Genomic DNA, 144,179 nt, shown 5'->3' on the forward strand with positions numbered 1-144,179 from the left:
AGCCTACCGTACCTATCTGCCGAGTTCGTCTACACTCTATCGGTCCGTCTGGGCTGCGGAATCAACAAGTCTATCGAGGATAAATCACTGTGTAGTTCACCTTTCCCATCGGTGTTTTTAAACAGACCATTCTTTCGTGTGTACAGTGTCAGCATAACAAGCGATGAGCGCCGATATGACGTTATAAACATCCCTGTATGTGCTGTCGCCGAAGGCTGTCAGCCGCATTAACCAACCGCTTCTCTTACGGAGATATGTGCCTAAACATACGTGTCCATTGAATAGCATTGTCGAGCTATGGAAATGTTGCATCACCTTTGCGCGAAGTATAAGAAACGGCTGTCAAAATGGGCAGTAACGGCCCGTACAACATTCCGGGTCGGCGGTTCATTTAAGGCTTTTTTCGTTGTTAATATACCAATCACAAAAGCAAATCAGTGCTGCAGCACTTCCAGGCATGCTATGCAATACGGACAACAACTTTTTCGTTCTGATAGAGGCGTAAGTTTTAGTTAAAGGCGATATCGCATCTACCATGTCTGTGCGAGACGTCTTTGCAAAGCTACAAAACTTTGTCTGCGCGTTGACATGGCCAAATATGAACTCGTAATCAGGAATCGGCGTGGCGTAGTGGTAAGATACTGAGGTTGGGATCTGTAGATCGGAGGTTCGAATCCTCCTAAATATTTTTCGTTTTACTTTTTTTTTCTTTTTCATTGCATTACAACGTTCTCTATTTCTTTCTGTATTGGAAAAAATATATAAGGTAGCCAGGCACCAGGTATTTCTCGCTCTAGAGCTGCATTTCGCACCAGTACCCCGCGCCCACCGCCTCCCAGTATGCCGCGCCTTGCCAGCGTCCCAGTATCCAGCGCGCGACACTGGGCCCATAATCAGGCATGGCACTGGGCACTGGATACTGGGTTTTGCAATAGGGTCTACTCTCGATTACGGGAGAGCCAGCAATTTTCAAAGGACAGGTATTTACACATCTATAAAAAACACATGACACAGTAGACACATGAAGTCACTCGATAAATTGAGCAGCACCTATGTAGATGCATCGTTTTCTCCCTTGGTGGAGAAATGATTATCGTGGCACAAGCTGCGAAGAGCATGCACAATTCCTAATATGAGTGGCTAGTATCTATATTGAATCATCCGGCTGGCAGTTTGCTAATTCTCTCTAGGTGGCACGCCGCATATGGGACATAAGGTGCTCGTTATTTGCAAATTTACGCACGGGAGCACGAGTAACAGCAAATAGCGAAACTATAAGCCGCAGGGGCAGAAGATCACATTTAAAACACTGCAAGCAGGGACACAGTCGTATAAAATGAACAATTTGCTGCCTAAGCAATTTACATGTACATGATAAAGTATTAGATAATGTAGGCACTGCTCCAATTTTCGCTCGAAGAAATGCAACGACGCACGTGTAGATTGGAAAACCATTTACTGAGATCGTACGGCAACTTTATCATTTCTTTAACGATAGAAGCGAAAGGAATCCGGGAAAGGCCATGTTGCCCTGCACTATGCAAAGGAAGCCAATGCTGTAGACGAACGCGTAGAAAAAACTTGGGCAAGGAGATCTACTGTTATGACTCTTGCGCCCAGGAATACTGCGATATCGTAGTCGTTATGTTTACAGGACATATAAGCGGGAACAAGGGCAGCTTGTTACCACTCAACGCACCGCATCGTTCTACTCTATGTTAGAAAGTGTTCCGCCTGCTACGTCTGACGTGACCTAAATTGCGTGATAAAAAAAAAGAATGTGTGCAAGGCTCTTTAGATGTAAAATAAAAGGGTGCACCTATTTCTTTCTCTCTCTCTCTCCCGAAAAATAAAAATTCTGAGATAGCGACGAAAGAGGTCCGATAGAATATTTAAAACTCAAGCATCAACCTCTACGCTTCCGTATGCTGCCTTCAGAAAGTTTCTATGCAAAATTCTCAAGGTTGTTTTTAACCCTTCTAACAACAATTTTTGCTTGAAAGCGCACATTGTTTTGTTGCAAATGCCGCCTGGGGTTTTTTTTTTTTTTTTCGTGCTCCTTTTTTGTAATTTTTTAGCTCGTGACCTCAACTGTGTTTTCTTGTTTTATAACTGTTGAGGAATAGGCAGCTAGGCTACATAATAGTCGGCTATTCCAATACACAGTTAAAAAATAGAAGCTATGCTTTTCGCTGTGTAAGACGCCTATACGGTCCACTGACACAGAATCAAGCTGTCTAAAAAAGAAGAAGATATGAATAAGACAAAAACTTAAATGAGAAGGCGCGCCCCATATGCACTGACGACATATAACTGAGGTCCACGCTCCACTGGGCAATAAAAGTATTAATACCCACACACAAACGAACGTCATTCTGTTCTAAAGATCGCATAATCAAGCTTAAAACGTAAGTGCACTTGGCGAGAATGTGCAAATCAAAGCAAATCAATTTTGGTTGCTGTCCACAAGGAAATATTCGAAGGCATATAAAGCATATTCATGTCCATTGGGGTAGAATTTTGAGTCAAATATTGTGGACCCTGGTTATAATCATGATTACGAACATTACCAGGAATCTGGGACATCACCGAACAGCGCCTCTAGCAGCCCCCTCTGAAAACATGCGCGTTTTCTATGGGAGAGCGTCGTTTTTGCCAAATAACTATTCATAGAAGCCACCTTTCAAAACATTTCCGTTGGCATATTCCGAAATGCAGGTCATTTAGTTACGGTTCTTGTTTCGCTTCTTTCTACTGTACCATCGTCTTCCTAAAAAAAAACAGCTGGCTGGTCTCGTGAACATGCGAACGTGCTTCCAAACTTCTTTTGCGCTTTAGGTATAATGTATTCTAGAGAATAAACCCAGGTAACGTGTTTTGAAAGTTCATTTATTTCTTAAAGCGAATATTTCTGAAGACATTACAAAGTATTTTTGCCTCTTCAGCTATGTCATGGCAAAGGCGTGTTTCTGTGACTCTTGTGCAGCTTGAAACGTACCACAAAAATAAATAGCGTCCAGTGTGCGCAATTAAAAGACACAGAAGTAGAAAAGTTGGCTGCAGCCCCAGACGTAGTATTCTTATAAAGGAATGAAGTTGAAGCTATTTGACTGAGTATATTTGCATTATATCAAAGCAGAATTTTTGCGTACCAGATCTTCAGTGCAGACGAAGGCTGTCCGAATTATTCCACAAGCTTGTTTGCTTAGTACAAACCGGTACCTCGAAGCATAAGCATTCTATCCTCAATATGCAGCGCACGTGCCTTGTCAATTGAACCATTCTCATATACCTTCCCGATATTCCAGAAATACTAAAGGTCTTCATCCTTTTACCACGACTTAAGCAGAGGAGTATTGAAAATTATGCGAAAAGACACCGGGACGTGTTAATGTAGCCTGTCGTCTAAAAATAGAGAGCGATTCCAATCACAGACCACACCCTTTTGGACTTATGCCCGCAAGGTTGTGAAAGAAGACATTGTTTTCGGCTACAATCACCAAAGTTGCTATAGCATTCTGCTGTTCTGTTCTTGACTAACTCTATTGCTGAATCAGGTCGCAGAACCTTGATATAATTACTGGTGCATTCTTCAGTAATTCTGTGAGAATATTTTCCTACCCTAAATTTAACGTGTTTGAACAATTGAAGAAACATGAGAAAGGACCGTTAGGGTTTGGAGAAATGTTCCTTTATTAGCATCGTTTATGGCCCATACCGGTACGGTCGTTTTGTCATGATTGCGCCAGCGTCTACTGACACCATTTATCGCTTTGTTTACTACGTACCTGTAAATAAAAAACAAATGTGTGGTTCCTTGTGCGTGAGTAGCACAATGGCAGCTGAACCTTTCAGATGATCCCACTAAGCCACACCTTCCCTTTTCTGCCATGGTGCCACAGGACATGTCAATTTCACCGTTGAATTTCGCCATTTCAGTTTCCTAGAAAGCATAGGGACGTGCACAAGAAGAACAGGCCAAGTTTTGATGTAGTACTGAGATTTTAGTAAAATTTCTTGGGCAATGTTATTATCCTTTATTTGTTTACATATGTATTACACCTCACTGGGGATAATAATGACGTACTACATCATAGTTCATTTCTTGTACTTAATACATCATCTCTGAGATGGCTGTCCTGAAAATTAACCAGGCGTAAGCACTGCATCACGTTGGCTGGAAGGCCATTCACGAAAAAAAAATTCTGTGCAGTATAAAGAAAATACAGGTGTTCAATGGCACAGTCGCCGTCAAAAGTTTACGCGCCCGATGTTCTGCGAATAAGTTCATTTTCAACGCAGGTATACGCCCGTAGCCACTAAAGCTATGCAAAACTTTTGTTAACTCTAGACCAGTTTACGCTGTAAATCCGAATACCACGATGCGTGCCTTAGGCGTAGAAATATATTTTTCCAGCTTCCGGCATCCAAAAGCTATTGACGCTGAGTATACGTTCTGAAGGCGAAGTTGCTTTTTAGCTTATACATGATGACAAGCGCCAAGCTCTTGTTGATGGAATATTGGAGCGTAGAATTGAAGAACTTGTTCAAGGTCAGACGACTTCACGACGCCAACCTAGCAATAGAGGCTTAGCATGGTTTTTGTTTATTAACATTGATGATAAATGAATAGTCATAGTAAATGAATGTTACTTTCCGATTCTGGACAGACTCGAGTGTAATGCATACGTTCTATATAACTGAAGGTTCCACACTAATTCCATACTGCGCATTCCTATTCAATTTTTGGCATGTCTTACGCCTACCGAGTCTTTACCAATGAGAAAAGGTAGGCAATTGCTTCTTGGGATGTACCCGAGGCCATGGTAGATGTGATTAGTAATGCGGTATATGTGAGTAGGCCGACTGGGATTATTACAGGAAGTACGCCGTGACTATGTTGAGTCACGGTGGAAATTACAGAGCCCTTTATTCTATATATAAAAGTCATCTGAGAGTGTCTTTGACAAAAAGTTATAGGTTTAATAATATCAGGACTGATTAACCTTCTGTTAAGGCGTGGGAAAAAATACCGTGTACGAAGTTCTATTGTGGTTTAAATTGCAACGTTACCAGCGCTTCCAAAAGAAAGTGACTGTACAAGTCCATCTTTCCCGGGCGTTCATGTCACCTAGGTACCACCGCCTGACTCATGACCTTTATATTTTTAACTCTACCCCAATGACGTAAGTTACGTTGCGGAACAAAAATAAACACCCTTTCTAAAGAATGAACCATCACAGCTTCTCGACAAAGCGCGGCACATTAGCGCAAGTCGTCATTTGTGATAACGATAAGAGCGACAGCCCGTCGTTAAAAATGACTTGTCACTCCCCGGTTTTTCTTTTTTTACTCAAGGACGCGACTAACCTGTAGAAGAGTAATCCATCCTTTGGCATGATGCTTGCGACATTTCTGGTTCCGGACGAGCGCGTTCTTTGTGTATATTTCAGGCACTTGGCATCGAATGGCTTAAATTTTTAAACAGCGAAAGGCTTTCACAGTCACTTCGGTAGCTGCACGGAAAGCGCGGACAATTAGTCCACTTTCAACCCACGCGCCCGGAACCAAGACACATATTTGCGAGAAAGGGGCAAAAATATAGTTTGTGCAGTGTCAGTAGACTAAACATAAAACAGGAAATAGAAGTCATCACATTAACTGTCATATTTCATACATTGAAAGAAAGAAAACTGAAACTGTACTTCATAATACTCGCAATACAAACTTTGGTGCATGTGGTTCATTTCAATTTCCTATCGGTTCCAGGGTAGAAATATGCTGTTCAGTTGATAAACACAGTTTATTTTGCAAAATTTTATAATAATTTCGTCCTCCAACATATGTTCTTATTGGTCATGAGCAATTCTTTCTATGGAATATATGTTCGAAAGATCTCAAAGTAGAATTATCCACATAGTAGGCTTATCCACATAGCGGAAATGCCGTAGGAATTTGACAATGTAATACACAATCATTTGTTTGCATGAACTTCCTGGCTATAGGACTCGAATGTATTACACGGCTTTGTTTTTTCGCAGCAATTTCATTCATTGCATCTATAAAACAATGTACGCGTTTTTTTTTTAATTTCAGCGCGTGAGTCCAAAAGCACATATCAACTTATTTAATAAAGCGATATACGTATTGAAGAGCTCGTTGATTAGGTTGTAATTTGAGCAAAGAAGACGAGAGACTTTAATGCACAGACAAAATAAGCGGCGAAGAGCGATAACTGATTAGTTATGTCAGAAGTAAAAAGTGAGCTTAGCGGTGTTGTGTTAAACTATGTAGTCTAAGGAAGAAGTGCGCCATGCAGAGCTCCACCGCCGGATCGCCAGCGCTACTGAAGTGGGGCTCGGGCTCCACTCTGTTACTGTTCCTGGCTAAGCCTACGCTGTTGCGTCTTCCTGTCGGCGTCCTTCGTGTCGTCCACAGCCGTGCCAGACTTCCTTCTCATAATTGGTGGAGGTGCTAGGTCTCCTGTAATCCTCAAATTGCGCAGCCGGATCTTCCCTGCCGCCATGACGACCTCCGCAAGCGCCACGAGCTTACCACCACCTGCTCCCCAGTCCTCCGTATGCCCCGGCACACTCCGTCAGCGGGACCCTCCCATCTTTAGCGGCAGTGACGAACACAACGTTGATGACTGGCTATCATCATACGAACGCGTCAGACTTAACAACAAATGGGACGACATCACGAAATTGACCACCGCCCCTTTTTATCTCACCGGAATTGCCCACTTGTGGTTTCGAAACCACGAAAGCGAAGTCCCAAGCTGGGCTGTGTTCAAGACAAAGTTCAGCGAGGTCTTCGGCCGCCCTGCAGTTCAAAAGCTTTGTGCCGAACAGCGTCTGCAGTCGCGCTCTCAGCAGCCTGGTGAGACCTTTACCAGCTACATCGAAGATGTCATCGATCTCTGCAAACGCGTCGATGCATCCATGATTGAGGGCAATAAAATCGAACATATACTTAAAGGAATCGACGAGGACGCGTTTCAGATGCTGATTTCAAAGAGCCCCTCTACTGTTTGTTGCCCAAGTTATTGAACTATGCCAAAGCTTTGACGAGCTCCGCCGTCAACGCCTCCTCACCCGCCGTCCTGTTCCCCATCAGGAATCGTTGTCCGGCTTGACCTCTGCTTTTCAAGATCCCACCCTCCTCTTGCAGATCAAGGCTTTCGTCCGGGAAGAAGTTGCTCGCCAGCTCTCCCTTATCTCCAACCCGCCGGAGTCAAGTTCGTCCCTTAGTCCGACCGTATACGACACGTTATAGAAGAACAAGTGTCTGAGGTCGTTCCTCGGGAGCGGGTGCCTCAACTAACCGCCCCGTTGACTTACGCCGACGCCATAGCACGACCACGCCTACCGGCGTTTCGGGCTCCGCCTCTGATGCCTAGCCCTGTTTTTACCTCCACGCCGCCACGACCTCCAGTCCATCGAATAATTAATCCCTGGCGCACAGCGGACAATCGGCCCATCTGCTATTCGTGTGGTATTCCCGGACACGTTGCACGCCTGTGCCGCCACCGTCCACTTCATCCACGTGACGACCCACACACAACAGCGTACCACCATCCGTTGTCTTACGCTCCAGACCGTGATTTACCCCTTTAAATACCGAATATATTTGATACATCGACGGACAGTGGTCATTGGAGACCACTGGGAGAGGCCTTTGTCCTGCCAGGGACATAAAGCTAGTCTGATGATGACGATGAAACATTGCCGGAGGTTGCCGCCTCTCATCCAAAAAATATTTGTTTACAGTTTGATAATTTATTTATTTGCGCCGTCAGCGCTCGAAGGCATTACGGAAGAAAGTGGGAAGAGCAGGCTAAACAAATAATGCAATAATTAAAAAGTAACTTCCTAATCATATAATTTTAGCTGGTGGTACGTGGAAAAGACTTCAGTGCGCACCAGGAAGGCAGCTTTAGAGTTATATTATATTACCTGATCTTACAAAGAATTTAAAAAGAACATAGTAAGTAATTAACAAATTCAGATTACACAACATATACGCTAGTTCATGTTGCGTGAAAATTGCGTTTATTAGTACTCTTTAGGATTCCTTTGTGGAGGCGATATCATTCAAGGGCTATGCGAGGCCAGAAAGAGCTTAAGCAACTTAATGTGACTAAACGTGATACGTAATTTGTACAGCTGATCAATACGATGCGATATATGTTGCGACGGGGATACAGTCGTACCCGGATATATCAAACCAACTTATAACGAATTATTCTGTTTATCGAACCGCTGTAAAATTCCCTTGAAAATTTTATTACTTATACGGTGTAGAAAAGGAACGTGTGAGTTTTATGGAGCGCCTATAAATTCTGCTTGAAGGCTTGAACTCGAAAGTCACGAAACTTACTCTGCAGTTACATTGATGTAGCGACAAAATGAATAGATTTTGCTTCTTGGTATCACCAAATAAGTGGTTACAGTGACCTTGACAAGTCCTTTAAGGTATTTTGTGTGCATTTTTGGATACTACAGCTGAAGTACTCTGCATAGTTTCTTTTTTGCTAGGGACAATATTATGCGCACAAGTTATGGGCATTTACGCACATAAAAAAACTAAAGGTAAAAATAATCTTCGGCGAACGTTACTATAAACAAGCATTGATTTACTTCATAGCTGGCATGTCCTTAGATAATCAGCCAGACGAATATATGAATGTAAGCGTATAGAAACCTTGTTCTTGGCATTCCTGATCAATCTGCGTCAATTCTAAGATATTCGTATAATTTCACTCTTTCGACGGCTTTACAAGGAGCTGCAAAGCAACATTTCCGAACAATGCTCACTCGCTTCCTACAAACGACAACAGAAAGTCAGGAGGATCAATACCCTTTGCAAAGCAAGTAAAAATGCCCGAGCGAAGAAGAAAGACCGGCTTAGACTTTTCAATTATGGCATAGTTTCCTATATTTATTTTTCTTTCATCCGGTGTTTTTTTTTCTGAGTCTCATCATTTCCCGGCAGAGCGACATCTGCTAACGGCAGTCTCTCAGACGTATGGCTCGAATCTCAGGTCAAGACCATTCGCGCGACAAATTTTGTCTTGGTTTCTCTGACGCTTCTGAATTTTTTTCTTTTTTCTTTTTGTCGTTAGAGCCGCTTGTTGCAGTATTCGTATTTCCATGTTTTTTTCTTCAGTCCCCTGCTTGTTCTCGCCGCAATGGTGGGACAAGAACGAACGCCCTCTTAAGCCCGCTGTCTGGACAAAAGCTCTTGTTCCCGGATTCTAGCAACACAGAACTCTTGTTGGAATGGCATTTGTTGCCCGGAAGGTTTTTTGGAGGGCTGAAATTAAGCGCTGAAATGCTCTTTTTATTTTCCCTATGTTTGGCGCGCCGAGTTGGTATGCTTTGTTGGTTCGTCACACGGCCGAACCCGAATTTGTGTTTCGTGTTTGGTATTGAGCATCTATTAGTACTGACAGAGGTGACAAGTAAACGCGCCCCAAGAAGCGAAGCGCGTGTCAGCGCTGAAACGGAAATCACCTGTGTTGTATCACATACAACAGGCGTCAAGGCAACTGTAGCAATGTGTTTCTTTTCTAGTTCATGTTCGAATACTGCTTTATTGACGTTATTATAAATAACGTTGTTGTCTAGGTCTCTTTCTTTATTTCTCTTGCAGCCAACGTGTTTGATGGTGTGGCTTGTAGTGGGTTTTGTGGCAGGTGCCGCTTTTAAAGATGAGGAAATGAAAAGGTGGTGTTGGCAAATCCCGCTCGTTTGCTATGAATGTATTTTTTTTAGTTAATAAGACATTATCTCCAGTACAGATGTTGTGGAGGAATTTTAGAGATCCCTTTCAGAAAAAACAAATGTTCCTGAGCTCTTCAGGAAACAGAAATGTTGTAACATAATTTGCCCTCTTTTTGGTATGCTATCGCGCACACATGGTGTAAAGCTCAGGCGCAGTAGTTGTGGAGTACGCGTGTGGCTACGCCGATTGAATGTTCGTCTTCGGGTGGTCAATAGCGAAGATACGACGCTGAAAGGAGGAGGCTACGAGGCGCTTTCATAGTTTGCACCATTGGTCGCTTGCTTTTAAGTATTCAACACGTGACAAACCTAAATTTAGTAAAAAATAGCAAGTAATCCTCTGAATTTATTTCTAGAATATCAAAATAGTGCTTGCTTTAAGGTCATGGGTGAGTAAGTCTTGCAATATATGTGATCAGCAAATGTGTTTTCACAGCGTGCAGTTTTGCTATACGAAAACTGTTTTATGATTTAATAACTTAAGATAAAATTATGATATAATATTTTATGTCAACAGATTTGCGAGAAGTGTGAATTTCAAAGCTTGGCCATCATGCTCCCTCTACATTGTGCAAAGCTGGAAACTTGGGCGAGTTGGTGATCGGTCGTGACAATGTCTCGCAGAGCGCACGATTTTAGGAAAGAAATAGTACAGAGGTGAAGAGCGCTTACTTAAACATCATTTTGTTTAAGTAGGCTAGGATATATGCACAGGTGTCTAAGAAAACGAAACCTGTGATAACGGAGGCGAGTCCACTCACTTATAGCAAGTGCCCACGACTGCCCCACAACCAGGCCAGGTAATCACGCGCGACCGTGAAAGTGCGATAAAATGGGTGTGCAGCCCTCACCAAGCTTACAAATTGCTTCCTATTCTAATATTTCACGTGTTAAGTTGGACCTGTGCATTGCCCGTAAGACGCAGTAATCAAGAATGGGGATTCACCCACAATTATGGTAGTGAACCTGGAGATAGACCTGAGCCACGTTCGGCACATTAGAGAGTTTTAGCCTGTCCGGAATTCCAGTAAACTCGGATGAGCCGAAGCCCAAACGTGGACGGACTGTACAGTGCCACCACCTCTACAGATGCATTATTAGGCAAAGCCGAATACTATAGATAGCATTGTGTTAGGTAAGCGCTGCATCAGATATTGAATTCAGCAGTACACAAGCATAATTCAAGAGAGTAAGGGGATAAATGAAGAACAGATGTAACAAGCTTTGCGGATGCTCTCTACTAATCATAACCGACGGTAGCATGCTGTCCTATGAGAGGATAAAAACGTAATGGAAATACACCTAATAGAAAAATTTAAAAGAAGAGATCAGATTGCAACTCCAATATCCAAAAAATTATATATATATATATATATATATATATATATATATATATATATATATATATATATAAAACGCAAAGAACCTTCTAATTACAGCTGCAAATTTCAGAAATGCGGAGCCTACGCCGCTGAATAAAGTGTACAAAGCTTACTCGAGTGGCTGCACGATTACACAAAAACGATAAAATACTGCACGCACACGCACAGACAAACACGCACACACACACACACACACACACACACACACACACACACACACACACACACACACACACACACACACACACATACCCACACACATATACACAAACACACACACAAACCCACACATACACACAGAAAAAGAACTTAAGACACTCGGTGCTACAACAAAAACACGCAACTTTCGCAAACTTCTTAGGAGGAGAAATCAGAGTCAAAATAGGACGCACATTGAGAAACTACAATGACAGAGGGCTTGCGGGTTTTCCCCATAGCGAGGACAACGGAAGTTGAACTTTTTGTGAGCTGTTCACAGAAATAGAACGTCAAGAAACATGGCGTGGCTTTTAGTGCTCAAAAAAAAAAAAAGCGCTCGCTCCCGTTTCGTCCATTTCTAGCATCCAGTAATGAAACACGCCTAGGCGCATCGTATCTTGTGCAACATAAAAGCCGTGGCGGGAGGAAGGGAAAAGGTCAATAAGGGTCAATAAGGCGTGGGAGGAATGGAGTGGGAGGAATGGAGGTAGGCTAAAGCACGGCGTATATCTCGTATTACCAAAGCCTAGTGTGTAGCCTTCGCCGAAGCGTACGAAAGAAATCCAAAATCCATCGGTATAAAAGAAATGATAGTCCTACGTAAACTTCGCTAGTAAGCTTTTATTACCCACTTTTGTTTCACCTTCCACCGAACTTTTCATCCTCTCAGCGATTCACACCTCCAAGCCAAAATGTTGTCAGCCCCCAATTGTTGTCAGATGGCGCAGCCGGTGCAGTGGCAAGGCGCGAGAGAGCGGCCTGGCTGCATATATGTTTCGGCATTGGCGACACGGTGCGTCGCAACAATGATTTAATGCTAATCGCATTCATGTCGACATTCATCGTGGGATGGGTTCTGCGGGTTGTTTTTTTTTTACTCCATGGTTTCCAGAAAGCTAGGCCATTGACGTTTGTTTTCCGCATCGCATCAAACTTTATGCAGTTTGTGCCTTGACCTATGCCACTTTATCAAGGGATCAAGGGAAGTCAAGGCGAGCCGTGACTGCCAGTGTCCTTGAAGCAGGTGATGCAACTGATGCGGCTGATTACAGCAGCTGATGGCGTAGAAATGTATGTTCATGGAAGCGCCTCTGCCGACTCGCCCTGACTGTCAAACGGCTCCGCGAAGTCGGTGGGTGTGTTGTGAGAAAACCAGATGAATGACCTCATAGTTTTACGCAGGTCATTTCTCAAGGCTGTTAAGACTGTATCTGGAAAAGTCCCTACTGCCGCTGTTTTGCATTCCAGATTTTTCAAAATGGCAGCTAGCGATTTTGTACGCAGGGTATCATATACTTCTTACGTGATAGCGTGCCACGAAACGATGTAATGTAGTCTACGTATTTACACAATTAGGATATTGAAACAAAGCTATAACTACAGAAACAAGTATGACCACCCAGTCGCCGCTGCTTAAGTTCACTTGGAGCTCTAGGTAGATACCTTTTTACTACCAACTACTGAAGCTTCAAGCACGGGTTTTACGCCTACAGTGGACAGAATAAAAATGCCTAAAGTAGGATGAGTGGTAATTTAGGTTTTCCGTGTAGTCTTGCTTTAATAAAAAGTAAGATATAGACGCAGAACTATAAACAAAGATTGAATACATAAAACCATGTGATTGAAAACAAAGGTATCTTAGACATTCTGCTACTGAAAACACGTTAGAGAGTTAGATTGCGATTATGACAACAATGTCGTCATATCGGCAAACATTTCAACAAACGCGTCAATAAGGTACTGCTAAAGCACAAATAAACTCCTAAGTGCTTCCGGCATCAGAGGTGAAATTGCCATGACTGTTTACACTTCCGTGTCGTAATTCTTTTTCAATCAAATATGTAACGCATATTTGATATAACGGCTTGGTTTTAGCTATAAATGTCTCGGTACCATAAAACCTACTGTTGGTTCAAAATTTACCAAGAAAAGAAATGATAGAAAAGGTCATCGACAAAGGAAAAGCAAAAATGGGATACAAGAATTGAGCATCGAGAACACTGGCATACGTATTCAAGGTCCCAACCATGCGTGTTCTACGAGTCGCGCAGACACATCGCAGTGGTGACCGTACGCGGAAAAAGAATGTCATGCAACCACATCTGGGACCTTCGTGGACAATATGTGAGGTCGCTTTCAGTTTATAGTGCACCATGTCGTTGGATAAATAAAACACGGCACACTACCAATGCGGGGCTCATAAACACCCTGCCCCTTTTGTATATGTTTCATATTTTCGATCTAGCATGATTCTGATATAATAAACATCAAGTACAATCCTGTAGCCGCGCATTGCATTTATTGTTACTTTCTATGTGAAATATTTCCTTAGGTTAACTTGCGGCATTATGGATGGCCTGAAAACTAGAGCAAGAGAGAATCACGTTTCTGTAATGTTGGTATTCGCAGTCCTTATTCAAGTAACGGAATTGTCTTAATAATAGTCGGCATATATGAGCTTATCCTTCATTTTACGTTTTCCACTTTTCATCAAGCCTGTTTTGTATGGTGGGCATTTTTGTACCTTTTTTTCATTTGAATCGAGGCCAAATTAATGTCAACGCGGTCTGTAGACGGCAATGCGAGCCTCCACGCTGTAAAAACAACCCGCATCGGTCGGCCATGCGAACACGTCCTGCATGTCTGCATGTCTTGTTTTAAAAAAAGTAGAACAAAACTGAGGATTTGTCAAGAACATTTTTACAGCTTTGCAGGAACGTGACCAGGAGCCCATTGAGTTAGTACCGGCTCCAAAATGTTTGTTGCTTTCTTCTGCTGTAGCATTTTCTGTTTGTTTCGTGGTAGTCAACATAAAAGTTTACGAGCGTCTTCAGCGTATGTTCGGTACAAGTAAATGTCCAGTAGCGTTAGCTGCTGTTCGAAGAATCAGCAAAAGTTGCATAAAGCGAGAAACATCCCAGGATGAACATTAGCATTGTAAAAAAAACTAAATCTGATTGTCTTGACGTTGTGTCATAAACATGTTTCCTACTTTTTTTTTCTTTTCAACCAAAGCCACTCAAAACACACTAATGCAAACGTTTCTTTATGTACTGTCATATTTTTCTTTAGTATCCTAATATTTCACACAATGTATTTCAACGTAGAAAACCAGTCAGTGACTCTTATTTCCGTCATATACAAAGCGCAGCTCCATTTGACGATATTTGCGGCTGTTATATAAACGACATGTGTTCACGAGCATTATTGCACCAATAATGCTGTTTTTGGCTCATTCTTGAGACATAATATCATATAAAGCATTCAAACTGATTATTAAAAAAAGAAAAAATAACTAGCACTGTGCAGGTCAAATCAATTCTTTTACAGACACCTTTCGCATCTCAATGTGAAGCCTCCGCGAGTATTTTCTCGCCGTGTAGTTTTTTTTTTTCGTTAGCAAAAGGAGCTTTTGCATTCCCAATGCACTTTTGCATACCGACTAGCAGTCTTAACTAACGACTGCTAGTCGTCGATTTTTTTATTTCAATATTCATTGTCAATCTTACAAGAACGTAGAAAGAACCAAAGACTCAACTTACTCCGGGATATTTATTAACCTGAAGTCGGCATTCAAAAGGACAAATGCAGTATTATTCTATAAATAATGCAATTATTTACTTGTATGGGAGATGAGCGGGGGAAGAAGCCTCTCTTTCTCAGGGATATTCAAATCCGCCAAACGATGGTTCTGCATGACCACGCGTGATATACCTAATCTTTTCTTTGTGTTTCATTGTTATATCCTCGCTGATGGTCTCTATTGGTGATACAGAGGTACAGTAAAACAAATAAATAAGTAAAATCCAGGAAACTCAAAAATAATAAATATACAATAAATAAGTAAAAATAAATAAACGAAGAATATTGCGGGAACCTGCCTTGTTCCTACACTTCTCAATTATTTGAGCCTGTTTGGTAAGGAGAGCGGCCTGAGATTAAAAAAGTTACATGAAAGATGAAGTTCGTTCATACGAGACTGATAGAATATTGCGGGAAGCTGCCTTCTTCCTACACTTCTCAATTATATCAGTCTTGTATGAACAAACTTCATCTTTCATGTAACTTTTTTTAATCTCAGCACACACGTCGCTCTCCTTACCAAGCAGGCTCAAGACTATGCAGACCAACTCGCCAGGCATAACTGGCGTGCTTTTTGTGACAAGCTACAGAGGACTGTGAGCACCAAGACGACCTGACACCTCCTATGCGCACTCCTAGCCACTGAACCTATCAAAGCGAAACAGAAGCAACATCTCCACACGCTTATCCAAAACCACAGCGGATTAGAAGAACAACTCCTCCGAGAAAAACCAAAGAAACTCTGCGGAGACACTCCCTCTCGCGCGTCAACTCGCAGCAAAGAATGCGCCGGAAAACCAATTCTAGAACTCGACCGACCCTTCACACAGGCCGAACTCCACGTAGCCCTATGCAAGCTGACTAGAAATACCAGCCCCGGTGAAGACCGGATTTCCAACAAACATCTACGCAACCTACCGCAGCAGGCCAGCACGGCTCTCCTCCGGTACTACAACGAGTGCTGGGAGAAAGGAGAACTGCCTGCTGTATGGAAGCACTCGGAGATTACCATGATACCCAAGCCCAACAAACCTCTCAGCATGGGGAACCTACGCCCGATCTCCCTTACCTCATGCGTGGTAAAGCTCTTCGAAAATATGGTGCACGACCGCATTACCCAGTACCTCGAAGATAACGGCCACCTACCGGACACCATGTTCGGCTTCAGGCAGCCCCTCTCAACGCAGGACGTACTCTTACAACTGAAAGAAGGCCTCCTCGATCACCTTAACAATCGAAGCAAGTACTGCATACTGGCAGTAGACGTCAAGAGATCCTTTGATAACGTCAGCCAGGACACGATCCTCAACAACCTCGAAGGCACCAGCTTCGGCACTAGGACTTACGCGTACGTCAGAAACCGTCGGGATCTGCAACATCCGCAGCGAAAGCTTCCAATTCCAAACAAAGGCACCCGGCAAGGGCAGGTTATCTCCCCGCTACTCTTCAATGCGGCAATGATCAAGCTACCCAAACTCCTCGAGATCCATACCAGATCTGCGTCACGCGACGTACGCTGATGACATCACGCTCTGGACCAGAGCTGCGAACACTCGAAGGCAAGAAAGCGCCTTACAAGAAGCCGTAAACACCATAGAAAGCTATCTCCGAAACTGTGGCCTCCGCTGCGCACGGAGAAGTTTGCAGAACCTCGTAATGAAAGCAAGAACAGGCTCGAGCGCCCTGTGTATCCTCCACCGCACCCAAAACTCGACAGAGAATAAAGCGTGATCCTCAGACGCCTACAAAGCAAGACAGCACACTCACGGAGCCATAATGCACTGCCTCTACCCGATGCTCCACAGCTACCTCTGCTCACTCTGAAACGTCTCCGACACCCTGGCACACTTGCTCCTGGAATGCCCGGGGCATAAAAACAGCGAAATGCAACCGGAAACAGACGGGAACCGAGCACCACAAGCAAACGAAGACCACATAGTCTAAATGTGGCCGGCCAAGCTCGCCCTCGGGGACCTGGAAGACCAACGACAACTCGTCGCCAGGTCCAAGAGGGTAGTCGAAGCCAGAGGGTTCCTGGACTGAGGAACCTTCCCACCTCAGGGTGATACCGGGCCTCGCTCGGGACACTGTTTCACCAATAAACGTTTCTTTCTCTCTCTCTCTCTCTCTCTCAGCACACAACGTAACCATTGCAATTCTGAACTCATCTTCGCCTCCCACCGCACTCATTGTCACCGTATATCGGTTCCACGCGCTACGCGAGGTGACGAATCTTTTTTTCTCCTAAAATTATGGAGAGCATAATCATTGCGGTATTGCCATCGAACAATTTGCCTCCTACCGGTCACTTAATATCATCATCATCATCATCGGCCTATATTTATGTGCACTGCAGGACGAAGGCCTCTCCCTGCGATCTCCAATTACCCCTGTCTTGCGCTAGCTGATTCCAACTTGCGCCTGTGAATTTCCTAACTTCATCATAGCACCTAGTTTTCTGCCGTCCTCGACTTAATATTACCGCCATCATTTCTCACTCAATTCTCGTTGCAGAGACTTAGATTATTTTTTTCTTCCCGCAACCACATGCATTCAGTGCATTTTCATTCGTTATAGAAATTACGCAGTTCTCCTCAGCGCAAACAAAACAAGATGAAAATATGGGGCAAACATAGAAAATACTTTCAAGTGGATTTTCTGCATCAGTAAGCACCCTTTCAATGTTTGTTAAGCAGCCTATGAAAGTCGTGTTCGATCTCAGCTCTAGTGTGTATCTTTGATTTAGTCTCTTCTTCAAGATATTTAACTGGCATGCCAGAAGATATCGAAAATAGAGCAAGTCATTTCTTCTGAAGGCTACGGTTCAGGTGTAACCAGATATAAACAATAACGTTAGCTTCACTCGCAATGTAGTCGACGGGACACGTCCATTATGTTACTATTCATGAAAATAATGCAAGCGCATGCTCATGAATGAGGAACCTGACACATGCCGTTTATACACCATATGGCATTAAAAATTCATCAGAGACACTTAAGAATGCTTACGTGTGGAAATGCGAAAGAATTATAATCGCTTAGGTGAAAGTTTTTCGATTTATGTTTTCGATATGCATTAAAGTTATTTCTGTTGAATCGATGTGTGTTTGCGCATACGTTGTCCACACACCGGAAACATTCGGACCATTTTGCTGTAGAACGATTAATTTGTTTTGTTGCCTTGCTTCGTTTTCTGAGGCGTGCTTTCGTGGGCGACCACGTTTCACAGCTGCCGCTGAGGTAGACGCTTCGATAAGCATCCCAGTAGACAAAGCACGAATGAAATCCTAAAAGCAAGTGACGGGCGGGAGGGGGGGGGGGGTGGACAGTGACGTGACGTGCACAATGACGCACGCACCACACCTCATTTTATGCACTCATGGTTTGGCGTCGAAAGTGCATCGCAGTAGACACGTCACCGAAGAAATCCGAAGAGCAAGTGACACGTGCGAAGCAGAGACGGAAGAATTGACGTGACGTGTGCAATCACGCACGCTCTAGGCACAACTTTAGGCTTCTTCTTTCTTTCTGTGGTTTTACGTGCCAAAACCAGTTCTGATTAGGAGCCGCAACTTTAGTCAGCCATAACCATGGAGCCACCGTGGCGTCGGGAAAGCGTGCTCGTTTTACATCCCGGGTTCGATTCCCACCCAGACCACAATTTACGAAAGTTTCAAGTCGTTTAATTGGCTCTCTCTACAGAATCATTCGTGACAAATCTGACGTCAGTCCGAGTATTTAGACGTGTTTTTACTCGTCGCGCCGTCAGCCGTTTTTGGCACCATCGTTTGAGCACGCCGCCGACGACAACACCGGATTTTGGCGCAATGGGGCTTATAATGATTTCTCATTAAAGTCATTTCTCACTCGATGACTCTGTGATTACGGCGTTCTGCTGCTTCTTGGGTTCGGCAATCGGCCAGGGCGGCCTTATTTCGACAGGAAATGCGAAAACGGTCGCATACTCAGATTGCAGAGCACGTTCACCCTTTGTACGACAGCGGGATACTTACGTCAAACTTTGCTATTTGTGCGAAAAGAGATCTCATCAGCAGCAAGAGGCCGATGCCTTATTTGTTAGGGGCTCCACTTTATCTTAATGTTTGAACCGTTATGCGAGGATACTTGGAGGTGGGCTTTAGGTGGAGAAAAGCGTGCAGAAGCTGCAAAGATCACGTTCACTTTTAGGACGCTTTCTGCATTGGGCCCACATACGCTCACGAGAGAGAACTTCTCAAGAAGCGCAGTAAGTTATACCATTTTCGATCATTTATATTTACGCGTTTACCTTGCAGTCAACACAACTTTTTTTTATCTTTATGTGACAGCTAGCCTTCCCAACCTGCTCTTTTCGATACACATCCTAAAAATGTCACGTGAAAAAAAAAAAGACGCTGATGCCGTTCGCAGTCGAACCATGAGCTAGAAGTGTGCTAGAAGGTCCATTTCACGAGGTTAGGGAAGTTGGCATATTTGAGCACAAATTTTATGTGGAGACACCGAAGGATGAGTCGGACAAAGTAGCAGTTTTTGGCAAAGAAATCATGAAGTAGTGAGTAGGCCAAATGCGTTTCACTTTTTAATGTGATTGCCATTCTTAGGGTACTTCACGTACTTTCAAGGGCTATCTATCTATCTATCTATCTATCTATCTATCTATCTATCTATCTATCTATCTATCTATCTATCTATCTATCTATCTATCTATTCAGACCGACGCTTTAACAAGCTGCGCCACCATTGCACTGGGTATGGGCCGATTTTTATGAACGTCTCTCACGCCAACACTTTAGCTGGCTGCGCCATGAACGCACTGGGTATGACAGCTCTCCGTTGAACCTCTCGCCAACATGGGTCCTTGAGTATGTGTCTTTGGATGTGCGAAAATATAGGAAAGAAATCCCACCATTCAGGCACCACGCTTCAGGAGGCCACGTGCGGCCTTTTCGACAGCGCTAATCGATTGTTCAGCGTATCAATCAATCAATATTTGCAATCAATCAATCTTTGTAAGTGGTAAAATAAGAGTGGTACAGAGTGACATGTGGAGAACGAGGTCCCGTGGTCATAAACCGCAGACTGGACCTCCTCACAAAGACGCGCGATACTGGCGTCCGGCTGCTGCATGATGCGTTTCTGAGCGCATGCACCGGCGCGCAATGCACTCTGGAGGCCTGGCGCTGGCTTCGCGGCAGTTCCGGTTGATAACTCCGTTCTAGGAATGTCGAGATGGGAGTCCCACTGCGCTACACGTTTCGACGCTAGCTATACTGTTTCAATGCTAAGGGCATTTCCGTCGACAGTGATCGTGATATGTGTTCTGCCATTTTTTAATAAGTTCGCTTCTTTTATAGAAGTGAATATTGTTGTAAAACACTTCTAAGCAGATCATTCACTCATACCAGAGAAAACATTTTATAAGTTTTGTTTGACGAAGGAAGTGGTCAGAAATACCTTTCTATTGAGACCGGGGAAAGTCAGTCAGATAAATTGCATTCTGCTTTTGGAATGACCATTTAGTGTCACTTGAACCAATGCATTCCCCTTGTTTTAATCAACGGCGCGCAATATAGATGTCAAATTTGTCGTGAACTATTTATGAGCATCCCATTTACTCATACATCACAATAGAGCCCCAGGTGGTAAGCGCTTTTTCGACCCTTTCACTATGGCGTTCTTTGTAACCGACTCAACAGTTTTGTCGGCACAACAAATTATATCTCATGTTAAGGCTGCGCCGCTCGCGTGGTATAGGGTATCATAATTAAATTTTTTCAAATATTTTCAGGCGTTTCATATGTACACGCTTTCTCAGTTAATATCGCATTGCAAACTATGACGCTTTCTGTGTTCAACCCATCGAGCTTTCTGCCTATTAAATTGTGGATGTCTTTTTGTCGATCAACCCTTCAATTACTTTTTCGCATACTTGTTCAATTATTATCGCAATGGTATCCCTTTAATTCTTTCTGCCACTCGCGCTGCCGTTGTCATCGCCACATTTTGTAACCTGTGTTCTTTTTCGGTGAGTGAGTCTAATGCATAATTTACTTATTCCATTTCTTTACTTTTTGCCATCTTTCTTGCGTTGTGTTTCCTAACTTGTGTTCACATAATCTTCGTGTTTTTTTTTTTTTGCCTTTGATAGAATGTTTGTCATATCAGTCTTTGTTACCTGATACCATATACCTGCACTAATCTGTACAAGGCATCGTGGTTTAGGTTCCACTATTGTACAGTAAATATACTTATGCTTAAAGTTCTACATTCGTCACCACCTATACTGAATGGCTCTGAGAAAGCCCCAAGGTAAATGTAAAGTGTAAATATAAAATACAACGCAGACAGCCATCATAACAAAACAAAAATGGAGCTACGGAAGGCAACGCTTAACATTTACAATGAATGATACATTACAGTTATTGCATCAAATGTGAACACGCCGCTACAACATAATCTGATCACCTACGGCACCCACGCACACACGCACACAAACACACACACATGCGCGCGCACATGCACACAAACACGCACATACATACACACACACACGCGCACACACAAGCACACACACACACACGTTCACGCAGGCACGCACGCGCGTACACACACACACACACACACGCACACACCATGCACACCTTCCCGAAACGCCAATTCCTTCTGCGTCAACGCTATCGATTGTGCACTTAATCTTCGATGCCAACACGCCGTATTATGGCAGCATCAAAAATCAAGCGACTAACCACTCGGGTTATACAACTGCTTATCATAATCGTTTTATCAACATATTAAAGGCATTGTTTATTGTGACATATCGGCTAAATTTCCGCCTCTACATTTCCGTTATCGTGGTTTCTTGGGCGTTCATTTGTTTGGCTTTCCCTGGTATACCCTTCTTAACAACATTTTGCCGCATTTATGTTGAATAATTGTGGTAGCCGTTGAGCCTCTGTAAATATTACCGCGATAGCGTTAAGGACCCCGTGTCGCATAAAATCCGGTGTCGGTGTACGCGTCCGGTGTCGACGGCGTTGTCCACTAGGGAAAGTCATCCCGAACCACGCAAGTCCTCCGCGTGACGCATAGGCATTACTGAACTAATGCAATTTCCCAAAGTAAAATGCATCAGAAAATTCGTAAAGTATGACTTAAACACAACTGGAAGAAATGTTAGCGTCGGACTGTAATTTAAATAGACGAAAAAACACAATTCTGTCTGTAACGCCGAAAACCAACCACAAACCACTTTTCCAGCTGCCCTTTGAGGTCTATCTTAGCGGGAGCGGCGCGCTCCGCTCAATTCCTTGCGCTCCACATAGTTACGAAATTCGCGACAATGGCGGATTCCGCCGTGCGGGGAAAAGAATAAAAAACAACTGGAAACCTAGCCTTCGTGCATAACGCTCGCAACCAGCATTTTCGGTAAACATTACGGTTACATAAGCTGCACTTGCCACAAAGCGTGAGAAGCACTCAGAGATCTTTGAATGCTATCGCGTTCCACTCTTAAAGGCGAAGGTTAAGCCTCCTCCAAGTTTTTATTATTAAGGTATTCACCCACAATTGCTCTACTTCTTGAATACACAAAGTCTATGCGACTTCGTCTGTTTCTACTGCATCAATTATCTCTTTTTCTCTATTGTATCTCTTTTACTTGAAACATCTAACGTATCTGAAAGCCATGTATATAGCCCCGTTAATGTCTATACGATGCTTAGGTGACTAACTGATGATGTTGACGTGACCGACCTTTTGAAGTTTGTTCACGAGGCCACCTTCTTCCCTGGTCTTGTGGAGGTCAGTTCTTGCGATGGTTTTCTTCGAAATTGCATCGGCAAATACGAGTATATTCTATAGATAAAGCAAGCACATGCTCCTGTGATTTTTTCATTCTTTATTTCCTCTTTATTTAGTATGGAAATTATGTTGACCATCTTTCAATGTGTCTCGTATTCAATCGAAGACATGAAGAAATTGTTAAATAGTTAAAGCTCGCATAAATTCTACAGCTTACAATAGTAACGCGATGTTCGATATCTTTTACTGCTATTCCATGTTTCTCTGCAGCTTTGTCGCTGTACATACCTTGCAAAAGTAATCAAACTTCATCTATACGGAAAGCAACATACGTGCAGTGTGTGTTTTATGATAAATATACAGTGATTGCAATATAACGCCAAAACTATCGGTAGACAAAGCACAGTGAAAATGAACATACTGTGGTTAGGTAATGCAGCTAGTAATTGTAGACGAAGGTAATATTTCGTTTCTCTTCTAAAATAATAATTAATGAGGTGATGTATAATGTAAAATGTTTCAGCTGGCTGTTGTAGTTTCTTTGTGAAACATGCGGTGCTCAACCCCTTGGGAGTTATAGGCAGCTGCACCTGTCACTCTTTTCTGGGTAATATCCACTTTAAGTAACGATTGGTCGTTTAGGCAGGCGTTCAAGGCCAGATGATGAAGTGCGGCTCTTTAATCCTGATGGCCTATTTATTGCTCTTTATCTAATTACGCCGTCTAACGTCAGAAAGGAGCAGCAAGTGTGAATGCGTTATTATTTTTTTCTCTTGGCGATAATTGTTCAACCTTCCGCCACTGCTACAATACTATATCCATTCTTTATCCCCGCCAACACCTGAAGGAGGAAAATACACTCCCTAATGCGTTTATTTGGATGCCGATTCAGAAGGCATGGCCACATGAGGCTCCCTGCGCGAGCCGAAAGTTTCTACGCCAATAACTGCTTCGAAAGGGCTGCCTACTACAACATTTCCATTATCAGCGCTGAGGAAAAGAGAAAGCCTACCGAGTTCACCCATAAAGAAGAAAATCCAAACGTTATAGATGTAGCGGAAACTAAAGTGCTCTGCATGAGGAGAAGGCGTAGGCAAGACAGCGCAGTTGAAGCAGCAACGTCTACGCGAGCAACCGTCGGTGCTGATGACAAGCCATGGCATGATGGCGAACAGAAAAGCGTTGTTTGGCGGCTCAGCAGAATCGCTTCGTTGATCAAGAAAACTCTTCACGCCGGCAGACTAACCGCACTACAGCATCAGATCGATAGTGCATGAAGAAAGCAAACTCATGCCTGCCCGCTGCGAAGTTCCTGAGACAGCCTTAGTGAGAGCACGAGTCCGGACGGGGATTTCATGCCAAAAGACAGAAAGGTGAGAAGTTGGAATGGGAAGACTCTTGCATTTGGAGAGAACATCGGACGCGTGATAGATCAAGCGTCGTCAAAATATCAAAAGCAGGAAGGACTAAGGAAACGGAATGAAGCAGGCGGTCAGAGGACAGGAAGCGATGAAAGAAGAAAGAGGCTCGAGACCAATGCCAAAGAGGCGTAATTTCACTCTGAGCGCACGGAGCTTTGAAGCGTTTGGTAGATAGATAGATAGATATATAGATAGATAGATAGATAGATAGATAGATAGATAGATAGATAGATAGATAGATAGATAGATAGATAGATAGATCATTGCTCATAACATCTTTCAATGGCCATTCACAAAACATGTTCAGCAATGCCTAGAAACGATATCATAATATATCAAGGAAGCAGGCGCATGATAAAAAATGTGCGGGAAAACCCTATCCCGGAAGAATTCTAAATTTACCGGTGTGCGCCCTCTTGGCACACTAGCTCAAGGAAAGTCTCAGTTTTCAAAGCGAATCCGCTAGAGATTGGTCATTGTGTTTGTCTCAGATATGAGTGACTGGCATACCATTCTCTGTTTTTATACCTACAAGATTACTGGATAGTATAAGTCTAGATGACACCTTCATATCTCCAACTGTGTGCATACAGATAGCTTCCACTGGAACCAGTAAAGCTCACTGAGGACGTGCAAGAAAGCCTTTGTATAGATTAAAAGTTCCTTTGGAGTGTCAAAATCATCTGTAACTGATCTCGAACCTTCAAAACAACCAAACGTCTAAGGCACACCAACAGCTTGATGTAGAATAAGCCAGCTGAAAAAGGGCATATTGTGAATGGTTTTGATAGGTAACTATAAATAAGTCTCTTGTAAAGTCACAATGATGCAAACGTTGATAGGGTATTTCTTCCACAGTGTGAAGAGCATTTGCCTTAAGATGTGCCAAAACACACACTCTACAAGCACACGCTTCGTCCTACGTGTGTGTTAGCGGAGCCGTATTTAAATCAGCATAATATCTCATAAGTCCAAACTGGAGTCGCTTCTGTGCAGCTTCGCGCCTAGCGAGACAATTTGAAGAGTTAGAGTGGTTCCTCACCACGAAATTTACGACATATTACTGAAACTGTCAATCATATATAGAGCACCGAAAGGCGGGAGTCACCTCTTCCCTCTTCCACACACGCGAACATTTAGGAACACGAATATTTAGAGCCTGCAGACAACGAGTGCACACCAACCATTATGACGGTTTACTTATAGATGAGCTAGCCTTTGCAGTTAAGTAATATCCTTACCGTGAACTGGTAAAATCCCAGTTCATGATCAGTTAAGTCTCAGTTCAGTGTTTACGGGTCGGCGAGTCTGAGCTTTCCGGCAATTATAAAAGTATGTTGAGGAACCCGAGTGCATCATTTCATAACCATGCGTAAGCCAATCACAAAGCTCTTGAGCGTGTCAGTTTGAGTGAGTCCGAGGGAGGATGAACCATATTCGAAATACCCACGGGATTTCGCGTCGTGTTTAAAAGGAGCTGTTACGCTAGCAAAACTATGAAAATCTAGCAATGAACAAAACCAATATTCTCATCGGTACGGATGTAGTTTCTCCCCTTCCTTCACGTGTCATTACCGAACGCACTTATTTATGTATTACTGCCAGCTCTCATTTCGACATCACTCTGCGAAGGCAAACATGCATCTTTTGAGATTGCCTTTTTTGTCATCTTTCGTTAATTCATAGGTTTCCTGTCTTCGTATGCTTACGGAGGCCAGCATTTCACCTCCATTTGCCTTTTTTTTTTAAAGGGGTACGATAAACGAGAGTAACAACAGCCGCGCTGCGCGATGTTCAATCTCTTCACGACGGAAGTAGGAACGGTGAGCAGGCAGCCATTTGTACACTTTGACTCTGCCTTGAGGCACGCATACTCATCTGATGAAATTTGAAGACGCGATGGTCGTCGTTTCTCCACGCGGCCTATCACAGGAGTCCGTATTAAACTTGTTCATTTCTTGCGTTAACAGTCGTTGCGCGCTGAATTTTTTGTCGTAACGCTGTCGTAGAATAACGTCTGTTCTATGAATAAACGTTATTCTGTTGCTATTAGTATCATTGTCATTGTTATTACTATTGCTAGCACCACTAGAACGAAGCCCGATTACGTGGTTCGTCAATCCCTATTGTATTATTATTCCTCCTTCCCTCGTGACATTCTGCTGATTCCCTAAAAGCCTCTATTCTGGGGAATGTAGTCATCACTTATACTTCTTCCTGCAAAATTAGGGGAAGGTGGGGGCTGTGCCGATCCAGGTGGGAAAATTTGGTATCGTTCGCCGGCATGTTATTGCTTGAGCTTCCTTAGTGAAAGCATGGACCTTATTTCGGGGATGCTAAGTCACCACCATGTTGGCGCTTAAGTTTCCGTCGACATCACTTAAGCTGATACGCTCTTGAAATTGTTTGATTTCATTCTGTATTCTGCAAAAGTACTAAAAAAACAATTGAATTATTGAATTAACATTTTTAAAACAAAATTGCCTGGAGGTCAACACTACAAGAAAATTGGCTCTTCTTCAATGTTTGAAATAGCGCTTCCGATGCGCATCAACCGAAGATGAAAAAGCCTAGTTTATTTAAATATTATATTATATTATCAAACACTTTAGATCAAACTTCGTCCTTGGTGTTTCATTACATTGAAATAGCGCGTGCGAGGCCAGGGTAGTAAAATTCAACTTTGCCCATTTCCTGCAGAACAAGACGTCCTCCTAAACCCTCCTAAACAAACAATTAGAAGCTGAAACTGAAGCGGTTCATTTCATCGCTGTCCTGGCCTTTGTGTATTAAATGTGATCATCATCTGTTGTGAAGCGAGTCACGTGCAGATATTAGGTTATATAACCACCTGGGCTTTTCATTTTCTCTGTTTTCCACAGCAACAAATAAACAAATACATATTGATTACACGAAAATAAAGACGTAAACAAAAAAAATGTTGTCGCAGTTTCACCTGAAAGGCGAAGCATCAATTGCGATAGCAAACTTGTAGAGATCTATACGGAGTAATGATATTAACTTTATCAGCTGTATAAACTTGGACATGCAGCACCATTGGCAGCACGCAGAACTGTTGTCGACACCATCGGCGTTTTGCCCGCGTTCGCTCAAAATGCGTGCGGCGTTGGTGACTGTTGCCGGAGCCTCTGATATAAATAGGCACTGCGTGCCGCAGCTAAACGTCGCCTCCCTTCCCTCCCCCTCCCCCACGGCCTCTCGCTCGTCGGAAGAAGGCGCGTTTGCTCTACATACATGGTGATTGTGAAGGAGAACAGAGACGCCTACTTCCGCAGCCCTTAAGCGAGCACGGCGCAGAACGCGCGTTTGTTCGCCGTGCGTTCACTCCCCGTGAAAGACGCGCCCCTCGAGCCCTTTCACTCGCACATACAGCGTTCGGCGCGCGGCGCTGAGCCGTGCTCCCTCAAGGGCTGCAGAAGATAGCGCCAACCTTTCCCTTTCCCTCAAGAACCACTTATCATCGGCGACGATTTCTTCTCCAAATGACGTCATACGGAACCTCACGGCGACGGCGACGGCGACGGCGACGCCGACGGCAGAAATCTGCTTTTGAGTGTCCATATAATTGCTATCGCAATAAAAACTGTCAGCCCTTCCACTAGGGTGGAGATGGAAGACCAGCGAAGCTGTACTATGGTGGGAATTATGTATTTCCAATTATGACTATTAAGATGTAATGGTGTATTTGGTTATTTGAATTATTAAAGAATGAGATATATATGTGATGCGGTGGTTTTCATTTATTTAGTGACCACAGGGAATATGGCCTTATGGTCGCTACGGTACACCGCAATTAGGGTGTACGACGTACCGCAAAGGTTGGCACGTTCTTCACAAACATGTCACCAACGCCGCGCACGTTCGGCGCGAACGCGGGAAAAACGCCGCCGCAGTCGAAAATAGTTGTGCGCGTTGTTTGTGTGACCGCACACAACCACTGCCCAAACGCTGGCTACGCGACGAACGGCTAAACGCCGTTGTCGACACTGTTAGGGGAGAGGTCGGCGAGAACCCAGAGAGTGTCGGCGGCAGAGGCTGGCAGGGGTGCGCGCATCCGCCGCAGTGGGAGAGCGGGCACGTACACGCGCAGTCTAGGGCAACGTTTATAGATACTTTTTCAAAAAAAAGTGGTCGCAGTTTCACCTGAAAGGCGAAGCATCAATTGCGATAGCAAACTTGTAGAGAGCTATACGGAGTAATGATATTAGCTTTATCAGCTGTATAAACTTGGACATGCAGCAGCATCGGCAACACGCAGAACTGTTGTCGACGCCATCGGCGTTTTGCCCGCGTTCGCTCAAAATGCGTGCGGCGTTGGTGACTGTTGCCGGAGCCTGTGATATAAATAGGCACTTGGTGCCGCAGCTAAACGTCGCCTCCCTTCCCTCCCCCTCCCCCACGGCTTCTCGCGCGTCGGAAGAAGGTGCGTTTGCTCTACATATATGGTGATTGTAAAGGAGAAAAGAGACGCCTACTTCTGCAGCCCTTAAGCGAGCACGGCGCGGAACGCGCGTTTGTTCTCCGCCGTGCGTTCACTCCCCGTGAAAGACGCGCCCCTCGCGCCCTTTCACTCGCACATACAGCGTTCGGCGCGCGGCGACGATTTCTTCTCCAAATGACGTCATACGGAACCTCACGGCGACGGCGACGGCGACGGCGACGGTGACGGTGACGGCTACGGCGACGGCGACGCCGACGGCAGAAATCTGCTTTTGAGTGTCCATATAATTGCTATCGCAATAAAAGCATCTATAAACGTTGGTCTAGGGTGACTCGATGCCCTCCTCGCCCACCACTCCCCTTCCACTGGGATATCGCGTTTGCTCTCCGCCGTGCTTTCAAGCCCGGTGAAAGCGCGCGTCCCTCGCCCTCGCGCGCTTTCACTCGCACCTAAGTCGTGTTTGCTCTCTGCCGTGTGTTCGCTCCCCGTGAGAGCACGCCTTCCTCGCCTCGCGCGCTTTCACTCGCACATGCAGCATACTGCCAATGAGAGTTTTTTTTTTTCTATTGCTGGACGCGACGATCGAAAGGTGAGCCTTTAAGAGCTTCGCTGTAAAAAATTGTTAATTATGATCTGCATAATATAGACAAAGTGAGGGGGGGCCTTCTTTAAGTGTCCATCTACTGGACACGTTCATTTCGTCTGTTGCTGAAGTTCTTATTGGCTGGGCTTGGATACGCGTAAGGAGGATGCAGGCGCCCTCAGCCAATCAACAGCAAGCGAAATAGACCCGTCCACTAAGCCGACTCTTATGACATGCCCCCCCCCCCCCCCTTCCCTTCAGGATGCCGCAACGGAGACACCATTCGGAATCTAATGTCTGCTCACGCAGCTACAAATGATCTGTAGCGTTGCAGTCTCTAACCATTTGTGCAGGAGACCTTCCCGTACTCTCCTGAATAACAAGCACACATACGCACATAACATTTGACTCAGTCCACAGTGCAGCGAATAAGTACAGCACGTTTTGCTCAACTGTGCCTTCTTGTCCAAATCCGCAGGAGGACACTACGACGTAGCTTTTCTTAATGACTGTAGATTTGACACCACAATATGTACCATCCAATCACGATGGGCCGATTTGATCACAGGGGTATGTGCCATTGCGCTTGGACCCTTTCTGCACTATCACCAGGATCGATCAACATTTCGCTCAACTCAGACAACCGGAAGCGCATCAGGAGGCCATGGACGATAAGTCATCCGAAACCGAGCCAGAGGCGACTGCACCGCCAAAGAAAAAGCAATGTAAAAAGACCGATCCGGGCCTTGAGAAGGCCGAGGGCAGGGTGGACAAACTTGAGGTAGACATGCAGCAACTCAAAGAGGTACTAGAACAGGTGGCCATAGCTCCCAGCATAACGCGGACAGGAAAGACCAACTCTCAGCCCAGCTCAGCCATCTAGTCGCCCCAATGGGAACTAGAATGGACCAACTGGCAGAACAGCAAAAGCAAATTTCTGCGGTTGAATCATGGCCAGATGCAACACTAGGCAAAAACACTGTGGCATTTGAACTGTAGGGTCTTCACAAAAAAAAGAAATGTTCTCCAAGCCTACCTTGCGAGACGCTATGGTCCCGACATCATGACGCTGCAAGAGTGGAAAAAACGCTAAACTGAGCGGATACAAAACGTACCCAGGCCCTTCGCCAAACACTCAGACTGCTACCCTGGTGAAGAGAAATATCACCGTCATGCAACATGATGTAGGATGCACGCAGATTGTCTACGTGCTAACGGAAATTATGCCGCAGAGGAGGAAAGAACGCGGCGTGCTAGTCCTGAACGTCTACAGCTCTCCTAAACTAATAAGAGACTGTGGCTTCAGGGAGCCCTTTGCCAAAGCGCAATCACTGGCACAAGGGCAGCGGCGTCTTGTAATAGTAGGATATTTTAATGCGCCACACCAAGCATGGGGATACAACCACTCCCAAATAAAGGGGAGGGAATTATGGGACGCCATGATACATTGCAATTTAATACTCCTCAACGATCCACTCGCACCGACCAGGCAGGGGAACAGCGTGTCATACGACACCAACCCCGACCTGGCCATGATCGGAGCGGACGTTGAGGCTACATGGCACAACACGAACGAAAACCTAGGCAGTGATCACAGAACCATCGAGATCGTTGTCCAAAATGGAGTCAAAATCCAACGAGTGAGGAAAACACTCAAATACATCAATTGGCAGTCCTTCCGCGACAACGGAGGGGGTTGTGGGGAGATCACCGACATAGCTGAATGGACCAATGGCATCAAGCAGGCGTGCAAAGAGGCTGAGGAGGAAATAGAATTAGATGAACAGGACTGGGTTGATAGCCACATGCAACAACTGTAGGAAAAGAAAAAAGAGACAGAAACCAAGCTCACCCACAAAAGGGGCAACCGTAACCCGATAAGGAGAATAGCAGCTCGCAACAAGGAAATTGAGAGCCATGCCCAAACAATAAACAGACAACACTGGAATGACATCTGCGATAGACTAGACGAGCAATTAAGCTCCGTCACTTCCTGGAAACTACTGAGACACCTCCTGGACCCAGACAACACCAAAGCTGAGACCAGGAGTAAAATGCGAATACTAGCACAGAATAACACACCATTTCCAGGGGTCGGAGGAGGACATGATCAACCAGGTAAAAGAGAGGTACATAGGGGAAACACACACCGAAACATTCCCCGACCATAGCGGCAAAAACAACGAGGAGCTCGACCAACCAATCACCATAAGAGAGGTGCAAGCTGCCTTAAACAAGCTCAGAGGAAAAACCGCGGCTGGCCCAGATGGAGTCAACAACAATATGCTTAGAAACCTCGATGACAACTCCCTCCAACAACTAACGGCATTCATGCAAAAGTGTTGGGAGCGGGGGGGGGGGGGGGGGGGAGGGAGATACCCGGCAAATGGAAGAAAGCAAATCTAGTCCTCATCCCCAAACCAAGGAAAGAACTCAAACTCGAGAACCTTAGGCCAATATCGTTAACCTCCTGTGTAGGCAAGCTCTTGGAGCACGTCATACAGAACAGGCTCAACTGATCCTTGGAAAGTAAGGAACACTACCCAGACAGCATGCTTGGATTCAGACAACTATCCCCAAACGACGTCATGCTACAACTCAAAGAACACGTATTGGAAAGGAATACTAGCGACTCAAGAGTCATAGTGGGACTGGACGTCAGCAAAGCGTTTGACAACGTCAAACACCAAGCGATCCTGTCACACCTCAATCACCTGAGTGTAGGCAGCAAGCTATAAAACTATATTAAAAGCTTCCTCACGGACCGAACAGTCAACATAGAAATTGGGGGCACAATAATAGAAAACATTAAGCTGGGCAACAAGGGAACACCGCAGGGATCGGTGCTATATATCCCCTACCCTTTTTAACATTGCAATGATCGGGCTGCCAGAAAGACTCAGAAAGCTAGAGAGCCTCTGCCATACTCTCTACGCTAACGACCTCACCCTTTGGGTCGACAGAGGGGGGAGCGATGGGCAAATAGAAGACACCCTACAAAGGGCAATCTGGGAAACGGAAAGCTATCTGAGACCCATAGGGCTAAAATGCTCGCTGGAAAAATCGGAGAGGCTAATCATGAGCAAGCAGCAGGTCAATATCGAGCTCCTGGTAAACAACACCCCGGTCCCAAGGGTGGACAAGATCAGGATACTGGGTATGTGGATACAGCAAAAAGGGAGAAACACCGAAACAAGAAACAGACTAGAAGCCGCGACCAACCAAACTTGCAGGCTTCTCAAGAGGATAGCAAACAAAAACGCGGGATGAAGGAGGCAAACCTACTTAGACTTGTCCACTCTTTCATCATTAGCAGGATCACCTACGCTATCCCATCCTTAAAAACAACTAAAGCAGAGGGAGACAAGGTAGACATCCTCAACAGGAAAGGTGTCAAAACCGCCTTAGGTTTACCAGCGTACACATCAACCGAGACGATCGTCAACCTAGGAGTCTCAAACAGCCTAGAGGAAATGTGCGAGGCAAAACTCACGGCACAATATGTCAGACTATACTGGCAGCTAAACGGGCAGGTCCATTCTTACCAAACTGGGCTACCGGAATCCAGAATCGCGAGACGGGATAACCGCCATCCCCAAAGAAATTGGCAACAGGATAAGGATACCCCCCCATTCCAAGAAACATGCACCCAATACACAGCGAGGAACGCAGGAGAAGTGGAGTCCAAAGATTCCAAAGCTCCATCCTCCAAAAACAAGGAGTAGTGTACACCGATGCGGCAGAGTACCCAGAAGGGCACTACGCTGCAGTAGTAGTGAGCGACAAAGGCGACCTAATCTCGAGCTGTAGCGTGAGACACTCTTCACCAGAGGAGGCAGAGGAGGCAGAGATGGCGGCGATTGCCCTGGCAATCACAAACCCAACCAGAATAATGCTCACTGATTCTAAAACTGCAATCCAAGCCTATGACACTGGTTAGGTGTCCAAAGAGGCCGCCAAAATTCTGCAAGCAGGCAAGGAGAACGTACCCAATGAAGTAATTAGAATATGGGTGCCCGCTCATAGTGGACTCACAGGGAACGAGATCGCCAACGAGGTCTTTCGAGGACTCGCACACCGGGCCCCAGCGCAGGCATACTACTCCCTGTCCAAAAAGCGACCCTTAACCACATACAGAGAAATTCTACAACACTGTAATATGTGCAGGAGAACCCTTCTCCCCCCCCCCCCCTCATAGATCTCTCACAAAGAAGGAAGTAATCTAGCGAAAACTGCAGACGGGTACCTTCCCAAACCCGTATATCCTACACAAATGGCATCCTGAGGTGCACTCTTCGAAATGAAAAAACAGTGAAGGCATAGTAACCCTAAATCACATGCTCTGGGCTTGCTCAGCGCAAAACGGTCTACATGGGACAAAGAGTCATGGGAATCCTCCCTTCATATCCAGGAAGAACAAGCCCAAAAACAAGCCATCTGTCAACCCCAGGCCGCCGCCGGAAGCCAACCGATTTCCGGCCGAAGTCTAGGGGGGAGGTAGACGGTGAAAGGAGGAGCTGCGTCTCACCCCGATCACCAATACCCTCTGACGGGTGCAAATAAAGTGCTTTCTCTCTCTCTGTCTCTCGCCATTACACCTGACGGCAAAAGCCCAGGTTAAACAGCTTCGCTGTTAAAATGTGATCACATAGCTGACATAAGGACAGTATTGCAGACATACGTAATACTTCACCGAAGCTATTTCTGGGTCGCAAAAATTGTGGCATTAGCGTTAGGAAAGTGACACGTCTCCATGTGGATATTGTGTCCGAAGCATGAATCTCTGACGTAAAATGAGATTAGGTGCGTGCGCACGCACGCACCCAGTCTCAAAGTGTGTGTGTGTGTGTGTGTGTGTGTGTGTGTGTGCGTGCGCGCTCATACAGATGGAACTATTGCACAACACAACACGATTGTGTTCTAAATAGGAGCTTCTAGCAAAATGAGTGATGCGTGCTGTCTTGCACCTCTCCCCCCGCGTGCCATAAATTTTACATTGCAAATGGTGCCCTTCGCTCGCGTGCAGCGCCAAGGCCTTCGCTTTTTGCCGGCTAGCTTCTTGTGCCGATAATAGCCGCATATTTCCTTACGCAACATTTCGCTTGTGGTATTGCTCCGCTTGTTGCATATCTTTCATTTTTTCCTTTTTTTCTTTTTTTTTCGTTCTTTTGTGGGCACCTCCACATGTGCAAGCAAAATTCGACGAAAGATGGCGTGTGCTCGACCCCTCAAGGTAATCTCTTGAAAGAACCCTCTCAACTATGATACCCACTTTTTCACCGATTGAAGTAGCAAGGCATTGTTATTATACATTCTGGAGCAACATCGGTAGTGAGAGAAAATGTTGTGAGAAGGGAGAAAATGTTGCGGATTTCACGCACTGAAGGAACTTATGGTCTGCAACGCAAACTGGCAGCGAAACATTGTTTGCATGGACTTCGGAAAATGCGTGTTGCCGAGTTTGTGTCTTAAACGACAGCAGTGAAGTGATAATGATCTCAATTGTGTGACGGCAATGGCGTGACGACTGATTTGTTTTACTCTGGCAAAGAAATGTAATCACGTTGTGCCACACGCGACGCAACTTTATTCTCATGGACTGCTCATGTTTACGCCGTATACCACTCACATGCTAGGCCACCATGCATAAGCATGCAGGCGGATGCGCGAAATTCTGGCCGATTTACAGTGTCGAACGTCGACAAGGCAATGTGACGACGACTAAGATGATGTGTGACACTTTTCGAGGGAATAAGAGGATTTAGGCGTGTATACCAAACATGTATAAATATATTTGGGTATTCTATACCCCTTGTGTCAAATTGGCATCTACCCATTATGAAGGGCTGGTCAAGCATTGCCATTTTCGCCTACTACTGAAAACTACGCGAACGAAGTTGACCAAGGGGGCAAGGTTTTGGGGAAACAATTCGACCAACAACAAACAAGGCGAATCTGTAACGAAGGTATTATTTTATTTAACCCGGCTAATCTCGCTCTATCCATGTGGCTATAATAATAACTAGTTAGGCAGCTTATATCACAGTATAAATGGTAGCGTGCGCCTGTTTGGCCGGTGTAAGTGCACACTGTGATATATTTTAATAAGGCAAAGGTTAGGAGTCATGACGTGTCACATTCAAACGTACCACTCTATCTGCATTTGAAGGAATACATTTTGCTTGTTCCGGTTCAAACAAAGAAAGATAATTTCAAGCTAGCGGATCCTTTATTGCGATAACTACCTGGAAAATAGCAGCACTCACTAAGGTTACGACACCTGAGTCTGTTCAGACACATTGGTGTAGGGTGTCCACATACATATAAAATCTTATGAAAAATTCTTAAAGAATTCAAAGCAGAAGCAGGAACATCCTTGGAGTGCATCCCTAGAGAGGGAGGATATTTGCGATTGCCATCTATAAAGCGAAGCTTTTTTTGAGAGGAAGTAGGAGGTGGGGAATACAGGCTACGGGCGTCTGTAGCCTTGCAGAGGCATGCCAGCAAGAGCTCCGCATGAGTGTCTCCTTAAGCCCTGCGGGGATAAACCTACGCATGAATAAGCTGTTCACCTCGGCTTACAGTTCACTCAGTCTCCAGTGAAGCTATCAGCAGCGTTAAACGATTGGCAAGGGTTTGCCCTAATTGGTAAACTTCACTACTCCTTCAATCATTCACGAAAAAAAAAACTTCAGGTGAAGGCAAAATACCTGTTTCTTGAAAATCTAGTATCCTTTAGGGAAGATAAGTTTCTCCGTGGTAGCGCACAGAAGTTGCAGTCATCAAGCTTTCTTTAGCTCGCTGACCTCTGTGGACTTTTTGTAGAAACACAACCATTCTTCATTCCAATGAGTACACTAAACGTATCAAATCAGGCAGAAGACAATCCAGATGTATCTCCATGAAAGCGTAGCTTTGTATGTTTTAGGAAACGGTGCATTGAAACAGAGCACATGGTATGAACAACATGCCGATATGTGCACATGAACAATTTGCACGCGGTACGAACAATGTGCATTTACAGATTGCGACGCGGGAATAGTTTTGGGTCTTCTCTTTTGTTCTTGTTGCGCAGCTGTTTGGACCTTCCGAGGGACCACCATTCAGAATTGAATAGTGGCCTTGCGTCGTCTCTTTCATATGTGCCTGATGACGTCGATTTTCTCTTTTTGAATGGTTAGTAGTTCAGAGTATCTTATTCAGCCATTTGCGAATTACAACCAATCTTGCTACTACCGTAAAACTCCGTGCCGGTTACTTCCTCGAGTTTAGATTGCTTGCTACCCCTCACATGCACCATAAATTATGTGACTGAAGCAAGAACACATTTATCGCACACAATTTAGTCAAACATCATAGTACACCGGGGCTCATATAGATATTCACGAAAGTTAAGGCTACAGAACAAGTTCATAACCTTGTTCTCTATTGGTCTCTATACAAGGTGTCTAGCGTAACTTTAGCCAAACATCAAAAACATTCAAATGCCACATAGCTTGGCAGAATCAAGGTAATTTTGTTTATCGTGGTTTGGAGATACTCAGATAATTTTTTTGCATTCCGCGTAATTACATATTTAGTCCTGATTAATTATTCAACTGATCAAATATTATGATTAGAGAAAAGTGTCAGTGAGAACATTGTAGAGCATCATGAAAAATCACGCGCCATTCCACTGCTGTGAAGGTGGATTACGCGCGACGGGACCGCCACAACTGGCTAGCGGAAGGAAACGACGACAAAGGGAGGGCAGTGCGAGCGTACACATGGCCGACGTGGGTCGCACAGCAGCAAATCTTTGAGAAACCCTTGTTATCTATCTCAGAGCCTACTGATATGAAAAATGGTGCTTGTTGATAACTAATCTACTGATGCATATCCAAGTGATGAGACGTATAAGCTTTTGCAAAGATTGAAGCGATATTGCATCAGATTCGGGAGCTTGGTTTTTGGACATGCATATATGTTGACGGACACAAAAAATGCATAGAACCCTAGCCATACACAGCTTCGCTGTAAAAGGTCCCGATATAGCTTTCTCTTGCCCAATAGGTGCTACACAAATGTGTTTTTCTGAGCGCGACAGAAGCCCGTGAATACACGTAAAATTGCCGCGCGACTGGCCGCTCAAGGCACTTACCTGACCTCGGGACGGTCAGGTAAGCGAACACGGCATGGATGTGAGCTTTTTGCACTGGCCGATACTAGATAAATTAGCCTCATTTTGTCCTACGCGGAGGCAGAATAATCACATGGTCATTGCGTTTCTGCTGCTTAACATCAGAGTGAAAACGGCACTTCACCAGGCCCAAGGATACTCACAGCAAACTGTATATTTCTCGACATTTGTCTTCTATGCATCAGTTGGCGCAGAGTGTCCATGATTCTGGTTCTTGCATAATTTGTAATCGGCCGATCGGCCCCGGGGCCGGACAGAATTTCGAACAGGCTTCGTCGCAATTTGGACGAAAATGCCATCTCCACGTTAACGGACGAGATCAATCGCGTGTGGGATTCGGGTGACGTCCTGGACGATTGGAATCTCGCTTCGGTAGTTCTCATTCCAAAACCAGGTCGGACTCCCGGACTAAACAACCTGCGACCAATCTCGCTCACTTCGTGCACGGAAAAGGTCGCGGAACACGTCATTCACAACCGGATATCTAGGTACATTGAGGAACGCGAACTCATCCCCTACAACATGGTGGGCTTTCGTCCGTCCCTGTGATCTCAGGACGTCATGAAACTCGTTAAACACCAGATCATCGATAGGGACACCAGAGACGTCAGGGGTATCCTAGCACTGGATCTTGAAAAGGCTTTCGATAAAATTTCCCATAGGCACATCCTCACTTCCGTTACGGAGATGGACCTTGGATCCAAGTTTCACGGGTTCGTCAGTTCGTTCCTTCGGGGCCGGCGCGCCAATCTCAAGGTGGGCGAGGTAAAGTCTGATCCCTTCGAGATAGGGGCAAGGGGCACCCCTCAGGGGTCGGACATCTCGCCACTTCTCTTCAATGTCGCCATGCGCGGTCTCTCAGCCCGTCTGTCTGAAATGGACGGCGTTAATCACGCTCTTTACGCCGACCACATCATGGTGTGGTGCGATGGCGGCAGTGAAAGCAGAGTCGAGGAATCCCTACAGGCGGCCCTGAGCTGCACGGAGGATTTCTTGGCGGGCACGGGGCTCCGGCTCTGCCCGTACAAGTCCGAACTCCTTTTGTATCGACCGACTAGGAGGGGGCGCATCACCAAGGGTCAGATGCCTCTGGAAAAGGTCGACATCTCCATTCGCACGGCCATCGGGCAGGTTATTCCCAAGGTGTATGTCATCCGGGTACTCGGTATGCTCATCGAGGCAAATGGTTGTAATGGACAGACGATCGCTCGTATCACCACCAAAACGGACAACATGGTCAGGCTCATCACTAGGGTCTCCAACAATCGTGGAGGGCTGGGGGAGGATAACCTCCTCAGGTTGTACCACGCCCTCCTAATGAGCCACATCACGTACGTGGCCGCCGCGCATCGCTGGCACGGATACGAGAGGGCAAAGCTCGAAGCGCTGATGCGCAAGAGCATCAAAAAGGTGCTCGGCATCCCCATGGCCGCCAAGACGGAGAAGCTCATGCAGCAGGGAGTCCACAACACTCTCGACGAGGTCGTCGTGGCACAGCAGACAGTCCAGGTCGTCAGGCTCTCTTCCTCGCCTGCGGGGCGGCGGATCTTGGAGGCGCTGGGCTGCAGTCCCACTGCCGTCCGGGAGAGGCGGTGCGCGCTCGACGCGGAGACGCGGGAGGCCATCACGGTCTCGCCGTTCCCGCGCAACGTGCACCCGTAACACAATGTAGGCTGACGCAGGGCCCGGGCGGCCGCACTTCTCAGATCCGTCGCTGGCGATCCGCGATCGGTAATGTTCATCGACACCACCCAATACGGTTCATCCGACCGATTCGTGGCGGCCGTGGTAGATCACAGGGGCAACCTCCTTAACGCCGCGTTGATGCGGGACTCGTCTCCGGCACTGGCGGAGCAGGTCGCGGTGGCCCTCGCCCTCGTGGACGGGAGCAGGCCGCAGATCTACACGGATTCATGGGCGGCGGTCAGGGCCTTCGGCACGGGTTCGAGGGAAGCTCCTGCTTTGCGGCAGGAGCGTCTCCCCCCACGTCATCACTTGGTTCCCGGCCCACATGGGACCTCAGGTCTCCACCGTCGTTCCCAACGTCAACGAGCTGGCCCACGCCCGCGCGCGCGAACTCACCCACCGCGCCGGGTAAACGCCGCTCGAGGGCGCGGACGCGGGGTTCCATAATGACTCGCTCCACGCGTTTAACGAGATTTCAAAGCACTATCAGCTCGGCAGGAGGGTCTATCCCCCGCCCCGCGCCCAGCTCTCCAGGCCTCAGTCTTCCACCCTTCGCATGCTGCCGACCGGGTCCTATCCCAGTCTAGCCAGGGTCAGCAGGTACGCGGACTCGTTCGAGCCCGATTGTCCGGATTGCGCCGATTCCTTCTGCACTTTAGAACACATTCTCTGGCGGTGTCCCCCGTTACGGGACCACAATAGTCTCACCACGGAAGAAGAGTGGGTAGAGGCGCTCAAGAGCTCCAACCTCACCGCTCAGCTACGGGCTGTCCAGAGGGCCCACGACGCGGCGGTCATGCACGGCCTGCCCGTCCCAACGTGGGAGCGGCCCGCGGTGGCTCCTCCCTCGTAAGGGGTTCACGGAGTCGCTCCTCAGGACCTAAAATAAGGTTCACTGCCTGCCTGCCTCATCTGAAGTACATACAAACTAATGAATAAGCGCCGTGCACAATAGCTTATGTCTTATATCACTTTCTGACGACGGCCTCGAAGCAGTCACGGTTTAGTTTTATCACAAAAATGTATCACTGTAAAATGTAGTTACGGGGGCATCAATATTCAAGCAGCGTAAAGAGGGTACCTTATTGCCATTTAAGCGCGTAAAAAAGCGTGAACCTATATTTTATGTACGGAGAGTTCATCAGCAACTCAAGAATTCAACTGCGGCCCGCACGTGTGTTTGTGTGTGTGTGTGTCCCAGTTATTTTGTATTCATTAGTTAACGCATTTTGAGAGAGCGGCTTCTACACACTCTGAAGCCGCTCTCACCATGAGACGAGCTGAAAAGCCAGAAAAGACTCAACAAGACAGGTGTCGACACAGCCTTGGAAATTTCTGCACAGGCTCGTCATGACGTCATAATTTTTTTGACGTTGTTATTCTTGTAATTTGTTTTGTGCGTTAAGTGGACTACATTGCATTTTGGAGGAGCCAAAACTGAAATTAGCTAGTTTCGAACACTTTTCTAAGCAGCCAATTGCCAAAATAGGCGAATGTACTTTGAAATACGTGACATGAACCTGAATTAGTGCCGCGGGGGTTTAGGCGCGAAATTCAAAAAATGAAAAGTTGTTCCTCATTTCCTTTTAGGAATAACGATCAATTGAAAAATAGCTATCAACTAGTACATTAGCAATCTTAATTTACATAGTGTTTCACTTTATTTTCTTTTTAAACATAGCCGTTTCACTGGAATGTATAGTACATGTTGCATCATTTTACCAGGATGAATTTCGCAGTTTACCTCGGCAGTTACCTGGCACTCCTGATTCATTTCCCGCTGCCCTTTTCAACGAAATTGCATCCTAGAGATCGAACCTTAGATAAAACAATTGTGTAATTAATAATGCGCGAGTAAAAGTACCTTCAAACCATTTTTTGCATCTGCCCATATGTGTCATATTTCCGAACTCACATCGGTGTCTTCATTGCAAGATGTGACGGTAACATAGAATAATGCTATCTGCAAACTAATCCAGTCCTGGAAGTATATCGCTTAGACCGCCTTGTAATTTTGCGAAACGAATCATGGAGCCTGTTCCCAGAACTTCAATCTTATGACTTCACAGCCCAATTGAGCCCGGCTAAACATAGTGCTGACTCGTGTCTCTAAATGTGGGTTTACAGCAACCTAACTCGAATTCCTCGCTTGCCGGAATCATTATATAGTTCGCGAAGTTTCAGACAATTTACCCCCCCCCCCCCTCCCCCGGTTCGCGAAACAAATCTGCCTACTGAGACCATTACATGCATACTACGCACTTATATAAAGCCTGCATGGGCTTCCGGGCACTGGGTAGAATATTCCATTTGCATTGCAGACAAATCTACCAGGGGCCGAAAATGGCACCGGACGAACAGGTTCTTGTGTGAAACCTACCACTGGAATAGCGGTTGATGTAATCGTGATAATATAACGAATAATTTTCTAATTCCGCTGTTTTGTCTTTTCCGTTAGCACAATTACGAAAGGTCCAGGGAAAAAATACACGCTGGTCTGATAAGTAACCTTGCTCAAAACCTCCAAAATCACATAGTAACGCCTCAAATCACTTGTACTTTGGCATCTTTTGAATGTTTAGTTGCATATAAGTTTCTGGTATCTAATTTAGCTACGGTTATACTTGATGTAAATTTGACTTTCTGGTAGTGTTGCTGCTTGACATCTTTACGAAAAATAAAGACATGTATTGCCTCTTAACTAAAGTGTCAGTAGCATATCGTGGTTAGCATTGATGTATTTAGAAAAACGAATAAGCTGGTGTGCGCTGATGGTTTTGCTAGATCTATTATCATATTTCCTTAATCACTTCAAAGGGGCCTGAATCACTTCTTATTGAAGTGGCAAAAGGCATTAAAAGTCATTGAAGCAACAGTCCGGGGTCAAGCCAACATCAACGGACGCTTGATTTTTCTTGTATCAGTAGGGTGTCGCATTGACAGTCGCTGTATCTGCTACCACGTGGACGAAGGGGTGTTCAGCTCGACTGATAGGCCTCGGTGGGCGTGACTCTGGACCTTCGCAGTCAGCTGCCCTCTTCACAAGGGTCATAAAGGTGCTGTGGACGGCTTTGTCGCCACCTTCAGCAGCAGTCCCGCGGCCAATCCAACATCGACCTAAGCTCGATCTTCGTATCCCGCAGGTTGGTTGTGATAAATTTTCAAACTGTTCTCTGTAAATACTTCAGCAAGACTGCTGCTGAGACATTGTCTATTTGTTGATCGATTGTGTTTGCCATACACCGATTCTGTAATAGAATGCCTTCCAATTCTGAACTCGCAAACACGGTAACATCACTTGAGACAAATTGTGAAAACAAGTTGGAGGATCTCATGAATGACCTAGGTGACAGGAGGGCTTCTAGAAAGAATCAAAAACCGTTCAATCGACGCACATGGTTCGCTTTGTGACACATTGGAATTTCCAAGTAAGGAATAACACGCAATGCGTGGACGACAGGACGACCTCATTGCTGCAAACGTAAGCCCCTACAAATGAAAATTAAACCTTAAAAAAGCTGGCTGATATGGATAAGTGCTCCAGGATGAACAACGTTGAAATAAAAGGCGTCCTGAGCACTCAAGTGGGCCTAGCCAGGTGACGTTGAGTTTACTCGCGTCTATTATGAACCGATTAAAGTTGTTTCACTCACTCACTCACTCAAGGAGAAGAATGCGCTGCCTTTCTCAAGCAAGTTGGGCAGGCAATTACCTGTGCTGTTTTACCTGGTGACATTGATTGTGTTGACCGTGTTGTTGCAAAAACTGGTGAAAGAGTATTGCTGCCCATTTTTTATGCCACGACAAAAAAGTGACTTTTTAAGGAAGTGCGCGCAAAGCACGCATTCGCACATCCCTGATTGGTTTCAGTAGTGCAACTGACCGGGCCGTTTATGAGAACGATCACTTGACGTCTGAGAGCAAACAACTGTTTTCTAGGGCACTTGCGTTGAAGAAAAAAAAGTTGGTCCTTTCTTCCGTCACAAAACTGCGAAATAAAGGCACGAAAGATAAACTACAGCAGGGTATTTTTCATCCGGGCTGCTCAGATCTGCACATATTTTTCGTCGATTTCTTTTTCGCTATGCTCGTGACATACAGCATATACAGGAAACATGGTATCTCTGTCACCTACTAAAGTTCGATCTTTGATATCAAACAACAATCGCTGGCTTGTCCACTTCAATGCAAGAAGCCTTCAGCGTAATCACGATAATATCGGTAGCTTTCTTGCTTCCCTTTCTGTCCCATTTTCTTTCCTATGCATCACGGAAACGTGGCTTTGTGGTGATGACACTAACACGTTTGGATTTCCGCCTTGTCATTTAGAATACTGCTCCCGAACAAATTATTATCACGGAGGATCAGCTTTATTTATTTGCAATATCACTTACACAACAAGGCATGACGTCAGTATTCCTATTCCTATTGCGCAGTGTGAATCGGTATGGATTGAACTAGATCATTCGTTTTTGTCCGTTGACTTGAAAAAAATTGTTCTGGGGTGTATATACCACTCGCCATCATCCTGCTCACCCGCATTTATGAATCACCTCGATACCATTCTCAACATTTTAGATTCAGAAAATAAGCATGTTCTCATAGGGGGTGATACTAACATCATTGTGTAAGATATCGACCGTAATCTGTGTGTAGCCTACACTGATTGCTTTAGTGGATTTGGGTATGAGCAAATAATAACATACTAACAATATGTACTACTCATGGAACAGGAACGCTTCTGAATAATGCATTTATTACCATAACTCTTCAACCTAGCTCAGGCGTCTATAAAACATACATTAGCCACAAGCATCCATTTTCTGTCATTTTTAACTTGTTTAATAGCTCGGACACTTGACAGTACTTAGCCAAAGTATTCGATAAAAATAAATTTATAGAAGACGTAAATAATATTGATTGGTTCGAAATTGATTTAGTGCAAGACCCTGAGAGCGCACTTGAAAGGTTTTGCGACTTCTTTCGGGAAGCCGTGCCTCTGAACACGACTCATAGCCAATGTAAACGGCGGTACAAATCACCTCGATGTCCATGTAACCAAACGGGCTTCTTGAAAGTATGCGTAGAAAAGATAACTTATACTAAAAAAAAAAACTAAGAACAAAGAAATAGCCATTCAATCTAACTTTGGCATTAAGATACAAAAAATACTGCAACATTTAAACTCTTTACTCAAGAGAGCTAAGAGAACTTATTATGAAAAGGAATTTGCAAGCTGCCAGAACAATTCTAAAAAGTTGTAGTTGCTCAACGCGTTCTTAAACTTCAATCTCTAAAATTAATTATACAATGACACTACACATGAAGACGAGCTTCAAATTGTTAACGCTTTCAGTGACTCCTTTTTGGAAACTTGCGATCAGCAACACATGCTGAGTGTAGCAAGGATGGAATTATTATCTCTTTTTTTATCGTTTCCCTGGAACAACAGAAGACGTTTTCCCCACGATTATACACCTTAAGGATACCTCACTCGTGTTACAGGGTATTCAAGTACGCCACTTTAAAATGTCGGTCATTTATTTTCTCAAACATTGGCCAACATAATTACCAGCATCTTTAAAACTGGAATTTTTTCATGCGTCATTAAGGACACAAAATTTATACCCATTTTTAAGAAAGCTGATAGGTCTATTATTCAGAATTGTTGGTCTATTTCTATCCTATTAGCAAAATAATTACGAAACTGTTTGTTAGTCGCTCGAATAATTATTTGAAAAAGTTTAATCTCTTGAGTAACTCCCAATTTCGTTTTCGTTCAGGTAGTTCAACCAAGTTGGCGGTAATCTGAATAACAGACTACAATAAGAATTCTATTGTCAAAGTACTTATTGTTCGTACTGTACTTTTTACACTTCTACGAAGATTTTGACACAATTAATCACGATATGTTATTAAAAATTAGAAGCCTATGGAATAACAAGTTGACCATTAATCTTTTTTAGGAAACAACTTGTGTAACAGGAAACTAACAGTTTAATTATCGGGCACGTTTTCAGATACCCAAACAATTAATCAGAGGGTGCCGCAGAGCTTCATCTTGGAACCATTATTAATCCTTCTCAACATAAATGACCTTCCGCAACACGCTTCACTCTCACAATGCATGTTATATGCTGATGACACAACTATCCTCCGACTCAGTTTATCTTTAACATCGTTAACTTATAAATTAAACAGTGCATTAGCTAACATTGATACTTGGTGTCATAGTAATCACTCTATTTTAAATCTAAACAAAACTCAATTCATAGTTTTCCACTTCAAAGAAGACAACCTATTTAACCTCAGGTTTCCCTTGACTGGCACTTTATTTCGGCTAGCGACTGTGTTTCGTTTCTTGGTATCTACATCAATCTACTAAAATTTTAGAAATGTATTTCAATAGCCAAGAAAATAACTTCTTTCGGTTTAAGAGCACTCATAAAAGCTCTTGTTTGTCTACACATGCTCTCATTTCCCTGTATTATGCATTTACTCATACTCATATTAATTACGGTAGTGCTGCTTATGGCAACACGTATCAGTGTCACTTATCATCTATTTGGCACATACAAAACCAAGCTATGCGCAATATTTTGAATTTTGGTCTAGATAATATTGATATCATAGGCATGGAGAACAAATTGCTAACAACAGCTGGTTTATTCGCACCCAACTTAATTACTATGCTTTTCAGGCTGATTAAGAAGATCTCACACACAATTTTATTTCCTTGAATTCCTTGAAGAATATTAACCCCACTCGTTTAGCTCAAAAAAGTAATTTTTTGCTGCCTAAAGCTGTTACTATTTACCGTAATATAGCAGCATCATTCTGCGCTATTAAAATTTGTAATTCTCTTCCCTACCCTATCCAAACATCATCATCTCTTCCTGCATTTAAGGAAACACTTAGAACTCATCTTTAAAATAAATAATTCTATTATAAATTCTTTATTGTGTATACTGTGTTTTTTTGTTGTTGTTTTTTTTCTTTTTTCTTTCTTTCTTATTTAGCTTAGTCATTATTTTACATAATAACGATGCACTGTTACTATTCATGTAAACTTTCCTTGCATATTTTCAGTGCTGGTGTGAATTTTTATTTCTCTATCAGATACTTATGTCATAACAAAACCGATTTATGTATATGTAAACTTTGGTTATTCATGTCTTTTATCAAAGTATTTTAGGTAGCCTATGTACCCGTTTACTCTGTTGGTTTGGTTAATTCCATATGTCTCTCCTAATTTCATAATTTGCATCCAACAATTACGTACGGAGGGTCCCGGTACGGTCTTGTCCCCTGGGGCCCTCTTCTGCATATCCTTCTTATTATTATCGTACTTCGAAAAAATAAAGAAATGTTTGATTGATTCAAACCGCCTCGTGTTCTTGCGAAGCAAGTCATGGAGATTGTTCGCAGAACCTAAGTTTAATTACCGCACAGCCCAACTGAGCACCGCTAAACATAGTGCTGGCTCGTTTCTCTAACTCTGGGTTTAAAGCAACCTAACTAAAATTTCTCGCTTGCCGGAATCGTTATATAGTTTGCAAAGTTTCAGACAATTATTTTTTTCCGCGCCATTTCACAAAACGAACCTGCCTACTGAGACCATTGGATGCATGCTAAGCACTTATTTAGAGCCGGCATGGTTACATGCGAGCACTGGGCGGAATATTCCATTTGCATTGCAGAAAAATCTACCAGGAGCCAAAAATGACACCGGACGGACAGGCTCTGATTTGAAACTGGCTCTGATTTGAATAGCAGTTGATGTAATGGTGATAAAATAACGAATCATTTTCCGAGTTGCGCTAGTTTGTCTTTTCCGTTAGCACAATTAGGAAAGGTTCCGGGGGAAAAAATCAGGCTGGTCTGAAATGTAACTGTGATGATGTGGATAGTGGCGTGTACCGTGACGAGACAAAGTGTCTGAAATACCAGCCTGCAGTGATGATGGTGTTGTGGCAGCAACAAGAAGAAAATTACTGATGATGATAATGGAAGAAGACCACGTGCCACGGACAAGGAAGCGGCGGGGGGAGGGCGCAGAACTTGAGAGCGAGCGGAAGTGTGGAACGGAAGCTCGCAGAACGGTGGTTCCAGGCTCCGATACTGGTGACCGGTGTGCTGCTACCTGCGGACCTGGGTGTAGTTGCCGCTGGTGACTCTGATCTCCTGTGCACCATCGGCCTGTTGTTATAGCGGCCTGGTTCAGTGCTTCGTGGTGGGAACTGGGGCGCCTGAGCTACGTGCCTGCCGACCGAGCCCGATGACTGGCGACCGGGTGTCCTGCTACCGTGCAGACCTGGTCTTAGATCCGACTCATGGTTCTGTTATCCTGCGCACCAGTGGCCTGGTGCTATAGTAGCCTGGTGCAGTGCTTCCTGCTGGGAACCGGTTCGCCTGAGCTACCTGTCTGCCGAACGAGCCAATCTGCTAGCAGCAGATGCGTTATAGGCCAGGCGTTGCTGGCAGGTTACAGCAATGGACTGGTGCTCTACTGGCCTGCTGTTTTCCCTGCTTCTGCGTCGCGACCAGGTGCGGTATGGTAGCGACGGCGTAAGACGTGGCCGTTGCAAGCAACGCACCAGCGGTCCTCAAGTGTCAGACGATGCAGCGACGCACTACGCAGCGACAATCGTCATGGGCACCGCAATAACGGATCACGAAGGCGAGTCGCGATGGATGAGTCTTAGGCACATCTTTATATAGAAGGACAAGCGTCTTCAGAACTCTAGTCCACGTGCATGTAAATCGTCGGTATTGTGTTAGCGTGTCTATGTAAAGTCTGTGTTGCCTGTTAAATTATCCCGTATGCCATGTCGTATTAAAAGGATCCTGGGCCCAAAGGAAACAGCGAGCGTTTCCATCACAGTAACCTTGGTCACAACTTTGAAGAACACTTAGTAACGGCTACAATCACTTGCACTTTGGTATTTCACGAATATTTACTTGCATGTATATATATATATATATATATATATATATATAGAGAGAGAGAGAGAGAGAAAGTTTATTTGGCTGGAAAATATTTTAAGTATAGCGGTGGTCGGAGCCCCTCTGTCCAGGGCCCCACTGGCCTCTGCCGCCTGCCTGACCTGGCTAATTAAGGACTTTTGTCCTGTCAAGTCGGAACGGGCGAGCACTGCTCCATTGAGATATTATTAGTTAGCCTATGAGGGTGCTTAGTACACTCCCAGGTCACATGTATTAGTGTAGGTATGCCACCTACATGTAGGTATGCCACCGCCGTGGTCGACGCCGTAATTCGCTGCTGGCTGATCGCGTTCACGACTGCCAGGGCGTACCTCCTTTCGCAGCGCTGCCCGGTAGCCTCTGCATACGCAGCTGCGTCCGTGTAGTACGTATTCTACCTAGCGTTATTGGAGTACATCGATTGAACATGTTGTGCGGGTGCTTTGCGCCTTTCCTTGTTGTACTCGGGTTGCATATTCTTGGGAATTGGAGCTACTGTAATTTTGGATCTCACCGAAGGAGGGAGAGGTACGGCCTCTTCGGTGAGATAAATCGGGTATGCTGGGATATTAAGTCGTGCCAATATTGCCCTACCAGTTTTTGTGAAGCTGAGGCGCTCCCTCTGTCGCATCAGAGTGGCCTGCCTCAGGTCGTCGAAAGTATACTGTGTACTCCCAAAGCTAGCATGCGCTCCGTGGAGGTAGATTTAGGCAGGCCCAGAGCCGCCTTGAATGCTGTTCGAATTATCGTGTTGGCCTGCCTCTCCTCTTCCCTGTTCAGGATTTGGTAGGGCAAGCCGTATGTGATTCGACTAATCACTAAGGCCTGTACGAGCCTTAGGGTATCAATTTCTCGCATTCCCGCCTTTCTATACGTCACTCGACGTATCATTTGGGATATGTTGTGGGTTGCGGATTTGATGGTTTTGAGCGTCTGTGCTGCTCTCCCGTCGCTCTGAAGCCACAAACCCAGGACTCGCATCGAGGTACCTCTCGGACCATTTGGCCCTCAACCACAATGTTAATCGACCCTCTGGATTTGTAGCCTTTCGCGTGTATCCGGATGACCTCGAATTTTTCGGGCGCGAACTTCAGCCCGCTCGTTCGGGAAAATTTCTCCACCGCTAATACCGCGGTTTGGAGCGTATATTTTTTATCCCCTAGGGAACCTCTGCTCGCCCACAGCGTGATATCGTCAGCATAAAGCGTGTAACCTAGGTCGGGTATCTGATCGAGATCGCGCGCGAGGCGACACATCGTCATGTTGAAGAGCAGAGGAAATATTATCGCTCCTTGAGGGGTTCCTTTGCTCGGCATTTTAAATATCTGCGATGTGATTGGGCCAATACTGATGCTGGCCTCGCGGTTGGAAACAAACGCCCTTATGTAATTGTAGGGGCACTCACCACAACCCGAGCGTTCGAGTGCCTCGAGTATTGCGCCGTGAGAGACATTGTCGAAGGCTCCTTTGAGGTCTAGTGCTAGGACTAGTCTCTCGTCACCGTACGGCATATTGGTTAGAATTTGGTCCCTTAGTAGGAGGAACGCGTCTTGACACAATAAACCTGTGCGAAATCTTATCATGGAGTCTGGGAACCAGCTCCGCTCTTCCAGGTATCGCTGTAGTCTGCTGTGGATCACCCTCTCATAGAGCTTACCGAGGCAGGGCGTGAGCGATACCGGCCGGAGGGTATCGATCGAGGGATTCTTTTTCGGTTTGGGGATCATGATTATTTTAGCCAATTTCTATTCTTGGGGCAAATCTCCCTTGGACCAGTACTCGCTATTGAAAGTCTTTGTTATTTTCGCTAGGGCCACCGAATCCATGTTTCGAATCATTGAATTTGTGATCGTGTCTGGGCCTGGTGCCGAGTTTTTAACTGCGGCTTGCGCCACTTCGTACACTTCCGCGTACGTTATTTCTTCGTCTAATTTAGGGTTGGCCTCTCCCGCGTATGGTCTCGCCATGTAGGGTAATCCCGCCGCGGGTGAGGGTCCTATGTATTTATTCTGAAGGACGTCGGCTTGTTATTGATCTGTAGCCTCGAAATTGTCTGCTATAATTTGGAGCTTCTTGTTATTCTCAGTACGTGTGCTCATTGGGTCTAGCATACTCCGGAGTATTCGCCACGTACTGGTCGTTCCCAGTGTCCCTGATAGGTTGCCGCAGAAGGTCGCCCACTCGTTTTTAGCTAGTTCGTTGGCGTGGCCTTGCTTGCTCTGCCAATAGAGCGATGCGTTGTCTTAGGTGTTTGTTTAGGCGCTGTCTTTTCCATCTCTTCACGAGTTTCCGCCTCTCTTCCCATAGGCTGACTAGGTGAGAGTCTATCACCGGCGCCTCCGCTGTGCGCTCTATGGCTTTGGTTGTGTCCCGGTGCACTTGTTAAAGGAATTTAGTCCATTCCCGCATGTTGGTCGGGGCGGTATCTGAATCCTCCTGTGCCCTCTGGAGTTTTCTATAACGAGGCCAATCGGTTAACTTGGTGGTTCCTATTGTTCTCCGTATGTTGGGCGTATGTTGTTGCATGTAAGTTTCTGGTATCTAATTTAGTTGTGGTAGCGTATTCCAACTCGCAGGCGCAAGTTGGAATACGCTAGCGCAAGACAGGGGTAATTGGAGATCGCAGGGAGAGGCCTTCGTCCTGCAGTGGACATAAATATAGGCTGATGATGATGAATATTTCCTGTAAGTTTGATTCTCTGGCTGTATTGCTGCTTGACATCCTTACAAAAAATAAAGACATCCAAGCCCGGCTTTATTACACAAGCTTTATCCCGACACTTATGCCAGTAGTTCTTGCAGGCACTGCAATGACTTCGCTAGCTTAGACCATATGCTCTGGCGTTGCCCCTCGTTACGAGGCACGGAACAAATAAATGAGGACAAGTAGCTCTCCTCTATCAAGAGCCCCGATGCCGGGGCGCAACTATGGGCTGTCCAGAGGGCCCACGATGCGGCGGTCGGGCATGGCCTGACTGTCCCAACGTGGGAGCGGCCTGCTCCGCACTGGGTCGCGTACCTCGGGACGTTCATTAAAGTTTTACATCCATCCATCCATGTATAGCCTTTTTCCTAGCCTTTCAGTGGCATACCATGGTTGCCTTTGATGTATTTAAAAATGCCGAACAAAGTGGTGTGCATGGATGATTATGGTAAATCTGTTTTCATATTTGCTCAATCACTTCAACGGGGCCGTGAACCACTTTTATCGAAGTGGCGAAAGGTATTTGAAGTGAAAATAGGGTATTGCAGAAATACTTTGCCGCAAATCGATCCCAACGAGGTAGGGCACCGCAAAACTCGAGGTCTTACTCGCCGAGCTGAGCAAAGAGTGACTTCCATCGGTCAGGGGAACGCGGAGGAGGAGATCTGGAGAGAAAAAGACAGATTAACAAGATTTAGCGATATTAGCAAATTCTATCAAAATCGGAGGCGAATATTACCACCGCCTCACACTAAAATGAACAGAGCTGAGTCCTTTGCTTGGAGGCGATTACAAACAGAAACCTATACGAGTCCCGTGGAATTAAAGGCTTTCTACCCCAAGATACACGCGAGCGATATACGCAAGCTATGCAAGTCTGCTAGAGCCACAGTTCAACACATGTTGTGGGGATGCAAAATATATCAAGTTGAAATGGCAGTCTCCCCGGAAAATCAGCGGACATGGTGGTTGGCCACGCTGCTCAGCTCAGAACTCTAAGATCAACTTTGGGCCGTCCAGCGAGCCATGGAGGCCGTGCGGGAGCAACCGCTCCCAGTGGCCATCTAGGCGGCCCGAGGCCCAGGCCTCCCAATCGCCTGATTTCAAGTAAAGTTATATCACTCACTCAAAAAGTACTCAAACACATCCTCCCCTGTGCTCCCGTTCCTTCTTGAGTGCCTTGCACTGCGAATGCTACTACCGAGTGGGGCGTGGCACAACGCTCTGCCTTCTAAATGTCAGCGATGAGCGCAGTTTAAATTTCATTTTGGATTTTAACGTTCACGCCACGACTTTCGATTTTAGTGCCTATGACGCACTAAACGTAAGCCAAACGCGGTTGACCTCAGCGATCCGCAGAGCGCTTGCTCAGTGGACTCGTGGCGAAACCCCGCGGCAGCCGCGGTATCTACGCTATGTAGCCGACCGCAGATACCAATAGCAGCCGCGTATGGGAATCGACTTTATTACGAAATAAAGCGTCGAGAAAACAGTGAGGAACATGGCTTCTGTTGAAAACAGAGCGTTTGAGGGAAAAGTGACTTTGCGCTCCGTTACGAGCTCCACGCGCCGCGTACGACAGCAAAAAATTGGCTGAGATGTTCACAGCAGCATATGCAACCCGCGTACTTGTTTCACCAAGCCCGACGGGTGGTTCAGGTTCCCTTTAAAGACAGCGGCTTGGGCCGAGGTCACAGACGAAGAGTGCAGCATTTAGCGCTTACGGACTCTCCCCAGCGCTATTCAAAATTTATCTTATCACCGCGTTGATGCTGGAGAATCATGGAGTCAGCGGAGGATCTTCGTGCACAATGATTTGCGCATTAAGCGAAGATTCTGAAGCCGCGGAGCTTCGTTCATGGCTATACCCTCAAACTGGCCAGACCACACAGTCAAACTTCCTCGAAAGCCAGCTTCGGTATGTACGAGTGAGAGACAAATTCGCCTAACAAAACACAATGCGGGGCTAGTTGTTGATGCAATATTGTTTTCTTTCTTAGCAAAGTAATTCAGCAGCTACTTTTCAAGACGAGGACACAGAAATAACAGAAAGACACGACAGGACAGCACCCATCCTGTCATTTCTTTCTCTCTCCTCGTCTTGAGACAAATGTTCATCATCTGGCTTATGACGCTTAACTTCCGCTGTAATTTTCTTGCCACAACAGTAATTGGCAGCGCGTGCCCGCGAAAGTTCTAGGTTCTAGCTATGCAATAGCACAGTGTTGGTTCCCGCCAGTACTTCCAGTTCATCCTTCATCTACACCACAACCAGTTCACCACACAATTCCTTTGCCAGAAGGGTCCCCGCTGACATTTCTCCTCTCAAGCTACCGACCTTCACTGTTTCCCCGAGTCACACAATGACATATTTTTTTTATTTAGATGGTCGGTCTCAGCCAAACATGTGTTGCGCAGTATCGAATCGGCACAGGTGACGCGAGCCCTATCCGCTACCATCCCTATTGCGTCTCCCTCGCCGAACGATGTGTGATTCAATGAGATCTCGACGAAATGTTCACAAATGGCATTATCGATCCTTCTTCCCGTCTGCGGACGGCCAATGTGGTGCTAGTCAAAAAAAGAGGGCAGCTGGCCTTTTTGTGTTGACTATCGACATTTCAATAACATCACACGCAAGGACGTATACCCACTTTCTCGTATCGATGACGCCTTGGGCTGCCTCCGCGGAGCCACATACTTTTCCTCCATCGACTTGCAATCCGGATAGTGGCAGATTACCGTTGATGCCATAGAACGCTAGAAGGCTGTGTTCGTCACACCGGAAGGACTTTACCAGTTCAAGGTTAAGCCTTTTGGATTGTGCAATGCCCCCGCAACCTTCGAGCGGATGATGGATTCACTCCTTAGGCGCTATAAGTGGTTTCGTTGTCTTTGCTACCTGGATGACGTGATTGTCTTTTCGCTAACATTAGCTAGCCACCTGAACCGCCTGTCGGTTTTCCTCGGTGTGTTTTGGCACGCTGGCCTGAAACTTAACTTCTCCAAGTGTAGTTTCGCTCTACGTCACATCACCGACACCTCTGCTTTTCTGCGCCATCTCTTGTATTTCTCTGAACTCCATATCGTCGTGTAGGTCTCTCCGAAAAGCTTTAGTCTCGTTACTGCGGACCATAGAAGATTTTAGGACAACTTATAGCGACCCTAACTGTAGGATCGTGCCAACGCCTTTACCATCTCGTGAAATCGTGCACGTATCTCGGTTACAAACGCACTTTTCCGTGGCCTACCGCTGTCTGCGCCGAGGAGGCTCCCGTCAAGGCAGTTAGATGCTAATGCCGCCTCCTTGTACTAATGAAGAAGTCAAGGCATCTTGGCTACCTCTGTGAATAGTCGGTACATGAATCGTGCCTTGCTTTTCATCTATTTGACGCCCCGCCACAATAATATTAGCGAAAACGACAAGCTTTCTTCTGAACGTAAAGTGTTGTGAATTCGGCCCCACTTTCGAGAACACCTCTCAGCGATGTGAAATAAATGCAGCGCAACATAACGAAGCCTAACGTACAGAAACGAGCGCCACTGCAGTGCTTAGTGGCGCAAAATATCCAGCCCTTCTTTAAGGAAAGTATGCCACATTGCTTAACCTGCTTTTAGCATTAACTTTTGCAGAGAGGAAACTCCATGTATCAGATGTTCTCAGAAGGTTCGTTTCTAGCACGGAGAAACACGAAGCTTAGTAATTTTCTCTTCAGTGTGACCGCAACCAACTAGCCACACCTAGGCGTATAGAAACTATCTTGTATTTGCGTCAGTTGCAAAGTCCCGCAACACGCCAAACCTCGCGTGTCTCGTAAGCAGAAAACGAGACAAAGGACTCAGATAAAAAGACCAGAGAACGCGTGGAAAAATGTTCTTCGTGAACTACCGACGCTGGAAAAAAGGAACCTATAGAAGGACTATGTCGTGCGATGCACAGCGAGGCTTGCACGACTTAGGCCTTAAAGCGGGTGTAAGGGAGTATTCGGGAGAGTTGGGGGTGTGTTTCTCTCAGATTCAGCTGTTATCGTTGTGCTCTTGGTGAGCTGTCAGCTCTACCCTTTTATCTCTCTCTCTCTCTACCTCCTTACCTCTCACAACTTTCCACAGCATGCGTGCGAAGCATTTCTGTCCTTTCGCTGCTTCCGCATTCCGCAGTTTTCGCAATGGCTTCAAACATGACGGCACGAGGTGTTGAGGACGCCGCAAGCCCATTTTCGTGCGTTTCGCGGTAAACAGCGACTATGTTTCTTTGCGATTTTTCAAGATCGGAGCGGCTTCACACTTGCAAGCCAGATTCTTCATTTTATTTTCCCGACGGAACGGCCTGTTTTCGAAATAGAAATCGACAGGAGGACTTTAATGGCAGCCGAGAAGGCATAGCAAGAGCGTTCTACAAGGCTTGAAGTGCAGCCGTCACGCCGTTTTTCTGCATAAAGGAGACCCTGTGCCACTAGAAAATTTCACAGAGGGCATTCTCTTGAATGAGGTTAAGATAAACAAAAAAAGTCTTCCATCTTGATGTTTTATTTCGCGCATCTAAAGCATTGCGTAAAAATACTGTCCAATGAAATAATTCGAAGATATATTATTAACAACAATAAATTTTCTCCTGTGCCCTTTATGCACTTTGTAGGGTTTACGCGTTGTTGGGAGAAGTTGTTGGGGCCCTATAGCATAAAACTATTGCAATCTGTTTTTTATTCCAATTTCCTGAAGTCAAATTATGATCTCCTCCAATGCTTGTTCCAACCGTCCAATGAAACGCTCTCCTCGTGAATGAATAAATTCAATTCTGGGGTTTTAAGTGCCAAAACCACGATCTGATTACGAGGCACGCCGTAGTGGCGGACTCCGAGAATAATTTTGACCACCCGGGGATCTTTAAAGTGCCCCCAATGCATGGGAAACGGGCGTACTTGCATTCCGTCCCCACCGAAATGCGGCAGCCGCGGTCGGTTTTTGATCCCGTGACCTCGTTCTTAGCAGCGCAACACCATAGCCGTTAAGCCACCATGGCGGCTCTCCTCGTTTATAGGAGGTCACTTTTGTGGGCTTTCGGAGCGAATAGCGTTGCCTACGTTTCCAGGTTATTCTGATCTAATTGGCTGACAAGAGGCGAGAGCACGTTGAAGTTGAGACGGTATTATTGGGGTCGTGATATATAGCGCAGTGAAAGTATATAACCGGATGAGGAAGGTAGTGCCGGCGTGTGCGATTGGCCCGCTTCCGCTTGCTTAGCTTGCAGTAGCCGTTAGAAACTGGCGGCTGCGTACAACGGAAGTTTACAAATGCCACTAAAACGTATCATCAGCAAAGAAGAGTTGGCATAGCGATGTCGTATACATGTCAAAAGGCCTCGACAACGTTATACAGCCGCGTAAAATTTTATTATACGCATATAAATACGCTCTTATCACAGCTCCGAGTAGACAGTACCGGAGCAATCTGTGGGCAGACATCTTCTATTGCTTTCGGAACGGAGTAGTCTCAGGATTTTCGAAAAATTTCAGTTTTGTTCCTTAAACTGTAAATAATGCACACAGAGTGCTCTACATTAGCACTATCTGAAAGTAGGCTTTTTGCACAGCCCCAAATTTTGCTACACTAGGCCTTTAAGTGTGGGGCCTATTCACCTGTGCCCCGCACCCATGCAACAAAAGATAAGCTTTTTGTTTCTAATTTCTAAAAGAATGTGCTGATCACACGCTCTGTGGCAATCGGTTTAGGCGACGCTTTCATTGTGTTTGGGAAGAAAGCCTTTGCTGCTTAGCAACCATTCGCAAATAGATACCACAAGACCTAAACGTACACATCCATGGGAAACCACCTCACTCAATATAAACATGTTGCTTTCCATCATTCACATGACATGCATCAAGACGAAGGAATGACAACAAAAAAATTATGGGATTTTACGTGCCAAAACCACGATCTGATATGCACGCCATGGTGGGGGACACCGGAATAATTTGGACCACCTGGGGTACTTTACCGTGCACCTAAATCTAGGTAAATCTTTCTCGACGTGAAAGGCGCGTATGACAACGTTGCACATGATGCCATCGTCACCTCCCTGGAGACTATTGGAATCGGCGGCCGCATGCTTCGTTGGTTATCCGACTACATAACTCGCCGGTCGTTTTTTGTGCAAACAGAAGACGGCCCCACAGCTGAACATTACACGTACTGCGGCGTGCCTCAGGGAGGAGTAGCGTCCGACGTTGTTCAATGTGACACTCACAGGACAAGCTGACGTTTTACCTAAGACAATCTGCCTCTCGATATACGCCGATGACATCTGCCTTTGGACTTCTGCAGTTACTCGGCTTCAGGTGCGCGCGCGTTTGCAACGGGCAGCAACCTTGACATCAGCATATCTTCAAGCACAAGGCTTGACTGTATCAACCGATAAATGTGCATTGGTTGCATTCACTCGAAAACTTATGACGCCATACCCAGTTTCTATTAATGGACACACTATTGCCTACGGAAAGACCCATCGATTTTTAGGTGTAATAATCGACCGCAATCTTTCCTGGAGCTCTCATTGCACGTACCTGAAGAAAAAACTGTCGTCGATTGCCCAGGTACTAAGATACATGTGCGGGAAAGCATGGGGCACATCTGTATGCTCCATGCTTCAGTTGTACAGAGCTCTATTTCTACGATACCTACGCTACAGCCTTCCAGTGTTGTCCAATACGTGCAATTCAAATGTTCGCTCGTTGGAGAGCTTACAGGGCCAAGCATTGCGCACTTGCTTAGGACTTCCTCGATCGAAGTGCGTCAACACCTGCAACAATCGTGCTCGCCAAAGATCATGCGATCCAAACGTACGTTGCAGTGGATTGTCTCAGGGCGCATATCCGTCATCTTTCCCGCGTCCCCGATCATCACTTGGCGTTTTTGCCTTCGCAGAGACCTCGTTCCACGTTTTCTGAAGTTATCGTCACCAATCCAGATTGCCTTCCATCATGATACACCCCAGCAGCAAGGCCTTCATTCCCCTTGTGGTGCCTGCAACAGCCTCAGGTGCGCCTAAGTATTCCGGTCGTAAAGAAGAAGGCCAATCACCCAAGAATAGCTCTGCAACAGATGACGCTGCTATTATTGAATGAGAGCTACCGGGACCAAATACAGATCTATACCGATGGTTCCGTCTCATCTACCAGTTCTTCAGGTGCCGTTGTCATTCCGGCCACGAAAACCACGCTCAAGTTCAAACTGTCACACGTCACAACATCAATGGCGGCAGAGCTTGCTGCCCTGCGTGCTGCTGTACAATACCTCCTGCAAGAGACACCTCAGACATGGGTCATATTTTGTGATTCTAAGGCAGCACTTCAGAGTCGGCATTTTGCCATTTATCACAGGACTCATGAGCAGCTGGTATATGAGATAAGAGAAGACCACCATCAAGCTATCGCTAAAGGGCATGAAATTATATTTCAGTGGCTACCGGGACATACCAGCATCGCTGGTAATGACCTCGCCGACGAAGCCGCCCGGTCTGCTCATCTGGAAGGCCGACCAGTCCCAATCCCCTTATCCAGAACCGACGCTGCAGGAAAACTTCATATCGTGGCTAAAGCTATGACACACAAATATTGGTCTTCTCTTAAACCGAAGTGTCATCTCCACAAAATGGACCCATCCTTGAAGCTTCAAGTGCCATCAAACATTTCTCGCTCTGGCTCGGGGTGGCATTTACAAAGGTCTACTCGTTCCGCATTGGAATGGGGGATACGCCCATGTGCGACTCTTGTGGAACCAGAGAAACAATTCAACATGTCTTATGTCTCTGTCCCCAGTTCGACGTCGAGCGTGAAGCTCTCCGGACAGCATTGAACCGGCTGGACTCTCGACCATTTTCGGAAATGAAGGTCCTTGGACCATGGCCGTATGCGTCGATGGCACAGAAAGCCATGAAAGCCTTGTTGCACTACCTCAAGTCGACAGGTGTTGGCGACCGTCTGTAGACTTCGTGCGAAGCTTCATATGTGCGCGAAACTGTGCTCTCTCTATTTCCTTTCTCTCTCTTTTCATCCCTATAACCCCTTTCCCCAGTGCAGGGTAGCAAACCGGACGTGCGTCTTGTTAACCTCCCTGCCTTTCCTCTCTTCTATTTATCTCTTTCTCTCTCTAAATCTAGGTACACGGTTGTTTTCGCATTTGGTCCCATCGAACTGTGGCCGACGTGGCCAGGATTCGATCCCACGACCTCGTGCTTAGCAGCCCAACGCCATAGCCACTGAGCAACCACGGCGGGTGAATGACAACAACGAAACGATCACGATGGCATGAAGATAATCGTATGATCACGACACAACGATGATCATGAAATGACGACAAAGACGTGACGACAACGATACTAAAATACGTACGACAAACGACCACGATGGCATGACAAACAATGACACGACGACGGCTGAGTGCCGACCATGGCATGACGACGCGGTAGTAAAGACGATAGCGTGACGACCACTAGATGACGTCTATGGTGTGCCGACGATGCCGCGAAGACCGTTGGTTATCGAGACTCGAGAGACCACGATGGTATGACCGAGGTGACACTGCTTTGACCGCGGATGACAATGCCGGTGTGGCGACGACTGCATTATGACCAGTGGATGACAACGCTGAAGTAAAACTGACGTACGACAACGTTGCGGCGACAACAATGGTGTGGCGATCATTGGATGACGAGGCTTGAGTGATGACGACGGTATGATGACGATGGCGCAAATACCATGAGATGACGTCGCTGCAGTGATGACGTTGGTATGACGACATAGTGTGATGACGATTTTGTGACGACGACGGCGGGCCGACCATGGGTTGTGACGCTCATGTCGCAGATGTTTGTACGACGACAATGGTGTGACGAGGACTGCATGACGACCACAGGATGGCGGCGATGATATGAAGACGATAGTGCGACAAATGCCATGACGGGGCTTCAGCAACAATGACAGCATGACATTAAAGGCATGGAAAAGATGAAATTATGATGACGGAATCGTGACGATGGCTCGAAGACGGCTGCGTGATGATGCCAATATGAAAACGCAGTGGCAGTGACAGTGCGGAAATGGTAGAAGATGATGATGACGTGACAGCGAAAGAACGATGGCAATGGTATCAAGTGGGTGAAATGACGACGACGACATGAGCACGACAGCGTGTTGGCGTTGGAGCTCACGTGCACGCACTCGCGTGCATCACTTGCTCCCGCGAGCCGCTTTAATTCATTCTATATCTGGTGCTTGTTTGCGCTATATCCTGCACTGCTCATCGGGCCGCCTTACTTCGCATTATATCCGGAATTTATTTGCACTACGTCTAGTATCATGGGGCTGCCTTAATTCGGACCCTTTACTTACGATTTACGCGAAGTGTGGTACCGGCCGAAGGGTTGCCTTAATTTGCACTCTGTACGTATGGTTTACACGAAGTCTGGTACCGGTCGAAGGGCTGCCTTAATTCGCACTATATCCATCGTTTGTTCAGGCTACGTCAGGTACCTTGGGCCATTTTATTTCACATTATATAAAGAGTTTCTTTGCAGCATATCTGGTAGCGGCTAATCGTGCAAGTCTGCTGCCAGCAGCCTGCAGGGATGACAATGCGACGACGACTATGGCGTGGAAAACATTACTTTCAGTATTACCCACGTATTCGGCAAGAGTTAAGCGGCAAGATAGCGGACAGTTCGCCAGCAGCAGGCGGAAAGTCGAAGAAAGAGGCTAAAATAACTTCACTCTAAAGCATCTGTAAAGAAGTCTGCTCAAGGATATCTGGCTTGATTATGACTTGCAATGACACACGAACAGATAGCATTGCACGAGGTCAATTTAAACCTGACGGCCGTTCAAACTTCGACCCCCATTATGGAAGGGCTCCATGGGGCTCGTGATCACGCGGTCATAAAATTGAAATAAGAATAATGTGACTGTATACTAGAGTAGAGCGCCCGCCTCGGCTGCAGGAGGTTGTGGGCTCGATTCCCACTGCTGCCAGGCACCAACTGGTTCAAATGGGCACAAGGGTACCACGGCCTAGCATTCGGCTTTTTTGAGGGGTCATACGCTTGCGAAAGGAGCCTGCGCCCTAAATTCGCGTCGACGGTCTCGCGAGCAAAACCATTCAGAAAGCAAAACAATTCACTCAAATGGCGCAAGAGGGCTTTCAAAAAGTCGGCAACCAGTAAGCATAGCTCAAACAGTACAAAATAGAGGCCGTTTCTCAATTAAAATAGAACATTTCTTTTTCTTTTTTAATAGCAGTGCATCAATGGTATTTGATGTACGCACCAGCCATAAAATTGACCTTCTACAATTTATATTTCAAATGATGTGGCTTCCTACCACACTAGAGAAGTCACATTTTCATAATATTTGTGGCAAAAAAAAAAGCTTTGCCTCAGTGTCGTCAGAAGTCCACAATGAAAGGTGCGACATTGTGTACAAGGACAAAAAATAATAAAAAGTAAGACTATGCGCAGCTTCATTATCACAGAAACCTGTCTTCCGCGATGACAGAAAATTTCACTTTATGTCCACCCCTTATAATACGGTTTTATTCTATTTTGCTGTAATAATTGGTTAATAATAATAATTGGTTAATTGGCAGCTCTAGAGTATATTGAGATATAACTTTGTTCACTGTAGTTTTGGTAGCTGCTATTGGCAGTCGTAAATTCGAATAAGTAGAGAAGTGCTTTGTCATGCAGTACTCATAATAAAAAAGTGGTCCTGAATTTTTGACAATGAGACTTCTTTCATTTGTCCTGCTGTAAATGGCAAATTGCGTTGGTCCCTTCAAAACACTTTTGTTTATGATTGAAAGGAGAACATTGTAGTTGAACAAGAGAAGGAATTAAAGAGATAATCGGCCTCAAAACGTGCAAGAAATGCGTGTGATAATCACGCAACTATGGTATAGGCAACTGTGGCGCCCTCTCTGCTACTTCCACAGCACATAAGTTGCCCTCCAGAACTCAGTGCGCCGATGATATTGAAAAAGCAGGGCCTTGGCGCGTACAGAATAAAGGTACCAAGAATGCTCTTATAATTGCTTTCACAATGAAGACCCCTAAAGCCATATAACACTTCGTTTTAAAACAGAGTATAAGCCACACAAAACCTGGAATACTGGGACATTTTGTTGCGAAGAGACCCCAAAATCAGCGCTTTCACTAAAACGCAGAGAATCCGACCAAAGAACTAATGCTGTTTGCTGTTTTATCGTGCACGTCTAGCATCACCTGTTGGATTACCTTAAAAAAAGATACTTAAATGCAGTCACTTCTGCACCACGCACAGATTCGTTTTAATTGTGATTCAAACTAAGCCGCAACAGTGTTCTCGCTGCTTTGAAGATGAGAAGTTTGTCTCAAGGAAATATCAGTTCCTCAGACTGCCGCAAGAACTACTTGAATTTAACGTTCAAAAGCTGCAAGACCAAGTTGGTTATGAAAAAAAAAATTACCGCAGAAACTCCGAAGTGGAACTTGTCAGATAGTGCGTAAGCATTCTTTCTAGTCGCTAGTATTTATGTATATGGAAAGACGAGAAGTACAACTTCGCTATTATCCTCAGTTAATTTCCCCAACAGTTTCGGTCAGTAGACCGACCTTTTTCAAGGGTTTTACCGAAACTGTTGGGTAAATAAACCGAAGATAACCCTGAAGTTGCGTTTTTCATCTTTCTAAATACGCTTAGCCTGTTAAAAAAATCCAGTCAATGATTTTATCCGCTACAGAGCGATATAACTACTGCGATAGCAATTTAGCGCTAAAAGTTTTGAATTCCATATGTTTCTTCTTCTTTCTGGGGTTTAACGTGCCAAAATCAGTCCTGATTATGAGGCACGCCGTAGTGGAGGGCTCCGGATTAATTTTGACCACCTGGGGTTCTTTAACGTGCACTACAACGCAAGCACACGGCCTTTTTGCATTCCGCCTCCATCGAAATGCGGCCGCCGGGGCCGGGATTCGATCCCGCGACCTCGTGCTCAGCAGCGCAGAGCCTTAGCTGACTGAGCCACCCGGGCGGGTTGAACTCTGTATGTAGAATGACGCGGTGACTGCTTTGTAAAGTTGTTCGAACAACTGAAAAGTGTCCATGCGTATTGCTCGGTCAAAAAGCCACTGGTGTGTCAGCTGCGCGGCCAACATTTTTGGGTCTGCTAGAACATTTGAAAGCTGTTTTGAAATCCTCAAATTGTCGATAAAAAATTTGCTACCTTCGTTTCAAAGGCGAAGTTTCCTGCTTGAATTCCTCGGAGGGTGTTAAGCATACGCGGGTGCAACATGTGCCAGCATGACGTATTGCACTAGGCAGCTTCTGCTTGGCAGAAGAAACAGCGCCTCCGCAGCTACCAGACGTCTCACAACGTATGCGAAAGGAGGGGTGCCGATGGCATTGCAGCCGCCGCACCTCAGCGGAGCACGCACACAAGATGAGAGCAACGGGAAACCGTACGCATTACCCAACGCCTACCGTATCATTACGTTACACTGACGTTTACTGAACCAATGCATACACATGTCGACTCAGCATGGAACGATAGCGAGCTTATAGTGTGCGTACGCATACCGCTCCTGCCAGCAGAGGAATGCAGAACACCGCCTTTTGGCTCTACAACCGAACCGACTGAGCAGAATGTTAATGGTACATCCGCTGCGATTCGTCGTTTTTGCACCTGAGTGCACTCCAAGTCTGGGAAGACACTGTAACCTTTCGCAAGCGAGCACCGCATGTGCTGTTGATAGCGGAACAGCATGAGAGCGGCGATAGGAATGCACAGCGAGCATCCGTATAATTTCTATAGCAATAAAGTACCAATTATAGTTGTTTAAACAACATAGCGATTAAATGATGGTACCTGAACCACCCACTGCCTTTGATCTACAGTAGGTCGTTACTGCGATGTATACCTTGGTCTGGAGGGCACTTGATGCACTGGCAGCGTTTTTCTTTCGAAAGTGTTGCAGGAATGGTATAAATATATACAGATATGTAGCCTTCACTACACTGTCCCTTAGTTATTCCTGTCATGTTTTCCAACTTAGCGCCGCACAGGTTTTTTGTGCTGTAGGTGGGCGTTTCTTCAAGAAATTGAGAATTTTGACCTGTGCCGAAAGAGATGCTTTCATCATGGCGAATTTGTTTATGCCTCACAGCAGCCGTATTGTGGCCTATGAAGACATTTTATTAAAACCAGCTTTTATTATTGTAACAAAGTATATTAGTGCGATATTAATGGCAGCCCTGCGCTTCCGTGCTATGTCTGGCCCCTTCCTCCATCTTCAGGCATGTTGTTGTCCCATGTCTGCGATAGCCCAATCCACTGAAATAGTTACACTAAGAAAAAATGTATTTAATAACGGCGTGTTTTTATGGGTACAATGATGCCGCTGTGCGGCATCAACCTTTTCGAAAAGAATGCTTCGCGTCGAACTAAAACCTTCGGTTCATCGTTGGCGCATACTCTAGTACCCGGCGCCACATTCTGTGGCAGCGCAACCAAAGCTACGGAGCCGAAGCACATCTTTCTTTACTGCGCATCTGCATGTAGTCCGTGAATGCAAGGAAAGTGAAGCTACGTAGGGTAAAAAGAATCGTACCAATCACTATTGTATTTTTTGTTCCAGATTTATTTCATAACAAACAAGAAGTTGCTTAGGAAAATGATTTCCGTTACTTGCTGATCCAAGTTCTGCCTTTCTGGTGTCCATGTCGTGTTGTCCTGGTCCTGTAAAGCACTAGAAAAACGTCGGCACAACTTAGTGTATTAACACAAAAGCAGAAGCTCCGCACGTGCGCATAGCTTTGGATGTCCTGGCACAGAAAGTTATCGTCGGGTTTAGCTGCGTGAAAGAGTCCCCTTGCCGCTGTCTACATGCGTCTCCGCAACACACTAGATGCTTTACTGCAAGTCAAGCCTTGAGTGTGAATAACTGCTCAGACGGTAGCAGGTGGTCCTGTCTTCAGAAGTGAATTCAGAGGCTAAGCTCGCGTTGGCTTTTGGGCCAGGAGTTTATGCTGCACGCAATCTACGAGTCAATTAATTTATTTCGGGAATTGAAAACTGAAATTGTGCAGAATAGCTGACTTGCGGGGCTGCAACAATCGTAATAGCTTTCTTTTCTGACCATTCCAGGATTTCCAGATCCGTGGACACCCTCTGGCTGTTAGGCGAACCTGAAACGTTTTCATGTGCGCCTAATTACGCCGTGTGCGAATGTAGGATAGTGTTCCATAACAAACACGAACTTTACAAATTACTTGACAATTTTAGCGACTTCGCAAAAAAATTTGTAATATTTTTAGACTTCTTTGCCTCGGTTTAGCGCCACACTAAAAAATTAGTTGGCCGCTGTGCTCATCAAATAGAATTATCCAAAAGGAAAGTATCCTAGGTTGTACGCTAGCATGCCATTTTGCTTCTGAATACTGACCCGCTCTTCTAAGCAAAAGCGATGGCGCTCCGCACGGCATGACACGATTTACGAAAAAGAAACTAGCCATGCATGACAATGTTCTGCTATGGGTGCTCTCACGATCTCTCATTATGATGTCTTCGTCATGTTGTTAGCACGGCAACGTTTACGATTGTGAAATTCTACGTTGCCGCCCCTTGATCCACATGAAAGCTCTATGCTGTATTACTTTTAAAGTTATGACAAATGAAGATACGTGTGAACGAGGCCAGTCGCTCTGATGTGTATTCCTGTCTGTGTTGTTATTCACCTGCTGCATTCTAAATCCTAACATAATTTTTTTCAGTAGGTTTTGGAAATTTATTGTTACACTATTGAATGGCCACCACTCCAGCTTAGTTATCGTGAAACTGCAGCACCCCCGCGTTGAGGCCTATGCCATTGAGGTTTTTAAGCTTAAAAAGGAACGTGTATGTTTTTTGAACAATGTGAAGGTTGTTTCCCTCGTAGCAATTAACCACAGCGTATGGCCTCCATGAGTGTACACCATCGTTGCTTCATTGTGTTCACAAGCCCACGCAACGTACAACGGATGTCGGTGATCTTTTTGAAGAGATTGAATGATAAATCGCGTTCAAGTACTACATATTTAAACCAAAGATTTCACCTTCAAGGTTGCCAAAATATCATCATTTGATCTGTCGCGTCACTAAAAAATGTCGCCGGTCACTAAGTAGATAAACTTCTCGCTAAAGAGACCATGAGTTCACCCAATCTAGCGACGAAATCAAGCGATGAAATGGAAACCCACTGCTATAAATTTCTCGTTTGATGTCAATGCTCTTCTAGTCAATGCTTTCTTCGTACGCCGGCTTTACTAAAGTTAGGCAGCCTTGCCAGCCACAACCATCGAATTGAAACTGTACGAGAAGCGAGCTTCGACTCTATAGCTCCTTTCCAACTTGCTTCACTGGGTTCACAGGAGGCCGCGCGAAAGCCTCCAGACGCTAGCTGGGAGCTAAATGTTGGCTTTGCCGCATGTTTCTCTACATGCACTCTCACATTCCCAGCCCACGCTGCAGTCCCTTCGCCGAATCTTCTTTCCTTCTCACATTCCCAGCCCACGCTGCAGTCCCTTCGCCGAATCTTCTTTCCTTCTGTCATCCTTCTCTCCCTCGTCATTTCCTTTCTCCCTCTGGGTCATTGCGAGGTATTGCGGGCTCGAAGTGAAAATTATTATTCCCCTTTCACGCGCGTGTCTTTCTCAATCCAGCCCACACGTGCGATACAGGTCAAGCGAGAGACGCTCGACCCGACCTGCTTGGAGCGACACGTGGTAATGGCGCAACCGTGTCATTTTTTGTTCCAACTCCTCACTGCTTGTTAGAAAACTCTCGACTAAAGAGCCGCCAACGGACTGGACGTTCCAGACTGGCGCAATACGTTCCTCTGCTTTACCGGTGGCAGAAGTGCTGCAGTGTGAGTAGTGTGGTAATGCACTCACTCTGAAGCGAATAGCAGTTCCCCTGTAGCAACGTCGGCAGAGGTACAAGAAGCCCGCCTGTGTTGTTTCTTTGAATTACAGTTCGCAAGTTTTATGGTAGCATAGTAGAGGCAGGTTCGCGCGGCTACGCTACGGCAATTTGCATACAAAGAGATATTTTGGCGCATTGACTCCAACTTTCTAAATGCAAGACATGCGGCGATAGGGGGCAAATGTAAGCAGGCACATGATCTATTTTACAGCCTCAGAGCATGCTTGCAGATTGATATCTATATTATGCTGAAGAATGATTTAATGTCAAGCAACCTGACTGACAAATTGAGTTTACTATTTGCTACCATATGTATAAATCGTGTGTTTATTCAACTAGTGGCGGGATTATTAAATAATACATACGATAAGGAATTCTCACAAGAGTGAAAGTGGGTGCAAAGTATATTGCAGCGAACGCGAAATCTTGAAGTGCAATCCAAGTAATATTGTTTAGAAGTCGCATATTTTCTCACTGGATTCGTCCAGCACTAAATTATGGTACAAAAACATCGACCATGAAAGGAAAGTATTGAAGCATTTCAATACTTTCCTTTCCGCCACCAAAAAATAGAAAAATTAAGGAATGACTTTAGTGTACAAAAAAACGTAGCAGAGTTTATGAGCTGTAAAACTTTGTAGACGGTATTACTTCGAATCTTGGAGGCACAAGCGCCGTTCCACACCAAATTTAATTTGTAGAAGAGATTACATTTTATCTGGGGTACTAAAAACCTGGGCTCCGAGGGAAAAGGGAAAAAACGAACGGCGGTAGCGAATTAAATCGAATGACATGTTCGGAAACTTGCAGGTATGTCGTTGTCTCGTCCGTAGCAGGACATGGTAATTTAATTTTGCTCGCAGTGCTTGCTTTACATTGTTCCTAAATAAACCCGCCGCGGTGGCTCAGTTAGCCAAGGCTGCTGAGCACGAGGTCACGGGATCGAATCCCGGCCTCGGCGGCCGCATTTCGATTGAGGCTAAATGAAAAAAACGCCCGTGTGCTTTCGTTGTAGGACACGTTAAAGAACCCTAGGTGGTCAAAATTAATCGGGAGCCCTCCACTACGGCGTGCCTCATAATCAAAACTGTTTTCAGCACGTAAAACCTCAGAAAGAAAGAAAAGTATTGCTCCTAAATATAGGTGCTTTGTAAAATGATGACGTCGTTTCTCGTGTTATTTAGCTATAGTGCCGCAAACATCTTCTGTGTTCCATTGTTGATCACATGAAGATGGATTGAAAAATCATGAGCCGCACCTTTTTTTTCTCGTTTTATTTATTTTACTTTATTGGCTAGCTGTTTACCAAGTAATTACGTTATCAGGTGAAATTATTACGAGAGCTGTGGAATTCAATAAGTTCGTGACCAGTGATGCGTGTACGCACATCACTACGACGCCAGAGAAAGCCGAATGCATTGGGTTTATTTTGTACATGCATATGAATGTGAGAGTTTGATAGAATTCAGGGGGTCCGTGAAAGGGCATGATCAAAGATGCAGGGAGAACACCCAGCACAAAATATTTAATGATGATCAGTAACATAACTAAATCATAATATTGCACGCACCATGTGTCCCAGCTAGCGTTGACCAAGCTCTTTAAATAAGAAAAAGCATTAAAAGTCCCGGTCCAAGATATGAATCTAAGACGTTCGCCGTTGGGTGGTGAGAGGTCTGACTGCCGAACACCGTAGGTGATGAAAACGCAACTTGCACCACGTTTTTTTTTTATCTTTCAACAGCTTGGCTATTGTTACCTGAGACACACTATGCAGGTTGTGTGTGTGTGTGTGTGTGTTTTCAGAGAGCACATATTTTTTATAAAAAGGCTATGTGCGGTGGTAACGTGGTGTTCTTGCAGACGAGTTCCTAGGCGAGACGGACATACTATGCCGCTAAAAACGCGAGCTTTAAAAGAATAATTTCCAGAAATGTATTAATTAACCTTTTTATTAGTGCTTTAGGGGCAGTTGATTAAATGGCAAATCTGAAGGCAGTCACATTTTAATGCACCCTCGTTTTTTTTAAAAGATCTTGAAAACTGTACCTAATTCGAGATATCCGTCAACGAATTTCAACGGTAAATCCAGGCAATATCGAAACCGAGCACCGCGGGAGCACAGAAAAGGCGGTCCCACTGTCATATCAGACATATACGCCTTGTGGCAACTAGCAGGAGAAAGTTAGAAACTGAACGTCTCGGCCAGTCGCGGCACCTGCTGATACGGCACGCTTTGCCTGGCAAGCATGTGCCCCTGTGTTTCGGGTCAGGATTTGCCGCGGCATGCTATCATTCAAACTTCGCCCCCCTCTTCTCTACGGGGCTTTGCCGTATGACACGCTGCGGGACACGCTCATTGTCGATGTTTTCTGAATTTGGCCTTCAATTTCGATGAATTATATAACAAATTATGTGTGATCGTTTGGATTTTCTTTATATTGGCGTGCCATAAATTGCGACGCCCTAGAAGTTTTTCATATAAGCCGCCCTTAAGTTATAATAAGAAAGTAATTAACAATAATAACTTTTGTTCTGAAAGACTAATTTCTTTTCAGAGTAACTTAAGCAGCGACAAGGCATTTCCGCGTTGCCGTAGAGCTCGTATGGGAAGACGACAGTTGTCTCACGGTCATAGCCGTTTTATAAAAAATCTGTATTGCCTAAAAAGAACACCCTGTAAATGTGCTTGCCGCTTTCGTATAAGCTCAGCCGGAAGTTCTCGCTAGTGGTGCCCATTTCTTGTATCCGTATGTCCTAGTTTTCATGGCGCTGTTGCATCTACTGCAACTATGTACTAACTAACCCAAGCCTATACCTTTGAACGCATTTAGCATTCGAATGTATAGGAGGGAAGAGAAAAGAGACCCGCTTCATTTTCCTGAAAAATGACAACATAGCAAGATGCTTAGGACATGTGGGAAGCAGAGAAGTACAGTGTGAAGGGTGTATAGACCGACTTCGCAGCACGCAGTTCCCTGTGAGTGACACGGCTTGCTCTCACGTTGAATCATGGTGCTGGCCTGTCTACGGATGCTATTAGCGGCCTGCAATGTTATGCAACGCACAACTCCCGTTTCAGCGACGCGCCGGAGCCATTTATTTATTGGGCTCTCGGGCAATCTTCGAGCCGTAATTATAGAGTCGACTAGACAGCCAAAGAAGAAAATAAAAATTGTGCGAGATATATAATTGCGTCTGTCTCTTTTAAGTAATGTTGAGTTGTTCGATAATATCTTTTTTTTATTCTTGCAGGTGGAAATAAACCATAAATTTCTATGGCGTCCTTTGCTGTAAACCAATATAGTTTCAGCTTCAGTTTCACATTATTATTCCTTTAGTACAGTGAATGGGTTAGAGATAATATACAGAAAATGGTGCAAAGGGACCCCCGGTTGATAATAACAATGTAGACATGCATAAAAGATCAGCAAGCTTGGTAACACAAGAAAGCGCAATCGGGTGAAATATAACACAGAAAAATTAAGCAAATGAAATACAATTGTCAGTATGCAATTCTATAGTATATAAAAATACGGTCAATACATGCAAATGGCAAAGGTAGTATAATGAACGATGTAAACTTAATCATACACGCGGAAAATCTCGCTGCAGGCTTTCTACGCTCAATTATATTGTAAGCTTCCTCAGCGGTTGTCTTCACTCTATTTTTTCACATAGGATTCATTACACATAGAAATAGTGTAGTCTACACGGTGCTGTTATATCTATTGGTGTCGCACATAAAAGCGTCCAAGGACGTCCGAGACTGTTAGCAACGGTAGACAGTAGCGCAAATTATAAGTCGCGTACTTTGAGAAAATTATTCGTCAAACTATACTTATGGTCTTCCCGTTTTCCGTAACTCATAATTAAGTCGGCTGGTAAAAATAAAAGATGCTACCTGCACAAAACCACCAGCGGCTTCGTATTTCCTTATCTTCACTGTCGTCGGATACAAAATGATGTCATTGTGTAAAAATGACCGCAGCTGGGATGAATTAGAAGAAATGTACAAATTTCACGACTGCTGCGTTAGTAATACTACCCAAGTGTTTAATTTCTACTCGGTCAGACAACGAGCTGTTATCCAGATCACATCGATGTATCTCATCCTGTAATCAGAAACGTAGCCTGTAAAGCATGCACTGCCACATCACGACTAGCCCAGTGGAAAAGCACATAAGAGGAATGCTAATCATGTGCCGTCCGTATTCGGAAGGGAGCTAGAAAATCTTTCTCAGCGCTCAGAGAATATGAAGTGCGGCGATGCTTTCCGCATCCCGCCAATGTGAAGAGGTCGCAAATGTGCAATGATAGACAAAAATAGTTATTTCAACCTGATATCGCGATTCCAGGTCTTGCGGACTCAGTTTAATGCAGCTATTATTCCAATCGTTCGCCCAACAAATCGAACAATAATTCAATTCAGATGACAAGCTGTTCTATTGATCACCTTCATTTATGTCCGTTGGCCCATGCGCTTAAACAGAAGTCGCGGCTGATGCTCTTCTGCGTTACGTATACTTGAAATAATTGTTCAAGATAGACATCCGGTTATCATATGTGACCTAGCAATACGACCGAGACACACCCGACTTCTATATGTGACGTAGGAAAGCGCGAAAACAGTGTCTCCGTCCTATTCTTGCACTGTTTTATTATAGCGAAAAATTACAGGGAATTGGTTATTCCTTATGTTTCGAGGCCCTGCATGTGTATATGCTCTTCGAAGACTTAATTGCTATCAGTGAAGCTCAAGAAATGCTTACGACGGTGGAACATCTGCGAAATACTTCTGCATCCACTATAAACTTTTTTAAATTTCTCCGTGGTCTCAAATCAAAGCAAAGTTCAAGCGGCCTGAAACTACAGCTGCACTCCTCTCGCTTTATTATTGTCGGAAGCGTACGAGATCCTGACGTGTGGGAAGGCGTAAAGCGAACTGTGCACCTTATCGTGCACAGTCTAGTCGTTATCGTCGCCTTTAACACATGGCACATATTCATGAGGGGGGACTTACCAAGGCTTGCAACGGCAGCAGAATACAGCTCCTTTGTCCCCCGTAACTTAGTAGCCTGTAATACCTATACTTAAAAAATAAAATTGTGAAAGAAAATTTAATAAGGAATAAAGAATGTGTTTCATATGTCAGCCTCTCTGTAGCAATGATGTACTCTAGCACAATCTGACAGGCTTCCTTTCGGGCATTGACCGAGGGTGCTCCCAATACAAAGAATATTAGGTACCGAGACAGGAATGCCAATACGTGAAAGAGGTTCGTCTAAGTATGTCTTTCGTTCGGGATTATTCCTTCGCAAGAAATTGTGGAAAATGGTTAGATGATTCAAAAACCCCACATGACGCACAAAGGTTCAATTGCCGCAGACCCAAGCATATTCATGTAGATTGTTGTGAAGTAAATAATAATAAAGGCCGTGATTAAGTTACGTTGTAGTGTGTGAAATATCAAGTGCGCCGCAGTCACCGTGAGGGTGGCGTAAAAAGCTTCGCTTTCCAACCACCTTCACAGGGTGGATTGGCAGGCAATTTTTTTTCTGACCGAGCAATTGGTGTTGTCTTCGGAATCTTCTCACAGGCCGCCGAGTAGGAAGAGGAGGAAAAACATTTATTCGGAAAAAAAGAACAAGCAGGTGTCTACCTGCTTGTGCTGGGAGGTGCCCTCTGTCCAGGGCTCCTGCGGCTCTTGCTCTCTCCCGGGCCCGCCACACCAGTTAAGTTTGGATATAAAGGAACCTACCGGCTCAATAATCGCTGTTTTCGCCAAGCTGTCTCCAATCTCATTAGGTGCAAGTCAGCGGTGTTTAAGTGTCTACAAAAAACGAGTTCATTTAACGTGAGGTGCACTGAAAAGTGCAGTGACCGTTGTAGTAGGCAATTACTCGTATTCTCTCCCCATGTGCTACATAGGTCAAGCGCGGGGAGCATGGGAAGGCGTAACTTCGTTCTCAGCATTCTGGCAGTGACGACTCGCTATAATATATTGATGCTTTGTATACATCCAACTATTGTCTGCCACTTCTTTTTGTATTCCAAATTACTGTGCGCAGTAGCCCCAGAGAGAAAACTGTGAACACGGAAGTCGCGCGACAAAAGTTTTTGCGTATCTTACTTTGAGTATGCGTTTCATGCAATAATATCATTGTACCGATATCAAAGCGAGCTAACGCTAATCATTATCCATGTCCTCTCGTATGCGCCCATCGAGGCAATACTATGCGATAGCGATTATACGTCTGCGTTATCAACTATTCCGTAACACGCTTCTCTATTCTTCGTTTGATGTGTTTCTTTTTTATCCCATGTACCAATTGACAGAAGAGGAGAAGCCGGTGCCCCGTCTAACAAACACCAACGTCATTCACACACTAAAAAAACAAAAAAAAACGCTATCACCTTTTCCTCAAGAGTGCATTCCGCAAATGAGGGCGGCTATATAAAGTGCGAACACGTTACATGCGTGTTTCTACGGTGTCGTGCAAGAACTACATATTTCACGGAGTTTATATTTAAAGTAAAAATTAAACAGGGTAGAGGTGTTGCCCGGAAAAATTATGAAGTGTCTGGTTGTGATGGGCTAAATGAAAATTTCTCTAGCCTCGTTATTGACCTGTTCAGAGGAGCTATGTGAACGCTTACACAATGTCCCTGCTCTCTTAGGGGAATCAAAGGCAGTAGTATTTTATTTTAGCATAGGATGTGGCCCATGTTAAAGGTGATGCGTATTGATAGTTTTAGATGCGTAGGTTAAATAGAAAATTTGAAGAAAATTACTTAATCAAGCATTCCAGAGCTTTTCGAGCATATCTGAACTCTTGCACGTAAAGTTTACCGATGTTTTCAAAGAAATTCTCACCGAGTTTTCATTTGGTGAAAATGGGGGTCATGTTAAGTGCAACGCTCGTCGAAAAACAAAACGTTTATGGCCTAATTAGGTGCTTCGTAAATGAAGCTGAACTCTCAGTATATCTTTATTCAAGGCATGTAGTATGATTCTCCAATCTCCTCGGACACTTTATTAGTATTAGGTGCAAATGAGGAGCAGGTTATGGGTAATGTGTAGTCAATGTGCAAACTGTGTAGGGTAATTACACCCTGCGCAGTAAACAAACCATGAAAGCGCTCTGGAGCGTTATACGTGTTTTACGAATGGCTTATATTTAATTCCACTACTCCAAGGTAACTGTAACTGCCACTAATATCAATTTTGATGAATAGAGGTAAAAACAAATGTTGAGTTATAATTCTGCAAGGTACCACAAGTCGGTTGTTTTTTTTGTTTTTTTTGTTTTGTTTTTTTTTTCGTGCAACGCGTCAACGTTCGCATGTGCTGCGTAGTGCAAGTAACCTTCTCGATATACCCTGCGTTACGCAGTAATGTGATTGGCCTTTCTTGCCAAATAATTATAATGCGGTTTCAAGAGATGCAATGTAAACTGCCCCATCTAATATGGAGCTTATTTTAACGAGAGAGAGAAACAATTTCATGGAAACTTTAGATGTCTGCCCAGGGCAGGGATTAATTTCTACCTCAGATAAGGTGTTTGAAGAAAAGTGAAGCCCTGCTCTGCGGATAAAAACAACTGTAATTTGTTAGCAACCTCGTATAATACTCGTCTCGAGTATTTTTTTGTAATCGTATTAATTATCATTGGTACTAATTGAATTACTAAATTTAAAATATTGCCTTTGTGGCCGCGATGTCAATAGAACATTTGTACATTATATTTGAAAATATTATCGTATATGGTTTGCGCCGCATTAGACGCGGCAAAGCTAATTTTTTTTTCATTGGTTTAAGAGAGGAGGTGTTGGGGCCAAGGTATTTTTTTATTAGTTACGCGGGATTTCTTTTGAACTACGATAAACGAGATACGAGAGGAGCAACGCGTCGCAAACAACCAAAGTGGTGTTTTGAAATGTTTTGTACACCTTGCTTGCATTGACATTCTGACGGTAAAGGTATTAAAAAGTTTGATATATATTTACTACTATACCTGAATAATAATAATAATAATAATAATAATAATAATAATAATAATAATAATAATAATAATAACTCTAGACTTTTTCACTGGATTGCTAGCATCACATAGCGTATTTCATTCGCACAACAGACTTCAACATGGCCCTTGTGAGATGGAGCACTTAGTACACCCGAAATGCGTTTCGATGTGCAATTGGACCTCTACGGCGACCATAACGTCTTGCTATTTAAAGTTGTCTGGAAGCTGTCGCTGGTGTAAATATAAGTAAATGTAAAGCAGCGACGATCATTCACTTCGTTTAAGGAAAGGAGAAGTGAACCTAACTCATTCCCGCTTATTTCGTCAAGACAAAGAATTTTTTCACACGCATTTCATGAACATAGCCCCGGTATTACGCGAACATGCCATCTACATAACGTAGATTCTTTTTGACAACCTTACGTACTAATTATGTATTACGCTTACGTAATACTGACATAATTTTAACGTCATATAACGCCCGCAGATATAACTTCAACACAAGCATCTACATAAAAAAAGGTTCGGGTCGATGGATTCCTGCAGCGCGTGGGATGCGCACAAATTTCTCCCCCGATATTCGGCGTACGACGACCTTCATGGCACGTGGGCAATGAGACAGACCGACAGCAAAGTGTCACTTCGCAAGCAAACACTTGCAAGCAAACACTTGCGAACTACCAAGCCACGGAAACTCAAATGACGCTTGATAGCTTTGTTTCTACCTTTCCTGCAGGAATGGCAACATGTAACTATCAATCTGTAGTTAATGGATGCCTCGAGATTGTATTGCACGAAATAGCAGGGCTACATTACACGTGCTGAGAGTGCTCGTCGCACCGTGACATCCTTTCGTTACTACTTCAATTCTTTTGAAGGCTCTTTTTTTTTACTTTTGATGTTTAAGTATACCGACGCCAGCGATTCCCCACAGTACTACCGCGAGCCGCTGGCGAAAAGGGAAGCCCAGTAGCCCTTTCTTCACACTCGGTAAGTGCAGTCCAGCGCACACTTTTCAGGCGGGTCCGCAGGGAGACGGTGAACTCGTCCACTTGGGCACTCGTCTAGTGCCTATGTCGCAACGCAAAGCGTGGGAACTATTGGGGGCGCTGGTTCGGAAACTCAATTTTCTACAGAGGCGCGCCACACGGCTAGAAATTCTTTGGAAGCCTATTAAAGTCCGCTCGTTTCAGCTGCTCCCTGTCGATAAGAAGTGCGGTCGCTGAAGCAACGCGCGCTCCTGTCGGAGCATCAAAGCTGGCCAAATTAGCATGCCCTGTGGTGAAGGTGCTGATCGAAAGTTTTAAAGTTATCTGTGTTCGGTCGCTGAAACAAAGGGCCGGCCAGTGCAGTTTGAGCTTATTACAGATAGTACGCTGTGTAACAATACAAATGCCCTGGATTTCCGTGAATGCAGGCTACAAAATTATTTGTCATGCAAACTGAGATATGTGCTTGTGTCCTCACGCATCTGTTATTATTTCAAAATAGTTACATATGCCAGAAAAAGCAGGCAATTCCAATTATTGTGACTGCGTCACTTCCCGAGTCCTCTATGCATGGGCTTACAATAGTACGCATAAGTTTAGGGCTTTTCAGCTTACAGATTCAGCGCACATCTTTCGGCCTCCAAACATATTCGTTTCTTCAAGAATTTCATGTTTTCACCCAGAGAAGTGTCAAAATCGTTTACCACTTCCTGCATTACTGTCTTTCCAAGTATCAAGAAGAGTGTTGTTTGTCTGAAGTTGAAAAAAATGGAAGAAAAGAAGTAGCATAACATGCAGGATAACGGGCGTATAACAAAATCGCACATGGGTCCTCAACAGGCATTAGAAAAAAACTGGTTCATGAACGGCAAAATAAAATACGCTGTCTTCATCTGTATCATATATATTGTAATGCGAATAACAAGCATTCTTTGTCTACTTCAGGCGTTTTAAGCTTGCTTGCTTTGACGGCATGACGACTGTCTAATGTTTCACATTAGACAGTCGTCATGCCGTCGTCGTCACTCTGTCGTTTTGTCATTGTCATCATTTCTCTAAAGTTATCCCATTGTCATCCTGCCCTCGTCATCATACCAGCTTCGTCATTCCACTGACGTCAATATTTCCTCATCATTGTATTGTAATGGTACTGTCATCAACCAATTGTGATTATGTGGTGCTTGTCATGCCGTCATCGTCAGACACTCGCTACAACGCCTGCATTGTCAGATCATCGTCGTGATGCAGTCGTATGTGTGTCGTCATCGTTATATAGATTTCGTGATGCAGTCATTGTCTCGCCATTGTCAGCATACACTCGTCGTCATCCCATTGTTCTCATGCCGTTGTCATGTTACTCTCGTCACTGCATTTTCATCATACGGTCGGGGTCATGTATGTAACTTCGCCATCCGACTCTCCTCACTGCGTTGTCTTCATACTGTTGTCGTCATGCCTTCGCCATCACGATGTCGTTTCGCCATCGTCCTTACTTCAGTACGTCATCGCATTGTCACGTCGTGGTCGTCATACCACCTTTGTCGATCCATCCGTGTCGTCTTTTGTACCTCATTTTATCGTTATCATGCTACTAAAACACTTTTTAGTGATTACAAAATAAGTAGACCTCCGTAAAGTTTGGTGTGACTCTTGCTTGTAAGCATTTTGTTTTACGAAATTCGAGGACCTGCATCGTGTTTTGCTACAATAAAGACCCAGCGTACTTCATAAAGCATTTTAATGAAGCTCTTCATAAAATACGGCATTATTTATAAATTTATCTAATAAAGTTGCAGTATCAGAATGTGTTTTAGTTCAAATAATTATTCAAATTTGGAAAATATGAATTTCAAGAGTAATTATAGTGGAAAACAGAACAACAACTTCGAACTAGTTCTTCGGGCTCGTTGACTGCAACGGGACATGCAGGTATGCATAAAGCGCCTACATTTTTCATCCCATAAAGGGCAGCACTTGGTTGCACAAGAATTAACGACACAAAATGACATAAAACCTTTTAGGACTGAGTTGAGGTTATGCGAGGGTAATTAAGTCTTCCATGAGTCATGTGATCGCCTGACAATTGACTACGGAAGTCATTGAGCCTTGTTCCAACATTTCCCTCTCGCATGCCCTAACAGTGGGCTCTTAGGGCATTCTAAACCGTTTGTCGGACCAGTTCAGTAACGTTTCTTGAATAATTTCCTGTTTGGCTTCAGTTCCAAGATGGATTGAAGATAGCGGATCGATTCGGTTCCGGTTTGGCTGAAAATAAGGGTTCAGTTCTATTTATCCGTTCAATTTCGATTCAGTTCGACACCCTGCCCAAAATAAGCAACGTGCCTATGTGTGTGCAAAACCTAAGTACATTTTAACAAACAGAAATGTAGAGTGGCGTTCACAATGTATTGCTACCGTTGGTGCAGCTTTCAACCAGCTGAAGAACACAGTTCTTGATGCAACCTAAAATAACCTAGCCACATATTTGAAGAGCTCATACTTGTAAACTGTAATACTAAAGACAATCTAGAACAGACAGAAAATACTGCTCGAAGATCAACTGCAGGCAACTGTTTTTTTTTCTTTTTTGATTCCCACAAATTGGTACTTTATATTGTAGACTTTCTAACATCACTTGACATACAAGTGTCTGCTCCAAGTGGTCAAGACAACGAAAAAACGACAATGAATCAGCAATAGGCCTCGAAAACCCTTTACGATAATGCCACTTATGTGGTATGTGCCAACGACTAGCTTTATTTGTTCGTAATCTTCATGGCAGAAGCATTGCGTATATTTGTCGGCAATCAGTAGAATATAGCGATAGGCTTGCTGATTACATTTTTCTCTCCTATTTCAGCGCATATAGCACACAAGAATGCGTTACACTTTTATTGTCAGTTTACAACTTTCAAATGTGGTGAAATAGGTAACTAAGAAGCATGAGGAAATAGGTCTCTAAATTGTTATATTCAAGTTTGTGCAAATCCTAAGAGACAAGAACACAAGGCGCTTTACTGATTTTTTTTTTCTTTTTTCACTCACAGAGCCCGCAGTGAGAAGCGTAATAATTCGTGAAAGTGATCGACGTGAGAACACATGAGTGCGAATAATAAAGCAGAATAACAGCTGGGAAATGCATTAAACTCTTCCCAGCCGCACTGATATTTTAGCATCGTTTGAAGAGAAGCGAGTCGTTTGTTATTGAAATAAATATCACTCCGCTATTTTACCGTATAAGTTTTGTGCCACCTGTAAAAAAGTGAGCAAAATTATGCTACAGTCGTCTGACGGTTCCCGCGTGACGTTTCCCGCCAATAATGGAAATTATTGGCCCTGCTTCTATAAGGGAAGCACGTTGGAGGAAGCTTTAAACCGTACATGATAACTAGATATCATCGCCCGCCTCACCACAATATTCCTCACGATAGACGCAATAGGCGTTCTATACAACAGCTCCACTGAAGCACTTGCCATAGAAGCGTTGGAATAGAATCATAAATAAGTGCATGCCTTGAGGCTCTAGCGGCTAGAAATTAAGCGACGAAATCAACAAGTTTGGCGATTATAAATACTTACGAGAAGCTGTTATGGCTAATAAAATAAATATCTAATTTTGTACATGGGAGACTATAAACCGCTATATATTTGTGGCAGAGAACGAATTGCTTTCATCCTCACAGCGACATAATCAATTTCGTTTTGTACTTTTGTAATACAATACGCCACATGTTTATTCAGTAGCTCCATTACCACAGCTAGGCACTGCATATAAGGATCACATTATAATTCGTGAATATTAACGTTTTCTACACAACCTTGTAGAGAACACAATTGGCCTCTTAGTTGCAAGTGTTTATTTCTTTTGTGAAATCAGAAACCTTGCTTTCCTACGAAACATGTCTCCTCAATTTTCAGAAAGGGTGCTCAAATGTTATTTTAGCATCAGTTTTTGTCTCCGTTACGTCGTTAAACGATTTGTAATGAAATAACTTCTATGCAGGTTAAGTCTATACAAGACCTTGTAGTGCGCGTACTGCCGGGTGTAAAAGAGGTACACACATTTCTGCAATGAAACAGAAACCGCTTAACAAAGCACGCGAAAGAAATTCCCTTCGCTTATGAAGTATGGTATTGTGGTTTTAACAATTAGGCGCAAGCTTCAGGAACAAATATTTCTTGTTACCTTCTTGACGACCCTACGAACCCGCGATATAGAAAATACCGCGCACAATAACCAACATACTTTCGAAGCAAGTAAGATGCTTACGTACTTTCTGTTCACTGCATTTTTATTTCTTCACTTCGCAGTTCAGGTATCAACTTACGTGTCACATTTGGCAAAAGAACGTTAGCAAGCGCATTTTTAACTGCTGAGAAGTGGGAATTTCTCGCTTGCAAAGGTAATTACGTTAAATGCTGTAGAATACTCAATCATGCGTTTTGATGGTTGCTACTGCAAACTTTTGTCTACCACGTGCGTTAGAGTATTGTAGTAAAATTATGCAATTTTGTTCCAAATGAGAATAGGAACATGCTAGATGCACAATAGTGCATAATATTGTCTATTGCGCGAACGTCGCAGTAAAGTATGTGTAAGGATTGTAAAATGGTGCCTATATAACTGCCGTCAGCGGGATGTTCTTTAGAGGTACCTGTAAATGGTACGAACTGCAATTCTCGCAGAAAATTTCAGTAGCCCCTCCTCCATCGAGGAAATGGGTTTAAGCGAAGCTTGTCGTGTGTTTCTTCGGTGTTCCTTCGAATGAATTGCTCTGACGAGTACCACGTTGGGCTCGAACCACAACTGGTTGCTAGCACAGAGGCTGACAATGACGATCTCATCAAGTCGTTAGTGCCACGTGGCTCCAATTCTAAATGAGGTATTCTTCTGTCATGTTTAGGCTACCTAGTAAATGACGGTCGATAACTGACTGCCAAAACTTTTGTCACCAAGAGCTATTCGTCTTGCCAACCTGGTGTGTATTTTATAAGAATCCAATCGGAGATGACGTTAGGCGAAGATATCTTTTTTATTTTAGTTATTTATACATACTGCGGCCAAACTTTGGCTATAGCAGGAGTAGGAAAAGAACAATGAAATATACATATACATTACAACTGTAAAATAGCAGTGAGAAATTCATTTAAAGGGCATTCACGTACATTTCCGGGCAAAGCATTCCAGCACTGAATCGTGTGAGGGAAAAATGTACAAAAACAAGTCTGAACGAGCACTGTACGGAACAATATTTAGAGCATGATATTGTCGAGTATTCGAAGGGGCTGAAAATGAAATGTAGTCTTGAGAAGAATAATGTGCTGAATTTACATAAATGTGGAAAAACTTTAAACAATCAAAGTGGTGACGTTTCTGGAGTGTGATTAGATTTAGGTCAGCAAAGGTTGGAAGAGGGTGAAAAATATCTATCATAACGACGACAGATAAAATATAGTGTATCCGAAGCTGGCAAACAGAAGTTGGTGAACTTTGGGTCAAATAAAACGTATAATGTGTCACGTGTGTTCAGATTCGTACAGAATTAAATAGCCAGTCTGGCCGCGAGTGGCGATTCAGAGATGGTCATTCATTCGGCCAAATAAGCGCTGTTTCCAAAGAAAGGAATAGGACGTGGGGGAGGCGGGAGGGGGCGCTGCTGCAGCAGGATTCGCGGTTTCTTTTGGTAATGCATTTGCCACTCAACGGGATGCCACGCTGTCGGATCCGACGGCTGTCTACTTCCTTGTCTCCGGAAGTTCCCTGTTTTCTTATTTGTTGAACATTCTAGACGTGGGCTGCCCAAGCGATCTTTTCCCCAGACATACGTGATGGATTGAAGTTAATCGCTATCTGCGGTTGCCCGCAGTCCGGCGGCCTGACTCGTCTGTTATCGACCAGGACGAAAGAAAAGTGAACTCTTCCTTGCTTTCTATTGTACGTCTCGGTCGGGTTCTCTTTCCTTCGCTTGCGGGTGCCACGTTCTGAATGAAATGACGAACACAATATTTTCTTCCTCGTCAGTTATATGGTAAGTCAAGAAACGTATTCTGGCCATAAGACTACTTTTAGGATTTTTTTTTATTTTGTTCCATATAACTGATCCTTCTCATTTATATATTTCTTAGTAATGATAAGAATGTCTAACAAAAACCACAGAATAGTATAGTAAGGTATGAGAACATCAAATATTTTGGTCATGCCCCATGGCGTGGTAGAATGTTTGAAAAAATACCGTAGAAATCCCGATGCCTCAATGGGAAATTCTAGAGAATGGGCTGCTGTAAGTTAAATGTGACGGAACAGTGTGCCTCAGGAATTGTAAGAAAATCAAAGCAACAATATTTCGACAAAGAACGAGGTCAGATAATCTATGTATGTTCGCACAAAGGCAAGAATTAAAACGCTTCATCTTCATCGAGGTTTACGTCAACTGGAAATACGTGAAAATGCAGCTAATATTACGCTATAATGCGCAAATATCACGACATGCATCAAACCGCCTATATCTTACTCATGCTTCTGTGCTTATTAATATAGCGCAATAATCAGCAAAAAATGTTTCCGGATTGAGTAGGAGGCAATAATCACTGGACGCAACAATAGAAGTCTGACATTGCGGTAAGACATCTTTTTGAAGCTGAGTTCAACTATAAACTCGGCTTCAAAAATTGCGTAGTCTATCAAAGGAGAAGATGACGTTCTGCATAGGTAGGACCTTTTCAAATAAAATGCGCAGTTTTTACGAATCGTAGCCAACTTGTGTGCAATGGACGTTACTACCAGGTACATAGTCCATCAAATAATGGCTTGCAATGCGTGCCTATGCTAGGAATACAGGCCAGAAAGACACCATATTCAATTTTGCCCGCCATCCTAACAACGTAATCGCCCTTGATATCTGTAATGAAATAAATGCATAGCGCTGAAGAACGAGGACAGACGAAAAGAACAGACAGGACAGCGCTCGTCCTGTCAGTTCTTTTCGTCTGTCCTCGTTTTTCGGCGCGTTGCATTTAATTTCATCTTGTCTTACAAACTTTCCCAAGCTTGCTTGACGATAGGGCACGTGTAGTTTCCCATGTCTGAAACTGTAAGCTGTTTTGAGAGAAAGGCCTTTGCCTCGAAGTAAACTCCATCCGAATTTAAAACATGTGAAACGCGTAGGTTGGTCGACAGTCGCCATACCAATCTTTAATCAATTTGTTAAAGATAGAAAGCCGAGATAAAGCAGAATTGTGCTGACTGCAGCAAGCAGAGTATTGACACTGGATGTAAAACTTTTTACAAAATCTTGCCGAAATCAGTAACGATAAATATCTTCATGACTAAAATTTGCACATTTGTACCGCTCCACAAAATACAAATATCGATTATCTGTGGACTGTATATGACAGAGCTTCTCAAGGCGACTAATATATCAGTTTAAAGCTAGCGTAAAATAGTTGTACTGTCTACGAGGGTTTCAAAAAATCATATTATCAATTTAATCGCATATGTTGGAGCATTGTACGTTGCATCACTTTTTCCCGTCTTTTATTTATCTGTAAGTGCAGTTCGAAGTATTGCTATCTGTCTTTACGCCTGTGTTACGGGGTTGTGAGACTGATGCGCCTGTTTTCTTAACTTTTAGGAATCTCAAAAACATAGGTAAATAATGCATGACATAAAAAAGCTATCCGTTCTCTGCAATTGGTTAACTTGAACTTTCTCTTTCGAATTCAGCAACCATATGAATTCAAGGCCGCTAGGGGCAGTGCAATACGATTTCCATATTCCGGCGTATATACATAGAATATCATAAATTTTCGATGTAAATTGCATTTGCGAAGAAACACAAAGCAAAAGTGATGAAGTCAGGGACTATGTCATATTTCTTTATGTTGGTCAGGGTCAGTTCTGTTTTTTTATATTCATGATTCTTCCCGAGCAGACGATCACACTCTCGACTGCTCTTGCCAATAATTTCCTTTTTCACAAAATAAACCTTTTTTGTGGGAAGAGTTGAAGGAAGCAGACTGTTCATACAGAATACTGCCGTATCGATTCCCTCTGTCAAAGTACGCCCCGAGGAATTTGCCGGTTACCGCGTTTTTATTTTTCTCCATTTCTGACGCTGGTTCAGCTGAAAAAAGTAGGCAAACACGTTTGCTTCACCCCTTGAACACAGAAAGCTTAGCATGCTTCAGGAGCGATGGTGAAGTTCATTAGCTTCATGAAATGAACTATTACTAGCCTGAAGAGGGCAGAGAAATGTGGCGAACTTTCTAAAAAGTTTGTAAAGTCGCTCTAAAGTTTTAGGGCAATACGGAGACAAAAAATATCTGGCTTACCACGAGGAAGCATCATATCTGATTTTGAGTTTGTGCGCTCGGCTCACTTTAACCAAACCTCCCCGCCGACGATTCTCTGCTGACACCACAAATGGAGATGTGAGTTCTGCTTGTTTAAAAGGGAAAAAAACCGTATTATAGCCTAACTTGTTTTATAGAAGGAAATAAAGGACAAAGCGAAATTTGAATTCACTCTGTAATAAGAACTTATTGATTGATTTCAAACTGATTTTATTTAATGGTGGTATGTTGCTAGATGTGGTAACGAGATCTCACTTTTTTTATAGATTGCTTATGTAAAAAATGCAGTCGGAAAGCTGCCTCAATAAAAGAGAAAGCTTTATTGCGAAAGTCTACCTCGACGACAGATTTAGCACTTTATGTCTTCTTCACCGTCCAGTTCTGAGCGCAGCGTACTTTACCGAAGGAGGAAACAGTAAGTTTAACTTATTGTGTTGTAATTGGAAACTTCTTTTTGCCTACTCTCCCGTGTTTGGCGTTGCTGCTACTGTCTTCTACTGGACCGATCGATAGAGGGATAGATTTCGGGATATCTATATAAACTAACGTTGAAATGTGCACGGAGTGTGACTAGCAGCAAATGAGCCCTATATAACCTATGTCGGCTGGCCTACAAATTAGTACAAGAAATTGCACCCATATAAACTGTAATAAGCGGATTCGTCCATTAAACCTGAACAAGCAATGTCGCTCATAGGTTTCAGCAAATTACACCAACCTCTTAATGGAATAGCATGCTACATTCGACGGATGCGTTCACATCATTTTCTCTCATTTAGCCAGTCGGTACATTTATTTGACACTGAGTGCGTCCCATTCTTGTCCAATTCCTCCAGGAAGCGTACATGCTCCTGTGGCACTAGAGGTACAAATGCGTTAAATGTAGCTATACTCCACCTCAGAAATTCCCTTCAGCCAATGCCTCCTTAAAGAGATGCCTGCTGCGTGAGCGGAGAAGCTAGTTCCTGCCCCTCTCCTCTTTGCTCCTCTGCACCAGCATCGGCTGCGAGTGCTCGCCGAGGCGACCACTCCAAACCTAAATCACGTGGCCCTGCCTCCGAGACTATAGACGTTTTCACGAGGGCGCTTCCGACGGTCTGGCGTGGAGAGTATGTGTCAGTGTTGCCTGTTCGGTCTGGACTGTGAGCTTGCCTTGCGCTTGCATTGCGGAGTGGTAGCTTTCCTTCGATGTTTCCGTTTATTTTTGTCACGAATGGCTTACACTTGTAAATAATGGCATATATACTCATCAAAAGGCTACAGGCCAGCACTGTGCAGTTTATGGGTGCACAAACAACCAGCGGAAAATAACGATTTTGGGGACTAAGTGTGTCCACAACACAACACTGCGCGAGACCACTGCCGCGATGTGGTATGTTCACGCTTCGCCGGTTTCCTGCATCATCTGAGGACTTCGCATTTCAGTCTAATGTGAACCAATGCACACATCAGTAAAATAACGCATTTTGGTAAACTTTTTTCGGCACATTTCCCAATAGGTTGCGAGAATTTTCAGCTGTTCGATGCAATATTTTCTCGTATGAAGTGGCAGAGGATACATTTGTTATTCTTTCAAACACGACTTCATTCCAGTGCCTAATACGGGGGTCACATTGCGCTCTTTTTATCGTGATCGAGCCCGATATGGGTCGGATTTCATGGTCGCGATTGGCTTCTTTGCTCAATCTGCGGAAGGGAAACAATCGCGGTCGATCATTCCGATCCAGATCGGTCTCGATCGCTATCAAAAGTGGCTGTGTGACAACGGTATAAGACAAATTGGAGCACTCTGCGAGAGAACTAGTCGGTAAATACACTTCGCAACGATCTGGAAAAATCGTGTCCTATAGAAGATGTATGCAGACCCATGTGTCCAACAAAACATTCTCTCTGCGTTCACACGCACCCTGCGCGGCCCTGCTCATGAAGGTAATTAACTTCAACAGTGTGATGCTGCATCGAGCTCACCCATCTTTGAGCGTTGTCTATGTGCTTGGGCAGCAAGAGAATGCAAGAACGAACGTGCCAACCTCATCAGCGTGGCCTAGCGCCAGTGCTACAGTTCGGGAACCGTAATGCGCTGTGTGTGGCGTAGAAACGCGCTAAATGAGCCCGCGCAAGTAGAAACGTAAAAAACGGTATTCACATGGGTACGCGGACAATAGCATCATGCTTGCAAGAATAACCGTAACGAAAAAAATTAATTATTCGCACAGTCGATCAAGTGAAATACTTACGTGCGTGCCGTAACCGCTTCGCTGACCACTAAGCGCTTTTCACTCACGGTCAGTAGTGGTTTACAGTCATATGCACATGTATTTATTCGACAATTGTTAAGACTCGACATTACTTTATTATGAACGTAGCACAGTGAGACGGTGTAAGGGAAACAAGAGAAAGAGCAAAGCTGGCCCCAACGCTGCAATATAATATTGGCTTATTTCGCTTCAGAGATAGCGCACACGAACAATTCTTGCCGGACGCGATATCTTCAATACAAACTTCGCGCACGATCAACGTTAAGGTTCACCGTGAGCGAAGCTTGCTCCAAATTCAGACATTCGAAAGAAAAGCCATTCCAGGTAAACAAACGTAAAAATACGTAAACAAATATATCTTTATAACAAGTCGTGTTATAATCCCTATTGGTATTGACAGTATGTATAAATAAATAAATAGTAAATACTAAAAATAAAAATCTAGCACCTGGGCTATATCAGTTGCGCTGGCATCTGTGATCATTGTCGCGCGTCGTTTCGCTGCAGCTACCGCGCTGCTCGATCGCCACGCTTATACTTTGACATTTGGTTATAAGCACGCTGCGCCGCACCAGATCCCATAAATTCTGCATGATTGAGCTGTTCAGTTGCGTCGCAAGCGTATGGAGTAATCATCGCATATCTACCAACCACCGACACGCCTCGTCGGGCCGCCGGCGCCTGGTTCTAAGCATTGCCCGACAGCTACGTACGCGCCTGCGTTCGCTAAACGAGGCAACCCTCAACCGCGAAACGTAATGGTGATCAGATTCAATCGACGATACGGTCACATGTGCCCAGCAATAACAATGAAGTATATCGCTGATTAGCACGCCAGGTCTCGACGAAGCAGACGCGGCTGCCGCCGCTACCGACTACGAAACACCACATCCACTGGCTGGGCTTGCTGTTGCCATGGCACACTACACTGAGCGCTCACGCGAGCACGTGAAACATGTAACAAGTCAAGCGGCACAAGACAAGCAAAGCGGAAGAAAACAATCGAAATAATGCGCGGCGAAGATCACCCAACCGAAGTGCGGCCGGCCTGCTCACATGGCCTGCTCTCGCAAGGCGCACAGTCCAAAATGGCGGCATAACCTGTTCTGACGCTAGACGTCGCCCGTGTCGGCAAATGGCGCTGCTCAAACGTTGGTTTGTGAAAAGGTCTATAGCGGCGTTTGTTTCAACCCCGGAGGCACGACCCGCCATCTCTCGTCAAGCCATTGGTCGAGCGCGCGCCAGCCTTGTAATCGTCGTCACTTCCTCCGCAAAAGGAAGTAGAGTTAGCGAGCGTCATATCTTGGCGACCGCTCTCAACTACGGGAACCTCAGCTCCAATGGGAAAACCCGCGAAGTGGCAGGCTTCTAGTAAAGGAGGCATTGCTCCAGCACTGTGGAGGCTACCGGGTCCTCAGCCAATAGGAAGGGTGACTAGTCCCTGCGCATGTATTCCTCCGCGCTGCGTCGTCTGCTCAGCGTCTCCACGGCGCCCTATCGCCGTGCTGTCGATAGACACTGATTGCAGTTATTGTGGCTGGCTTATTAACCTAAAAATTTATAGCAAAACAATGAAACAAGCAACTATACTCGGCGACAGCTTTTCTTGACAGCACTGTGGAAGCTACAGAGCCGAACCGCCGGCATGCGCGCGCGCCTGGAAATAGTACCTATTTTATTTTCTGATTCTAAGTTACTTGGCCCGAATAAATAAAATTTTCTTAATTATACATATAGAACAAGTATGGGAAGCTGTTCATGGAAAAAAAGCTATCGTGTGCCTTGATTTTTTTTTCTTTTTTTTTATTTCGGACCAGCAGGCGGTGCGGAAAACGTCACCACGTTTTCCGCACCGCCTGCTGGTTGCTCTCGCAGTAAACATGGCGTCCCCAGTGCGGGCGGTACCATGTGCGGCCGCAAACTCTCCTTTTCGTTCTCCGAGGAGGCTATACTCTGAATGTGACAAGAAGTGGCTCTCCAAACAAACCAAGCAGGTTATCTGCAATGTCTACGCTGGAGTAAGGCGCCGTCAGCCCGAGCTGGTCGACGAATTCTGTGTGCCGGACTGTCGCCGAGCTCACCGGAGTGAGTATGCGAACGGTAAATCGAATCAAGGCTGAAGCTCTGCGGGCTCCACTCTCCTCTCCAAAGCGTAGAAAGTGGATTTCTCGGGCGAAGCTGGCAAGCGCATGACCGCCAAGACGAGGCTGCTGCGCTACGACACGTTTGCGTTGGCAGCATTGCGGCGCAAAGTGCATAGCTATTTCATGCGCAATGAACTGCCTACGTCCGAGAAGCTACGCAACGAGGTGAACAGCGACCCTGACATGGCCATGCCGACGATCAGCACTCGCACGATGCAACGAATGCTGAACGACTTGGGGTTCGTCTTCCGAAAGAGAAAAAGGAATTCCGCATTGCTCGAAAGAGACGACATCATTGCTTGGTGTCGAAAGTACCTCCGAACAATCCGAGAAATGCGGAGGCAGCAGCGCTAAATTCTCGCATTCTTTTAATTTCTGCAAACTTTCGTTGCGCATGCTTGTTGGTAAAAGTGTAGACGCGAATGGTGAGCATGCGTGTGTACCTAACGGTGATCGAAAACGAGAGGTATGCTTTGCATCAATGATCTCCAAACGTGTACTGTTTACGCGAGTGATCGAAAGCGTTATATAGTCCTAACTTAAGTCGCAGCGAAATTCCCCAGTAAAATAAGGTAGCTGTTCTTGTTTGCGCTTGTACGGTGGAAAATAGTATCAGCCGAGGATGCGATGATCTGTGCCGAAGATGTAACTGAGCGTTTCGCTATTGCAGAATTTCCTGTCGCATTGTTTGGGAAGATTTACTGCCTTTTTTCCGCGTAGGAGCAAGGAATCTAAATGACTTGAAGAAAAGAATAGCTAATTTTATTCAGCGAATATGCTGTGTACATAATTAGGGATGTGGTTTCATTAGCTTTTATGAGCAGCCTCAAACATGTTTTGTAAACATTCGCTTCAGTCTTTCTCGGGGGAAGTTTTGCCTGCTCATCTTTGTTATATGTATTCAAATGGGTTTTGTCAGTGGATCCTTCGCGCTGTAACAGAGGCATAACCTTGAATCAAGGCCGCTGGTTTATTGATGGGCTGTTGCCAGTAAAGGTAAGCTCTTAACTATACGACCGATTTCTTTTCTTTTACAAGACCATATACTACCTTGATGAGACCCGGGTAAACGCTGGCCACACTAAGGAGACCGTATGGCAGACACCAAAGTGATGTCCCGGCAAGACGCATTTCGTCAAGCCCTCTCAACAGGTCTCCGTGCATCTAGCGGTAAAGGAGGACGCCTTATTGTTTTGCATGCTGGCAGTGCGAAAGGCTTTGTTGATGGAGCCGCCCTAGTGTTTCGTACCAAGAAGGGCGCTGGTGATTACCACACAGAAATGGATGCTCCGCGTTTTCAAACATGGTTTGTTGAACAGTTGCTACCGAACATCAAGCCACGCAGTGTGATTGTGATGGATAATGCGTCGTATCACACTGCTCAAGTTGAAAAGGTGCCAAGCTCATCATCAAGAAAAGCCGACATCCAGTGATGGTTGAAATCGAAAAGTAGCCCTTTTTCGGATGACCAACTGAAGAGCGAACTGCTTCAGCTCGTTAAGCAGCATAAGCACATGTTCCTTGCTTACCAGATTGACACACTTGCCAGCGCTGCCGGTCATGAGGTTGTGCGCTTGCCTCCTTACCACTGCGAGCTCAATCCAATAGAGCTCGTGTGGAGCCAGGTCAAAGGCTATGTTGCTTCGAAGAACACTGACTTCAAGATCGATTCAGTCGAGAAGCTGCTGCTGGAAGGAATCGCAGGTGTGACCCCGCAGAACTGGTTCCGAGACTGCACTCATGTGATAAGGCTTGAGGATGAGGCATGGGAGCTGGATGGCATTATAGACAGCCAAAGAGAAAGTCTCATAATTTCTTTGGGCACAGATTCGAGTACTTCTGATTAGTCGAGCAGCTCTGACATGAGCGGAATTGATGAACTGCCATGAGTATCTCCATGTGTGCTTTTTCAAAGCTTCAACCAAAGGATTACACGCGTGCTTAACCAGAAACTGTGATATTGTTTTTGAGGGCCATCAGCCACTGCTATTTATTTACACTTTTATTACTTATTGACTTCATTTTAATTTAATCTGCCGATCTCTCTATGTTTCGTTGCACTTCGTTTATGTTTTGGTTACGTTACCGTGATGTGATAATTGTTGGGATATTGTGTGCCAAAACGACGATGTGATTATGCGACATGCCGTGCTAGAGGGTTGCACAAGTTTTGACCGCCCGGTGTTTTTTAACATGCACCGAAACTTATGTACACGGGCGTCTGGCATTTTTGATCCATCGAAATGCGGCAGGCTCAAACCTGTGCTTTTTGGGTCAGCGGCCGTGTACTGTGCACTGTACTGTCACGGCGGCTGTGATGTGATGATGTATCACGGCCGTGAACATTTACATTATACGCTGCATCAGCGAGAAGCACATTTCTTAGTTGAGGATTGAAGTGTTGAAAATTATGTTCATTTTTCTGTGTGATCTCAGGCCAATAGTGTTTGATGCCTTGTTTCATTGCGGTCTCAATGGGACCTGAATGTGATACCACTTCTTGTCATTGTTTTGTTTTTCATTTACTCATTTCCTAATGTATTCTACCGTCTCATTCTTCGTTATCAATGTGTTCCTGCTCTTACCTATTTTTATTTGTTTATTATAAATGGTTCTTATGGCAAGCAATGCTAGCAACGAGTTATGGCTATCACGTTCTGTGGCACAAGTGCAAAAATGTAATGTTGACATAGAATTCCAGCAACGAGTTATGGCTATCATGTTCTGTGCCACAAGTGCAAAAATGTTATGTTGACATAGAGTTCCAGCACCGAGTTAGTTATATGGATATCATGTTCTGGTCACATGTGCAAAATGTTATGTCGACATGGAGTGCCAGCAAAAAGTTATGGCTATCACGTTCTGTGCCACAAGTGCAAAATGTTATGTTAATAATAATTGATGGGGTTTAACGTCCCAAAACCACGATAAGATTATGAGAGAGGTCGTAGTGGAGGGCTCCAGAAATTTTGACCACCTGGGGTTCTTTAACGTGCACCTAAATCTAAATACACGGACCTGGAAAATTTTCGCGTATGGCTATGATGCGATAAAACATATGAACTGTTTTTATGTACACTCTTTATTTTTTTCTACCAATAACAAATATTATTATGGACAATACCTGTTACATACTGCATGCACAGGGATGGAAAAAACATCGACGGCCATCACACTACATGAAGGTGCTTGACCAGCGAAGCTCGATAAAAGAATGTGTATCAGTCTCTATTCAATTAATCGTAAGCTCTCTTAAAACCTTCCGATTCAGTGGCATCATGGTAATTGCGTATTTTAGCTGCGGTGTGTGCTTGGCGACATTCGTCAACTTGCATAGTTTGCATAGCTATTATATTGTCATGGGGTCGTGACGTTGACGAAGGCAGCGGTCGGCCGGTAAACGGAAAGTCCGAGTACAGCAATACACACTGGCACTGATTGCCGCGAGTACAACATCGGCCGGGGAAAGGTGATCATTGTTGGGACGCGCCGTCTTTTATACATCACGCATCGAACTTTCCAGCCTTATCACTGGTGGTCGCGCAAACTCTGAAATAAGTTTGACTGTTCGCGTCTTGCGCGCAATCTTAACAAAACGATGTACTACAATTGTGAAGCTTCTCGAACACTGAGGCGCAGTCTGCGCCGATCATTGCTGACAGTCTTTGTGGGCGTAAACCAAATACAGCAAAACTGAAACAAGACAGGCGCGTGGCAGGATCGTGCCGCAACCGGCCTTCCTTTTCGCCTGTACCAGGGCTTAATACTGTAAACGTTAATATTGGATCACGTGTGGCTCGTACCCGTATATCCTGGGCTGCCATACTTTTTGTTGACTGAACACGGAACCTAAGCTTCACTGTTATAAAGGCTGAATAATGGTGGGAAAACCGTCTGAACAGCGGCAAATTTTCTGTGTACCAGTATATATACAGCACAGTAATTAGCTGCATGTATGCACACTCATCAAAGTTTAACTCTGATGTTCCCATTTTGCACGGATACGTTTTGCTAAGCACACTAGCGCTGCGAGTTAGCGAAAACCGAAACTAGAACTGAAATCGGCTCCAAGCTGCCGGACTACTTGCGTAGTAACAGAAATGTGCGGAGGCCCCGCCTCCGTAGCCTTCGCTCCAATGTCAAGAAAAGCTGTCGCCGAGTATAGGTCGGGAATTCGAGGAAGTGCGGCAACTTTAACGTTACGAATTATGTAGCAACGTTACAAATTAGACATTTCCTTCAAAAAACGCAGTGCATGCTCAGTGTGATTTATTGTGCTGCCGAAGATCACTAGGTGCTCAGTGCGAATAACCTAGTTTTGTGCGCTTCACTTTGTGTCTTCCAAAGCATCTGCGCAGATATTTAGCGAGTTTACGAAGAAATCATGTTATAAATCTATATTTAACCCGGATTCACGCTGTAAATTTTCAAGTGTGTCCGGTAAGAATCGCATATTTTAGGACACGTGACCTAATTCACAACTATCCCTGGCACCGAAAGTGTTTCACGTTCATGCTAGAATCCTCATCGGAGCTTGTGTCCTCCCTGAGACTGACAACGACCGGTTGCTGGTTGTCGATAAATTTGTACAGAATGTGGTCCATTTCCCTTATCTTGTCCTCTTCGTAGATGACATGCTTAACATAATTTTTCCACTTCTGTGCACTCATTTGCGAAATGGCGTCCACAATAAGCCTTTTAAGTTCTTTCAGGTTGTAGACTTAGTTTGTGCGCTTAATATTACTCCAAACCAGTTCTATTGCGTTTAGATGGCAGTGATGTGGTGGCAGTCTCAAAACGAGATGTCGAGCAGTGACAGCAATGCAACTACTACGGTATTTGTTGCAATCAACTTTCACTGCATCGATTAGGCTGCATCAACTCTGCTTTCACCGGATCTTCATTCCAAGGAATGCCTTATTGGGAAAACCATGCTTGCATTTCTGTTTTCAGGCTGCTCATGCGCGGCACTTTTGACCCTATACCGAGTGGTATAGGGTGCATTGTCGAGAACAATCACACTGCCTCAGGGTAGGCGCGCCAGCAGCGTTTCTTGAAACCACTTCTCATAGTGGTGCTTCTCGTAGTAGTCTCCTGTGCTCTTTTTTGCTTGAAATACATCTCCTGCTCCTTGAACAAAACTGTTCTCGTTTCCACAGTGCGTCACAAACAGTCGGGTCCCCTTACTGCTGAGATTCTGCAGGCCAACAGACAGTCTGCACCTCTTGGCTTGCTCTGCCGTTTTCACTCTCGTCGACCCACACCCGGTTCATCATGTGTCCGACGTTAACCCGTGTTTCGTCCGTGTAGAAAATGGGTCTACTTTGGCGACGCAGACCACGCAGTTATCCTATTTGACTCAAGTACTTGCGGTACCACTGGATTACGTGTGTAGCTTCAATACGTAGCGCATTACGGTACCGTTTTTTTTTTTCTTTTTTAAATCGGAAGCCGATTTCCTGAGCATTCGATGCACTGTCGACGATGACAGTGAAGGCAGCGTGTCATCTGTGTTAAAGTTGTCGGTAGGCTTCTTCACTGTAGGTATTTCATTTCTCTTGAAATAGTCACTGACCACTCTTCGCACGACACCCAAATTGAACTCGTCTGTTCTCTCTATAGCTAAAGGTTTATACAAGCTACAAACCTCAAATAGGGGGTCGTGGTGAAAACGTCTGTATGTTAAAAATCAAATACTGGCCTCCGGACCTTGGTCGGTGCCGCATTGCGCATATCAGGATATGTATTTAAAGTACTAACGTATGACGGTTAGGTCACGCCATGGGCAACTAATTCTCAAGGCAGTACGTTAGCAGAAAGGTTGAAAACACACTCCACGCATCAAAGTTTTTCTACTTCACAAGCAGTCAGTGCTTCAGCCGTTGACCTCGTTTCGCAGTGTCGTGACTTTTGTTTCCCCCCAGGCTTGATGCGGCCGACATACTGCACGTGGGAGCCATTTTCACGTAGTCGGCCTAGCTATTGTCCTATTTGAGCCAGATTTGCATATCGTTTCATGTTGCCGTTGATGCGAAGCAGTAAACATAGCTAGGTTATGGGAGAGTGGAAGGTTTCAGCCCGGTCTTGCCGCTTGCCGGCATGGAAACCGACAGATACTACCGAAAGAAAACGATGAGCAAAAATTCCTTCAAATTCTGGCCGAGTAAACATGTTATTCCAGTATCGCTCTCCCTTACTGGGCCATGAATTATATCCAAAATTGCCTTGACAGCCCTGAGAGATTGGTAAAGCGTGCTGGCTGAGAACATTTGAAGTGGGAAACACTGTTCCCTCTAGACGAATTCAAGATTCTTACAGAAAGAGCAAAAGGCTGGCTGGACTGGAATGGTAATTCCTTCTGATCTCAGTAGCAAACTGACACGTTCTCACTTTTCATTCGGTGATGTTTTAAAACGCCTTCAGCTGTCTGTGATTTAGTTTTTCCCGTCTGTGGCTTGAGCAACAAACGCACTCCTCGGCACTGTGAGGAGGTGCCTTTTACTTGGAATGGCACCCATACCCCCCCTGCTGTAGCTTACCTTGATTATATCGCTCGCAATGGGCGCAGTGTCCGGCGTTACCAGGAAAGCGCTTCAAAAAACTGAAGGTTAATGCATATGCAAACAGCTTGATCTGTCGCCACGGCAGATACCGGGCTCACGTTTGCAACTGGCGTTCACCATGCACGAAGTCGTTTGCGCGCTTGCCTCGTTAGCGTTAAACACGCAAATCGTGCTATATACAGCGAATTTACGAAATATGGTTATTCTGTGTCTGGATGCTCTGAATACGCTTTGGGAAAGCGCCGAGAAGGCTGTAAAACTGCCGATATACCATGTTTTATATCAATGGTTGAAATTTTTGTATAGACTGGAGGAAAACAGCGTTTATGTTTTCTCGTCGTCGTTGTTGGGGAATATAACAGAGGATGTCATTTGAAGCAATGACGAAGTATTGGTTTCTTGCTTAGCCTTATTTGTCTAAGCAGATGCTGCCTCACCTATAATATAAAAGGCAGGCGAGTGCGTGCAGGATACGCCTATATTAATGATATAAATATTTTTTTTTGGTTACGAACTACTCCACCTCGATGACACAATGGTAAATTCTTTAGCCATGCTTTCAGACGAAACCCACGGACAACGAAGGCTTTCATTATTCTTGCCCGCAGCATTTATGTGGTGTCTCAGCAGAAATTATCGTATCAGCGAAGACCCTCCAAGTGCATTTGTGATTTTTGTAGTGGCAAAATATATAATAGTGTCCTGATGCTGAAGTAGAATTTAGTAAGTCTCCCAGCTTGTTTACAATTGCTGCTTGGTTACTGAAGCCCCAAAAGTAAAAAGCCCCAACTAATAAATTACAGAGCTGAAGAAACTACAAATTATTTATCGCTCTTAAATCAAGTACACAGAAGGCTGGTTGGCAGAGTAACCACAGCGACTGCCACTGTAGCAACAATTCGTTCATGGGGCTGCGCGCTACAGCTGCCGGGCGACAGCTTCGAAAGAAGGGCTTCGCGTGTATACGATGCACTTGCCGGAGGCCCAGCCACACGGCGACGGAGAAAAAAAGCACCGAGCCGCGCGGAGTGATGTGTAACAGTTTCCATGCGGGCTTCGTAGCGACATCCTTTCCAATATAGCTACATAGTGCAGCCCATGAGACAAGTCGAACTGTAACTAAGGAACAACTTCATTTTGGGCACCCCGCAAGCAAAGAAGCAACTGAACAAACAAAGAAACAAGCAAACGAACTAACAAACAACAGTGCAAAGGCGTGTCTCCTATATTGCCGACTGTCACGTCGGACTTGCATTGTCCACGCTGCGACGGCCTTCGAGATGCTATTTCCTCGTCTTCTCCTCGACATATTTGCGTTCGTTATTGTTGAGTATGGCCACCATGACATAACCGGCTGCGGCTTCATCATCTAGTTTTTCCTCTCCTTTTATAGTACTTTGGGCCAGACTGCCTTCAATGCCTAAGTACTTGCGTCCGCCCCCAAATACTTTTCGCCAGCACGTCCACATGAAGCTTAACGGCATAACAGCAGCTTACGTCATTGTCCTCTAAAAGAGTTGCTAAGGATTTCATCTGCATGTGGTGCTCGTCGTGTGTTCTCTGTGAAAAGCGTAGAATGCAGGAGAGGCCCAGTCAAAGGCTTGAACAGCCTATGGTTTGTAACTCAGCCCTGAAGAATTATTTCCGTAGCAGACGCTACCGGAACGAATAGGAGGATAATAAAATGTTGAGCGCCTGTAACCACGGCATAGACACGCACCACGCGCACGACTAACCACAGGTGCCTGATGTTCTAACGATGAAAACAGCTTGCTTTACAGAGCGATTTCTTTCTAAAAAGGATTAGGAACGTGACTGTCTCGACGTCTCACCAAAGTACCTCCTCGCAAGCTCGCCCTTTTCCAGTGTGTTGGTGCGCGTCGCCACAGCGATGTACCATAAAAGGATGAAGGACGAGATCAATTTCCTCACAGACGTGAGTGTAATTCAGTATAAACCTCGAACTTGCTCTCACTGATGAACACAATATATTCTTTAATTGTGGTTGCGGTTCCAGCGACATTAACGAATGGCTCTTGCAGTGCCTTCTAAAAGTGAATCAGCCAGAACCTTCTGAGCTCGTGACAAATATTTCCTAACGTCCATCATGCACCTAGCATAAAACTGGCTCTCAGGTTTTACTATGGCGCTGCGTACTTGCTGATTTAAATCCTAACGCTAAGCCACTACAGTTCTCTAATTGTATTTCGTTGCCTTGATAAATTCCTCAGTTTTCTTAGAAGCTCTACGATGCACGCTTTGATAACTTCCTCTGATAGCACTATTTAAAAGCGTGGCAACTGCGGTCTTTTTATTTGTCCGCTGAAGCACTGTGTACCCTGTAACATACACTTTACGGTAGGTAAGTAGGTTCCTGTCGACGTGCCTGAAAAAAGATTACAGGCCCGAAATAGGATCGTACTCGGGTAACACGGCACAAAAGCCCCGATGCTTTGCCAATGCGTTCTTCTTTAGCTAATGCATACCGTATAGTTTTCAAACGCGTAGCCAGCTACCCAGCACATGCCAGCCATATAGACACCTGAAGCCATTGGCAGATGTATCGCATCGCATAAAAACAGTTACCTTAAGAAAGCGAAGTAACTCAAAAGCGAAGCGAAGTGGGCTTGCGGGCGTACCGCAGACGAGGGAATGAAATAAGCGAATAATTGTCAACCTTGCCACTGTCTTTCGCGTTCGTGACATCACATACCAGTTGGTTGTCGTAAAAATAAAGCGCGCCATTTTCCGCTGTGTTGTAGTACCTTATTAATCGGCTCACGGCCGGATTCAAAAACAATTTTTGCTCGTCAGTGTTCTTTCCCATTGCCTGGTGCCTTTGTTGATTGTAAGTTGGCATTCAAATTGGTTTGAATCTGCTCTTACGCACAATTCTAGTGTAAGTATTGCACTGCTTCTTCTATGGGATACAACAGCTTTTGCTTTCATACCATCTCGCGTACCTTGCTGCCATCATCACACACGCTATCACACAGACGCGCGCACACACATGCACGCACACAAGCACATACACGTGTGGATACACCCAATCGTCCTCCTTACAGAAACATGTTAGTCCATGTGATTTAAGTCACTGCAGAACACCAAACTCTGCTAGGTAGCCAGTTATCTGCAAAATGCCCCCCTTCACCATGTGATTTAAATATTTCACCATGTGATCTAAGTTACTACAGAACACCAAAACTGTGCTAGGTAGCCAGTTATCTGCAACATGCTTCACATAACCGAAATTTCTCGAGTGTGTGGGACCTCCATAATTTATTTTCTTATCTTGGGGGATATCCGGGTGCCTGAATTGACGATATCGCAATGTCGATGTGCGCAGTTTGAGTTGTGGCTTGCATTGGTAAATAATAAAAGCGCTACAGTCTGAACGTAGAATTGTATTCTAAAAAAAAAAACATGGAACTATGTTTTTGTTCACCCATTCACCCCAAGTAAATGACCCCCGCACTTGGAATACGACATTAGGCGCCCGCCCCGTGCGTTGCATTAGCAAGAAAAACAAGACCGCCCAGCGACGACGGCCTGAATTTGTTCTGCCTGAACTATCATTGCGTACACAATGAGTGTGGTTACGAGTCCCGCTGCTACGACCAGTCCAAAATGATAACGAAATGAAAACTACAAACTGTGTTCAACGAAAAATGAGGCTGTGTAACCACAGAGTTTTATTTGGCTGTCGCGGAAGATATGCCATCGTTTTCAGAATTTCTTTATTATTTAATAGTGCAACAGAGCGTCCTCAAGTGAAGCAAACAATGAACAATATATTGACGCTGACAAAATAGAAAATATTTATTTACATATGTGCAAGATCAGTAGGAAGCATACAAAATTGAAGGTGCTCATTTCAATTTCTTCGGTTCAGACAGCAAAAAGCAAACCAACGAATTATCCTGCGAAAGGCTTGATGTAGATGGCCTTTCTACTTTTTCCCACATTTTCAAGAATCTTGTTCAGAAAATTACTGGAATATAAGTACGTGTAATATTTTAAGCTCCTATTCACAGCAGTAAGAATGTCACGTTTTTCTTTTCAACAGTTTTACCGCCATGTTTTTACATATAAAGAAAACTACTAGCCTGACTACACCAGTAACGTGCTCGCAAGGTTTACTCTACTTTGCACGAATCCACATTTCTTAACATGTGCATATATCTGGAGTGTAATTTTTTGTTTCTCCTGGTAAATAATTGTCAATATGGAAATGCTGACATTTTTTCGCAGATAGCAGGGAAGTTTGGAGATGTCATGCAAGTAAACGCTCACCTTTGTAGAATGCTGCAATCATCACGCATGTGAATATTGAAGCAAGATTATTTTGTCTCTGTGCTCGATAGTTATCATAGTTACGGTCGCTGTGTCGGTGGATATCAAGCCAGTTATATAATTACCGCTCTATGTGTACCAAATGCCCGTTGCAGTGAATGAACTTACATTAGCCCCGTATGCTTAGCGACAACGTATAGGGCCCGTTACCGCACCTTTGTTATGCGTGATGAAGCAATAAATACAATATAAAGCCTGTACATCTAATGTGTGCTGATAAGTAACTGTAAAGCAGGCAGACCTCGAATGAAATAGCGCATGATATCTAAAGGCTTCTAGCATTTGACATAAACAATATATCTTGATTTCGTCCTCTTGCCATCACCGTGCAGACATTTCATACTGCGCATCAGCTTGATTTTGCGTTTCCATGTCAACACAGCTTGTAATGCTGCAGTGTATCAATATAAAAATTCCACGAGTATAAAATAGGCAGCTGTGCTCATGCATGCGCAAAATATTTTCCGAGATTACACGTTTCGTGAGATGAAGAGAAACACATAAATACGCTTAGCCGTTGTATAGCGCTTCATTAACCACATGCCTGAAGCTTTGATTTACATGGTTTCGAGCGCGTGCATTGGATCAATATATATTTTGCTTCCTGCTATACATGCCGTAGGAGTGCAATTTATAAAAACTCTAACGTTGATACATTACTCAGTTGTGTTTTTGACAATGCCTTCAAGTTAGTGCTGGGAGGCGACCTGAATATCAATCAACTAAAAAAACGCTTAAATTTGTATTCGGCCACGCAACGGTTGAAACAGCGAAGTTGGGCGATCGTAGCCCAGCATTTTCCCGAAGTGCACGCGAACGTTTCATCCTATTACTCATGATGATGATAATTTCTTTTCGCGCGTCTGGGACTTACGGTCATCAGTGCCCGTTGCATACCGCAGCTTGCAACACCGACACCGTGTTGCAATGCCGACACCACGTTCCACCACGTTGCAATGCCGACAACGCCTTCTAGCAGACCCGCTCCGTGAATGCGTCTCTCTCTCTCTCTCGGTCTCATTTTCTTTATCTCTTTCCCGAGCATAGCGCGCAACATATCTTCTTCACTTCGCAGAGCACGAGCGTGCGAACGCGCCAGCTGTGGACGAAGACGACGACGCTCGGAACGCAATCATATCGTTCACATAAATGCATGTTCTGCAAGCGTGGTTGTATAGCATATTTTTTTTTTATTTCCGGACATTCGGCATACACAATAATACAAACTAGTGCATCGGCTGACAATATTCACTTTCCCACTGCTGATGTTTAACTTGCAGTTGAGATTACAAAACTTTCATTTTGACAAGAGCATCCATCAGGATCAATAGTTCATCGTCATAACCAAATTTCTTAAACACTTCACGAAGCTTACTCACATTTTCAGTAAAGAAAGAGTTTACTGTTCTCGTATTAATATCACAATTCCTTACAGCCATGCGGTTTCTCCAGATGCTGTGAAGGCCGAGGACAAAGAACGTGTCATAAGGTATACTGTCTTGCCCTGTAGTTAAGTAACGAATACCATGTGGTGTTAACGATAATTCTTTTTTAAAAGTTCTTTGCATAATGTCCCAGAAGAAGACCGCACTCCAACAATCTAGAAACACGTGTTCTATAGATTCTGGTTTCTTGCAAAGTAAACAGTTAGTACGCCATGGTAAATGCTCGCCTTTTTCTTCCAGCCGTGTTTTTACAGGCAAGGTATTAGTATGTAGTTTAAAAAATAACGTTTTCACTCCCCCTGGAACCATCATTCGTTTCACACGTTTTAGCACATCTTTCCCTTGGCCTTTACGGTACAATAATTGATACAATGGTTCTGAGAACATAATGTCTATTAAATTAGCGCTTATCCGCTTACGTGTTACAGTAGCCAAATATTCAAGTAGAAAAGTTGTAGTTTAACAATCTAAATGCCACGACCACTTCACGTAGAAATTTACTCATTGCGTAACACCCACCCTCCCTCATCGAGACAACAAATTTAGGTAAAGCATTGCTCAATCGTACTTGAATAACCGTTCGCAAGAAAGGACTTGTCGTGTCTCGCAAGAACAATAATATAGAAACCAGTTGCTTTAAGAATAAGTTTGGTAATGACAAGCCCCCCTGACCTAACTTGCGAAACAAGTTCTTTCTGCTTGTTTTTTAATATTCTGACTGCCACAAGAACACAGCGAATGCTCTATGAAATTTCTTAAAATTGAATCGGGAAGAGCTCAAGACTTGCATGAGATACCACAGCTTGCTCACTAAGAAGATTCTGCAAATTGCTGCACATGCAAATATCGAGAGGGCACGCCCGGCCCACTTGTGAGTTTGAGCTTTCAATTCCTGCACCTTTCCATTCCACAAATCTTTGGTGTCTCGATAAGTTCCTAACGGTACACCAAGCTAAATCCCAGGTGTGAGCGTCTACTGGATACCTTCAAAAACACGTGGCGTTGTCTGCCACTGGCCATGTAACAAACCGACACACTTATTCAGTTTTATATTACTATCTGTCATGTCACAAAACTCACGCATAATTTTCATAGAAGTTCAAACACTCTCCTTATCAGTGCAGAAAACAACGACATCATCAGCGTAAGCTAATAAACGCATTTCACACCCTTCCAGGCAGAAACCACGCACATCCGGACTATCAATCATTTTTTTACATAGAGCCCCTAGATATATCGCGAACAAAAGAGGTGACAGGGGGCACCCCTGACGCACAGAGGAACGCACTTCAATCTTTTCAGTTAGCTCATGGTTGATAATGAGGTTAGTTGTACAATTATTATATGCCATTTTAACTCCTGTTATCAATGATGCAACACCTACATAATCAAGAATTGAAAACAGGAGATCGTGACATATTCTGTCGAATGCCTTTTCTAAATCAATTTGTAACATAGCGACTTTTCTCAAACCTGCGTCACACGTTTCAAGTATGCTACGAGCCACATGGATATTAGTAAATATCGACCTCCTTCTCATCCCGCAGGTCTGATGCGGTCCTACTAAATCACCAATAACCCCTTGTAGTCTCCGAGCAAATATCTTCATTAAAATTTTATAATCTACTTTTGTCAACGTAATTGGTCAAAAAAGTGGCTGTATAGCAAAGTGGTTGCGACGCACGCATTGGGAGCTTGGGTACATGGGTTCGAATCCCGCCTCGGTAAGAAAGTTTATTTTCTTTTATTTCTTGCTAGTTTCTTGATACGAACCACAAATTACGGCTGGCTTAAACAGCTTCACTGTGAAAACGTTTCTGCGCAAGAAAAGGAGTTGAGCAGAACCCTCGAAGTAAATGATTTCTCGAGTGTAACAATTATGCCCACGAGTATTTCAAGTCGCTCAAAAACTTTGACTGACCTTTTTGTCCCACACGTTGATGATTCAGGTCCCTTGCAAGGTATAGGAGCGCACATATTAGTGATCAATTGCCCATATTTTTATTGTCAAGCATAATACTGCACAACTAGGAATAAAGACAGTATTTATGCAGTTCTAAGGAATATTACTAAATCTAGAAATTATGCTTCCCGCAGGGCGTTGTGCACATTTGATTGGTTACATGTTTATTGCTTTCAATATCTTGCACTAGCTTGTGATAGCTTTTATATCTTCAAATATGTCTATGAAAGAGGTATTTTATACAGAACTCTAAAACTTTGCCACACTAGCAAGAAACCATTAATAACGAAAAACTTCATGAAAGAAATACGTAGTCATAACACATTTTACCAAGTATTTACAACTACTAAGAGCACTAAATCTCCTAAGAATTTTATGCCACTAAGAAAGAAGTTCAACAGCCAATTACGGAGCAAAAAAACTAAAATATATAAACATTTTAATTATGACGTATGAAAAGTTGGAGCTAGCGTGGAAACGTGGTGAAGACATTAACAGAAATTTGTAGAGACGGTAATATTATTTCATGGGCAAACTTGTCAAATACCTTTATTAATTATTGCGTGCCCTTCACAATGCGGTGAATGGCACCGACGAAATAATTAGTCTATTTAGGTACATAAGAAACTGTACCTGCTGCGGCGTTGACGAATTTCAATTCCGTCCCATTCGGTATATCCTCGACATATTTGCCCCTCTACTTGAATATGTTTTCAATGCTATCCTGGCTGATCGAGTTTTTCCACAGACGTTACATGCTGCTAAGTTGTTAGTTCTCCACATAGATGGACATAAGATGTTTCCCCCTTGCCGACCTATATCTATCTGCGACTATTTTTGAAAGCATTAGAAAAAAGTGATGATGTTCGTATTAGCTCTTTTCTTTATACACATAACAGCCCCGCCGTTCGGTTTTCAGAAAGGTCTCTCGAGAGAGCATGCTCTTTTGGCGGAAACGGAAATAATACACCCTCGAACATGGAGGGCTGTGTGCAATGGGTGTTTTCTTTGATTGCTGCAAAGCATTCAACCTTAATAATCATGTAAATTTACCTGAAAAGCTCATCCACGGTGACTTGCTAGTGTATTTTTAGAATTCATTCAATCTTACTTTTATTGCCACCAGCAGAAAGTGATTGTCAACAACTATGCGCCCTATATCGGAGCTTGGATCCGCATCTGGAGGGCCACGAAGGAGCACCCTGCGACCGACCATTATTGTCTTGTATAAAAACGATCTAGTTAACAATCATGAGTTTGTTGTCTACGCTGGTGACAGTATACTAGCTTCAGTGAAAAATTCAAATGATGCACTTCGTAAAGCAAACGAAGAAATAATGGAATTGACAGTCTGCTCTATTGCAAGTTCTCTTGTAGTAAATGTTGCCAGACAAAAGCTATGGTTTGAAATCCCAATAATTGGGTTGTTGATTGGTTTGTGGAACAAATATTGGACATCGCTGCCAGAGCACCAGAAACGACTCCGTTTCGGCACCGTTTATTGCTGATTGTATTATTGTTTATTAGCCTTAGAAGGGTGGCAGAAAGAGTAGATAGCCGCATAAGTTTAAAAGCGCAAGCGAAGACGGGACGACAAGAAATATAGACAAGCGATTACTTCCAACTGAGTTTAATACAGAAAATCAATTATTCTTGGATAGCAATTGTATGGCCACTCCAAGCTCATTTCTGCCGTCGCAGTCGCCGTCGTCGTCGCCGTGAGGTTCCGTATAAAGTCCAACGGCGATAAAATCGTCGCCTCGCGCCGTGCGCTGCGTGTGCGAGTGAAAGCGTGCGAGGGTGAGCCGGCAACCGCAGCGGAATCTCGCGCACGCGAGAGAGGAAGGCGGCCGGAAATGCGCGGTCTTGGTTCACGCGCCAGGCACGGGGAGGAGGTGACGGAAACTGAAATGGGGGGGGGGGGGGGATCCATTCTGCTCCCGCGGCTGCTGCTCACGGAGCTGTCTTTAAAGTGATCTGCGATGCGGACGAAGTGTGCGCCCGCGGAGGCCTCATCTTGAAAGCGATCTGCAATGGGTACAAAGTACATTTGCCGAGTGGTGGTAGCTTCGTATGCGCTGCGCTTTCGACGTTTAGTTCGCACTGAAGCGAGAGCCCACGCGAAGGTCAATTTGCTCGCTGCCGCTGGCGCGCTTTCTCACTCCAGCGTTTTCACGAGTTTCCACGGTTATCGAGTGAGATGTGTTCATGTTTACCTGTGTGTGTTTGACACCGTGCTTGTTTATTTAGTTGGTAAGCGAATATTTACAACTTCATATGGTGGATAAAACGACAATCCTTACTTCGTATAGCTGTCTAATAATTTGCTATCACAATCGATGCTTCGCCTTTCGGGCGAAACTGCGAATTTTTTTACACAAATTAAGAGAATGCAGTATACAGATAAGGGAGAAGGCAGCCACGTGAGGAAACAAGACCTAGAAGACATGGGCGTTAGTAGTTAACGACTAATCAAATCACCGCGAACGCCTGTCACACCAGCCGTCACTTTCCAAGAAAGTTAGTTCCCTTTCTGATAAAGACATAGAAGGCTTACTGACACATGCGCACTCCTCCCGTTCCATTTCTGCTGCTTAGGCTACAGCTCGAGCGCCAACATCATTGTGCTTATAAATTACCATGGTGTCTTCAAACGGTGGGGTACAGCCGAAGCTATTACAATGCAAAGCTGAACACTTTTTTGTTCCATACGTTGTTAGCATGTTCCCGAAGTAACAATTGTAAGGCGCCAATTAACACACAGCACACAAGAGAAGACAAAGGGACAGAGCGCCACTCACAATTAGCTGCTTTATTTTTAGAGAAAACACGTGCATATATACCCTCAATCGGCGCTTGCGCAAAAATCATATTCAAGCATCCGGTGCAATAAGATAAGGAACGTTCAACAAACATTTTCACGGCCTTATACAATGATATGGACCTTTGATTAACCCACAAGATACCTTTCTTACTGATATAAAGCACTTCCATCATTTCCCTGGCTTTCGCCACGGATGCGGATCAAGCAAGCAAGGAAGCAAGCAAGCCACGGTGGCAGCAGATCGGGTGCGACGCTCGGGAACAAGAGCTCGGGCCGTTGTTCCTGCTACGGCCGAGTGACCAAGGCGTGCCTACCCGGGCCAGATGCGGAGGCTGTTCCGGGATCAAGGACGAGGCCTGCTGAGCGGCTCCTGCCAGGGTGCAGTTGCTGAGGGCCGTTCTTGGTCGAGGCCTACCGAGGTGCTGTCCGCGTGGGTCGACCCTGGGTCGCGGTCCTCGTGAGTTGCGGCCGGACATCGCAGTGTTGTCCTCAACGTAGCCAGGCGCCGCACACGGTAGCGCAGCCGTGTGCCGGCGACGGGTCTAGCAGCAGCAACCGTGACACCTCTGCCTCGGCTCACCTCGGCGACCGTACCGCGGCATATATCTTCTGACCAGACTCCGTGCATCATATAAGCGTGGCTCACAGGAGCGCGAGGGGCAGTTTCTAATATGCTTAGGTAAATTTGGGCTCTCTTTATTTTACTCAACGTTTCGTTCGTTTTCCCTGATCCGCCGATTTACACAGCACCCAGTTCGTCCTATATAGGAACGACCACAGGAGAGATGAATTTCATAGATAGATAGATAGATAGATAGATAGATAGATAGATAGATAGATAGATGGATGGATAGATAGATAGATAGATAGATAGATAGATAGATAGATAGATAGATAGATAGATAGATAGATAGATAGATAGATAGATAGATAGATAGATAGATAGATAGATAGATAGATAGATAGATAGATAGATAGATAGATAGATAGATAGATAGATAGATAGACTCAAAATAGCGAAACTAGGCCAACCATGCTTACTCTAATAAAATAACCACTCATTGCAAAACACGGCGCATGAAATAAGCCTGCGATGTCATTATCATCTTGTTTTGATGTTTCTGAAAGGTGACGTTATTTTTTTATCTTCCATCAATTTACAACACATGCTAACAAGAAACGAAGACGGTTAAAAGTAAATGCGTCTCGTTTTCCAGCTCCCACAAGAAGCCTCACACATGATAATAATAATAATGCGTTGACATAATTATAGGGCTTGACAAGAACACGGGATCAATTCCTGGCGTGAGAGACATATTTTCATGTGTCTACCACAATTGGTCCGGCATGCATTCCACAAAGGCCAAAATGTACCATTTTTGGTATAGCGGTCGACACGGAAGTTCTGATGAATCCCAAACTATACTATACTAATTATTATGTTTCTGGTGCCTGTGTTCTCTATATTTCTGGGATCTCACCCATAACTCACAAATATGACACCTTCTGTTTCTAGACTTGGGTGCTTAGTATTTTTCAATTAGCTGCCTGAAATATTTTGTGTCACATTGAAAACATTACTCTCCCACGCGCTGAACTTTTCGTATGGTATTTGCGTTTCATGGTATATTTCATGACGCGAAAAAAATTGACTACGGAGTCTTTCCGCTCGTGCGGGCGACAATGCGAAGACCACCTCCAGGGACCATCCGTCATCCCGAAACTTGGGGAAGTTCTCTGTTGGCGAGGCTCTTCGTGACGACATGGGAGGCTGCAGAGATTTCGAGCATTGTTCGTGAAGCTCGGGAAGAGAGAGAGAAAAAAAAGACTAGCACACAGACACCAGCGGAAATCTCAAATAAAACAGTCTATCGCAATTTATTTTGCTCCCACAATACAAAACATAGTGCACAAAGCAATATATGTGTTTTAAGTTGTGCACAACAGAAAACTAAACGACCCAAAATGACAGCAAGCGAAGCTGAAACTGAAGGCGTAACTGAAATTACGTTTTGAGTAAGACGTTCGCAGTCTTCTGTGCAGTCACAGTTCATTCATGTGCTCAACGGTTATGCAGCCTACTTTACTTTCGCCGCAATTATAGGGACCATGGTCATCCGGCTATTATCTCTTCTTTATTCTAACTGGCAGTAACTGGCAGTAACTAGGAATAGAGGGCCCAATGTGATTATACACACAATTAAGATGGGCTTTCAGGACACATATGTTTATCTAAAACCACTTCCGCTAAGCCCTTCCCACCTACAGGGACCACAAGTTCTTGCATGCACTGGGTGACATCAGGAAATGCGGGATCCCCATTGGGTGGTATGCTTCGAAACAGTTGGAGACCACATCGGGCGTGTTGCTCCGTACGCTCTGTCACCGAAAGGCGATACAGTTGTGTAGCCGTCGATTGGTGGCCGCAATTTCTTCACTCGCGCGATAAATATCAGCCGCAGGACACCTAGACGCACATCAAAAAAGAAAACGACATATGGCGACCCTATCGTTTTGTAGCTTCTACAGTCACATCGGCTATTTGCAGAACACAAATGTGTGGCCCTCGAGATGGGTTTCCGTTACTACGGCGAGGCCGTTTTCAGAAGTGTGATTGCTTCCGTCACCACTAAGTGCTTGCAGAGGGCTGTATGGTTCTGCTCTGATATAACAAACTTTGAACGCAAGTTTTTTTAACCCAACGAATGCACTCAAATTTTGCCAGCGTGCTATGGGAAGTAGGTTGTATACCATGCCGTGCAGAATTCAAGCTCAAAATTTGGTATCATGGCGCCTTTATCTCCAGGTCTACTATTTAAATTGCATCAATGAGAAATCTGGTAAAACGTTTTCACTGAAAGGAGCTGTCTCTGAATGTTTCACATGAGTACCATGGCCAAGTTCTTTAAACCAAGCCAAGGAGTTATTAATGGGTCATTGCAGGTTTTGCGATTGGGAGATGTCAGCATGTGTTGATAAATTTTCTTGGCAAACGAAATAACAGCCTATGTAGAAGTACTTGTGAGCTTGAGTAGCATTTGCTTACAGGAATGATTCCGTGTGTTAAACACTGTAAAGCGGAACGACGTCGCGAGTTCGGATGGGGTGTGAAGGTTTGACTGCTAATAATGTAATCAGGGCAACACGAGAAATTAATTGTAGACAACATGAAACCTTACATTTATTACAATGAAATAATATTTTTAAAAATGAGAAGACCAACAGAGCCAAATCAAAGTGGCAACTAGTCACAGCGTAATGATTGGCAAATCAATATCTAATAGTTACAAAAATTAAACGCATTCGTTATGGGCCAGTAGAACATTCCAAAGCTCTACAAAGCAGTAAAGCCAACAGTTCTTTTATGAAGAGGCAGTAAGAAGTTGTTTTCTTAATAAATTTTTGTAGAAGTGGAGTTGAACGAACTGTTTTTGCTGAATGTACGCTTTAGTACAGCATTTCGTATTTGCCCAAAAGAGACAGTGCTATCTTGGTGCAGGACAAATAACGAAATAGGAAGAACGTTCGCTGGGATTTCAAAAGATTAGAACGACATCCGTTTTCTGAGAGATTTCGTAATGACGCGAATAGCTTGAAAAGCTGTACCTTCCAGTGGAAGTAAGTTACAGACAAAGAATGTTAAATAACGCAACACACAAGTTATTATAAGTATCCGGAAAGAAGTTTGATAGTGTGAATGGAGTAGGCCGCCCTAAGTAACCTAATATACACTTGCATTAAGGCCATGAAACAGCTTCTTTTCGCTAACAAACCAACACAGCACTTAAAATAGAAACTGCGCGATCAACTAAAATAAAAACCAGCTAATAAAACACACACATGAGACACAAAGTAATACAAAAGAAGTTTGCAGCCATTAGTGCATACACTTTGTGCCTTGCGCATGCGTTTCATTAGCTGGCTTTAGCTGATCATGTCACCACTCAGACGGCACTTAGCCTTGTTACAAAATGCGGAAGAACGCCAAGTCAGTAGACACGTCGTGACCAGTAGGTGCAACAACAGAGGATAAAGATTCAAGAGCTGTTTATCGCGTCTTATGTGGTGATGAAGACGCGTGCCGTGATGTGGGCTATGCCATTACTCTTGTTCAAGACCGATCTCGTATGGTTGAGTCGAAGAATTAGGACTGCTAGTCTCTTTCGATCGCTTGCAAGAGTTCTATAAATACCCCTTGCAGAAGGGTGAGAGGTGCACTGTAACTGGAGCACCCACGTCGGACGCTGCCCACAGCTACGACTATGTCTGCCATAGTCACCCAAGAAAGTTCACCACAGCGATGCCAGTGGGGCAAAAAGCAAATGAGGTACTATGTTTAAACATGGTTTCTACATAGATATATGTATTGGACAAGTGCGAGGAACTCATGGACCTCCAACTGGAGCAGGCATATTGCTCAACATAGTTTTCTGCTAATTAGTGCTCACGTATCATATCGGAGTATTCCTTGGCTCTTTCTAATGCTTAATAAAAGCAATAAACACAATTATCAAACAACTAGACCACTTCATTCATCAATAATATTGAATCTGTTTAGTTTTTTTGCGTGAGAACGTCGCCACATCAGAGCTATAACGGCAAATTTGAATAGTACGCGATGACAAGGGGGAACCTTTGTACAGCAGTGCCGCTCAAACTAAAAGCTGTACATGAGCGCAAGGCAAGTATGTTGAGGCGATTTCCCGCAGGTGCAATAAAGTGGACTATACAGGTGAAACTACTGACTCTCGAATTCCTCAGCCTTTTGCCTGCTGCAGCCCCACGCGCAATACTTCGTTGCTAAGCTCACTTGCTTGGTATAGCTAGCAGTACTAATATGCATTTGAACATTTCTCTGAGTCTAGAGCAACTTGTCTGATAGGATGTGCAGCGGGAACGATAGAGAAACCATTCCTAAATGCTCAAAGTAGAAAGCGACGAAGCCACTTACAAGTAAGACGTTTTTCTTTTTCTTTTATTGTTTTTTTATTGTGCTATAATCCTTTTGTGTGCATATGCATGTACGCAGTAAACATTCAGCCCTTAATAAGACAGAAGGAAGTAAATAAACACATATAGAAGCTTGCAACTTTCATGGAAGTGCGCGATTAACGAGTACAACATTTCAATAAGCATTGAGGAGCCAAAAGAGAAACAGGAACAAAGGCGAGGAAGTATCAACACTGGACATTTGCCTAATTATTACTTGAGACTCTTCCTTTCTGTCTCTTATATGAACCATTACAAACTTCAGTTTAAAACTCTTGCAACCTCAACTTCTGGTTACTGGAACATTTCCGCATGACAACTTGATAAATTCAGGCGCTGTCGCTGCTGCAACTATTTCATCCTACTACTCCTTCTTTGCGCTGCTCTTTGAGGGGCCTTAGGGCGAACCTGCGGAGGAAACGTTTGAGATGCCTATAGCATTGCACCCTGATCGCAGCAGTAAGTGACATAGCTTCATCATCCTAAGTCACCTTTTATTTTCGTTTGTTTGCTCCAAGAATGGTGACGCAAAGATACACTTACGCGCGTGTGCGGAAAGTGCGCGCAAACACACACAGACACACACACGTACAAACGCACGCACACACACACGCACAGAGAGAGGGAGAGAGAGGGTGGCTCTTTATATTTATCAGAAAAACAAAGATTTTTGCCGGCGCGTATACAACCGCTGGCATGCCACTCTGTATAGGGATTGGGATTAAAAGACTCCAGACCAGAGTGAGAAAAAAGAGAATAAAAATAAGTATGAAATGCCCAAGTGCACTTGATACTAATATTTACAGGTGAGATGGCGAGTAAATTTTAGGCTTTTCAATATTAAATGGCGAACTTTTAAAGCTTTCCGATTAGACCAATTTCTGACAGGTATTTGAACAATAAATCCGATACCCGCCGCTGTGTTGAAGGGCCTGGCATCGAAACTGAGATTCTGGGTGAAGTTAACGGATCGTGGCAAATCATGTTCATTTGTTGGTCAAAAATGGTCTCTCGTCGCGGTACGCGGGGCATTCTAGTAGTACGTGCTTCATTCTCTCTAAGCTGCGACAGTTATCACAGTAGGGGTTAGTGGTGCGCCCTCCGCGGTACAGATATTTTTCGTGTATGCCACGTTCAATCGAAGACGATGGTACAATGTCTCTAATTATCGAGGCAGTGGTCGTGGAATTTCCGATCTTATTTCAGGGGACGATATAACGCAGAAAGTTATATTGGTGAAGCGGCAGATTCCAGAGGCGGTCTTTTTCTTGATATGCATATTTTTTGACATGTTTGAAGCGTCGGATTTGATAAAAAATGTTCTGAAATTTTGGTATTGGAGTTCATTTCGGGCAGCTTCATCCACTTTTTCATTTCCCGAAATACTGGCATGGCCACGTGCCATGGCCACGTGCATGGCCACGGAACTTGATGCAATGCCCAGCAATCTTAGCCTTGTGGTGAAGATAAGCAATGTCAAATACTGCAGGCTGGTTATTGCATCGCACGTGCCTGTTCCATATAATTTGTAGGGCTGCTTTTTAAAACATGAAAATCACCCATGTCTTTGGCGGCTGCTGTCGAAGTACATACACAAGGGCTTCCTTAATGCCATATAGCTCTGCTGAAGTAGATGATGCGCTCGCTCAAGACGAAACGAGAATCGTTGCCAATTAGAGGGCACAAAAAGTAAGCACGATGAGTGATGTGAAGTTGTAGAGCCATCTGTGAAATTATGCGTTGCGGCTGCGTATTCTTACTGCGTAAATTCCAAAGCTGTTTGGAAAGTCGCTGCTTGAGGCATTTTCTTTTTCTCACTGATTCCAGGGATATAGGGCACCATTTTCAGTGGTGACAGTGTCCTCGGTGAAATCTTTCGTTGCATAATTTGTGACGCCTGAGCAGGAATCGAAATAGATATGCTTCCGATGGCCAGCACAAAGATAGATGTAGCACAGATTCTAGAAATATCCTTTAAAAAGTAGGTCTTCGTATGAATGACGCGTCTGAGACAATCCGAAGTGTCCCCTGCAACGATAGCACTTCAAGAGGCAGGCATGCAGCTTCTACTGCAATTCCTAAAGCGGAACGACCCCTTCGAAAGGCCAAGACATACTCGAAGGCACTTGTTCCGTGCGGCCTCAAGTTTTCTCTTGCTTGCGCGAGACATTTTGTGCAGGATCGCGAGGTTATATCATCGTGTTCCGTCGATGTAGGCCTTCTGCAGGAGCGCCATTGATCGACAGTTGCTACCCCACTGTGATTCGGCTAAAAATCGAAATACGTGCGACGCTGAGGAAATCTTCTCACTCAGGTTTTTCACTTGAGGCGACCATGTGACGTTCCCTAGCGATCGTCTCTCCAAGAAACCTTTGTATCTTGACGTATGGAACAGTACGACCACCCAAGCCTAGTGTGTATTTTTCCATACTCCTCCACGTGAAAGCCATAGCAACGCTTTTGTCGGGGGACAATTTCAGACCCCTCGTATTTACGAGTGCCAGCGCTCTGTGGAGACGTTGTTGATGGCACGGCGGGAACGCGCCGCACTCCAAATACAGATGTCGTCCGCATACAGCGTGATTTCGACGCCACGGGGTTGGTTTCTTCTCAGATAGATTAGGGATAAATTAAATAATACCGGGCTTAACACAACTCCTTGTGGTACTCCCTTCTCGACAGGATAAAGCGCCGTGGGGCCATCCGGCGTACACATGAATAGTTGGCGTCCCTGAAGATAGTCTGCAATTTTTGCGTAAAGCCGTCCTTCAAGACCAAGGGTTTCCATAGCGTGAGGTATTGCTTTATGATAAACCGTGTCATATGCTGCATGAATGTCCAAAAAATGAAGTAGGTGTGTTTCCACAGACCGATTCCTCTTCAATTGATTGGACCAAGGCAATGACATTATCAGTTGGGGACCTATTTTGCCGGAAGCCATTCATTTACTCCTGGTAAACTTTTATAGTTTCCAGGAACCAATTTAGATGTTTGTGAATATTTTTCGAACAGCTCCCCTAAGCAACTAAGCAGAGACATGGGTCTGAAGGAGGCGTAATTTGTTGCTGCTTCCCCAACTTCAATATAGGAATAACTTTCACTAACTTCCATTCCGCAGGAACCTCCCCATTATCCATGAGGCGTTGTAGTACTCCAGAAGACGTGGGCGAGATATGCGGCATAGATTTGCGAGGGCTTCATAACTCACACCGTCATGGCCAGGTGACGATCGCTTGTTTGTGTCGCGAATTGCTGCCGTGAGCTCTTCAATTGTCAATGGTAATTCTAACTCAAGAAGGGTCGCTCGAGGTGGACTAGGCTGATGAATTGCAATTTGCAGAGAAGGTTGCGTCCCGCTGGAAAGGAGCCTACAGTAGTGCTGTGCCACCTCTTTCAGTGATGCGCGCTAATGTTATGTCATGGCGATAAAAGAATAAATCTGTTACGGCTCTTTGTGAATGCCTCTGATGATTTGCCAGATTTTGCTCAGCGGTTTCCTCAGCGATGTCCACCGTCCCAAATAAGTCCCTCCACCTTTTTCAGTTCACTTTGGTGAGGTAACGCCATATGTGTCTTTGCACCCGTCGACAAGTTCTGAGGTCTTCGATATTCTTAGTACGCAGAACCTTTCTTTCGGCACGCCTTCGAATGGCACATAACCTTTCGAATTCGTCGTTAGTAGGTGCATTACAATGCTTAGTGGCAGAGCAGGTACTTTGTTTGAGGCAATGAGCTATTGGCGGTATTAATTCTGGATTCGTAGGCGAGGCTGCGATCCCTTTGTCTATGGCTGCTGTGTAACCTTCGCAGTCTACCGATTTCAGCTTCACTTTTCTGGGCGACATCCGAAATTGAAGGGCACAGATTAGGATCGGGTAGTGATCACTACCTCGAGTCTTGAAGTTTGTACACCAGCGGAACATCGGGGCAACTTGACTTGATGCGAGTGTGACGTCACTGCAGCTAACAGTCTTCGGGTTTTTTGGGTATCTTATGCATGTCATCGTTCAAGGGCTCTATATTGTATCTTGCAAGAAGGTTCACCAGCTTAGCACCAGGAGAACATGTATCTGAATTGCCCCAGATCTCGTTTATGCCCCAGATATCGTTCCAATCTTGACACGTCAGAAGGTGATCCTGGTTCCAAGTAGACGCCAATCAGAGTAAACATTTTAGATGCAATCACTATGGTTGCGCAAATATATTCATTCTTGTCATGTAGTGCTACGTCAACCACAGATGCAGGCAGGTCGTTGCGAAATCCAACGAGTAGTCAGCTAATTCCGCTTTGTCGCCTTGAATAATGAAAATAATAACCCTTTATCATAAAATACTCGTCGACGCAAGACTCGGAAATGACCATAAAAGGGAAGCGGTATACTAGCGCGAGATACTTAAAGTCTGCTAACCACGAACTGCAAGCCGCGAGCATCCCACTCGAATAAAGTACATGTGAGGAAGCGTTTGTTGGGGGACACCGCTTGCGAGCGATTGTTGGCGAAGCCGTCGTTGCGACTCCGAATAAAGAAGACAACACCAACGGTTCCAACGCCAGGACGGCCTCTACCTCAAGGATGCTTGTAAACGACGGACTGGCACGGAGAATAGCCTTTGTTGCTGCGAACATTATGGGAATCAGCGGACTTGATATGTCATTTGCAGTGCTACTTTCGAACAGCTTTTCTTGGTTCTTACTGTTTGTCTGTTGCGACCTGGGGGACACTTAATTGTTGTCGTGGGCTTGCGGCTGTATCACTTGAGGGCTTTGATTTAGTCTTTTCAGATGATGGCCTTTGCTGGTTTTCTCTCACGACTGAGGCGAAAGACTTTTACGAAGCCTTGTCGCTGCGTTGTACCGTGTCGTGTTGCTTTTGGTTTGCAGATGTAAATATTACATCCAGATTCGGTGGTGGTTCTCGTTGTTTCCGCACTTTCCTTAGATTTGCTACATTGTACGTGCAAAAGTGGCTGATTTCTTTTTGGGACACCCTCCGTATGATGCAGCATGCTCAGCTCCACAGTTTACACATCGAGGCTAGGAACGTGACGTACACTCCGTATGCGTATGTGCACCAGCGCATATCTTGCAGCGGATGGAGCCGTTACAATATTTCGCTATATGTCCATGTCTTTGACATCTCAAACATTGAGTACTGGACCCTATGTATTCCGTCACGGGATAACAGCAGAATCCAAATAACGCTCGGTTCGGTAAAGGGGCTTCATTAGAGAATTCGAGGATGGCCGAACGTCTTCGGGTCTCCGTTATCACGCCATCTTCGATAGGTACGTATGAAACTTGCCTTTTAGCAGATATGACTCCTTGTTCGCTCAAATACTCCTTGAGGTCGTCATCCGAGTACTCAACAAGAACGTCCTGTACCCTCCCGTACGTGGCTGAATAGGAGTATGGAACTCGAGCTTCTACAGAAATACCCGACATCACCGCGAGGAGGCGATTAGCTGCAGGAAGTGCAGACGCTTTCACCACGAGGCTGCCATCCTTGTTGAGACGATGGCTAAGTATCTTTTCTTGGGCTGTTGTCACGACCGCAGATGCCAGAAGACTTGCGTTTATATCCATACGCTGCTGTCAGGCTGAGTTGGCTTGAATATAACAGGTAACACCTGCGGCTCTTTTCTTTTTCTAAGAAGAGACAACAGTGTAGGCTGTCTAGTCCATCACTTCGTTGTCTCCTGTAGATTCCCTTGTCTCGATGTCATCTTCACGTAGTATTTTCTTTGCTTGCTCATCTTCTCTGTGGTCTACAGAAAGAACATGCTGACCTGATGGCTGATTGCTTGCGATGAATTAAATCAGAGCATCACGAAGGGCGGGTGATGGCGGAGGCCCGCAACGCTGCTACTTCAGTCCGGTGCGCTTCGGGAGCCGTTTGAGGTGCTTCTTTCGCTAGGACGGTGACCCCCAGACCGGCGTTCGGTGCGAGCGAGACAAAAAGCGAGGCTAAAAAAGATATAAAATTACAGACGGGCGTTGGGAAGCCAACCTATCATTCGTCGTCTTCATCTTCATCCTTCCACACACGCACATGTATACATACACCCACAGACATGCACGCACCAACACAACACACACACGTGCAGACACAAACTGAACATTAACTAAGAAATGGCTGCAGCGTTTGGAAAAGATGAGTTTCCAGAATAAAAAAAGAGCACCATAGATGTACTGACCAAATAATTTTATCTATTCCTGCGTTATTCTCAGTTTCATGAGGTAACAACAGCTGGAGGCAAAATGGCCCACAAACGAGTAAGGGAAACACAGAAAGAGCCTAACACATGGAAGGAGACAACGGCTGAGATTTAAGAGCGACATGATTAACCACACGCTATTAAAAGGAAGAATTTGTGAACACTGCGGAGGGAGAAGAGTAATTAGACATCGGGAGTATATACGATAGGATTTACGGAGCATGGTGGAAGCCATCACTTTTATCTTTCCTTCTCGTTTTCAGAGCTTTCTTTGTAGTTGCTTTCACTGGAAATCACTTTAAATGACACTAGGCAATCGCCACTATCCTTTCCAAGCAATTAGGAAGCGAAAAGACTCCACACCGCAGGCAACGCATTTCATAAATGTTGCTGCTTATTAGAGCTTTTGCGTGTTAAAAAATAAGGGCACCTCCCTCCCCCGGTACATGACAATTCAAACTAAATCATTGGCTAATTTCAACTGAAAGTTCACGAGAGCTATAGTACTTCGCAGTGGGTATTGCTCATTACCACGTTTGCACGCATTACTTCCAGATTTTTTTTTTCACAGTACAGTCTAAAATATGAACAAACAAAGTAACAAGTTTAAGACGATAGGCGTTTACATTTTCTTGTTTGGCAGCTGGGCATCTAAGCGAGCGGCAACACTATCTCAAGAAAAGTGAAACCATCGTGCACTAAGCGCGTCTTATTTGATACGAGTTGTACGACAAAGAAAAGATTTCTCACAGGCAATAATAATTCCCGAGCAAATAGAATATATTGGATATACCTCACGAAACACCAATATTTAATTTCCCACGATATGCCGAAATTGCTTGGTTTAATTTATTCCTCTAACCAATTCACGTTTTCTGTAGGCATTGTACATTGCAGAATAAAACAAGAAATTCTCATGAATCATTGTAACCTTCTAAATTTCACCCTGCTAAGCACATACGAATTGAAAATCTCATCGCTAAATTTCGCGCCGCTGCACGTTTCTATTATCTCGCTTCTGAAAACTTCTAAACTTTTAAACTTTTTTTGCATGGCCGCCTTCGTTGCATCTAAGTACAAGCTATGTCATCGTGGATTCATTGTTTACTGTGCCAATCCCAACTCATTCTTAGAAAAAACTGTTTTTTGATCATGGTAATAACATTTGAAACTCTGGACCAATTTTAAGGTGCTACAAAGGTCACTTCTAGGTTGCCTACGTTTGCAAAGATAGCATACAATTTTATTGGCGGCGTGGTAACAATGCGCTGAAAATCGCGAACTGCAAGCAAATATTCCAGATCTGGTGGCAATTAGTAGGACCAAATCAATATAATTATTACGTTAAATCGAAGAGAATGCCATTTAGCGAAATTTCCTGGGTCGTTTCTAAATCAGAAAAGTGCTGGCTATCCTATTACTTGAGAGGCCGGGCGCAATTACTTCCGGACCGATGACGGTACGTCGAAGTTAGTACATTTACGGGAAGGGGTGCCGGAATAACACATATGACATTAACAGCATAGGTAATCGACATTGATGCCACACACACCAAAGATAATAAAGATAGTCTATATTGTACTTGTATATATAACATGGGAGAAAATTAGCTTGAAAAGAAATGCAGGGACTAAACCCAACCGACAGATATAAAGCCATCAAGTTCACTATATTGATCACACGAGATGTACGTGTACATATTTGAAGAATCCCTTGAGCAAACACAGGTAGAGCCACGTTCCCGTGCAGCACCTACTGAAATCATTCTTGGTCGTGGTCTGCCTTCGAGCTCCGCTATCAAAGAAAAAATGATGAATCACAAACTTGACCCCTAGAAATGTAGATAAAGCAGAAGCATGACAGCAAATTGTTCCTAGGCAGGTGATTGGGGATGTCGGCCTTTCTGCGGGACTCAGATGAACAAATAACCGAGAACCAAATATGAAGATTGTTATACTCGCCGTGTTTCATTAGAGAAGAAGAGGAGTATTGCAGACCTGAGAACGAACCTATGTGGGCCGCCAGGTTCTATAAATAAACCTTGCTTCTGATCTTTCTTAGCGTTCTTATGGAGAGGATAAACGAGAAAGAGTTGGCACAAATTTTCAATGCACAGGAATTGCATCATATAGATAATGACCTATTCCCGTCGTCAAACAATGCAGCATTTCCTAGAATAATGGCTGCCTGGGCTTTAGTGGTGGCACTATACCATATCCTGTAAATCACAATTTCTTTCTTTCTAATCAACCCTTCTGCTAAGGAGGCAAATTCAGGACTGCACATTGCCTTTCTTTGTGTGTTTATTGGCTGCTGACATGACATTGTAAATATTTGTTCAAGAACCAATGTGAACCCCTGTTATCAGTTCTGACTGAAACACTCGTGCTTCCCTCTAAACATTTCCTTCTGAAATAAATTGCATTAACTTTACATTCTTCTTCGTATTACACAGCAACGAAAACCTACTGCTTGTAATCAATTAGAGACACCTAAAATGCAGTAAAGGTATAAATCTTGTCAACCATATTCTCCAAGTCATACAGCCTGAATTATGGATCATACATGCTCGAGTTTTCCGCCTGTTTCATAAATTCAGCTGAATGTGGCTGTAATTTTAGCAGATGGTATAACGAAATATTGACGCGAGATAGGCTGGCACCTGCGGCCGCCGGCCGCTGTAACGAGGACGACGAAGTGTGTACTGGAACGCACGCTCTCAGAGTTTCAGCCTAGATTAAAAAAGAACAGCGTTTTTCCAAGGCCTTGATTGCTAACTTCGTGACAATATACGTATATTTTTTTTCTTTTACTACAGTAGCTGTCAGATTCCTATTCCGTCTTCTGCCGCCTTTCTAAGACATAAATATTGTAAGGTACGTGTGTGTGCGAAAGGGGGGGGGGGGCGAAGAGGGGTAGGGAGAGCAGGAGTCTTGCGTGCGCCCGCGCGTTTGTGTCGTGGAGATGTTACTTAAACGTGCTTACTTATAATACCCACATTCAGGCAGTAAATGAGTCATGTCACCTCTCGTCTCGTTGCCTTAACAGAGCTTGTAGATAGCTATAGATTCATTTCATTCGTCTCCAAGATATCACATCGAAAGGTTTATTGTTTAAGTCTCAGGAATGTGTTGGTTCTTAATTATATCTCACCACCTCCCAGACAAACACGGCAATTACAAGGCAAGACCACTCACATGGTATTTCTTGTGCCGTGGCACGTTTTTATCGAGCGGCTGTGGTCGTGGTATTTAAGAGGGGATGCACCCGCCGTTACCCAAATAGCAACATGTTTGCGGTTCAGGTTGGTAATGCAGCGTCCGTATTTATTTCTTTATTGTACGAGCACACAATTCAATGATTGTCTTAATTTTGTTTCATAGAGCGTATCACTAGGATCATTTCTGAAAAATGGGCTCGCATACTGGCCCCGTGGTTCCGGGCTCTAATAACAAAAAGATATGATGCGAGCAACGATATGTCTCGGAAATGTAGATCCCTAACGGAAGCACTATAGGCGAAAGAGATATTGAATGACGCTGATAGGAAATGCCTTGAGGAATGATTTAAAGCAGGCCACTTCTCCTTGTGTTCTTCAGGTGCTTTTAGGCGATCCTTCGACCACAACTATGTTCCGTCGCTATGACAACGTAAGGGCCATACGATCAATCAAGAGCGGTAGCTCATGGGAAGCCTAATATGCCCACTACATTAGGGGTCTTCTTGCTTCTCTGAGCGCAACGCTAAAAGTACCAACGAAGCTGCTCCGCATTCATTAGTAGGGATTTTGGACTACTAATCCGGCTTTTTGCTCACTGTGCCATCAGCATCCATTAGCAGAGGATCTAAGTGGCCGGACGTTATATCTGTTTGTTTGGAAGCACCATCACTTATCTTTTGATAGGCAGTCGAGAAGGCTGCATGCAGCATGCAGGTTTGCGGCCTAGTATCCCTCGTCGCTTGGATTTTTATGCTAGAACCAAAGAAAATACGAAACTCTAATGCACATATTGGAATCAATGTGAAGCGAATATATCGGAAAGCTATTATTAGCTGCTACACAACTAAATGTGATGCGTACAATTGTATTTATTGTCATCCTACGCAACCTGTAATATCATGCAATGTTTATTTTTATTCACAGAACAGGTAACAACATTGATGTCATTCAATGCCTATGCTTCTGAATTACACCGCTCGAAATCTTTGCCGAAGTGCAAATAGCAGTTAATGCGAAGCCACACTGCGAGAAGTCGACGCAGTAGCGTCCCTACTGAGTAGTGCGGTCTGTAGAGTAGAGTTGAGTGCACCGAAGGTATTCTTTATCGAAGGAAGAAGGGTGGGGAGAGGTGTACGCAAAGAGAAGTACGACCCGGTATGCCATGGTGAGGTTGACTATTATTGCCAATAAAAATTGCGACTAAGCAGGTGACTATAGTGGCGAGCTTGGTCGGTGGTCACATCACTCTAGTCGAGTGTTCTAGTAAGCTCAGTTTATACATATACATCTGTCATCCTCATTTCAGAGCAATCTGTTAATGCTCCGGCACATTCGAGATTGAAGCGCAACATTCGTTTCTTTGCTTCCGATTTCATTTGTGCTATTCGCAAACATTTGAATTCGTATCATAATTGAGATATACGAAAACGTTTTTAGTATTCTGTCAAACTTTCTTCCACAAGTGAACTCGTATCACTAAAAAAAAAAACTTCTCACGCTAGAACTGTTTCAAAGCTCCACAATATGGAAGCGCCTACGTCGAAATTTAGGCCAATTTTGGCCAACCTAGTAAACTCAAAGAACAACTATATTTTACTCACGTACGTATGGTACTGAGTACGCGCTGCGTTTGTTGGGACCCTTATACTAGTGAGTTAGTTAATTTACTTGAAAAAATCCAGAATAGGGCAGTCCGATATGTATTGGGAAATTACAACAAAAACCTCAGTATCACTGAAAGCAAGCGTAAAGTTCAGTGGCAGGATTTAAAGGACACAAGAAAAAACCTTAGACTTAAATTTTTCATAATTTATATTATTCTAAAACAGGCATTGCCAGAGAAAAGTATATTAGGCACCCACCGTATATTTCACGCAGAAGGGACCATAACTTGAAACTTCACAAACTGCCTTTTAAAGGTGATGCCTTGCGATACTCATATTTTTGTCGAACCACGAGCGACTGGAACGCTCTTCCGTCAAATATTGTAGGTATTGAGTCTAATGATGAATTTAACCGTGCTTTGTGTGTTTAAATTGAAAAGCAATTTTTGTCGCGATTTGTATACCCCTCCCCCCACTGTAATGCCTGCAAATGCGATGCAGATACCAAATAAATAGACACTGGGTGACTCACAGATACTCAAGGTGACTCATAGGGTACCTCGACTCCAGTGTGTTGTCATTTGCACATCAAATGCATGAATGTCCAGGAATATACAGTTGGCAAACGCCGATTCCAGCGTCTTGTGATGCTGGATGGCAGTAGGGTAACCAGGAATCTTCTTAGGGAGGGTGGGTGGGGGTTGGCTCGTACTTGGTGGGCAGAGGGGGGCTGGCGATTGTTGTCGCACGTTGAATAATTCCAGGCATCCGGTACACAGAAATTCGAAGAAAGAGTGGGTCCAGAACTAGTGGGTCCTTGAGAATTTGTTGTGACAATTGTAATTGTCCCGAGGGATATTACTAAAAACTATCTCTCATTAACCTTCTTTTACAGCGAAGCTGGTAGCCTCTAGTTGGTCAGGATTTATCGTGTCCGCGTGCGCGACCCTTGCTCCCACAAAAATGTGGGCCGATCTCGGAGACTGTGCAAAGAAGCGCAAAATTCAGTGTGCTGCTTCTCCGAAAGGCATCACATGATGTCATTAGGTGACATCATCGCTTGACAAAAACGTCATCACATGACGTCACGTTTCACACGATGACGTCATCACGTCATCAGGCGATATCGTCACGTAAAGTTGCCACTTCGCGTAATGTAACGTTTTACGTGTTGACGTCATCACGCGACCTTTGTTGGGATCTTGTCATCACGTGACGTTTGGCGGGATTAAGTAATAACGTCACGTCATCATGGGCTGATCCCGGAGACAGTGCAAAATGGGAAGTGCATAGTGGGCTGCTTCTCCGACAGGCATCATATGACGGCATCAGGTGAAATCATCACTTGGCCATGACGTCACCATGGACATCACGTTTGACGTGACGTCATCGCATGATGTCATCAGGAGATATCATGACGTGACGATGCGGCTATCACGTTACGTAACGTTTGACGTGATGACGTCATCACTCGACGTTTGAGGTGATGACGTATTCACGTTTAGCCATCATGCCAAGCGTGACGTCACCACTTGGTCGCATGGATTTTGATGCCATCATATGTTAACGCCGGATTTTTCGCTTCAGCCTTTAGGAGCCATATAATGATTTTGTATTTGTCACAAAAAGTGCGCTAAATCAAAGCACACGCCGCACATCACCCAAGCCCACAACGGAACAAGTCGGCCCCGCGGTGCCTTCGACAGGGGGAGAGAGCGCATACACCAAAGACAGCAGACGCGATCAACGGAGACTAGAAGCTTCGATAAGATACGCGAAGGTTACGTGGTATCGAGAGAGAGAGAGAGAGAGAGCGGAGATGGTGCGTGCCGAAACACCCTCCCAGGCAAGCAGAGAGAGAGAAAGAGTGGGACAGCCCGAGCGTGCGCCAATTGAGTCACCACCCTCCTCGAAGACTTCGGTGGCCACGGTCGAAAACGCAAGAAATGTCTAGAAGATTCCCAGGCTTTGTTTATGCTATGGGAGCACGACTCCGTCAGAAGGTTCGAGAAACACAGGCGCAACCAATAAAAGCGCCCTGCAGGAATCAGTAGGGTGATCAAACCGCGCCACTGAAGAGATGTGACGTGAATACTGACCGTCTGCGGAAGAAGGGGATTTCCCGGTAAGCTAGTCGAGTCGACGAGTTCCTCGTGCGTCTGCATTTCCGGAAGTTCTTTCTTCGAGATTTACCTCGAGCTACGCCGAGATCATCCGACTCAAGACCAGCTCGGGTGAATACGAGTGGACACTTTGTGTTTCTATTCAATCTGTACTGCATGTGTTGAACTCCTAGTGCTGGTCGTTATTTTCCAGAGTTTGTTATTACCCATCCGAACTACATTGTAATATGCCTAGCCGAAGTGCACATGTGTGTATGAACTGCCTTATTTGAATAATACATTTTGTTGTGTTTTGACAACTCTGGGCTCTGAGTTGGTCTTTAGACCACAACCGGCGTTAGCTGGCGCAACAGAGGGTCCCTTATTAATGGTCCTTGCTTTCGTGGGCTTATTTTCGCAAGCTGATAAGTCAGCTTTGGAATTTGGCCTGGCGGTGTCCCTGGGTGTGTAATAGTATTTAACCCTTTAGGCCCTGGCGTCCTATAAAAAGGACACGAAAATAAATTATTCCTAATTGATACGGAAATGGTTAGCAAACTCAAAAAAAAAAGAATTTGAGCAATACTCCATGCACCTCCGCCAGCATAGGCGACAGTTTCTTCATCCTTGTCTTTCTCAGAAAGCCCTAGAGGTGAAATCAAAATAGCGGAAGGCAAGAAACACGACTGAAGCAGTTTCCACATCTTTTGATAATATTTTACTCTTAAAGTAAGACCCCCAAGGCGAAGTTGTAGGGCGCTATAACGTGAAATGATTCCAAACTGTTTTCATTCCAATTTCTGCAATTAGCCTCCACGGTTGGTCAAAACATTTTCGGCCCACTCCCCACTTCGCCTGTCTGTCACGCGACGTCACGAGAACCGCGATAGCTCCCCATCTGATATAACGTGTACACACTGAATATGCATGATTAAACCACACAAAAGAAAAATAATCATTCCTGATTCGACGCCTTTTCACCATTAGCCCTCTGGTATTGGTCCTATGTTTTCTTGCTACGCCCACTTCGCCTGTCTGTTGCGCGACCTCACAAAACCGCGAAAACTCACCACGTCAAAGTGACGTGTACGCGAAAAAAATGCATTAATATGCCGAACAAAACTGAAAATATTTCTGAATAGCCACACACTGCTCCGTTCCAAAAGGAATAGGAAATGGCTACCCGCCGATCGCTTAGGCCCTCTCTACTCGCACCTGCCGGTGAGCATGTATTTATTTGCGCATGATAAACCTTCTTGCGTAGCAGTAAAACGTTATCGAGCCCTTTCGGCAAGCATACACATCGCTCCGCCAACTCTTCCTTGCTGAGGATCCGTTTTAACGGCATTCTTCTCATTCCGTTGCACGCCGCCACGATTTTCGACCAGCCACCGCAAGCTAAGTAAGGCGAAGCGGACCAATCGGAGAAGCCGGCACCAGCCTCTTCATGCGGTTATCTATTTTCACTCTGCTGGCTCGGCCCCATTGAAACCCTCTCCACTAGAGCGTGCTCCTCGCCTCTTGCCAGCCAATTAGATAAGAAAAACCGCTGAGTGCAGACAATGTTATTGGTTATGAAAGTGAACAAAGGTGACCTCCTATAAACGAGGAGAGTTGGGTTGTTCAGACAACGCTGGGTTGTTCAGACAACGCTGCGGGTCACCGCCCGGTTACGTAAATTTGACGTCAGGAGTTTGGAATCAAAACAGTTTGGAATCATTTTACGTTATAGCGCCCCTAGAGGCGGTTTCTCACAGCCTCGCTGGGCATCGACTTTCACCGGGCCGGGATGGCTAGTAATTTTTTTTCGTACGGACATGATATAAGATGGTGTTGGCGCACAAATACGGCACTGGCTACTTCTGAGCTTTTGAATAAGTGGTGCAAACGACTTCTCTGCTTTTCTCTATATCCTGTATCACTTTTTTCATCCCAGCAATTTGATCCTCTCGGTTCATAGTCTTATAAGACAGCGAAAACTTTCTACCATACTTTTTTTTTCTTGACCCAATAGTTAGGCATCCTTAAACATGACATGCGGTGCCCTTTTTTTTACCTTCCCGTTTACTGCAGTGAACTAAGGTACAATTTGCGTGTTTTGTTAGCGAAATACTATGTAGGGGGCATGCAACCTACACAAGATATTTATAGCCCAAAGTTAGAATGAAAAGCACGAACATACTCAGAACACAAAAACAATAATCGGCAGCACAAGATTACAGTTCTTTTTCTAGGATTAGAGATCACGGTCGTCCATAACTCGGTGCGTACTTCCAATAAAGTTGCAATAAAAAACACGTTTGGATATGTATACCTCCCTATTTCAGGTTTTATAGTATCTGAAGTAAAAGACAGTGAGTCTGAAGATGCAGCTCCTACACCAAGCTCTTGAAGGCTTGCCACACCCACTGTCTTAGCTTAGTGGATCAGTCAGCGTAAAGTGAAGGCTGTGAAGTATGGCCACTCAATTACACTTATGCAACGGAAGAGAGAAATAAATTTATTTTACCCGAACTGTGGTCAGAGGTTGGGGTAGTGACTAGAAGTCTCGCCCTCCTCACTTTGGACGGCGGCCGGCAACCCCTGGGGGGCGGCGGCGTCTTCAGCCATTTGGACTAGTCTTGCCTGAACATCCGGGTTCGAGCTGAGCAGCACAGTCTCCCATTGCTCATGTTATTATTAAAGTTGATTGTTGTGTTTCGGACCTGTTATTGTTATTATATTGTTTCTTTGGGTATGCCCGGGAACGGCCAAGAATGGGGACATACCCAGTTTCAAATACCCAGCTTGCTGTCTACTCCACAACACAGCAGCAGCGAGCACCCGTAAAGGGAATGGATAGACAAAGAAATGTTCGCTTTATTAAAAGCCGAGCGCTAACAGTTTATTACGGAATGTATTAACTATAAGCTTAATGTGCTGTTATATTTGTTTCTTTTCATTTTAGTCAGAGGAGCGCGACCACTCACAGGCGCCAGCTACAAACTAACGTTCTACAATTGATGATTTGATAATGCATCAACGACTCTATTTTATTGTCTTTGCAAAAATTATTCACATAGAGAACCGGATGCCATCATTAAAAATATTTTACAATAGAATTTCCAGAAATACGGTGCACTCCAAAGCTAAGAATGGTTTTAGGAGCTATTCTTTGACCGGTGTTTGGATATGTGTTATCACATTCCAGTGTGAAATGTTGTCATACAGCTTCGATGTGGCTACCCTGATTAACAACATTTGCAATACGGAATTAGGTGAAAGACATTGAGAGACATTGAAAGACATTGAGAGTACGTGGCCATGAAAGCTCAGTAATTTCGTACAGGTTCTTTCTTTTGTTTTCACCTAAACAATCTTCGATATGTTTTTTTTTATTCCGCAGCGTTATTTTACCAGCACTTCCGACACACTCTGTTCACTCGCCGGCCTCCAAGAGAAAAAATGCCGTGAGCATGAGGCGACACCTGGATAATTTTTTCAAAGAAATTGGATTTTGGTTGTTATTGGGGAAACGAGGAACACGGAAAAAACATTGCCGCTTCCCACACCTGAACTATGGTGGCTAGATGGGTAGGTGTGCCGACCGAGCGTAGTTCACCACTTCTCCGCATCATGAAGCACAAGTGGCGCTGCGGACAGTATAAGGGTTAAGCCGCTCGCAACGTTGGCTGCGCTGTGTAGACGAGCAGCGTGTTTGATAGTGTCGCTGCCTCTGCTCTAGCTTTGAAGTACGCGTTATGTAATGCTGTTTTGAGCAGTGTAGGCAAAGCCACAATGGGGAATTCATTACTGTCGTCTAGTCCGAAGACAAGATATGCTGAAGTCAATTTTCTTGTTTGGCGATTGGTCACATATATTGGTATAAACGCGGCGCTCCAGCCCATTGTATTAAAGACGTAGATGTATTTTTCCATGCATAAAACAATACTGCAGTGGTTTTATACGGTATAAGGAAACGTGTTTACGCGATATTAGGGAGTTCGAATGTTTTAATTTTGAGAAATCCAGCTATTGTGTTTATTGCTGCCTCAGTTACGGTATTTAAATTGTTACGAGACGAATTGTGTTGGTAAGTGCATATGGTTCACAGTTTGTCTGCAATAAAATCAAGCAATACGTCTTTGGCTAGATTCATGAATATATTTAAAATACAAGAAAACTTCTCGTAACTTGAGTCAGCAGACGCACCAACACAAATTGGTGGGCCAACATAAACGGTGACCCACCCCATCATACCATTATTCACAGCACACGCCTCCGCTTCAGGTGCTTCCTCTTCTCCCTGTTGCTTTCGCTCGCCATGTACTTGCCCTTGACAAGAAAGTAAAGGGTTTAATTGAATAGAACTTCACAACATCGTTTGTGAGCTCTTTCTTGTGCCGCTCACAGCCAATCAATTTCGGAGGATTCAGCTGCAGAAAGGAGGCAAAGTCAGCGATACTGTTCCTTCGTAATTCCTTTAAACTGAAGCACAGCGTGAAGGCGTCTTCGAGCGATGCTACCAGTTTTTTGTGTATCTTTTGTGCTTCAGAAGCAAGCAACAGCCCTGACCTACTCATTCTGCTGAATTCAGTAATGTCCCGGAGCAATCGGAGCACTTGGTTCTTTGCAGGAACGTTGTTGCTACATAGCCTGCTATATAGAATGTATTTCCATATTTCTGTCTAATGACAATTTCCGTTTTCATTAGACAGAAATATGGAAACCCTTATTCATCGATTACGACTAGGCACTGCCTACATAAACCATTTCTTACATAGAATTGGCAGTGTGGAAACCCCCGAATGTGATTGTGGATTTGTAGATGAAGATGTATATCACCTCCTTTTAGATTGTCCACATCACGACACACCAAGACGCCGACTTAAATCAACTTTATTGGCATTAGACCGCAGACCTTTCAGTTTAAGGAAACTTTTGGACCCTTGGTCAACAACGGCCTTGCAAAAGAGCGCTCTAAAAGCGTTAACAACATTTCTCGAAGACAGCGGCATTGTTGGCCGTTATTAAATATTATAATGTTTCATTTAGTTCAATGTAGCTGTGTATGTGTTTGTGGATTATGATTGTGTTGTACGTATGATTGATTGTATGTGTAGTGATTATGATTTGTGGATTTGTGATTTATGTTTATATTCTGTGCTGACTATATGTGAAAATGCATGTACACGATGTGTGCACCACCCACTGATTAGAGACTGTATTGTAAGGTGCCATTATTGTTTATATTCTTGAGACTTTCTTCTCCAGTGCAGTGGAGTGATTGAACTTCTACATTGTATGTACCACTTCTTTTTCCTCACCGTGTTGCTGTACAAACGTTGCTTATATGAGAAGGCTATTTTAAACCCGGTATGTTGTAGGTTAGACGTATTCAAGAATTAAGGAGTAGCCGGCGCCTTACTTGTGCGTCAACATCTCCTCATATCATATCAATAAAAAAAAAAAGCCTAGAGTCACTTTCCTTTTCCCTGTAGCAGCACAGCGGAGCTCAATGTCGCAGGCGCTGAGCACCTCATGTGCGGCTTGTAAATTTCCAATGTCGATCGAGGAGCTCATCGACGTACGCTTTTCGGTGTAGCGCTTGCTCATTAATGTCCCCGATACTGAGCAACCTACTGAGCAGCCCGGGGTGAACATTTCCGCTGTCTTTCTCACAAATTTAGAGCCCGACTTGCAGTTCGGAGCGAAGCAGTAAGTCTCCTTGGTGGTCTTCTTTGGTGGAGCAATGCCGCCGCTAATTTTGTCGGTCATTTTTCCGACCTGGAACATTCCGCATCGCTTAAGAACTTGCATACAGTACGAGAGGACCACAGCTCTTCACCTTTGAAACCAACACGAACAGACGACAAACAACTATTCCAATACGAGCTTCATTTATTATTTTTTATTTTTTTTTTGCGGGCCGCCTGCCACCTGTAGCTGACGATGCGCGCTGCGGAACCGTTCTACTGACCGCAGCGCCAATTTTGCGTCATGACGCGGAGAAGCGGTGAACTACGCTCCAGACGCGCCGGTCGGCACACCTACCCATCTAGCCATCGTACCTGAACTATGGATGCCTCAACGACGTCTTGATCTTATTCTCCCAAATAAAAAGCTCACTGAACCCTCAGGTTACTCACAGTTCCTCTACAGCAAGCCACAACGTAAGCCTTTAAGCAATTCTGAACAACTTATTTACTAAGTTTCCTTTCACATAGCCAATTGTTTCAATCAGATAACTAAAATTCACAGCAGGGGTGCTATGCAGGATGCGCCGAGTTTCTCGTTCACCCGAGTTTTACCCGAGTTTGCTCGATGGCAGTCAGGGAACAAAGATAGCAAGGAACGTGCAAGAACAGCAGGCAAAAAGAAATGTCGAGATAAAGCCACGTATGACAACATGAGCGCACCCTGCGCGGCACAGTGCTGCCGGGCTTCAAGCACAGAGGACTGCGCAACAAAACGCGCCAGCGCCGCGTATTGTTATCAACGTATTATCGCAATTTAGCAATACCGTCACTGTCCCGCTGTCTATCTGCACACTTGCCGTGAGCCGCTTGCCACGCCTTTCTCGGGCGCGTCAAGGGCGTGCCTCCTTTTTCGGGCATTATCTTTCTATCCTCCGTCGAATGCGAACAGGGCACATGCGGTGCATTCTTGCACCTATACTTTCCCTCAATCGAATACTTTGAAATACAACAAATAAAATAACCAACATTTTACTTCTTAAAGTATCGTTTTTTTTTGTTTTGAATGCTGTAAATTTGTGATGACAAACGGACATATAATGAATTATTAAATTTTGTACTTTTTTGCCGCGAGTCGCGACAGTGAGGCGAAAGCTTACAAGCGGATACATTCTAGAGGGTCACACGCACGAGGGAGTTCATGCGGTGAGCAGTCGCCAGGGGCGCTGCAGTGCTATGTTCGATAAAGTCAGTCATGACAACGATCTGCCCATTCCCTGTCTAATAGGGGAATGGCAACGCAGCGCTGCGGCATGGCTGTTCACCGCAGGTGCTTCACTGCGGCGGCTATTATGGCCGCCACTTTACCAACTGAAACGACACTTTAGCCATAGAGACGGGAGCAACGGCTGTCGCTGCAAAATGGCTGTGCGGTATTCTGGGTCCGTAGTGACGCAGCACAATGAAAATGCACCAGTTTATCTGCGTGCGCGAAGTCTCCGCGATGCATTGCGAACACGAGCGTGCTGCCCAACGACACAGTTCGTCACTTGTCACCGCTTGCCCATTGAAGGTGCCTCCGTGCGCATGTGCGCAGAATTTGAGTGTGTTGTTCACTCCAATGTGCTTGCCGATTGCCTCTGCTGCTGAGCTAACAGCGATCGCAGATGGATATCGTAACGACAGCGCAGCAATCGCATTTTGGTGGGTGAGGGCTCTTGTGTGCAGTTAGGAAATTAGACTTCGAACACAGGAAGGTGTTGCAATTGTTTAGTGTGCCGTGCTTGTGATGACAAAATGCCATTGCACTGGGTGTGTTTGCGCTGACCGCTGACCGTGTTTGCTGCACTATATCATTGACAGAGCAGCCATCTCAAATGACAGCTGCGATACGTTGTCGTTGGAAAACACTACGCACTGCTCAAGATCGTCGTCCACCACGGCGCATCGACGCCTTGCAAGCAGCTACAGTGACGTGCGGATAATTATTTGCTGTGCGCTACGTAGCCACAACGCAGGCAATGAACCGTGTTGTGGGGTCATCACAGCCCAAGAAGACATATGCATAAGGCAGCGAAAGTCGACACTTTTTTTTATATAGTGGTGCTGAGTACATCACCGATGACAGTGCGTTGTGCGTGTTTTATTTCGCCGGTCAAGATTGTTAATGCCTCTCAGTTCCGCACCACGTCGCTGTTGTCGAAAAATAAGTTGGGCGTGGCCCAACCGTGGTGGGCGCGCACAAGAGTTACATGCCTCGCTCGGGGCGTGACCTATGGTTTTGATTGACACGCGAACTCGGGCCAAACTCGTACATCGCGAAACCCCCCTCGAGTTAAACTCGGGAGCATGGCGGCGGCAGCAGCAGCCTGTGTCATCGCATCCAGCGGCGGCAAGCGTCAATATGACCATCTGGACCCCTTCAGCTACATGACCGACGTAGAGTTTCAGCGTCGTTTTTGCCTTTCCAAAACGTCAGTGCGCTGGCTGTGTGACGAGTTAGGCGAACGCCCTTGTCTGCGGAGACTGCGTGGCGGGCATATTATGCTTTCCGAGCACAGACTGATGTGACTAGGCTGCGGAGGAAAAGTTCGTGCGATCGCTTCGCTTCGGCTCTCTCCTGTTTCAAGCGCTGCTCGTCCACCGCGCCCTAGCCCCAGGCCAGGTCCGGCGTCGTCATCGGAGTACTGGGGCACCTGCGAGCACCTGGGGTTCAACCCGGGCCAACCAACCTGAGTAGGCGAAGTGGTCACATTATATTGGAAGACTCAGAATGGAAGCCGGGCTGCCTTCCGATGCAACAGGTGCCGAAATCAGTTTTCGCAGTTACACGGTAAAGCTGCACTGCACGGTCAGAGAGGCGAAGGACGTTACTTCGCCAAAACGCACCGCCTCGGCCGTCCGAACGACCACCTGTCCAGGCGGCAAATGATTTGGCTCACGTACTGCGTGAGCAAAAGCGTAGACATATGGCTGTTGAAGGAGATGACCGGCGACTTGTTTCCTCTATAGGAGCACACCATCGCCGACAGGACGAACTACCCCCGTAAGGTCGCGAGGGACGAGCTGCTGGCGCGACCTCCACTTGGTACCCCGGGTAGATAGCGCAAATTGATGAGTGCCTTCTTCGCGGCGAGCAAAAGTATACAATCGAGGCCGCCTAATGACGGCCGACAACTTTCCGCCAGCCGCCAAAATTACGGCGGTGTTAAAGTTGGGGGCCCATGGGTCTTCGGCATGTTCTGCGCGACCAGAGGGGTGCTGCGACTTTCAAAGTCGACCGAAGAAAGGCGGCGACGCTAGGCGCCATTATTGCAACCAATGTTAAACCGGGGACCATTATTCATAGTGACGAATTGGCCGCATACAAATGTATCCCAAATTTAGTGGATGCTAACGGGGCTATGCCTCAATCCGCATTGGTAGACAGTCAACCAAAGCGTGAACTTTGTGGACCCCATCACGGGCGTTGACACGCAAAAAAAAAGAAAGTTATTGTCAAAAAGTGAAGCGCTCCCTCGTCAGCGATGGGTACAGGGCAACTGCACCGATGCTGGAGTCCCACCTGGGATGCATGTGGTGGCAGTCAACATCCACGTGCGCTGCAAAGACCCTTTCGTGCGTTTGTTAGAAGCCACGGATCGCTCGGGCTAGCCACTACAAAGACTCTTTCCTGCGGTTGTTAGAAGCCATCGCTCGACGCTTGCCAGTATGGAGGTGTATCGCAAAGTAAAAGAAAATAAAGCGTAGTTTTCTGACCCTTGTATGTGTGCTTTCCGGCATTCCTGTGTGCTTACACGGTAAGCGCGCGGCAAACCACTTATGCGCTAGCCGACGCTCACTTCGTCTTGTAGCTGGATGCGCGCGCTACTCGCAGCTTTTCTTTAGCGCGAGCAACGAGCGATCTGTTAAAAGCCCTGTGTGAAAACCAGGCGCCCACCAATCTCTGCTCGGAAATGGGAGCGCAAGCACGTAGCGAGCCGCACCAATCCAATCTAGAGCAAAGGAGAAACGAGCGATCTGTTGGAAACCCAGTGAGAAAAGCAAGCGCACACCAATCGGTGCTCGGAAATGCTAGAGCAAGCACGTATCGAGCCGTGCCAATCGAATCCGGAAAAAAGAGGGGGGCGAGCGTCTCCTCGTGGCATAACGCAAAACGTATTTAAGTACAAATTAGTCTAATACACATTCCGTGTACATAGTGGAAACATTAAAATGCTTACAACCCACGTTAATGTGACTAATATTATTGTACTAAATGAATTTATTTTATAACTTGCTTGTGCCTGTAATGCACTCGGTGGAACGACAAACAAGTGAAAGAAGGCACGACCATGCACCGACCGTATGATCACGTGAGCCCCAGTTTGTCGACCGCCCATATGGCAACGCCCAAGGGATAATAGCCACCCAGAGTGAATCTAGATTAACCAATGAAACTGGAGGCGTGCCGATGGACAAACTTCGTCTTGTTATCATTTGTTCTTTGATCTTGGGGCGTCGCCAGAGCTCGTGAAGATCCCGAGTTTCGCCAAACTCGGGGCATCCTGCATAGCACCCCAGTTTTAAATTTGCTTACGAGTTATCACCTGCTTGTAAACTTCTCGAGGTGAATGTTGCTGTCATGCAAATTACTGCAGTGTCTAGTTTTGTGCTAAGACAAATCCCGTTGGTAATGGCACATCGCTGCTGCAGGTAGGTTCTTGTAATACAATGAAGAGAAGTTTCTTCAATTTCTAGTCTCTTGTAAGCTACAATAACACGCAAGAAGAATAGGTGGCTTGAATATTTACCCTCGGAATTCACTTTGAGCCACCATCCTTTCGAAGCATGTCACCATCGGATATTTACCTTGAGCGATACGACAACGCTTAAAGCAATGCACATGTTCGTCATTGTCGTACAGTTCTTTTAGTTCACTTCATTGTTTCCCATATTTACAGGTATTTCTTTTACAGCGAAAGCTGTATATGGCTACGCGAAGCGAAAGACCTTTCGCCACATGTTTCGATAAACGTCTCCATTAGCTGCGCCATCAGTTACGTCGTCCTCTACGTCGCACCAAAGCGCGCACGCCATTGGCAGCACCGTTAGTGACGTCGTTAGCGAACGCGTTCCCGCCATTGCCACGTTGACGGTGCTCTGCCCGCAACGCCACCTCCTCGGCTCGCCGTTGTCGCATGCGCTCGATATTTCGAGTTAGCTCGGCGTCGTGGTTAGCAGCAGCCGCCTGCCATTGGCGCTTGCGTTCCACTAGACACACAAACATGTAACCAATAATTGAGGAAAGCTTCAATACAGCGTCAGGATTAACCCACTGCTAAACACCGGGGCCACACGTTTCAGCTTCACAGGTTAACCTTGTGTATGGAGTGCTTGGGTGGTGATTTTTTATTGCGATAGCAATTATATGGACACTCAAAAGCAGATTTCTGCCGTCGCCGTCGCCGTCGCCGTGAGGTTCCGTAGGACGTCATTTGGAGAATAAATCGTCGCCGCGCACCGAACGCTGTATGTGCGAGTGAAAGGGCGCGAAGGGCGCGTCTTTCACGGGGAGTGAACGCACGGCGGAGAACAAACGCGCGTTCTGCGCCGTGCTCGCTTAAGGGCTGCAGAAGTAGGCGTCTCTGTTCTCCTTCACAATCACCATGTATGTAGAGCAAACGCGCCTTCTTCCGACGAGCGAGAGGCCGGGGGGAGGGGGAGGGAAGGGAGGCGACGTTTAGCTGCGGAACGCAGTGCCTATTTATATCAGAGGCTCCGGCAACAGTCACCAACGCCGCACGCATTTTGAGCGAACGCGGGCAAAACGCCGATGGCGTCGACAACAGTTCTGCGTGTGGCCGATGCTGCTGCATGTCCAAGTTTATACAGCTGATAAAGCTAATATCATTACTCCGTATAGCTCTCTACAAGTTTGCTATCGCAATTGATGCTTCGCCTTTCAGGTGAAACTGCGACAACTTTTTTTAAGTTCCAATGCAGAAGAAAAATGAATGAGAAGGCTAAAAGGAATAACCAACCCAATTTCTGCTGTGTTTTTTTTTTTTGTTGTTGTTGTTTTTTATATAGAAAGCTTCAAGATTTGTCACTCCGCATATTTTCGGACTGCTCGCTAGCCATCCTTCATACTAAGACTGAAGTTACCGCTAGGAATTACTAACGGACGTGTGCGCACTGATAATAAGTATAGCAGATCATCAGGCAAATTTCAAAAGTAACATTTACGCTGAGAGCAATTACTCAAAGGATCATAACAAAGAATCGACTACGCATGCCATTTAAGAAATGCCGACATTGAAAAGAATTCAACGAATGTGTATAAATGGTCTTGTCCCTGACCATACACACACAACTTCTCCGCTTCACATGTGCTATCGCATTCGGAGAGTTAGCAACGGAAGGACCACTAAGCAATTCACACTACCATCTTGAATTGAATTCCAGCAGAAACCCTGATAACTTTCCCGGTTTCATGGCTTGGAGCGGCGAGATAATATGGAGTGATTGTCCAAGCCTGATTGTGCAGTTCACCATATACGAGTGACGCCACCGTCACAACGTGGGCGGCCGAATTTCCCTGCAGCTGAAAGTATAGCTATGAAGTGGCTTCGAGTCCTATCTTCGCCGACAAATTGGTCTTGGTTGGAACGAAGTAGGATCGACGGATTTTTCAACTCTGAAGATGGTGATCGTATCTCCTTCGTGACGCTTGAACGCTTGCTTGTCTGACGGTTGCATCGCCCGCCAAACACACGTATGCTAACTGGAGTGAGGTGAGTTTTATTCCTCCTTTTGCTTCACTCTGTCGTTTCGCCTCAAGTGCCACGCATGAACAGTACAACTCCAAGCAATCGCAATTGCGTCACTGTCTGAGTGCGCCCTGAGTTCTCTTTGCGCTCAGACTGTTTTATCACACGGAGACAAAAAATGAAGCGAATTTTCTCTGCGTGCTTTCGTAACCATGGACCCGAATTGCCTTTTAAGGAAGTGTAGTCAGCCCTTCTTTTTCCCTTCAGTCGCCGTTAAGTTCTCGAAACTGGGTTTTCCTTGTGCTTCCATTTTTCCGTCCGTTCATTCGGTTACGCTGGCAACTATCTCGTCGTCATCGAAGTTATTTTCTCATCGTCATGCAACGACGTCTTCCCCAGTTTCATCATCGCCATTGGGCGAAGAAAACGTTGCTAATTGTAGCCTCCGTAGGATTTGAAACCTATGGCTCCGCCATGATATGTATTTGGGAGTTAGGCTGGGCACAGCAATGACCGTGCTAATGCGCAAAATTACAGCGACGGGCAAATAGTCCATGGTATTGCACACCGCACAGAGTCTTAGAGTAGTTGCGCCTATGCATGTATTCCGGAGGCTAGATGAAGCATTGGTGTAGCGCACGCAGATAAATACCTGGTACCGAAGCTTTCATAGAAGCCCATACGCTCGAAACATGGTGGTGCCCCATTGGTTCATGGGTTTTAGCGCCACCTGTGTGACGAGGAAACAAGGAAACACTTCCGGTGGAAGAAAAAAATAATGTGACGCCGTATCCGGTAAAAACAGAAGTGAGGTCATTTTGTTCTCAAATGAGCGAAATTTATTTTGGTCGCGTATAATTAGAGCTGTATTTTCAAATGCCGCGCAATTCGGCTCGATGGGCGTTTCGAGTTTTCAGTGCCGAAGGCCATGCAGCGAAAGGTCAGCCGTACTGGTGTCGAAATTTCACCCCTTCACAGAACGTGTATACTTTCCTTGGAGGCCGACGAAAGCTTTGGGTTTAGAGTGCTGGTGGCATAGTCGGACACCAAGCCCATCGGGCAGCGCAGCTGCACGAAAAAAAAAGCTAACGTAAAAAGTTATCTGGTGGCCGTAATTCACTACTTTTCACTGAACAGGTTAAGAAAGGATGAAATTGCACGCCCTATCAAATTCACATAATCATTGACAAGCAACACAACTCAACGTGTGAGGGGGGCATTTCGACTGCTTCTGACGTAGCAGTCGAAATGCCGGGCGCTGAGAAATTTCAAACATTCGGGCCAAGCAGCATAAGATCTTGACGTCACTGCCATTTCCGGTTGTGACGTCACTTTTTTATTTTTTATCCGATACGTAGATGGCGACGGTTGCAACAAGCCGCCATTTCCTTGACATGCGGGCTTCTATGGAAGCGACGCTACCATTTTTCATATACCTAGTCTGTGCTCTCTGTGCTGGCCGACTCTCTTCCACTAGGGTCTTCAAGCATTGCTAGACGTCCAGCGGCTCCTGGCGGGCAGGATACGAATTACTCACGTGGGCAAAACTGGCCTCGCGAGCTTCGGCCGTCTTCACGCGGCTGGCGCGTGTTTAACGCTGCTCGGCATTCTTATGGGCCCGTCGATTGGCACTTGACTCGATTGACTCTGATTGGCACTTTTGCGCTTCCTCTCTTCAGAGTTGATGGCTGTGTTTCGATGTGGCGGCATGTAGCCATTGTGAATTCCTCAGGAGAAATTTAGCGTCTCGTGTTTTCAGCATGCGCGGCAGCGGCTGTCGAAGTTGTATACGTTACGTCGGCGATGCCAGAATCGCAGAATATTTGGGCGTGTTGAACGTGGCCCGCAGGAGGGCAGCGATGAGGCGGAATGCGAAAGCGCTCTTGTACTGTGTTTTAGGCGCAATGACGAGAACCCGATTTCATCAAAAATTAAACTGAGGTCTGCGTATTCGGCTGCCAGTTATTCATAATTTTCTAATCCGCGGCAACTGAGCAATAACGCCATCTGTCATCGCGTGGTCACGGCTACGGCGAAAATGGTGTGTCCACCGCAGCCTATGCATACCACGTTACCGCTTAGCTGCAGTGGAATCGACAATGCTTTGAGCGGCGTCGCTGACGAAACTCATTTAGTACTTATTAAAAAAAAGGAAGTAAATAATGCTGACCACCATGATATTAAACTGAACATCATGCAAACCCGCCGTGCTTGCTTAACGGCTATGGTGTTGGGCTGCTAGGCACGAGGTCGCGAGATGGGGTCGAAATACGAAAATACCCGTGTACTTAGATTTAGATGCACGAGAAAGGTGGTCCAAATTATTCCGGCATCCCCCACTACGGCGTGCCTCACAATCATATCGTAGTTTAGCACGTAAAACCTGACAATTTTTAACCTCATACAAAATATGAAGATCACCACTGCTATTCCTCCTTTATGTAAATGACATAGTCTGCAGAAGCAAGTTCCCAAATTCTGTCATTTATGCAGATGACAAGTCTTTATGCTTCCGAGCCGCACATTTGCTAGAACATGAGCAACAAGCCTCACATGGTTTACACTCTCTTCTACAATGGTTTAAATACAATTTATTAAATATAAACATTGAAGAAACGAAACTGGTGCTTCTCAGGCCTCGTAATAAGCTACCTCATGTGTCACCACTTTGTTTAAGGATAGGTTCGTCACTCATCCAATCAGTTCCAGCAGTCAAAAGTTTAGGTATCATCCTTAATGAAAATTTATTATGGAATGATCACGTCGAAATGGTAGTGAACAAACTGTCAAAGGCTGTCGGTGTTTTCTGTCGACTGAAATGCTTCATGCCGAAGCGTATTAAACAAATGTTGTATAATGCACCGTTTTTTGCTGTTGCTAATTATTGATTTCTCATTTGGGATTCCACATCTTTTATCAATGTCAACCGCTTGCATCTCCTTCAAAAGAAAGCGGTTCGAAATATTGCGAATGCTCCGCGACTCGAACAGCCTTAGCCGATCTTTAAGGCACTTGGTAAAACCCCCATTCCCCAGTTGTACGAAACTTTACTCCTCAGACGGTATAAAGCAAGTATTATGAAAAATTACAGTTGTATGTTACAGCTGTCCGCATTAAAATACAAAGAGCGTAAGTACTCAACACGAACAAATTCGAAATAGTTTGCACCTAAGACCCATACAAATTATGGCTGTCAAATGTTGTGCTACACTCTCCTGCATTTATTAAACAGGGAATCTCAATCGATGTACCTATAGCTAAACAATGTCAACTTCGCTATCTCATGTCTGTTACCTTGTGTTTGTTATTTCAAAGTTTTTTCTTTCTTTTTTCTCTCTGAAAATGCTTTCGTGCTGTTTTTGTTTGTATTTTGGCGCGCAGCACGGCCAAGCCTCTGTAGGGTGTATCGGCCTCGTCAAGCCTTCTCATTGGCTTGTTGCCGGCGCACCTAACATCCCTACGATGTTAAATGAACGTATTGTATTGTATTGTAAATATGGTACCTGCGTGCAAAATTTGAGCGGTCAGACAGTGATCTAGCATAGCTAGGTCACGTACCTGTTAGCTGTTTGCCTTGTCTACATCTGCGAGTTCGCGCCAACACCATGGCAAAGCGTGTCGCAGGCCTTTCCCGCGGTCTTGGGGTGAGAGCGCAGAACACGAGATACACCGGGCTTTCCTGGAAGCCTTTGCGATCGCACTTTCCCTCGCTGCTCCCACACTAGGCGTGAGCTGCGCGAATGAAATGTTTCACTCGCTCGCTAGCAAGATTCATCAAGCCCGTTGTAAGGTAGCGCGCACTTGCGCACCGCGGTGTCTTCACGAGCAACGTAGCAGTGCACGCGGAAAACACTTTATCAGCGGCGCATGGAGCAGCCGCAAGCGCTGTCACGTGGTCCCGTGCGCTCGCCAGCTGCGTTGGGCAGCGCTCATTAGTCTCTCCTGCTCTCCCGTGACCGCACTCGTTCTGGGTTTTCTCATTACGTAACTAAGCCCCTTGCTTCAACGAGGATGTATTACGTCGCCACAAGGCACATTCGTCTAGCGTCCACTGCCTCGCACGTGGCGTTCCTTGCGTCAACAGTGCATAAATGGACCAAGCATGCGTTGGCCAAATTCTGGAGTCTTACGTGCAAATACGACGATATGATTATGAGACACTCCGAAGTGGGAGACTACGGAATAATTGCGACCACCTGGGGCTCCTTAACCTTATTCTAATTATAAATATATGATCGTTTTCGCATTTTGACCCCGTTTGACTCCCATCGAAATGCGGCCGCCGTGACCCGGAATTGAAGACTCACGGCCACCTGAGTAAAAATAATGTTAGGAGAAAAGTTACTTAGAATGATTGTTTGATTGCGGCCGTGAAAATTAGCGTAAAAAATATGCATATCCAACGCACATCTAGGAATCCGTGTAAAGCGAAGCTTTCGAGGAGTGGTTAATCAAATGCTTGAAATTTTCCCATTTTGTTCCTACGTCCTTGTCGACCGAAGAAACTGGGTCAAGCGCATGTATTATTCTGAATATTAAACAAAATTCGCATGTTCAAAAATACCTAAATTCATATACACATATAAAATAACAGAATAATATGAATGAACAGTAGAATGGCAATTGTTGAAAGATACGCTTAATAAAACATACATCCGTCATTTATCATAGCACCCTTCCAGTGTAATTTACAAATTAGTATTGTAATTCTTCCATCAAGACAACAGCCCTAGTAGTTTCTTTTTTTTTCGAATGCGCATGACCCTGTCCTCCTGAGTTGTTTAATAGTTTTGTTGTTACATATCTACATCTCCTCTCATTCTGTATAAAACCACATTTCCCTGCTGTTATCCTTTGGCTCGTATCTGCCCTTCAAAAAATTGATAATATTAATTATGAAGGCTGCGCTCTTTTTACAATATTCTCTAAAATCTCGGTAATTCTACGAGGCACACTAATTATACACCACCATTTAGCAAAACCTAAACACACTCTGAAGGAAACCGTAATTAAGGCGCCAAGTATTTATTATCTCGCTGTTGTGAGCCGTTTTATTACTTAGCTCAGATCCCCCAACCTCGCAAAATTCCAAAGCCTTTGCATTAGCCTGGGTTATTGCAACCAAACTCAAGCACACTACATTTTTTGTCTTTGTTTGCTGCTGAACGACAAGCGATGGTAAGAAGTTTTTCCAAGTCGGAATGCACTTGATGAGACAAACGAGTCTTTGCCCTGCTCTCGAAATATAATCCATAGCGCGGAGTAGAAAGCGCTGCGTACAATTCAGGATATTCTAACCGGGCTAGTTCTGGGGTCGAGTTGAAAAATAAATGCATGGCGGCAATGGTTGTTGCAAATGCGAATTGCATGCGGTAAAAAGCTAAGAGATAACGAAGCAGGTGCATTAAAAAAAACGAGCTGCTTCACTGCGCTGAGCAAAGCAAGCCAACAGTACAACAAAAGCAAAAACTGTACTCGTAAAATTTTAGAGCTGTAAGTGTTCAAAGAGGGCAAATCACCTGCCAATATAAATAAGGTAAAAATATTTGAGCACGAACGAAGTACACTTGTCTCAACCGAAGTTAGGATGTCACCTAAATCAACCAAATTACCGGTGACGATGTCATCAGCTAAGGAAGGAAGGAAGAAGGAATAGACGTGAAGGCCGAGATGTTAGACAGTTCTCAGACCGGCTGGCTACCCTGTCATCAGCTAAAAAAGCTTCTGTTACTTCGTAGGACGCTGTTGACAAGAGAAAACGTATTTTCCGGCATATTTTACAAGCGCTCCACCAGGTTTTTGTGTGCTTATAATAAACAAAAAAAATGTGGCAGTTTCGCTCGGAGGCGAAGCGTCGATTTCGATAGCAAATGAGTGCACAACTATACGAACAGAGGATAGCAGTTTTATCGGCCGTGTAAAGTTGGAAACATTCGCTTACTAGCTAAATTAACAATCATGGTGTCACGCGTGCACAGGTAAACATGAACCCATCTCGCTCGAAGACCGCGGAAACTCGCTGTCAAAACGCTGCAGTTAGGAGGGCGCGCCAGCCACAGCGCCTACTTCGTGCAGTCTCTCGCTTCGACGCGAACTAAACGTCGAAAGCACAGTGCATACGAAGCTACCGGCACGAGTGGCACTTTGTCCACAGCGCAGATCGCTTTCAGGAAATGGCGGGGCCGCGCTGTGAGCAGCCGGCGCCGGCGCTCGATGTGGTAAGTGAAACAAAGGTAAATTTCTAGTTCTCTTACAAAGGTGTCACAATATTATTTCGCTCCTCTTACGCTCCGTACTCTTGGTGCAACAAACACATTTTCTTGTTGAAACGATTGCTCCAGGTTGAGACTTGTCTTGTTCGTCCGCGGTTCAACACTTGCAGTATATGCCAGTAGGTCAAGAGGTTTTTCAACAAAAATACACTACAACTCTATTCCAGAGAATATGACCCGGAATGAAGACTGTAGAAGTTACATACACCCAATGAAGAATTGACATACACGTCATGACGCAGCTCTTTGCAAGAAATGTAATGCGCTAGCGTAATAAAGAGAACAACCTTTTTACTCATATTTCAACAGCCGTGGCAGATTAGAAGCGCACTATTGGCATACCGAACTAACTTTTTTCAACTACTTCTGGTCTTTTGTACCACGTCATTGTTTGCTGATCCTTCTCAGAGGATCCCGTAAACCTCTGCAAAGAAAAGCCTTTTCTACAGCGCGAAAAACGAACCTAACCCTGAAGCGGTGGCGCCACTGTCAGTCACGTTGAATTTCCAGACGTGCTCCGCACCTCTGAGTCACGATTTATATGGCGAGGGCACCAAACGAAGAAAACAAAAAAAAAGAGGATGCGCGCCACGCCCCAGGCTTCCTCTAGACGTCTTATGTTTGTATGCAGACTTCCACAACAGTACTGTCTGGCGCCAGCTGCGTGTTGCTGCCGAGCGGGAACAGCGGCCCAGCTTTGAGCTGCAGTTGCTTCTCCTTTTTTTTTCCATCGCTCTTTCTTGTGTCTGTGTCGTTTATGCGCAAAATAGTACACATGGCATACCAGCAAGGCCAAGTAACTATCTTGGTGCTTTCCTTTCTGAGATTCTTTTTTTTTTACCTTGCGCTCGAAAACAAGCAGCTTGCTCTGCTTAAATGACAGCGCTGTTTATTTTATCTTTCGAAGGAGTGCTGTTATGTATATGGATAAGAGGTCGTAGCCGGCTTGATTCATGCTGAACAAAGTATGGAGGGAAGGCCTAATCTTCAGAGAAGATTTGCGTTGCGTTATTTCCTTAAGCGTTTGTGAAAACCTATTATAGCGGGCATACTGAGTCGAATATGTACATTCTGTTTCATACGGTTAAAGGCACACTCCAATGTAGCGGGCAGGGAGAGCGACAGAGAGACAGATTTAAAAGAATGCAAGAATGTTAACCAGTCAGGAGACCTGTTTGCTACCCTATGCCGGGAAAGGGAGAAGAGTAATCAAAAGAAGAGAGAGAGGAAGAGAGAGACATGCAAGGACAGCACTACGAAATTATGGGTTGTTCCCTCTGTTGGTATAACTACAGTGACTCTGGAACTGGTTGATGTAGTTGACCCATCAGTATAGACGTGTGTGCAGCCGCTGTATTTCTCGTGCAAGGTGAGTAAACTGAGTTGCTTTAGCGCAGATGACAGTAAGTCCGACTTCTGAATTCCTGGGATTGTAAGGTTTACTTGAGTACTGCTCATACATGATGGATGAGGCCTTGCCCCAGGTGTGTACCCCGACGTAAGAGAGGCAAGGTGCGCGAAGACAGTTGCACTCAATGTCGTCTGGGGCCTTCTTACTGGGAGACTTGTGATGTGGTGGGTAAGCGTCCGAGCGAAGTGTCTTATGTGCACACGCATTGTTTCAATGGTAATGTGTGCTCTGATGGTGCAATCTTGAGCGATTGCAATAAGTTCTGT

General features: G+C 44.8%; 1 protein-coding gene across 1 annotated transcript; it reads left to right on the plus strand.

Moving 5' to 3' along the window:
• The first annotated feature begins 38,310 nt into the window (after positions 1-38,310).
• Positions 38,311-90,371, plus strand: LOC119462326 (uncharacterized). The gene is made up of 3 exons (XM_037723671.1): positions 38,311-38,560; positions 89,677-89,918; positions 90,057-90,371. Exons 1-3 carry the CDS (start codon positions 38,311-38,313, stop codon positions 90,369-90,371), a joined length of 807 nt encoding a protein of 268 aa, XP_037579599.1.
• The last annotated feature ends 53,808 nt before the right edge of the window (positions 90,372-144,179 follow it).

Source organism: Dermacentor silvarum, chromosome 8, assembly GCF_013339745.2.
Source record: "Dermacentor silvarum isolate Dsil-2018 chromosome 8, BIME_Dsil_1.4, whole genome shotgun sequence".
Taxonomy (NCBI): domain Eukaryota; kingdom Metazoa; phylum Arthropoda; class Arachnida; order Ixodida; family Ixodidae; genus Dermacentor; species Dermacentor silvarum.

What these genes read in the sequence shown, in the direction of transcription:
- LOC119462326 (XM_037723671.1), top strand. Translation starts at nt 38,311, where the DNA reads ATGGTGTGGTGCGATGGCGGCAGTGAAAGCAGAGTCGAGGAATCCCTA. An exon ending in GTATGTCATCCGGGTACTCG is followed by an intron (nt 38,561 to 89,676) that starts GTATGCTCATCG and finishes CCCTCTCAACAG; the next exon opens with GTCTCCGTGCATCTAGCGGT. An exon ending in ACACTGCTCAAGTTGAAAAG is followed by an intron (nt 89,919 to 90,056) that starts GTGCCAAGCTCA and finishes CTTGCTTACCAG; the next exon opens with ATTGACACACTTGCCAGCGC.